The sequence below is a fragment of the Lacerta agilis genome, chromosome 5 (assembly GCF_009819535.1).
Source record: "Lacerta agilis isolate rLacAgi1 chromosome 5, rLacAgi1.pri, whole genome shotgun sequence".
NCBI lineage: Eukaryota > Metazoa > Chordata > Lepidosauria > Squamata > Lacertidae > Lacerta > Lacerta agilis.
This window is the reverse complement of record NC_046316.1, coordinates 90,836,167-90,973,443: the sequence shown is the minus strand read 5'-3', so window position 1 is coordinate 90,973,443 and position 137,277 is coordinate 90,836,167. Positions and strand designations below refer to the sequence as shown.

The 137,277-nt window shown below is 48.3% G+C and overlaps 4 protein-coding genes across 4 annotated transcripts; all 4 read left to right on the top strand.

Moving 5' to 3' along the window:
* Positions 1 to 34,175: 34,175 nt before the first annotated feature.
* On the top strand, positions 34,176 to 47,538 carry LOC117046396 (serine protease 56-like). Its single transcript, XM_033148197.1, has 9 exons — positions 34,176 to 34,275; positions 38,826 to 38,987; positions 39,937 to 40,137; positions 41,309 to 41,362; positions 42,802 to 42,991; positions 45,088 to 45,196; positions 45,301 to 45,460; positions 46,585 to 46,727; positions 47,518 to 47,538. Exons 1-9 carry the CDS (start codon positions 34,176 to 34,178, stop codon positions 47,536 to 47,538), a joined length of 1,140 nt encoding a protein of 379 aa, XP_033004088.1.
* A 5,073-nt stretch (positions 47,539 to 52,611) lies between these two features.
* LOC117046395 lies at positions 52,612 to 61,418 on the top strand. Its single transcript, XM_033148196.1, has 7 exons — positions 52,612 to 52,852; positions 54,021 to 54,129; positions 55,673 to 55,814; positions 57,609 to 57,768; positions 59,099 to 59,191; positions 60,006 to 60,130; positions 60,898 to 61,418. Exons 1-7 carry the CDS (start codon positions 52,612 to 52,614, stop codon positions 61,069 to 61,071), a joined length of 1,044 nt encoding a protein of 347 aa, XP_033004087.1. The 3' UTR covers positions 61,072 to 61,418.
* Positions 61,419 to 65,709: 4,291 nt separating this feature from the next.
* On the top strand, positions 65,710 to 90,495 carry CHRND (cholinergic receptor nicotinic delta subunit). Its single transcript, XM_033150860.1, has 12 exons — positions 65,710 to 65,810; positions 70,621 to 70,766; positions 72,184 to 72,228; positions 72,621 to 72,730; positions 74,345 to 74,500; positions 76,046 to 76,158; positions 79,484 to 79,684; positions 80,337 to 80,448; positions 81,283 to 81,397; positions 82,646 to 82,850; positions 86,608 to 86,726; positions 90,070 to 90,495. Exons 1-12 carry the CDS (start codon positions 65,765 to 65,767, stop codon positions 90,250 to 90,252), a joined length of 1,551 nt encoding a protein of 516 aa, XP_033006751.1. The 5' UTR covers positions 65,710 to 65,764; the 3' UTR covers positions 90,253 to 90,495.
* An 8,579-nt stretch (positions 90,496 to 99,074) lies between these two features.
* Positions 99,075 to 125,659, top strand: CHRNG (cholinergic receptor nicotinic gamma subunit). Its single transcript, XM_033150858.1, has 12 exons — positions 99,075 to 99,118; positions 103,930 to 104,069; positions 106,297 to 106,341; positions 106,670 to 106,779; positions 108,108 to 108,263; positions 110,085 to 110,182; positions 114,299 to 114,502; positions 117,169 to 117,283; positions 118,920 to 119,034; positions 120,106 to 120,313; positions 121,243 to 121,376; positions 125,448 to 125,659. The coding sequence occupies exons 1-12, from the start codon at positions 99,076 to 99,078 to the stop codon at positions 125,610 to 125,612; spliced, it is 1,533 nt and encodes a 510-aa protein (XP_033006749.1). The 5' UTR covers position 99,075; the 3' UTR covers positions 125,613 to 125,659.
* Positions 125,660 to 137,277: the final 11,618 nt, after the last annotated feature.

Below are 137,277 nucleotides of genomic sequence, written 5' to 3'. Positions count from 1 at the left end.
TAAGCCTCACCTGTTGAATTCCCACCTGCCACAGAGACGTTAAATGCGGCCGAAACAAACCCTTAAATTCTGCACTTAGGAGGGCAGGTTTGGCTCACTTCATTATTCGTAACCTGCCTTTTTCCATCAGAACAAAGTGGCTTACCAAAGAAACGCAACAAAACGATAGCAGCACAATCAGAACGCTAAAGAAGAGTGCTGGGAAGCCCTTTTTGAGCTTGAGGGCCGCAGTTCCCTTCTGAGTAACCTTTTGAGGGCCACATGCCAGCCCTGAGCGCTGCAGCCACAGAAAAGAAAGTGGGTGTAGCAGCAAACGCAAGGGTCACCTTTGTGAAGTACATCCACACATGTCCTCCCTCCTGAAAAGCAAGAGGCAGAGAAGTTACAAGGACACAGTGCAGCCAGGCAAAGAGAAGAGATGCAAAGCAGTGTGGCCTGGGGAGGGAGCTGAGGACCAAACCGGGGGGGGGGGTGTCACATCTGGCCTCAGAGGCTGAAGACACCCCCCCCCCCATCCCTGAGTTACAGCATCAAAACTACAGAGAGAAGGGAAAGGGGGAAATTGTAAGCAGTGACTGAGTCAAAAGGATCGAAGAATTATGGAGTTGGAAGGGACCCCCGAGGGTCATCTAGTCCAGCCCCCATTGTTGGCCATCCTCAAAGTAGACCCGCTGAAATAAAGCCCATTGGTTTCAGTGAGTGAGTCTTAACTAAATTGGATATGACCCAGCAACTCACAGTTGCAAACTTTTCAAGCAGCTCTTGATAGCAGCCATTCCTCCTGTTAAGCCCCTGCTAGCCTGTCCATTTTCATTAAGAGCGGAGACAGATGTAGTAGGTGACCGGCTACATTTTCCTATTCTTAAAAAGGGTCAGCCATGGTGTGCTTCTTTCCCCCAGCAGCCACAGCTGCAGTCTGAAACCTGCCTGCCACCACCTACGCTTCCATTTTAAAACTTGTGGTTAGAATGTCAGACCAGATTTTTGTCTTCCTCCTCCCCACTTTGCGTGAGGTCTAGCGGCTGTAATGCAGAATTCTGGAGAAAACGGAAGCTTGCTCACTATTTTTGTGACCTTTCAGTTGCTTCTAGCAAAACTGGATTTTCCTTCTTGCGGAATCAGAACCCTAACAGTTAGAAGGGGACCCCCCAGGGTCATCTAGTCCCACCGCATGCAATGCAGAAATCGCAGCTAAATAATTTTGGACCAATATGGCTTCTCTCCCCCCCCCCCCGCCTTTACCTATTGTTCTTTCCTGCACTGACTCGCCTATCTTATTTTCCTCCCATTCTTGTTTTCCTTCCCCAAGAAGCCCCCCCACCCCACTTGATTTAAGAAGCTCTTGCCGCCAAGCGCACCTCCCCAGACACCCGAGGAATAAGAGACATAAAATAGAAAAGCAATTAAAGCAGCAATAAAAGCAGAGAATAAAACTGGAAATTAAACTCTGTGTCTGCAAAAGGCAGAAGAGGAGCAGTTCCCTGGCTATTCAGAAGTATGCCCATGAATTCTCCCTGGAGGATTGGTGGCCACCATTACAGGGGTGGTGGGTGAGGGGCTTTTTCAGGCTTTGAATGCGCCGGTTTAAGGAGTCCAGCCTCTGCGAGGAACTTGCCTGTGTCAGTTCCGCATAGGTAGCCCCCCTCGTAGTTCAGGAAATAAAATTGGGGTGTGTGTTTTTTTTTGAGAGGGGGATTATATCCAGATCATAGGAAGATCAGAGTAAAAGTGCATCCAATCCAGCAGCGGGCTGAGAAGCCCCAGAAAAATCACAAGGAGCATGTAGGCCCTCTCTCGTTCATTGCAGCAAGGTAGACTGCTTCCAGATATGGAGGTGCCACTTAGGTGGCAAGTCACACAGAGCTTTCCCGGAGTTTATCAAACTATACAGGCAGTGCGGATGGTGAGATACAGTATTTATGGCTGCCAACATTTCAAGCAACTACTGTAGCTGCGTCTTTAAAAGAAGCTGGTGTGTAGAAGGTGATAATGTGTTCTGGGCACCACAGTTCAAGAAGGATACTGACAAGCTGGAATGTGTCCAGAGGAGGGCAACCAAAATGGTCAAAGGCCTGGAAACAATGCCTTATGAGGAACGGCTTAGGGAGCTGGGTATGTTTAGCCTGGAGAAGAGAAGGTTAAGGGGTGATATGATTTTGTTGTTCAGTCGTTCAGTCGTGTCCGACTCTTCGTGACCCCATGGACCAGAGCACGCCAGGCACGCCTATCCTTCACTGCCTCTCGCAGTTTGGCCAAACTCATGTTAGTAGCTTCGAGAACACTGTCCAACCATCTCATCCTCTGTCGTCCCCTTCTCCTTGTGCCCTCCATCTTTCCCAACATCAGGGTCTTTTCTAGGTGATATGATAGCCATGTTCAAATATATAAAAGGATGCCATATAGAGGAGGGAGAAAGGTTGCTTTCTGCTGCTCCAGAAAAGCGGACACAGGGCAATGGATTCAAACTACAAGAAAGAAGATTCCACCTAAACATTAGGAAGAACTTCCTGACAGTGAGAGCTGTTCGGCAGTGGAATTTGCTGCCAAGGAGTGTGGTGGAGTCTCCTTCTTTGGAGGTCTTGAAGCGGAGGCTTGACAGCCATCTGTCAGGAATGCTTTGATGGTGTTTCCTGCTTGGCAGGGGGTTGGACTGGATGGCCCTTGTGGTCTCTTCCAACTCTAGGATTCTAGGATTCTATGTGCATCTCCCTGATTGGGAAAACTCGTGCTTCTGATTTCTATCACCCGGTGGGTCTCTCACTCCTTTCTCCAGCCAGAATTAGGTGCCCACTAAGCATATTCAGTCTCCACTCGGACCACATAAGGATGGGAGCTTCACTAATACAGTAGTGTCACGTGCCAGGGTGGCCTAGTGCTTAGCGAATCAGACTAGGACCTTGAGAGACCAGGGTTCAAATCCCCACTTGGCCATGAAGCTCACTGGGTGACCTGGAGGCAGTCATAGAACTGTAGAGTTGGAAGGGACCCCCAAGGGTCATCTAGTCCAACCCCCTGCAATGCAGGAATCTCAGCTAAAGCTTCCATTTCACTGCCTCTCAGCCTAATGTCGTTGTTTGACAGTGGAACGGATTCCCTCTGGAGGTTGTGGAGTCTCCATCCTTGGAGGATTTTAAGCAGAGGTTGGGTGGCCGTCTGTCATGGATGCTTTAGTTGAGATTCCTGCTTTGCAGGGGGTTGGACTAGAGCAGGGGTCCCCAAACTATGGCCCGGGGGCCGGATGCGGCCCAATCGCCTTCTAAATGCGGCCCGTGGATGGTCCGGGAATCAGCGTGTTTTTACATGAGTAGAATGTGTCCTTTTATTTAAAATGCATCTCTGGGTTATTTGTGGGGCATAGGAATTCGTTCATTTTTTTTTTTTCAAAATATTGTCCGGCCCCCCACAAGGTCTGAGGGACAGTGGACTGGCCCCCTGCTGAAAAGTTTGCTGACCCCTGGACTAGAGGACCCTTGGGGATCCTTTACAGCTACAGTTCTATGATTTCTTGAGGTCCTTGGTGAAAAAGGTAGGAGATAACTGCAATCAATCAATCAGACTGGAGGGGGGGGGGGTTGAGCCCTGTGGTTCTGTGATTGTAACAAAGAAAACTGAGTTACAGGTGTGAAGAAGTGTGCATGCACACGAAAGCTCATACCAAGAACAAACTCAGTTGGTCTCTAAGGTGCTACTGGAAAGAATTTTTTTTATTTTGTTTCGACTATGGCAGACCAACACGGCTACCCACCTGTAACAGGTAGGTAGCCATGTTGGTCTGCCATAGTCAAAACAAAATAAAAAATTAAAAAATCCTTCCAGTAGATTGAAAACTGAGTTACAGGTAGGTAGCCATGTTGATCTGCCATAGTCAAAACGAAATAAAAAATTAAAAAATCCTTCCAGTAGCACCTTAGAGACCAACTAAGTTAGTTCTTGGTATGAGCTTTCGTGTGCATGCACACTTCTTCAGATACTGAGTTAGAAATCAAAAAGATTGGCCATGCCTAGTTTGGGATATCTCCTTTCAGAGACAGATTCACTCAGTGTTGTGGGTGGATACACCTTTTGTCTAGGAGATTAGCGAATCCTTATCGGCAGATGCCCCACACAGATAGCATATGGCCTGAAGCTGTTCTGGAAAGAAGAGATATCTTGGAGAAAGATCAGCTAGCTGCCTGCCTGCCTGCCTGCCTGCAGAAAACAGCAGTTTTGAGCATTTAGCCTGGTTGATTTGTGAGGAACTCAGAGGACAGAAAAGACCCTGATGTTGGGAAAGACTGAAGGCACAAGGAGAAGGGGACGACAGAGGATGAGATGGTTGGACAGTGTTCTCGAAGCGACTAGCATGAGTTTGGCCAAACTGCGGGAGGCAGTGGAGGATAGGGGTGCCTGGCGTGCTCTGGTCCATGGGGTCACGAAGAGGCGGACACAACTGAACAACAACAATAACAAGGACAGTTACACCAAGCAAATGCCACCCTTGCCACTTTCCTTATAGCAAGAGCCCCAAAGTGAGGGGGAGGAGGGTCGTTGCGTAAGTGCTCCAAATCAAGCCTGTTTCCAGGGGGTCTCTATTTTTCAGGTGGGATTCAATGGCGTACCAGCCAATTCATGTTGTGTAACAAGTTGGCTGGGAGACTTCTGGCAATTGGGGAAATGGAGGGAAGATGCTCTGAACTCCTATCAAAACAAATCATGATGAATGCTCTATAAACTCATTTCTGTTTTGCAAACCCCTGAGCGACTTGGGTCCAGGTTACCTGAAGGACACCTTCCAGTCCTGTGAGATCGGGGTGAGATGTTTTCAGCTGAGGACCACATTCTCTTCTGAACAACTTCCTGGGGGCCACATTCCAGAACCAGAGGCAAAAGTGGGCAGGGCAATGAATGTAAGTTCAGGGGCGTAGCAAGGGGGGGGCGTAGGGGGCAGGCCGCCCCATTTTCCATAATGGAGCAGGTGACAAATTATCAAGGAACAATTACTGCCCTAATAGGGCAGTTCATTAAAAACTTTTTTAAAAAATGCCTAATCCAAAGGTCTTATCTTACTATATTAGGGACTATATAGCTATATATGAAATTTCATGCATATCGGTTAATATCTTGACCCTCCTCCACCAAAATAGCTGTTTATTTGGCTGTTTTCCTATGTCGTGAAGGCTGAAATTTCAGTTCAGTGGAGCACTTACTGTTCCCAACCTTAACCCTGTGGAAAGCCATCTAATTAGACTTTAATTTGATGTTGATATGTTTTTAGGAGGTAATTTAATTATTGTTTGATTTTATACCAATGTCATGTAATTGATGTTAGCCACCCTGAGCCCGACTTCGGCCGGGGAGGGCGGGATATAAATAAAAGTTTTTTATTATTATTACTTGTTATTATTCCTTTGTAAGAAAATATGAAATAATGTAAAACCATTTTTGCGGGGGGGGTCAATGGGGGGGGGTGACAAGAAATTTCCCCCACTGGGTAACACCTGACTTTCCTACGCCTCTGTGTAAGTTTTACCTTTGTACTCTAGGCTAATTTTCTACACACAGACACATCCATCCAGTTGAGATGAGTGAGACATTGTTGTTTACTGCATTTCCAGTTGCTTCATACCCCCCCAAAAAAGTCTCAAAGCAACTTAAAACAGAAAAAATGCAGATAAATCCCAAGGCAAACTGAAGAACAATAGAAAATTCCTAAAACGCTCAGCCTTAACTTTAGGAGAATATAAACTGAAATCTCCCCTCTCCAGCCAGAAAGTTCACTGGGAGTAAGTTGTTCTTTCTATCCCTAACCCACCTCACAGGGTTGTTGTGCGAAAAAATGGGGGCTGGGAAACTGGGGGGGTGTCACCCTGGCTTTCGTGGGTGGGGAATCTCAATAACAGACGCTGGCTCTCTGGAAGTGAAAAGTCTCCAGCTATTAGGAGTTGGGGGAAGGTGCCAGGCTTATTTCCCTAGGGTGGGTTCAGGCCAGCTCATTACGTTTTGGAAGAGCTGCCCATTGTAAGTGCTTTCCCCACCCAAAGGGAAGTGAAAACTGTCAGGGAACTGCCTCCTGGCCCGCTGAGGGGAATGGAGGGTCCTTTAGCATACAGAGAGCCCCAACATCAATTGAGCAGCAGCACCTCTTCCAGCGCGAAGAGCAGCCACACTTCCAGTGGGGAGGAAGGGGAAGGGGCCAGCCGGGAGAGGAGAGGGCTCAGGGATGCTGCAAAGAGCCCCAGCCAGCACCTCACCTTGCTTGGCTGGTCAGGAGGGAAACACGTAGTTTCCAGCGCCCCAATTGCACAGAGGGATGAAACGTAAGGAGGGTAGGAGGAGATTTGGGGTGCTGAAGCTCTTATGATGGGGAAGGAGCCACTCCCGGATTCTGCCAGCGACTGAGACAGACATGCTTTTTGTAGCTCTGCACTGTAAATAGTTTGCACAATAAAACTGCAAAATACCGTTTGGGCTCTTGCTTCATTACTCGTGAAGCACCATCATGCAAACCTTACAGAAACACATACAGTGGTACCTCGCTAGACGAATGCCTCGCTAGACAAAAAACTCGCTAGACGAAAGGCATTCGCTAGCGAAAGGCTGACTCGCAAGACGAATTTTCCGATGGGCTTGCCTCGCAAGACGAAAAAAATTTTTTTCGTCAAACCGCTCTTCCCCCGTTGGTGCTTTGCAAGACGAAATTTTCGCTATATGACAGCACTCGCAGAACGAATTCATTTCGTCTTGCGAAGCACCACTGTAGATAGAATCAAGCAGCATAAGGAACCAACTTTTCTGCCTTTTCCTTTCCTTTGTCCTTCCTGCTTTTTTCTTCTTCTTCTGTTCCTCACTGCTGAAGTCAGCTGCAATCCTCACCCACCCTACAATGCTGGTGTGGGTAACCAGCACCCAGTTCCCTTATTTGCACAAATGTTTTGTTGTAGTTGTTAAAAATGTAAGGGGGGGTGAAGTCAAGCCATTGGAAGGATGCAGTTCCTGCTGTGGCTTGGAGAGACAGATAAAGGAGATGCTACTGGAAGGATTTTTAAGGTGCTACTGGAAGGATTTATTTTTATTTTTTATTTTGTTTTGAGATAAAGGAGAGACATGTTTCTTGCAGCTGAGGCAGATGAAGGCATCCGGTTGAGCTGCTGCAGATGCACCAATAATCTTGAACACTTCTGTCCATTTAAACTTTGTTTAATTTAATTATAAATATATGTTCTTTTTTTTCCTTTCTCTTTTACTGCTGTTATCAGGTGTAGGTCAGAGGAGAGAGAGAAATACGTAATACTGGAATTATAGCAGAAAGCAAAAAAAAAAGAGAAGTCGGCTGACGTTAATGATCCCAATTCAAACATCTATTAACAAAAGCGGTCCTTTCGCCCAAGTAAATATTGGGATGAGATTGACAGTTCTGCATTCAAATGTAGGAAGGGCCGTAAAATCTTCAGACCGTTGAATAATAGGTTTTCTTTGGGTTTTATAGCAATAAGGCCCAACGTGCTGATTATTTGTCAAAGTGAGCAGCTGTTAGTTGCGCTCCTGGTCTCCTGCACGTCACACATTCTTAATAAAAAAAGGAAAGTGTTTACATTTTGTTTTCATTTTGCAAAACGGTGACTCTTCCTACGCCGAGAGCTGCAAAATTGGATCCTGCTACACCACATTTCTCACAGTTGAGAGACTGCCAGCCCCACGTCCTGCCCCTAGGAGCTTTGCACCATTATGTGCCATCCAAAAGTGGAGGGCCTACCCAAGAAATCAAAGGGAATTTCACCCCTGGTGGGCGGGCAGGCGGCAGCCGTTCCCCCCTTAAGTGGCAGGAAGGCACCCCCCATTTCACCACCACCAGTCACCCTCCTAGAGGTAGGTTGAGACCTGTTTTTGAAAAGCACTTTGAGAAAAGGGGTCTGCTAACACCCTCTGCTCTGCTGTGGATTTATTTTGATGTTACCATATGTTGTTGTTGTTGTTCAGTCGTTCAGTCGTGTCCGACTCTTCGTGACCCCATGGACCAGAGCACGCCAAGCACGCCTATCCTACACTGCCTCTCGCAGTTTGGCCAAACTCATGTTAGTAGCTTCGAGAACTGTCCAACCATCTCATCCTCTGTCGTCCCCTTCTCCTTGTGCCCTCCATCTTTCCCAGCATCAGGGTCTTTTCTAGGGAGTCTTCTCTTCTCATGAGGTGGCCAAAGTACTGGAGCCTCAACTTCGGGATCTGTCCTTCTAGTGAGCACTCGGGGCTGATTTCTTTAAGAATGGATAGGTTTGATCTTCTTGCAGTCCATGGGACTCTCAAGAGTCTCCTCCAGCACCATATATATATATATAAGTATTTTATAATCCGATGGTTGTAGCTTTGCAATTCTAGCATTCAAACCAGGTGTGGCTAATCTGCACCCCACTGGTTGCATCCACCCTCCCAATTTCTTTGGGCGTGGGTGGGTCTCCAAGATCCCCCCCTCAAAAAAAAATCTTATTTAAATTAAGCTTGCCAGGAAAGCTTGGCTGCAGTAATTCATGCACTACTTCAAGACTGGATTACTGCAGTGCACTCCAAGCGGGTCTTCTCTTGTGCTTGATCCGGAAGCTGCAGTTAGTGCCGAATGCTGCAGCCTGATTGCTGACAGGAGTGAGGCCTTGGGAATAGATAGATAAGCCTTGTTTCAGATCTGGCCTGATGGCTTGCAGAGGGAGGGCTTCTGAAATTCAGCTGAGGGTTATACACAGCCCACAGGTTGCCTGCGGCCTCCTGTTTTAGAAGATTCCAGGATCTGAGAATATTTCACATTTGCTTCAGCGCATTGATTTAAGGGAAGAAAGAGGTGCGTGTGTGTAACACACACACACACACACACACACACAGACACACTTGAATCCACTCTCCCTCCCACCCCCTGTTCCCGCCAGAGCTAGCCCCATGCATCAAGCCGCGCATTTTTCTTTCACCCGTTTAATTACTTCAAATTCACAACAATTTGTTTTCTCCCAGGCTTTTTGTAGCCAGGGTGAAATCAAACTGAGCAGGGCTGCCCGCTGCCCTTTAATCACTGCCCATAAATCCTTCTCAAGAGGCCTGCCTCGTTTGGCAACCGTTCAGCAGCAAGGTAAGAGATGGCAATTGGAGAGAGGGAGGCGAGGAGGGAAGAGGTGGAGGGGGCTGCGGGGGGGGGGAGCTCTGTTGCCGGTAATCGGCTCTCCCCCGCCGCCGCCCCCCAGCCCCCCCCCCCGTGTTAATGTGCTGCACCTTCACCCTGCAGGTCAGGCTTTCTGCAGCTCTGCTGATTTCCCCATCTCAGCCTCTGTTCCCCAGAGAGCAGGCGGATGTGGCACCGGTTCAGAGGACAGAATTCGCTCAGGCTGGCATCTTTTTAACTGGCCCTGCTCCTGCACATTGGCTTGTTTTTTTTAGCAGCACTCAGGCATTTGGGAACAACGCAGGCAAACCTTCTCCTGGCGATGATGGGAAGTGCAAGGGGCTGGGCTAGATGGCCCTAAATGGGTCCCTTCCCACTCTACCGCTCTATGATTCTATGTTGCTGGCTGCCAGGAATGCTGCCGCAAAGAGAAGTGGACAAACCAGGCCTGCCACTCCACAGCAGGAAACCTTTCCTCTCCGGGCTGCAGAGGTGCAAGGGTTTTGACTTCCCCCATTCCACAGCAACAGCAACGCCCCATGCAAAACAAAGGCGAAGGGAATGTGCCTCCCAAGCTGCCAGATATGAGTCACCAGACGGGGACAGCAAAACAAGGCTTGCTCATCATGTTAAAGGAGGTTCCCAGTGGCACAACAGCAGTATTTAGATGTGCTTTTTTTCTAAGGCAGGATCTTGCCCCACCCACGCACTGGCTGTGTAGCTCGGAGTACCCCTGACATTTCCTGGTCCAGAGAGAGAAGATGAACGGCACACAGGTGTTTTTGCAGCAATCTCTGGCAACGTTAACAAAGGCAGAGGCAATATTGCACTCCCAAGAACTAAGGAAGATGTCATTATTATTGCCAACTTAAATGTTTGGCTCTCTTTACCACTGAGTCGCAAGTCACAGGAGAACACTGCTCCTTATTCATTCTCAATAATGAGAAGTACATATTTAAATGCAAAGTTCCATATGGATTTTTTAAAATGCAGATTGATTATGAGATGGCACAGAATTTTGAATGAATACATGTGGAAGTCCCAAAGGCAGTTAAGAGTGAGGTCACTGATTCTGAGTCAGTATTGCCCTCCCTCAGAATGGACCACTGCTTATGATCCATTTTGCAGCACCCCTGAAAAATCAACAAAAGGTTTTGCAGCAACCCTCTCCCACCCCCTTTTAATGCATCCACTATTTGCAATAATATAGTCCTGTGATGTATTTTATTTATTTAAAACATGACTTGCCCATTCTTCATTGCAAGGCCAGAGCGGATTACAATTAAAAGTGCAAACCAGATACATAATGCAATCAGCTCGAAGCAAAGGCACATAAATTACAACCCAGCAATAATACATAAAAAACCAATCTGACACAAAACTTCATTAAAGGGCTGGGCAATTGACCATGTCTTCAACTGGCACAAAACAATTAAACGCCCATCGTATCACCATCCACACCACATATTTAAAGAGCACAGCTTGCCCCAGAGAACAGTGGAAACTGGTTTGTTAAAGGTGTCAATAATCATAGGTTGGTGAGGGGGTAAAATACAGTTTCTTTGGGGGAAGTCAAGTGCTGTAAATATGTGGTGTGGATGTAACCTCAGAAGGGAGGGAATTCCAAAATGGAGCCACAACTGTTAAGGCTCACTCTGAAGTCTTTATGAAATGAACCTCAGCTAAAGACGCCACTGCCAGGAGAGCTCCACCCCCCCCCACCCCCGGTCAAATCCTTTGTTGTTGTTCAGTCATTCAGTCGTGTCCGACTCTTCATGACCCATGGACCAGAGCACGCCAGGCACGCCTATCCTTCACTGCCTCCCGCAGTTTGGCCAAACTCATGCTAGTCGCTTCGAGAACACTGTCCAACCATCTCATCCTCTGCCGTCCCCTTCTCCTTGTGCCCTCCATCTTTCCCAACATCAGGGTTTTTTTTCTAGGGAGTCTTCTCTTCTCATGAGGTGGCCAAAGTACTGGAGCCTCAACTTCAGGATCTGTCCTTCCAGTGAGCACTCGGGGCTGATTTCTTTAAGGGTGGATAAGTTTGATCTTTTTGCAGTCCATGGGACTCTCAAGAGTCTCCTCCAGCACCATAATTCAAAAGCATCAATTCTACGGCGATCAGCCTTCTTGATGGTCCAGCTCTCACTTCCGTACATTACTACTGGGAAAACCATAGCTTTAACTATACGGACCTTTGTCGGCAAGGTGATGTCTCTGCTTTTTAAGATGCTGTCTAGGTTTGTCATTGCTTTCCTCCCAAGAAGCAGGCATCTTTTAATTTTGTGACTGCTGTCACCATCTGCAGTGATCATGGAGCCCAAGAAAGTAAAATCTCTCACTGCCAAGTCTCACTGAGCTAGGTCAAATCCTAGCTCAGCCCAATTAGTGGAAGGACTGTAACTTTCCCCAAGGTTCTTAGATATAAGGTTAGTCTTCCACCCACCAGCCTACCCCCCAGGATCCATACCCACACATAGAGTCATAGAATTGTAGAGGTGGAAGATGGAAGAGACCCCAATAGTCTTCTAGTCCAACCCCCTGCAATGCAGGAATCTCAGCTAAAGCATCCATGAGATGGCCATCCAACTTCTGCTTTAAAACCTCCAATGAAGGAGAGTCCACCACCTTCTGAGCAGGTCTGTTTCATTGCTGAACAGCTCTTACTCGCAGAAAGTTCTCCCTGATTTTTAGTCGGAATCTCTTTTCTTGTCCCTTGAAGCCATTGGTTCGAATCCTACCCTCCAGAGCAGGAGAAAACAAGCTCGTTCCCTCTTGCATGTGACAGCCCTCTAGATATTTGAAAACGGCCATCGTATCTCTTCTCAGTCTGCTCTTTTCCAGGCTAAACATACTCAGCTCCCTTTACCATTCATCACAAGGCTTGGTTTCCAGATCCTTGTTCATCTTGCTTGCCCTCTGCGCACGTTCCAGCTTTTCAACATCCTTAAATTGTGGCACACAGAACTGGACACAGTACTCTAGGTATGGTCTGATCAAGGCAGAATACAGTGGGACTATTACATCCCTTGATCTAAACAAAATAGAAAATTCTTTCCAGTAGCACCTTAGAGACCAACTGAGTTTGTTCTTGTTATGAGCTTTCGTTCGTGTGCATGCACGCTTCTTCAGATACACTGAAACAGAAGTCACCAGATCCTTAAATATAGTGAGGGAGTGGGGAGGGGTATTACTCAGAAGGGTGGTGGGAATGGGTGATCAGCTGATTGTTGCTGTTGTTGTTGACGACTCTTAACGGCTGCAATTAGTCTTGCAGGAAAAGGCAAGGGGTGAGATGGCTAAAGATAGCTTTGTTATGTATAATGAGATAAGAATCCAATGTCTTTGTTCAGACCAGGTTTCTCCATGGTTTTAAGTTTGGTGATTAGTTGCAATTCAGCCACTTCTCTTTCCAGTCTATTTCTGAAATTTCTTTGTATTAAGACAGTTACTTTGAGATCTTTTATAGAATGTCCTGGGAGATTGAAGTGTTCTCCTACTGGTTTCTCTGTCTTGTGATTCCTGATATCAGATTTATGTCCATTTATCCTTTGGCGTAGGGTTTGGCCTGTTTGTCCAATATAGAGAGCTGAAGGGCACTGTTGGCGTTTGATTGCATGATCTGGACGCTATACTTCTGTTGATGCAGCCTAGAACAGCATTAGTGTTTTTTTGTTGCTGCTGCATCACACTGTGGACTCTCATGCACACATACACACATTCATCAGAAGAGCCTGGTGGATCAGGCCCATGGCCCATCTAGTCCAGTATCCTGTTCTCACAGTGGCCAAACAGATGCCTGCAAACAGGACCTAAGTGCAGCAGCAACTCACTCTACTTGCTCCCAGCAACTCGGATTCAACAGGGCATTGGCAGTAACTTTTTCAGCAGAAAAGAGGAATCGAAATCTTAACTAAAGCCAGCTACACTGAGGACTCGTTCTTCAACAGAAGTGACTCGACAGGTGGGGCAGAGACTCTGTGCTAGCTTCCTGGCAGGCAGGTCGCTGTTGCTTTTCGGGGAAGGAGAGGGGCGAGGACGCAGGGAGGTCAGCAGGGTGCAACCACAGAAGCAGGACTGCCAGGTTTGGCTCCAGGGATACATTTGCACCACAATGACTTCTCCGCTGCCGTTCCGCCCCCCTCCCACTGTAAGCAGCAGAGACCCTCCTGCCTTCTATGGGGCTTGATGATGTGGGGGGTGGGAGGGTGTCCCATGGAACCCCCAAATTGCTCCCAAATAGAAAACCTTGCAGGATTTCAGTTACATGTAGGTAGCCGTGTTGGTCTGCCATAGTCAAAACAAAACAAAAAAATTAAAATTAAAATAAAATTCCTTCCAGTCGCACCTTAGAGACCAACTAAGTTTGTTCTTGGTATGAGCTTTCGTGTGCATGCACGCTTCTTCAGATACACTGAAACAGAAGTCACCAGACCTTTATATAGAGTGGGGAGGGGTATTACTCAGAAGGGTGATGGGGATGGGTGATTGGCTGATAGGTGTGGAAAACCTGTTGACGACTGTTAACGACTGCAATTGGTCTTACAGGAAAAAGCAAGGGGTGAGATGGCTAAAGATAGCTTTGTCATGTATAATGAGATAAGAATCCAATGTCTTTGTTCAGACCAGGTCTCTCCATGGTTTTTAAGTTTGGTAATGAGTTGCAATTCAGCAACTTCTCTTTGCAGCCTATTTCTGAAATTCCTTTGTAGTAAGACAGCTACTTCGAGATCTTGTATAGAATATCCTGGGAGACTGAAGTGTTCTCCTACTGGTTTCTCTGTCTTGTGATTCCTGATATCAGATTTATGTCCATTTATCCTTTGGCGTAGGGTTTGGCCTGTTTGTCCAATATAGAGAGCTGAAGGGCACTGTTGGCATTTGATGGCATACAAAATGTTGGAAGATGAGCAATTAAATAGTCCTGAGATGATATGTTTGATGTTGTTGGGGCCAGTAATGGTGTTGTCCGGGTGCATGTGGCAGCAAAGTTGGATGTGTGACTTTCACTTTGGTATTAAAAATATATGGCATTTAGCACTAGCTGGAAAAAAGTACCATAACTCACAAATTACATGTTGCCAAAGGCTTGGAGGACCCTGGCAAATTCTATACTGTTTGGTGGGATTTTATCTCATATGCAACAGATGCACAGGACTTCCTCTCAACAGAACAATGTGAAATTGGGTTTTCCTGATGGTCTTAAGTAATTTACCAACCTGCTATCAAGCCTCTCTCAGATATTTCTATTGCCTTTATTGTATTGATTTGTCTGATATACTCCAATATATAGATATATCTTTTAAGGATGTCAGGGTCATTGGGCTCCTGGGCCAGTGGGGCTTTGAAAGCCCAGACATTTATCTGATAGCTGCTCATGGATCTCTCAGTCATCTCACGACCACGGAAGCGCCAAAAAGTGCCTAAGAAAAGAGTGTGGGGATTTTGCCAAGCTCTGAAAACTCCCTGGCTCTCACACACTTCACTGAACTCATGAGTACAGCGCTCCCACGAGTGACGGAAAAAATGCAGAGTGAAACATCTGAACTGGCAACCCTCGGTGTGCAGAAGCAAAGTTCCTGCATGTACACAAGGCAGATGGATGGAATCTGACCAGCTTCCCAGATGCAGGAGGAAGAAATCAGACTGGAAAACATTGCACTACAGCTGCTCTAGCCTGGATCCAGTCATTCAGTACCCTCTGCCTTTTGCATTGGGTGGGAGAGCAGCTGTGTGTAGGGCCAGCTCAATGACAGAGGCAAGCTAAGCAGTTGCAGAGGGCAAACGTCCCGCTGGGGCAAGTTGTGAGACTGACCCCCCAAGTAGGGATGAAGCCTGGGTGCACTCCTGGCTACTCGAGTCCAGTGGCACATTGATATGCAATTGTTCCCCAGCGTGAAGAACAACACACACAAGCCATTAAGGCTAAACTATTTTATTGTAGATGAGATGCAGAGTTTGTCTCTGCTTGCCTGCTCAGTAAGTCAGAGCTGTGCATAACGCGTCTAGCATCTCTCTCGAGCCAGAACTGAAAGTGAAAGTAAAGATATACAGTAACATCACATGGTTGTGAAAGCAGACAAAACAGCTGTCTTTCTCATGGGAAAAACACAAGTCATACCAGCCTCGCTGCTGCTTTTGCAGTTCGGTCTGTACCAATATCCTAACAGGGTGGTCAAGTGGTTTTCCGCTTGCCCTGCTCCTTTCCCAGTGAAAACCCGCTCTTTAGTGCTGTATTGGAACAAACAGCAATTCACAAAAATTCAGTTGCTGTTGGCTCAGACTGAGCGCTAGAGAGTAGTTTTCCTGGCCTGGGGAAAAGAAACAGGACAAGAGAAAGAGTGAATATGCTCTGATACTAAGAAGGAGATTGGCTCTTCAATAGATACAGCAGCCTGCAGAAAGGCAAATAAACCCACTGCAACAACTAATAATTACCCCTTGGATGCTATTTCAATATACTCCAGATGCCGCTGACTCAAGTTGAGAGAACAGCTACAGTTAGGAATGTCCCTGTTGGGGACAGAAGTTCTGCACCTTGCGCAGAAATTCAGCACATGTTGCCTTTGCAACATTAGAAGACACCTGCTTCTTGGGAGGAAAGCAATGACAAACCTAGACAGCATCTTAAAAAGCAAAGACATCACCTTGCCGACAAAGGTCCGTACTGTATAGTTAAAGCTATGGTTTTCCCAGTAGTAATGTACGGAAGTGAGAGCTGGACCATAAAGAAGGCTGATCGCCGAAGAATTGATGCTTTTGAATTATGGTGCTGGAGGAGACTCTTGAGAGTCCCATGGACTGCAAGAAGATCAAACCTATCCATTCTTAAAGAAATCAGCCCTGAGTGCTCACTAGAAGGACAGATCCTGAAGTTGAGGCTCCGGTACTTTGGCCACCTCATGAGAAGAGAAGACTCCCTGGAAAAGACCCTGATGTTGGAAAAGATGGAGGGCACAAGGAGAAGAGGACGACAGAGGATGAGATGGTTGGACAGTGTTCTCGAAGCTACTAGCATGAGTTTGGCCAAACTGCGGGAGGCAGTGAAGGATAGGCGTGCCTGGCATGCTCTGGTCCATGGGGTCACGAAGAGGCGGACACGACTGAACGGCTGAACAACAAAGCCTTTGCAACACAGAGGGGTAGTGACAGGAAAAGATTCATATGCTGAATTTCTGCTTGCCAGGAGGATGAAGAGTCATGTCAGATGAAGGGTGGCAAGGCCGGAAATGTTTCTATTAAATAACATGTTCGCTTGTTTTATCATACAGGCTGGTTTAAGTCCAGATTTTGAAAATGGTAACACATTCTTAAATGTAATATGGATACTTCTGGAAACTTCCAGAGGAGCAGCCATGTCGGGGTGTTTCCAGACGGGGGCAAAATATTGGAAACAGCTCTTTCCTATATCTAAATGAGTCACTGGTAACAGGTTTCGGATTGTAGTTGAATTTTCCCCAGAAAGGCTTGATCCAAATTAATTCGGGGTGAGGAGAACATGGGGTTGCATTTTGATACCGATGCCATGTGCTCCCTGCAAGCAAACAAAATCTTCCATGCATGAGCAGCACCCATCCCACAATAATCACCACCAATCGAGCGGTTTGGACATTCGAGATAAAGTGGAAAGGAGACACCACTCACATTGACAACTCAATGAAAATTCCTCCGAGAAATGGGGGTGGATGCAAGTGGGGGGGGCGTATCTACCACAGTAAGTTTCCTGCTAATATTCAGGTATTCGTGCCATTGTTACAGCCATCCTGACACAATGCACACTTATGTGCAAACCCTCCTCCTGTGACAAGTGACAGGTCCAGTCCGTGACAGTTGGGGGGGGGCGCTACAGAAAAGCCAGCAGATCCAGCCTCCAAGGAACGCATCGCAGTTGTTGTTGTTACAAGGGCAACACGTTCTTTGCAGGTTGGATCTGCTGGCCAGGTAGAAGAAGAAGAAGAAGAGGAGGAGGAGTTTGGATATGATATCCCGCTTTATCACTAAGGTGTCTCAAAGTGGCTAACATTCTCCTTTCCCTTGCTCCCCCACAACAAACACTCGGTGAGGTGAGTGGGGCTGAGAGACTTCAGAGAAGTGTGACTAGCCCAAGGTCACCCAGCAGCTGCATGCGGAGGAGCGGAGACGCGAACCCAGTTCACCAGATTACAAGTCTACCACTCTTAACCACTATACCACACTGGCTCACCACAGGTAGATCCTGCCGCCTGATGCGTTCACCTCACCTTGCCTCATGGGTGGGCTGGCCTTCCTCATACCAATACACAATTGCCAAAAATAACTACTTAGCAGTGCAGAGGTCTGCAGAGTGCTTAATTCCAGCCATCTGGTTCCACATCCCATCCCAGAGAAACACACAGGAGAGCAATGGCCCTTGCACAGCTTTAGCACTATTTAAGTATTGTACTTATTAAACAGACACAGTCAATTGGCTTGGGAAGAGGCAGTGAAGTTTGCTGAAGCTTGGGACGCAACAAAGATCATGGCCTGCATTTGTCCCCGACCCATCTGCAGCCTCTCGTGCCAGTTGACCAGGGAGAAAAAGGTCTGTTCTTGTGTCTTTAATCACCAATCGATTTGCAGATATCAGGCTTAGTAACTTTTCCTTGCATGGAGGGAAAAAGGTGACCGCTGACTAACATCCTCATCTGCTGCAATGGGCAAAGTGGCAGAGGCATTTGCAAACTGGTAACCCCATGCCACGCTCCTCTCTCTCTTGGGAAGTGTTTCCTGCTGGGCAAGGAGGGGGAAAGTTTTGCCTGAGGGATGCAGGAGAAACTTGGTTCGGATTGGATTTGTAACATAACCTAACTTGCACTTCCTGTGTGTGTGGGGGGGGGGGTGTTTAATGCACAAACCAAAACACGGCTATCCTTCAACATTCACACTTCTGCAAATTTTGCAATACATGTTTCTCCAGCTAAAAATGTGTACAAGGATGCATATATTCAGGGGGAATCTGCATAAAATAATGCTGTAAATACATTATGTCAGGAGAAATTGCTTGCAAGAATTTGTGTGCTAGGCAAAAGTGCATGCCAAATGTGTATATTTGGAGAAATGCATACGTTTTCTAAATGGTGATGAATTTTCAGGGGGACTTTAAAAAATAATAATTCACAAGTGGATGTGGAAATATGGTGAACTCAATTTAAGAATAGGGGGGAAAGAGACACTGGGCCAAACCAAAATGATCAGGTTTGTCTACTCTTATGCTGAAAAGGTCTTTACTCCTAGGTAAGTGTGTGCATAGGTTAGGCTGTTTCTGCCACACACAAGAGATCTCCAGAGCTACCCAGCAGCTGCCCATGACAGTGACGCAATCACAACCTACATTAAAAAGGTAACATTTACTGTACATTGAATGCTTTGCCTACTTTTGTCTCTGGCCCTTCCCACTGCTGGCATATGGCCCTCAGAAGGTCAACCAGGAGGGAATATGGCTCTCAGTCTGAAAAAGTTTTTTCCCCACCCCCGCCACTTTATCTGTTTTAATTTCTGCATGCCAAGCTGTTGTTACATCAGCAGAGGAGAGGAAAAATGCCCGTTCGCTCCCACTTTAGCCACCTGTCTGTTTTTCACGCAAATCCTTGACGGACCAGGCTGCACTTTGCATGGTGGGAGTAATTGCTTTTTCTGCTGACTCTGACGTTTCGGCTGCTCCGGGCCGTACGTGGATCTACTTCAGAAGCGAGATGCAAAGGGCGAGCCAGCATCAAATGGCTATAAATCTCCAGATTTCTTTGCCCCGGACCTTCCCCCATTTTTCTCCTCCGGTGGGAGGGCCCTGCCAACTCCAATTCTATTTCAATTACTGCTGCCTCGAGTTCTCCTTACCAAGCCATTGCGTTTATATTTCTTACACTGCGCCTGCCTTCAACAACCTAGCACCCTATAAATGTTCTGGACTTCAACTCGCATGGTGGGGATTGTGGCCCAAAACATCTGGACAGCACCAGATTAGCAAAGAGTATTGTCTGTGCTAGGAAGTTGCATGCAAGCATTCAGCCTATTGATACCAAGCAGGTGACTTCACTGTACTCTTTCCGGAGCCTGCTAAAAACCTTTTTGTTTAGACAAGACTACCCAGATGTTTAGAAAACTGATGCAAGTTCCCATCTGTTTTTAGTCTACTGTTACCAGAGGCGTAGGAAGGTCAGGTGGTACCCGATGCAGAAAATTTCTTGTCAACCCCCCCCCATTGATCCCCCCCCTGCAAAAACGATTTTATGTTATTTCATATTTTCTTACAAAGGAATAATAACAAATAATAATAATAATAATAATAATAATAATAATAATAATAATAATAAACTTTTATTTATATCCCGCCCTCCCCGGCCAAAGTCGGGCTCAGGGTGGCTAATATCACATACATAACATTGGTATAAAATCAAACAATAATTAAATTACCTCCTAAAAACATCTCAATATCAAATTAAAGTCTAATTAGATGGCTTTCCACAGGGTTAGGGTTGGGAACAGTAAGTGTTCCACTGAACTGAAATTTCAGCCTTCACGACATAGGAAAACAGCCAAGTAAACAGCTATTTTGGTGGAGGAGGGTCAAGATATTAACCGATATGCATGAAATTTCATATATAGCTATATAATCCCTAGTATAGTAAGATAAGACCTTTGGAGCAGGCATTTTAAAAAAAGTTTTTTATGAACCACCCTAATAGGGCAGTAATTGTTCCTTGATAATTTGTCACCCCCTCCATTATGGAACACGGGTCGGTCTGCCCCCTACACCCCCCCTTGCTACGCCCCCCCCCTCCGCTACGCCCCTGACTGTTACTTTTCATTTTGAAAGTCTTAAATTCTTTTTATTGATACTTTTACTCTCTTATCTTTTTTCTGTAAACCAATCTGAGGGGGGTGTTGTGTTTTTTTAACAATTTATAAAATAATAAAACAAATTTCCTTTTTTTTTTAATAAACGTAAGGCTGCAGGGTTGGGGATAGTTTACAGTGCACGTCTACACAAAAGAAAGCCACATTGAGTTCAGTGGGGCCAATTTGCCAGGGACTATCAGTCCCAATTTTCTGGCACCTGTATGTATTGTCCCTGTTTTGATGCTGGAGGAGATGGAGGTGCATCTGATTGTAAACTCCTTCAGGGCAGAGCCTGCGTCCTGTCCTTGTGCTCATGCTGTCCTGTAAAGTGCTTTTTATAAGGTTCTCCAATTACATACATGGATTCAAACTACAAGAAAGAAGATTCCACCTAAACATTAGGAAGAACTTCCTGACAGTAAGAGCTGTCCGACAGTGGAATTTGCTGCCAAGGAGTGTGGTGGAGTCTCCTTCTTTGGAGGTCTTTAAGCGGAGGCTTGACAGCCATCTGTCAGGAATGCTTTGATGGTGTTTCCTGCTTGGCAGGGGGTTGGACTGGATGGCCCTTGTGGTCTCTTCCAACTCTAGGATTCTATGATTCTATGAAGGGCAGTGGTGGATTAAAACTTGCCGAACGTAACAAAATGGGAAGGGGGAAAGTGCCAGTAGCAAGAAGGCAAGAGGCTCTTGCCCAGCCCTTGCCATGTCCTAAGAACACCTTGAAGGACAGCTCCAAATGTCACAAATGGGTGTGACAGCAGAGCAGCCAGGGAAACTCAGCCTCAGGGGGGAAAGGAAAGAAACATCTTGACAAGGAGGGCTGCAACAAGCTGCAGATGAATTGGTTATTGTATTCAATCAATAACCTTTTCGTTAACTTTTTAAAAAGCATTTTGCAGATGGCACCTTATGAAGAGGGGGACAACTCTGAGAAGGCATTCATGCTTCTCTCTCTTGCACACACAGATGCACACAGGGAATGTTGCTTTCAAGAGGGAGCCTGATTGTACCCGTGCTCACCAGTTGAGGTGCATGCTGGGGGTGGAGTTGTATCTCTGTGGCACAACGTGGCACAAGTTGGTGGTTCAAGCCCACCCAGGGACAGTTGTGGGCAAGATTCCTGCATTGCAGGGGGTTGGACTAGATGGCCCTCTGGGGTCCCTTCCAACTCTATGATTCTATTATTCCTGACACTGCAGCACAGTGGGGCAAGGATGAGGCTGTGGCAGTAGCGGTGGGCTGGTGGCCATTGAGACTGGGTACGGCAGAAGGCGGAGATACCCACAGTAGGTGGTGCCAGGGGCAGTGGCAGGTGGAGCCAACAAACTCGTTTTGCCCTGCTCCCTGATGAGTTTGCCAGGTGCAGCAATGAGACCGAGGAGGAAGAGGAAGCAGGCAGCCAATGCCACCCTTTGGACTGGCCAGGCAAGTGGTGGCATCACCCTGCCTGGAACTTTGTCGCTGCCAATCAGTGTAGACAATACTGAGCTAGATGGACTTATGGCAGGGGTCAGCAAGGTTTACCTCGCCTGGGCTGGTTCACTCCAGCAGAGATCCCTCCACCACGTTTTCCGGCACCTGCAACTGCGCAGACGCAATTTCCGGCACCACGGAAGCGAGTCCCTGTGCCACGCTGCTATGCCAGTTTAGTGTAGCATGCAGGGACTCGCCGAGCTGGCGGCTCGGTTCGGGGGCGGCTTGTGGGCCGGTTAAATAACCCCCGTGGGCCGCTTGTGGCCCATGGGCCCTAGGCTGCCGACCCCTGACTTATGGTCTGACTTAGTGTAAGGCAGCTTGCTATAAAACTACTACCGGTAAATAGCATGCTTTCATCACTGGGTTAAAAAGTCCTGGGAAACCTTTCCTGTTAAGTTCAAAAGAAAATTGATGGAGACAAGAATTCAGCTTGCAGTTAAAAACATCAACAAAGCAATGGTGTGTGTGTGTGTGTGCGCACTAAAACATGCAAGTGTTTGCATCTTCTGGTCTAACTCCCTGCACTTTTCATTTGTCTGATGACTAACAGAGGTCCATTAGTTTCCACGCCCTTCCTGGTTCTGCGAGTCTGCACCTCCTTGCTGTGAAAGGGCTGTGTGGCAAAGCAGTGGTTAACTTGGCCAACCCATTCTGCCCCAATGACATCACCTGCTTAATTGGTTTAACTAGTTGGACAGCCTTTTAACGTGATGCTTTTCTTAGAATGGCTAGGTGCCAAGGAGCCTTGTGATTTCCAGATCAAGAACTGGAAGTGAGTTTAAAAGGCATTGCAAATGTGTACAGTGCCCATGGTGACAGAGCTAGGGATCTTCCAAGGAAATACAGTTCACCGAGAGGTTTCCTGTGCACACCCCATAGAAATGAATGGAACACGAGCAACAATCTGGGCTTATCTACACCTCTTGTTTGCCCCAACTGCTGGAGAAACCCAATCTTTAGCACTGAATCAGAACAAACGGCATTTGTTTTTCCCCGTGGACTGCTGCTTTTCCCATTTTAGTGTCAAAGAGTAGGTTTTCCTGCGGAAGCGGTGAAGCACAGGCAAAACTGCTCAGGTCCATGCTTTCTAGGCACGGAGCAAGCAGAAGTGTGGACAAGCCCTCTGTCGAGTTTCTGCTTACACACTACATCTTTAAATCACATTTGAAGCACATCCTTTCCCTCAAAGAATTCTGGGCACTGTAGAGTTACAATTCCCAGTGGCCTTAACAAACTACAGTGCCCACAATGCTTTGAGGTGGGGTGGAGGGGAATTTGCTTTGAATGTGTTTTAAAGGCAGGGTCTGTACACAGCCCTTAAAGGTAAAGCTAAAGGGACCCCTGACCATTAGGTCCAGTCGCAAACACCTCTGGGGTTGCGGCGCTCATCTCGCTTTATTGACCGAGGGAGCCAGTGTACAGCTTCCGGGTCATGTGGCCAGCATGACTAAGCCACTTCTGGCGAAACTAGAGTAGTGCACGGAAACGGCGTTTACCTTTCCACTGGAGTGGTACCTATTTATCTACTTGCACTTTGACGTGTTTTTGAACTGCTAGGTTGGCAGGAGCAGGGACCAAGCAACGGGAGCTCGCCCCGTCGCGGGGATTCGAACTGCCAACCTTCTAATCAGCAAGCCCTAGGCTCAGTGGTTTAACCCACAGCGCCACCCGCGTCCCTTAGTCCAGTGTTTTTCAACCACTGTTCCGTGGCACACTAGTGTGCCGCGAGATGTTGCCTGGTGTGCCGTGGGAAAAATTTGTTTATTTGATTCCTATTCAAGAGAATCACTTTATATATAGTCATTATAGGCACAGAGTTAAATTTTTTAACATTTTCTAATGGTGGTGTGCCTCGTGATTTTTTTCATGAAACAAGTGTGCCTTTGCCCAAAAAAGGTTGAAAAACACTGCCTTAGTCTTCAGCAAAGGAGCCCATATTTTTTCCCTAGCATGGAGAACAAGGACCTGTGTCCTTGTTTTCAATATAAAGGAACACAGGCTTTCTAGGATCTGCATCAGTTAGTTGATCAGCATCAGTTAGTTGATTTCGTACTGTCCAACAAAAACAAAGACCTCCAAAATATATGCAGCCCTGGGCGGCTGAGGGCCTAAGGTTCATGATTACCGTGAGGAGACCTGGGCGACCCACTGTTCTCAGATCCAAGGGACACTTTCGCTGGTTCCTCTCCCCAGTTAGGTATCTAGGAGCTCCCTCCCAACCCCAAACCAAAGGCTCAAAACTACAGTGGGAGCTAGGAAACAGCAACAAAGCACAGGGCAATTTCCACTCCAGTTCCGTGACTGGTATATGGCAAGGACAGGGCTCCACCTCGAGGAAAGACCTGGAATCGCCTCACGTTGGACATAAAGGCTCCCAGGTCGTTCAGTGTTCGCTGCTACAATTCAACCAGTAGCCTCTGCAAATAGGAGACCAAGAATTATCCTTGGGATCAAACCAAGGTCTATCTTGTTCTGCACTGAAATTTAAGTTGTGAGGAACATGGAAAGCTCACAAAGCAAGTCACAATGAAAACAGCTGTCTCTGTCATTGTTTCCCCCTAATACCAGAGACAGACTAATATAGAACGTGGGGTCTCTCCCTCCTCTTTTTTTGCTGCAGTAGTATCATCCATTTATTGCATCTTTGGAAATTTCCTGACATTGATTAGAGGCTGTCTGTTTTTAAAACTGGGATTTGCTCTTTGCCCAGCAAGCTGACAGGCTTCTCAGGACATGCAGAGAAAAGTGATGGGAAAATTCCCACTGATCTAATTTCTGTGTGTCAACACAGCTATCATCAAAAGCATGGAGAGGGCAGCGTACCTAGGGCAGTTAAAGTCGTAGAGTGGAATGATCCAAAGTAACCAAAATACAGCGAAGTCACCAATAATTAAGAATGAACATAAAATTAACATTAAAACAACATTCCCAATTTCCAAATTTACCCCCAAGGGCGTGTGAAACCTCCCCAAAGGAATTTTGCTAGTTTTGTCCCAATTTTTGCTAGCTTGTCCCAGGCAGGGACCTCTTAATTAGTCTCCCCAGTCCAAGTTCCTCTCTTGGACTCCCAAAGGAAAGAAGAGCAATACGATTGGCACCAGCTTGGCTGCAGGAGTTGCTGGAAGGAGGTGTACAAGATGCCATCCAACTGCCTTAGGGACTCCACTCTGGGTTTGTGTAGGGTTTACTCCTGAACCTTTTCTTCTGAAGTTATCCCGCAAGGCAGCAGAGCTTTAGGATCAGAGTTTCCGTCTCCTAGATGGGCTACCTTCCAATGTGGACAAGCCCCATCTGCCCCTCATTTCTCTCTACAGCACATGCAGAAACCGCATTCTTGACCGCTGGACCCACTCTTGGTCTCATCCACTCAATCCTCCAGAGCCTGTCTTTGCATGCAGGAGACATTCCTAACACACCAAGGGTTTGAGACCCATCAGCCACCCTCACCTGGTTTAGCCAGATAAAGCCGTTCCTGGGATGTGGCCATTGTGGGGACCAAAGGTGGACAAACTCCCCCAGAAGGAGCACAATGTGTCCCAATCCAGAGGTACTAGCCCTCCCCTAACACCCCATACACCCTTACGAACCAGCCACAGTGAAATCTGTGCCATGGTGTGGCATTAATGGCAAGAGGGGAAGGCTTCCCAGGTGGCCTACAGGTGGCAGCAGAACCTTCTCCCCAAAGTGGCTTGGGTGGCGTGGCCTTTGGGGGTCTGTAGTCCCTGGCAGATTAGATAGATGTTCAGCCACTTGTGCCTCAGCTGCTGCCTGCCCCCACCTCCTTCTCTGCTTTGAAGCCCAAGAGACTTTGGCTGCCTCCCAGGGCCTATTGTTTGTGGGGCTGCTGTTTCTCAGAACTTGCCGCCATTGTCTCCCTCGCCATTGTCCATCTCCGGGCTGCTGTTCCCAGGGCCGGCCTCCAATTGCCAGGCTCTGCTGCTCACACCAATTACCAGACAAAGAGCGATGACTCAGACCCGGCTGCGCAGCACGCAGCTGGGGCCGCAGAGTGCCCACCTTCCCCCTTGAACTAGGGGCAGGAGCCCCGCCAGGGCCCCGAGGGGAGGGGAGGAGTGGGGCGGCCGGTGCAACAGAAGAAGGATGGGATCTGCGCTGGCAGAATGATCTCATCCACATGAGGGAGGGCAACGCTGCTGAGAAACTTGCCAATTAAGGAAACAAACAGGGGCATCAGGATGCCTGGGGCGGGCATGTCGACAAGGGGGATAAGGCCTGAGTTGTTGTTTTTTAGTGTGAGCAAAGAGAGGAGCACTATCACTACTGGGCAAGCGAACAAGGCTTGGGGCAACTGCTGTGGACAGGGAGAACTATTTCTCAGACCTTTCCTGTTGCTTGTTTTTGGAGAGCCAACTAACAATTTTGCCCACCTTTTGAAGCCAAGTGTGTTGGAAGGACCAAAGGTGCATTGTTATTTAGCCACTTCCTATATAAAGAGTCTCTAAGCAGCTTGCATGTTTTTTTAAGGCATAGCAACCCAACATAAATGAGCTGTGATTCCCCAGTGGTTTGATTTTACCCCCGGAGGTGTACTCCATTGTCTCTTGAGACAGAAGATGCCAACAGCCGCAGAGCTTAGGCCTCATTGGACTGACTATGCCTTGTGACACAGCGCTGGCCATACACATTTCTCAGACAGAGATATGGATAACCCGGTCAGGAGACCCAACTTTGCCAACCTGGTGCCCTCCAGCTGCTCTGGACTACATCTCCCATCAGCCTTCAATGGCTGATGGGAATTGTAGTCCAAAATGTCTGGAGGGCACCATGTTGGCAAATAGACATAGTCACATTGCAGACCAGGGTTGGGGGATCTATGGCTCTCCAAAGGTTGTTGAACTACAGCTCCCATCATCCTTGACCATTGTCCCTGGGGCTAATGTGAGCTGGAGTCCAACAGCACCGGGTTCTCCATCCCCATGTAGATCTTCATAGATCTACCTAGCTTTAACAGCCATTCCTTCTCAGGGAACACTGAATATTGTAGATGGGGCAGGGGAGGACTGATGATCTCTAGTAGTGCTCTGCATATTTGGACAAACAATCATAGGAGCCAACTCCTAGGAGCCATGGGGGTTTCAACCTCCCCCAATAAAATATTTGAGGGGGCTGCCCCCCCCAAGTTGTTGGGCATTGCCATTCAGATGGTGTGTGCGCACTGCGTCGTGATTATGCAGGGCAGGACTTACCTGCCCACCCCACCCCCAATATTTTATTCAAGTTGGCACCCCTGCCCACAATTTATTGTTGGAAGCCTTGACATGATCATTAAGCATGTTGAAACCACACCACCTTTCTGAATCAAAAATCCTCCAAGGCAGCTTAGGGTTATAACAAGAACATACCAATTGTTGACAGAATATGTTCAGCCCCCTCCCCAAAGAGCCATGCAAATAACAAATTCTGTGAGACATAGTTCATAAAATATAAGCAATGAAAGATCCCCACAGCGGAGTAACGCTGCTTATCTAAGAGCCACCTCAAACATGTGTATTGCATGAGCTGCTTCAATTTACCCTTGTAATTTATCCTTCCTTAGGGAGGAGGGAGGCAGCTTCCAAGAATAAAATGAACTGTGCAATCAGAACTTAACACAATATCCGCACATTATCACATACCGTTAGATATCTCATATACAGATATATACATATTTAGCTTCCTTCAAAATTTAGGGCATTAATACAGCGCACTCATCAAAGACCACTCTGTGTACTTTAAAAATAAAAATGGCTTGCCTTGAACCTCTTTTCATGAAGCGGGGAGGGATGTGGCGGGGGGGGGGAGAGGGGGAAAGGGGGTGTTGCTGGGGACTGCGGTCCCTTTTCCGCACGCACTCTCCACCCGCTGCAGACAATGCCATTGTATCGCAGAGTCCTTAATTGTCGCACGGAGTGTTCTTGACAATAGCCACTTCTCTGGCAGATCAAAGGAACATAATTGCAGTGGGCAAGGGGGCCAAAATGGCTGGCACTAGCGTGGGGGCAAAGGGGAAGATGAAAGGGCCGGCAGGCTGAGGCCGCTTGGCCATTGTGTGTCCCCCAAATCAAATACACACAGGGCTGGCTGTTGGATTTGGGGCCTCCCTCCAGGGCCGCCAGTACTTCTCTCCCCCACCCACCCAACCTGACAGAGGCAGGATATGCAAGCGGAGAACTCTCCTTGGTTGCATCTGATCCTCAAAACTCTGTGCCAAGCGGAGATGGTAGCACCGTTTGGGGGGTAGGCCCTGGGAAACAGCCAACCTTGCCATTCTCTGGAGCTGGCCATTCACACTAACTCTTCCTCCCGCCTCTGGGCAACAACTGGAGACTGGTCCTGCTTGGCCAGGGGTGGATCTACTAGGAAACAGGGTCCCTAATTCCAGAGGGGCCCCAGAAGCAACTTTAGTCCACATGACATTGCTTAACAATTGTGGGTCTAGCAGACCCAATTTCATCATTCTAAGATGCAGCATGCACGTATATAATATTTTCCTAATTTTCATTCCCCCCAGCATAACTCAAAAACTACAGTGGTACCTGGAGATCTGTTCTTAACCTGAAACTGTTCTTAACCTGAGGTACCACTGTACAGTATAAGACACAGGAAATTTTTATTCACACCAGTGACTTTGACATGTGAGATAATCCAATACAGCAATTTTAATCAAATCTGTAATGTAGTAGTAGTGGTAGTGGTAGTAGTAGTAGTAGTAGTAGTAGTTGTTATTATTATTATTATTATTATTATTATTATTATTATTATTATTATTATTATTTTATATATCTGTCATGGAATAACCCCATTGAATAAAATAACAGTGGTTAGCCAGTCACAGGTAAAACAAAATTAAAAATTAAAAAATCCTTCTAGTAGCACCTTAGAGACCAACTAAGTTTGTTCTTGGTATGAGCTTTCGTGTGCATGCACACTTCTTCAGATACACTGACCTCATTGCTGGTTGCAAAGGAGCCCCCATAACAGCTGAAGCTTCAGGGCGAACAAAATGTAGGCCCATCACTTCCCTTGGCGTTTCAAGGGCAGCATTCATTCGCGAGCAATTTCCTGTGGGGGTGGAGGTGAGTGGGTGTAGCACCAAAAATGGGTGGGGCACCCTTTGTACAGTAAGCTGCATTCCAGGAGGGGCAGAGAGCCCTTTTTTCTAGCGAGCCAGATCCTTACCTGTCCCTTCTCCATGGGCCAAGCTTGGCAGCCACCTGTCAAAGCCCTTTGAAGTGCACTTCCCAAACAGCCAGCTGCCGGGTACATGGGAAATGCAAGGGCCTTTGGCAGTCCTGTGCACAGGGCTTGCAAGGCGCTTTGTGCAGTGGTTCCCAAGTGCCCGGCAGCTAGCTGTTTGTCAGGCACTGGGGGGAACAATGTGGGAATGGGAATTTCCAGGCACCACCGCTTTTATCTGCCTAGCACCTGACATAGTATATGATGTCAGGAGGTGGGTGTGTCTTGCCCAAAACAGCCTGGTGGACTAAATGAGGATGTCTGGGAGGCCAGATTAGGCCCCTGGGCTGGAGGTTCCCCACCCTTCTATAGACATTTACACCACCCAGGTATTACCATGGTTCAAGGACTCGTTGAGCAGGGCCAATGAGAGGCATGACTTGGGGAAAGGGTGTAGCCTGGGGAGATCCAAGGGTCAGGTGGAGAGGCTCAGAGAGCTGCATTCAGTCTTCAGACCTAAAGTCCCTCACCACAGGCACAGGAGTTTTTGGGACAGACTACTTCGGTTGGTGCCTCACAGGCAAGAACTTGGCCACATTATTTTCTTGCAGCAAAAATAACCAGGAGTCTTCTGGTGGTACCTTAAAGACTAAGGAATTTATTAAATGACGTAAAACTTGCATGGACTCAAGTCCACTTTGTCAGATGCATATGTTTATACCACAATGAATCTGTTCGCTTTAAGATGCTACCACGAGCCTCTTGGTTGTTTGTTTCAGGGAAGCAACCTTTTGCTGCAAGGGTTTTCTGACTGCAGACATGCTGATGTTAACGTTTCCCCCCTCAGCATTTCTTACACCTTTATGTAACTGAACGATATGAAAGGGAAAACAAATCCAGATCCTGCTATTTTTCTTGGGTGGATGTATCAGTGTAAAGTAGATGCTAGCACTTCAAAACTTTTGTATTTTGTGTTTTAATATTTGTGTTGCATACAGCTCTGTGATCTTCGGATGAAGGGCAGTATATAAATTTAACAAAACAACAACAACTTGCAGTGGAGAACTATCGAAGCAAGAGCTTTGAGGAGGTTGCCTTTTCAGCTGTGGCTCTGTGTCTGAAAAGCTGTCCACAGTGAGGCCTGCCTAGCTGTATCATTAACACTGTTTTCGGCACCATGTAAAAAAACCAAACACTTCTTTCCCAGGCATTTCATGGATTATGAATATTTTGCTGTTCATCAATGTTTGGGCTGCAAATGTATTGTCTACAATGGCTGGCAGCAGCTCTCCAGAGTTTCAGGCAGGGAGTCACTCCCATCTCTACCCAGGGATGCTGAAGTGTTTATGTGGGATCCCCTACCATTGAGCTAATGTGTTATTTTTTTCTGATATCTTGTTAGCATCCATCTCGAGAGACAATGGAGTATGCCTCTGGGGGTAAAATCAAACCTCTGGGGAATCACAGCGGCTGCTGTGGCTGCAGTGACCAGTAACTCGTAACTGATGCCTCCCCATGTTGTTTTTGTTGTGTTAGCAGTGCTAAAGTGACCTCGCCGGGGCACAACCCTGGGCAGTGTGTATGAATGTCCTGGGCTGCTCAGATAACAAAAATGTGGTCCAAACGAAAGCAGATCAAGACATTTGGCACTAGCTTGGCTGCAGGAGTTGCCTGAAGGAGGCATACAAGGGACCATCTCACTGTCTTAGGGACTCCACTCCGGATTTGTGTAGGGTTTACTCCTCAGCCTTTTCTTCTCCTGAATTTATCCCACAATGCAGCAGCTACTTTGCTTTGTGCTGGAACCTTAGCTGGAATTACTGGAGATGGCAGCGTCACTTAGAACCAACCTGTTAATCTCACTGAGTTCAGTGGAGATACAAAGGTGACTTACCTGGAACTCGCGACCATTGCTTTTTGACGTCTTGGCCTCATGTGTCATCTTGCTAATGCCTAATAAAAGAAATGAGCAATCTTGTGACCTCAGCACAACTGGTATTTCCCTTTGTCCTGCCTACACTGGTCAATACAACAGAGGAAGGATGAGGAAATGCTGAAGCCTATGGCATCCCCATGGACTGCAAGAAGATCAAACCTATCCATTCTTAAAGAAATCAGCCCTGAGTGCTCACTAGAAGGACAGATCCTGAAGTTGAGGCTCCAGTACTTTGGCCACCTCATGAGAAGAGAAGACTCCCTGGAAAAGACCCTGATGTTGGGAAAGATGGAGGGCACAAGGAGAAGGGGACGACAGAGGAAGAGATGGTTGGACAGTGTTCTCGAAGCTACTAACATGAGTTTGGCCAAACTGTGGGTGGCAGTGAAAGATAGGCATGCCTGGCGTGCTCTGGTCCATGGGGTCACGAAGAGTCGGACACGACTGAACAACTGAACAACAAATGGCATCCCAATGCTTGTTTCTTTTACTACATGCCGGAAGAGAAACGTGGGGAAGATGTGGATTGTTAGCAACAGCTGTGCAACACACATACGCATCCATAATGTTGACTTAGCCCAGGCATAGGCAAACTTGGCTCGCCAGATGTTTTGGGACTACAACTCCCATCATCCCTGACCACTGGTCCTGTTAGCTAGGGATCATGGGAGTTGTAGTCCCAAAACATCTGGAGGGTCGAGTTTGCCTATGCCTGACTTAGCCTTAGCTGCACAAATTTCATACTGGACACCCCACACTAAAAAAGGTCAAAGGGACACAAGGTGTGCTTTGCTCTTTGTTCACACCCTGTATCAGTGGTAGTTTCAAGTGGTGGTTTCTGCTGCTCCAGAGAAGCGACACGGGGCAATGGATTCAAACTACAAGAAAGAAGATTCCACCTAAACATTAGGAAGAACTTCCTGACAGTAAGAGCTGTTTGACAGTGGAATTTGCTGCCAAGGAGTGTGGTGGAGTCTCCTTCTTTGGAGGTCTTTAAGCAGAGGCTTGACAGCCATCTGTCAGGAATGCTTTGATGGTGTTTCCTGCTTGGCAGGGGGTTGGACTGGATGGCCCTTGTGGTCTCTTCCAACTCTATGATTCTAAGTGAGCAGCTCTTATCTATTACAGAATACAGAATACGGAGGCAGACCTTTGGTCCACCTAGCTCAGGACTGTCTAAACGGACTGGCTGAGGCTCTCGAGGATTTCAGGCACGGGTCTCTCCCAACCCGACCTGGAGTTGCCACTGAGGATCGAACCTGGACCAAGGATGCACCGTTACCTGCCCAAAGGGGAAGGGGAAGTAGAGGAGGTTCTGACCCCAAAGAAGGTGCTTTAAAATGGTTTTGCCAGTTTACATATGGAAACAGAGCACATTCTATCCTAATAAAATTTACATGTATACTGTCCCTGACGCTGCCTGACATTTAAGAATAAACACAAAAGCCTAACGTGTCTAGTTTCTCCCTGCCATTCTTCCAACTGCGCATTATTCTTCCCTTCCCATTCTTCCAACTGCGCATTATCAGCTTTCCAACTGAACAAAATTGTTTTCCAATGCACATTTTGTGTCCAACCGCACGCTTCAAAGCAACAAAAATCCCTTACGAGGAGGATTTGAAAGCATGGTGATTTCAATTCAAATTAGACCAGGATCCTCAAACCAAAAGAAGTGTTTGTTTTAGCTCAGCCTTTGCCAACCTGGTGCCCTCCAGATGTTTCTGACTGCAATTCCCATCTGACGGGAGTTGTAGTCCAAAACATCTGGAGGGCGAGCAGGTTGCTTTAGATCCTGAAAAGAAATGGGAATGCATGTATATATATGAAATGGGACTCCAGCATAGCTGTCAACTTTTCCCTTTTCTTGCAAGGAATCCTATTCGGAATAAGGGAATTTCCCTTAAAAAAGGGAGAAAAGTTGACAGCTATGGACTCCAGGTCAAACCACGTGGCTTTATTCTAAGGGAAGATCCACACTGTACACTTAAAAGTATATTCAATGTGCATTCAAAGCGCATAACTTCTTCCAGAGACTCTGTGGAACTGTAGTTGATGTTAACAGCGCTAGAAATGGTACCCCCTGTGAGGGGAAGACTACAATTCCCAGGATTCTTTGGGGGGGTGAAAGTTGTGCTTCAAGTGCGCACTGAATATGCTTTGAGTGTATAGTATGGATCTGAACGATACACGAAGATACAAAGCCGCAAATGAGTTTGGCCCAAGCACCGTTCCCACTCCCTCTCCCTCAACGTGGGCCTGACTCTGAGCTCGCTGCCCAAACACGTAATGGCGGCAGCAATCCTGTGAAAAGTGGGGCTCATTGCCTCATTTTGAGCTCCATGTGCGCGTACCAAAATCTTTGAAATGACCCTCCAGATCAAGCCATGCTACTTTATTCCGAGAGCAAATCCAATGCCCAATGTGCATTTGAAGTGCATGGCTTCTCTCGAAGCATCCTGGGAATTGTAGTTTGTTGAGGGTTCTATAAACGATAACCCTGCGAGGGGGAGAACTACAGTTCCCGAATTCTTCATCTTCTTTTTTGGAGAAGATCTATAACGGAGGATATCCATTCAGGGTCGCCCAAGGTGACCTCCCCTCTCTCTCAGGCCGCCATGTCGAGCAAGAGACCCAAGTCCTGCCTTTTGTCCAGTCAAGGTCTCTTAGCCTAAACCGACCTCACGGGGTTGTCGTGTGAGGAGGGTGAAACGGGTGAAAAGACTCTCCTGGAGCTCCTTTGAAGCTAAAGGCGGCACATTAGCGCAATAAATAAATAGAGGCACGTGCCCTAACACAGAACCACACAAGCGGCCTTCGCGCCTCAGCCCCGGGCCTTGCCTTTGAGGCGGCCGCCCATCTTCGCGTAACGGCGGCGGCGAAAGCGCGCGGAAAGCGCCACGGCCCGCTTAGGGAAGCCTGCGCGTGTATCTGTGCAGATATTCACGCTAGGCATTTGACACGTGTGTGTGTGTTCGTGTGAGGGAACAAGGCCTTGCCTCGTTTATCTCCCTGAGTCCCAGGCCTCGCATTTGCTGAGGGGAGGCCCGGCCTCTCCTCTCTCCCCTCAGCCGAGGCCACGGCGCTCGGCGGCCGAGGACAAAAGCGCGAGCATGATCAAGCGAGGCGGGCCGCCTCTGATCATTAAGCGGGGAGCCTTTTGATGGCCGCCGGCCCCCGCCCGGGCTCACAAAGGGCCTATTCAGCGCGGCCTCCTCCTCCTCCTCCTCGGCGGCGCGCAGCGGGGCTGAACCAGGGCCCGGCCGGGCTCCCCTAATGAAGCCGCCGCGCTGGCCCTCGTGCGCCTCCCCTTCTCACCGCCCCAATGGCAGGACCCTCGCCTGGCACCGCAGCAGGCCCTAATGAATGAATTCTCTCTCGTTTATTTATTTATTATCATTTATTCTTTCGGTGTGCTTCACCCCCCCCCGCAAAAAAACATGAGCGTAGTCTGTGCGGGTCCCCCCACTCCCGAGGGCACCGCATATAGGCGCGCAAGGGCGGCCTCGCCGGCAGCCGCTCCACTCGCCCCGAGGGGAAAGGGAGGCTCCTCTCTCTCCTCTCTTTTTCCTCTTCCCTCCTTCGGCCCTCGCACCTCACGCCACCCTGGAGGCGATGGGTCCCCTGGTGCTGCTGCTGCTGGTGGTGGTGGATCGGGCCCTGGCCGCCCCCCTGGGCAAGGAGCTCTGCCCGATGCCCCCCGGCGCCTTGCGAGGTAAGAGCAGCGTCCGCCTGGGAGTGGGACGACCTGGATTTAGTCATTATTTTTTTATTTCTATATATTGATATAGCACCATTTTCCCCATGTCAATATGTATATTTTAATGGCTCAATGAGCACCTGGTTTTTATTATACGCCCTGCTTTGGGGAGGCAGTGTGGTGCAGTGGTTAGCGCGGCAGAGGTTTCAGGAACACGTTTACTGAAGGGAAGGGCTGCAGCTCAAGGGCAGCAGCTTTGGCCGCCGTGGTCCCCAAATAGGTTTGGGGGTGTCCTCGCCCCCATCTAGAAACCCCGGAGAGCTGCTGCCGGTCAGTGGAAGCAACACTGGGCCAGGTGGGCCAGTGGTGTGATTCAGTGCAGGGCAGTTTGTTTCCCTTGTTCCTGTATATAGGCTACCATAGGGCTCAGGCAGAGCCCGTTTCCCAACTCCGGGCTCTTTTAACTGGTTGTTTCAGAGATTTGAACCTGGGATCTTCTGCATGCGGAGCAGCTGCTTCGCCGTTGAACTGGACACTCTTGTTACCCTACATCCCCTATGACTTCTCTGGGGTTTTGTAACAGAGGTAACGCAGGTAAAAAAATCAACAGGTGGTGTTCATTCTTGATACAGAGATGCAGCAAGCCCGGTAACTTCCTCTTCCAGGTTCTTTTAACCTGGGACCTTCTGCATGCCAAACAGGTGGATCTACCACTGAGCTGTGGCCGTATTTCATAGACTGCTATAGAGCGCTTCACGTTGGCTGTTTCCATAATCTGGATGACAACCTAGTAACGCAGATCAGCAGTACAGTATTTCTCTCCCACCTCCACCCCGTGTTAGCAAATGGGGAGAGGAAGGCTGGGCTTGAGTGCATAATCGCTTGCCCAAGGCTGCCTTAGGGAGTCCGTGGCTGACTGAGGGGAGATTTGAACCTGGGACTCCCTGCCTCAACACTGGGTCTTTAAGCCACTAGCTCTCTGGCTTGATACTAGGCTAGTAAAAGAAGGGAGCGGAAGGAGAACGGACACTTCTGGCATACTGTAGTCTTCTTTGCATGCAGATGGTCCCGGGTTCAGTGCCAGCATTTTCAGGTAACCTGGAAAAGAGGAGACGCAAGTGGAGATATGACAGCAATATTCAAATACAGTGGTACCTCAGGTTACATACGCTTCAGGTTACAGACTCCGCTAACCCAGAAATAACGCTTCAGGTTAAGGACTTGGCTTCAGGATAAGAACAGAAATTGTGCTCTGGTGACGCAGCAGCAGCGGGAGGTCCCATTAGCTAAAGTGGTGCTTTAGGTTAAGAACAGTTTCAGGTTAAGAACGGACCTCCAGGACCAGAACGAATTAAGTTCTTAACCCGAGGTACAACTGTAACTTAAGGGGTGTCACATGGAGGATGGAGCAAGCTTTTTTCTCCTGCTCCACAAAGTAGGACTCAAACCAATGGCTTCAAGTTGCAAGAAAGGAGATTCTGACTAAACATCAAGAAATAACTTTCTGACAGTAAGTGCTGTTTACATTGGGACAGAGTCTCTCAGAAAGTGGTGGATTCTCCTTCCTTGGAGGTTTTTAAGCAGAGGTTGGATGGCCAGCTGTCAGGGATGCTTTGGCTGAGATTCCTGCGTTGCAGGCGGTTGGACTAGATGACTCTTGGGGTCCCTTCCAACTTTACCATTCTGGGGAATGCCCTTGCCTGAAATCCTGGAGAGTTGCAGCCAGTCAGTGGGGACAATGTTGTGCTAGGTGAACCATTGGTTTGACTCCGAATGAGGCAACTTCATGTGGTCCTATCCTGTCTGCACTCATGGCCCTTTGGAGAAAGATCAGCAGCAGGGCATTGCTCAATCCCTGGCATCTCCATTTGAGCTGGGAGAGAGGCGTCTGCCTGAAACAGCTGCTGCCAGTCAGTGCAGAGCTGGGCTAATGTCCTGACTTTATATGGCAGCTCCGTCTTCCTCTCTCTCCGTGTTTTCAGTCCTCTTCTATGCATGGTAGATCCATGTGCCTACACACTTCTAGAGCATGGGAAGCTGCCTTCTCCTGAGTCAGACCAATGGCCTATTTAGCTCAGTATTTCCTGCACTGACTGGCAGCGGCTCTCCCTGGTTTCATACAGGACGTTTCCCCCCAGCTGCTACAGATTGAACCTGGGACCTTCTGCATGGAGGGCAGGTGCTCAGACCTCCCACCACCCGAACTATGGCCCAGCCACCTAGTGCCTTTAGGTCTAGGTTGACTTTCTGCGTCTTCACCTGTTCCATGTATGTATGCAAGCATGCACCCCACTCTCGGTCCTGCGATCGTCACTGCAAAGTGAATGCAGACACAATCTGGCAGAGGGCGCTGGGATTATTTGATACCAGATGCCCTCAGCCAAACACTTCTGGGAAATCCTTCGTCTTTGTAACAGAGATCAAGCCAACTTGGGGGCGGGGGGAATAAGAAAAATTGAACGCAGCCAGGCCAAACAGGGAAGTTGGCTGGAGCCATTGGCATGCCCATCCAACAACTGACTGCTCTAACTGCCACTTTCCCAACGCCTGCTGTCGTTTTCGCTCCAAGATATTGCCAGGGCCAGTTTGCTCTGTTTTTTTTAAACTGTTGACAATTCTTACTCATATGCAACATCCATATATACTTTTGCCAGTGCCACATAGATGTTTGTTTTGCACTTGTAAGGAATCGGTCCTTCACAGTGGAACTCCCTGCCCATTGATATTAGGCAGGCACCTTCACGGTAGCGTTTTTTTGTTGTTCAGTCGTTCAGTCGTGTCCGACTCTTCGTGACCCCATGGACCAGAGCACGCCAGGCACGCCTATCCTTCACTGCCTCCCGCAGTTTGGCCAAACTCATGTTAGTAGCTTCGAGAACACTGTCCAACCATCTCATCCTCTGCCGTCCCCTTCTCCTTGTGCCCTCCATCTTTCCCAACATCAGGGTCTTTTCCAGGGAGTCTTCTCTTCTCATGAGGTGGCCAAAGTACTGGAGCCTCAACTTCAGGATCTGTCCTTCTAGTGAGCACTCAGGGCTGATTTCTTTGAGAATGGATAGGTTTGATCTTCTTGCAGTCCATGGGACTCTCAAGAGTCTCCTCCAGCACCATAATTCAAAAGCATCAATTCTTTGGCGATCAGCGTTTTTAGTGCCTGCTAAAGACTTTTGGTGTTTAGGGAAGCCTACCCAGACACATAATTTCATTTGGTTATGCATATATATATATATATATGTATGTATATTTCTAATTCGGCTGATTTTGCTAAAGTTTTGATATATTCTAAATAACTTATTTTGAACACCCAGTATTTTTTTTAACAAAACATATTTTATGTAAACCGCTTAGGGATGATTAAGCGGTATATAAATCCCGTTAAATAATTAAAATATTTACAGTTTAGCACATAGTTAAACTATGGAACTCACTCCCACAAGAGGCAGTGATGGCCACCAACATATATGGCTTCAGAAGAGGATTAGACAAATTCATAGAGCCATGATGACGGCTGTGATCTGCTTCCACCATCGGAGGCAGCAGTGCTTCTGAATCCCAGTTGCTGGAAACCTCAGGAGAGGAGAGTTGCTCTTGGAGCTTGAATCCTGCTTGAGAGATTCCCACAGGCATCTGGCTGGCCACTGTGAGAACAGGAGGCTGGACTAGATGGGCCATAGGTTTTATCTTACGTTCTCAACGATAACAGCCAGAGTGTTTTTAATTGTGACAAAAGGACTACACACATGAGCCTGTGTAGAGTGAGGAGTGGGGTTGTGCCTGATTTGCTCCCCTGCTTTCCAGCTTCTGAAATAGCTTGCATGTGCACAGGTTAGTAAAACAGAGACCTCAATTGCACAAATAGAGACTACTGTGTGGACTATTGTGCAGAAAGTGTGGAGGCAGAGACAGCAGGCCCAAACCCCTTTCTCTTTACTTGTGCCGGTTCATAACACCCGCGTGTTCTTTTTGTTTGGACCCTCCACGATCTGGAAAGACTCTGAGTACTTTTTTGAATTCCAATCTTACCAGCTCCACAAAGTAGGGATGCCAGTTTCCCCACCGACTGTGGCCGTGCCTTTAAGCTGCAGCTTGATGTTCACAGGTGGTAAAAGTGTGGGTCTCCTCCACGCCCCACCAAGTGCCCGCTACTCATCCCTGCCACTCACCCCCGCTAATCAGGCTGCTTGTAAAGACACAGCTGCAAACGCTGGCAGAGAAGTTGGCAACCCTGCCACAAAAAAGGTTGTGTTCCCTAAACAAGAGCCTGTCGGTTCCTGTGAGTGAGAGGGTGCATTTGCAGTGGATGGTGAGCAGGCTGGATTAGGGGAGCTTCATCCTTCCTGCACTTACTCCTTCTCTTCTATAAATGCACCCCCGGAGGATGTTTTTTCCTTTGTGGCGGGCTGCCTCCCAGTCCCTGAAATGGCTTTGGTGGGCATTTGCAGGGGAGAAGGGGCTGGCAGGGGAAGGAGTAAGCATACGCTTCCACTGCTGATTCCTCCCCTCGCCAAAAAACGCCCCCTTTCCCCTGCTTAACATTCGCCTCTCTATGTCTTGCTCCTTTGCAGCTCTATCCAGCCGTGGGACGCTGGTGCTGGAAGCCGCCATGAAGAGTGCCCTGCTGTCCCTGGAAGGGGCGCTGTTGGAGCATGCACGACGCCTGCAGGAATGTGAGGAGTGCGTGCTCTGCCTCTTTGGGAACTGTGGCAATTGGACCAAGCAATGTGTCTGTAAGTGTTTCCCCTGTTCCAGCCTCTTGGGGGGCATTGCTGGCTCTCCCCGGGACTTTTACCAGAACCCCAACATCTATGAACCACAGAGCCGGGTGCAAAAGAATTATAGGCAGAATAGAAGGAGGAAAACCAGGGTGCCTCTGAGCATGCAGTGAGCTCACAGCCCTGTTGCACAAAAGTCCGTGCCTGCCTTGGCCAGCTTCCTTAATTTCAGCCGCCTAACTCGGCCGCTGGGCTAGGCAGGCCTTGGCCCCATCTACTGAAAATCAGCCTGAGATCTCTCAGTGCATCCTGACCCTTCATCCAGAGAGCCTTTTTGTTTCCAACAGCTGTGCAGGGGCATGAGTACCAGAAAGGGGAGGAAGCAATGGAGGGATAGGGAAACTCAGGCCTCGGGGGCCAATGTGACTCTCCAGGACTCTGTATCTGGCCCTCGGAATGCTCCCTAAGCCATGCCCTCTCCTTAGGCTGCCCAGAGTGAGAATGTGGCCCTCATGTGGAAAAAGGTTCCCTGCTCCTGAAAAGCAAGTGTTGCATAGTGGTTAAAGCATTGGAATATGACCTGGGAGACTAGGGTTCAAATTCCCACACTGGGTGACCTTGGAGTCAGTCACCATCTCCCAGCCTAAACTACCTCACAGGGTTGTTGTGAGGGTGAAATGGGGAGGAGGAGGAGGACCATTTACACGCCACTTTGATACCCTTGGAAGAAAAAGGTGGCACATGAATGCAGTAAATGAACAAACAAACAAACAAATAGAGAAGCGACAGATATTTCAAATGAAAGCCCCCAAGCCACCTTTTGATCATTGGTTGATGCTGTTTGACATCCAGTAAGATGCATGTGTTGGGGAGGAGTGGGAGAGGAGATGTTGGTTTGCTCAGAACATCCAAAGGGCCTTGGGGTGACCTGGGAGTGGGCTTCTAGGTCTTCCTCTCTCCACAGCCTCGGAATTGCCCCTGGGCTCCCTGCCCAGCTGTGAAGCCGTCCTGCAAGCCCAGGCCATCCCTGAGCAGCCTGCCCAGAACTGGGCCCTCAGCAAAGCGTGTGCTCCATACCGACGCCTCTGCTCAGGCCAGGAAATGTCCCCTGACAGCTGTATACGCCTCATGGTCAGCCATTGCCAGCTCCGCCTGCAGGAATGCCGTGAGTGACATGCTGGTGGGAGGCCAAGGCAGGGGGGGGGGAGGCTCCTTGTGCTTCTCTGGCCTTGCTCTGCACCTAGCGCTGTGTGATGGAGGCTGCACTGTGGCTGGTAATGGTGGATGGGCAATAATAAGTCAGGGACTACCGCCCAGTGCAGCCTCTCCCACTCTCCTGCCCTCCCAGTGCTTTGGACCCCAGCCCCAGCCAGCAATGGATGCCCTTCAGAGGTTTTGGACTACAACTCCCATCTGTGTCAGCTGGGACCGATGGGAATTGTAGTCCCAAGCATTTGGGGGCACCGGGTTGGGGGAAGGTTGGCATTGTGCTCTGCACACCCTGTTGCACCCTTTAGAGCCCTGGTGGAAGAGAAGCCCGGCTTAGGGTTTCCCAGTCGGGTTTCCTAATCATCATTTGAGTCTCTGGCTTCCAAGAGAACCAGTCCCCTACTTGAAGGGCTGCAGGAGAACAGGCCTCTGTTTGAAGGCCTGAGTTTGCTTTAAAGGAGACCTATAGGGGCCTTGACATCCACAGTGAGCACCTCGGCAGCAGACTAAGCAGCCACAAGTGGGTCTCTTGGTCCCACTGCAACAAGATCAGGTGCATTTCTATCCAAGTTGCGGGAATTGTTTTGAAACTTTCATCCGTACGTGTAATTGGCGCATGTGATTCGTATGCCAATCTGTGTCCTCTTTTGCGGTGATGTGTCATTTGCCCCCTCCCTGCGCAGCCATCCCTGAGCCAAGATGCTTGCTATGGATCGATGGCCACCAAACCAGATGACATCAAAAGAGGATTAGGCCAATTCATGGAGGAGAGGGTTATGGATGGCTACTGCCATAATGACTATGCTCTCCCTCTGCAGTCGGAGGAAGCAATGCTTCTGAGCACCACGGGAGGGGAAGGTGCTCTCGTGCTTGAATCCTGCTTCTGGGTATCCCGTAACAGGCATCTGGTTGGCCACTGTGAGAACAGGATGCTGGACTGGATGGGCCCGTTCTAGCAAGCTCTTCTTTTGTTCTTATGTAGACACCTGAAGGCAGCCCTGTGTCAGGAAGTTTTTAATGTCTGATGTTTCACTGTATTTTTATATTACGTTGGAAGACGCCCAACATAACAGAATAGATGGTTACGATGGCCCGTCCAATCCCCTCTCCCTTGTCCCCACTTGCAGGGCTGGAAAGCGACATGGACTATTTGAACACAGTGGCAGACCAGTCAGATCCAGGTGAGGATGCCACCACTGGTGCAGTCACAGAAAACACCGCCTTCCCAGAAGTGGGATGGAGCAGTGCTCCAAAGTCACCCCTGGAGGCTCTGGCCAAGCTAATCCTCCTTCACCTGCATCACTTTTTCTCAATTCCCTTTGACAGCCTCAGCGCCACAGGGCTCCGGGGGCCCCATGCGCCAGCATCTGTTTTCCAGTGCTTCCTGCAAGGGGAAAGGTCAGCGTTGGGCGCTGACAGGGCCACTGGGCCGAGCACTGCTCTCCGGGGACAAAACACTCGCCTTGTTAATTGGGATGAAGCTTGACAGCTACATGAGCGCACAGACCACTGCCTCCCCCTCCCAAAGCAGCCACTGCTGTGCTCTGTGCTATTGCTGCCCACAAGCTTTTGGGGGAAAAGGAGAGGTTTCCACTGTCCGGGGCCTGGCAGTCAGGGGTGGGATCCAACCCAGTAATACTTTTAAGGTTGTGGATTTTGGGAGGGGGATTTCATCCACTTCGCATTCAAAGGTGAACGCATCAAATCCACACTTTCTTAAACAGTACGTGAACTGATACGCAGTCCTCCTTCAAAATTCGCCCTTCTTCAGATTTGGCAGTCCGATATTTCATTTTTTAAAAATATTTTTTATTCATTCTCCACAAATAAAAAAAAACATTACAATATACCGGTATTGACAATGTTGATATATCACATTACAACACAAAAAATAAAATAAAAATTTATGATCATATAAAAACCCTCACTTGTTTACTTGACTTCCTCAAATCCCTCTGCTGAATTTCATTATAATACATCTTTAGCAGTTTTCCAAAGGCAGTCCGATATTTCCAAGCAGGCAATGTGTGCAATAATGCACACGCTAGGGTAAAGTGTGCATAAAAATGCATATGTTTCTGTATGTAGCATACAGAAATACATTATACTATGGGAAAGCAAAGCAGAGAACTGCAGTTGGTATGCATTGCACAATGCGAATGGAGTTGCACAATTTTGTAGCATGCTGTGTTCCCCAGTTTATTCATCATTTTCTCGATGCATAAAATCTTACCTGCAGTGCAATGGCTTCTAAGATTTTCATCAGACACACATTTCCAGGTCCCACAATATCTATTAGTTTTTTAATAATAATAATAATAATAATAATAATAATAATAATAATAATAATAATAATAATAATAATAATAATAATTTGAAAGTAGAGATGACTAGGTAGCCGAATTGGTGCCCAGTTACCCATTCTGTACTTCTGTGAAAGCTTAGAACCTGACTTACTATTCCCATTTCAGAGTTGGGGCTGTGGAGAGACAGCAGTTTGCACCCAAATGAGTTCATCATGGTCATGAATCTTCCAGGCCCAGCTATTGGACTATGATCATGAGTCCTGACAGCTGCCCCACAATGTCCCCTAACTTCTCCTTTTTGTTTCAATTGCCAGGGCTGTGCGGGCACCGCGGGGTGCCAGCTCCCAATGCGACGATGGCAAAGGCAAAGATCGTGGGAGGCAGCAAAGCCTGGCCTGGCGCATGGCCTTGGCTGGTGTCTGTTCGGCTCAACGGAGAGCTGATGTGCGGTGGGGTGCTAGTGGGGGATACTTGGGTCCTCACAGCAGCCCACTGCTTCACAGGGTAAGGCTGCATTCTGGGAAAAGTCTGTGTCTTGCATTCACACATGCATGTCTTCATTTCAAAAATGTACTGCTACTCAGTGAAATGCATGAAACTGCGCAATTTTTTTTAAAAAAGACTGCTGTTTCATTGGAACCAGTGTGAGGAATCTCAGGTCCTGTGGCCAGATGTGCCCCACCAGGCCTCTATTTCTGACCCTCAGGGCTCTCCCAGTGCCACACCCTCACCAGCCAGACTTCATGGCATCATTTACAGTGGTACCGGTACCTCTGGTTACGAACGGGATCCGTTCCAGAGCCCCGTTCGTAACCTGAAAGGCCTGCATCCTGAAGCGCCGCGTCTGCGCATGCTTGCTGTGCGATTCAGCGCTTTCTGCGCATGTGTGTGACGTCATTTTGCATGTCTGTAGTGCATTGGCCTGGCAGGTAATGCCTCTTGATTGCTTGAATGGAGATAAGAGAGGAGTGTGTGAGCATGTGTAGAAACTAGCCTCTCTCAAGAAACAATGGCGCGTGCCTCCAGGGGTGGAGTTAAACTGCTGCATTAGCAGCACCAAAGTGTGTGCAAGCCTGGGCAGTGTGTAGGAAGGTCTTGGGCTGCCCAGATGACAAGACCCCCCCCCCCAGCCTTGCTGATAAGATCCAAAGGAAAGCAGAGCAATACTTTTGGCTCCAGATTCGCTGCAGGAGTTGCTGGAAGGAAGCTTACAAGGCACCACCCAACAGTCTTATGGTCTCCACTCCAGATTTGTGTAGGGTTTACTCCTCAGCCTTTTCTTCTCACAAAGATAACCCACACGGCAGTGGAGGTTTAGGATCAAAAGAAAAAAATTGCATGAGTTGTTCCACCCACATTTGTCTCCGCCCACCATGGCTCCTGTAAGGTTGTCCGGAAGGGAATGTGGTCCTCTGTCCGGAAAGGGTTACCCACCCCTGACTTAAACCAAGGATGGTGAGCCTGTGGCCCTTCAGATGCTGTTGGATTCCAGTCATTCCTTGCCAATCGTGCCACTGGAAGCTGTAGTCCAGCCCTGTCTGGCCTCTGAATACCAGTTGCTATGTATCACATGTGGGAAGAGGGCTGTCCTACTGAGAACCTGCTTGCAAGCCTCCAATAGTCATCTGATTGGCCACCATGAGAACAGGATGCTGGGCTAGACAGGACATTGACCTCATCCAGCAAGGTTCTTTTAATGTTCTTATTGAGCAAAGTCCAGCTTCCTCCAGTCTTTGCTGCCCCCTGGCGTCGGGAAAACCAGTTGGCCCCAGTTAAAGTGAAAATTGGATCTGGCCAACATCCATTGGGGCACACTTAGTGGGCATGGAAGGCTTGCTGTTTGCTTTTGCGTGGTGGAGCAGCAACCAAATACCAGGGTAGAAGGGAGGGCATGGCTGGCATCCTGAACAGAAGCACTCTACACTGTGTTGTTGTTATATTGTTTCCCCTTATGATCGTAATTTGAAGCTACAAGAGCCTTGACTGCTCTGTAGAAGCCAAAGAGTAAGCGAGCTAACAGGTCAAGGTGGCTTATCTTGGTGCTGTGACCAAAAGGGCTCTGCTACCCCTGGCAACCTGCCACCCAGAAGGTGGGGAGACTTGGGGAAGATCCTCCAAGGACCAGATCACACAAGGAAATTTGAATAGGAGAATGTGGTCCAAAGTCCCTCCCAGCTCCATAATGCCTTGACCAGGTATCCCCTGCCCAAGGTGTTCAAGCCAGCTGCCAAATCCAACAGCTGATTGGCATCTGTTAGCTGGTGCAAATAATTGCAGAAGCAATGCTTTGTTTTCCCCTATGAGCACTGAGTCAATCACATGGCTTGGGTGGGTTTAAAAAAGAATTGGACAAATTCATGGAGGATAAGGCTGTCGGTGACTTCCAGACCTGATGGCTACATTTTCCCTCCACAGTCGGAGACAGTAAAGGTTCTGAACATGAGTTTCTGGGAGCTGCAGGTGGGGAGAGGGCTCATGCGCTTGAATCCTGCTTGTGGGCTTCTCATAGGCATCTGTTTGACCACTGGGAGAACAGGATGCCGGACTGGGCAGGCTACTGGCCTGTGTTCTTACGTACCCTCCTGTCTTTCCACCTGCAGAAGCAGAAACGAACTGGCCTGGTCAGTGGTCCTGGGCGATTATGACCTGACAAAGCTGGATGAAGGGGAGCGGGTTGTTCCGGTCAGCCGCATCCTTTCCCACCCCAAGGTGAGCTGGGGTCGCTATCCCCTGCTCCACCCACCCACAACAACCCCATTCTTAGGGCCTTTCTCTGTTCCTCCACTCTCAACTTCTCCTTTGTCTGCCCGCAGTTCAACCCCAAGACCTTCCACAACGATGTGGCTCTGTTGGAACTCAGCAGCCCCGTGACCCTGTCGGCCTGGGTGACTCCAGTGTGCCTTCCTGAGCGACCCATGGAACTGGGCACAGGGATGCCCTGCTATATCATTGGCTGGGGATCGCTCTATGAAGGTAGTGTGAGGAAGGGCAACCCAGGAGCATGTGGGGAGTGGGGGAGAAATTTGGTTTAGTTCACACCTCACAATTATTAATATTATTTTATTATTCCTACCCCACCCTTCTGGCTGGGTTTCCCCAGCCACTCTGGGTGGCTTACAGCATATATCAAAACATAATCAAACGTCAAACATTAAAAACTTCCCAATACAGGGCTGCCTTCAGATGTCTTCTAAAAGTCAGATAGATGTTTATTTCCTTGACATCTTATGGGAGGGTTCCACAGGGAACGCGCCACTACCGAGAAGGCCCTCTGCCTGGTTCCCTGTAACTCCGCTTCTCGCAGTGAGGGAACCAGCAGAAGGCCCTCGGAGGAGGACCTCTGTGTCCGGGCTGAGCAATGGGGGTGGAGATACTCCTTCAGGTATACTGGGCTGAGGCCATTTAGGGCTTTAAAGGTCAGCACTTTGAATTGTGCTCGGAAACGCACTGGGAGCCAATGAAGATCCTTTAGGACTGGTGTTATATGGTCCCAGCGGCCCATATAAGTGACACAACAAACTGGCTGAATTTGCCCTATCCAAAGCAATAGGCCAACCAAAACACAGCCATCCTTTGAAATTTGCATTTCTCTGAATTTTGCATGCTGTTTTCTAGCCAAGCAGCATATTACTAGGCTAGAGTGTGCCTGTGAATGCATATATTGTTGAAAACATAGTGCAGAAATGTGTTATACTTGAGAAACTCGTGTTGCAAAAATGTGTATATCGGGAAATTTGCGCACAAAAATATGTATTTGGGATTTCTCAGTTGGTTAGAGCCCGAGACTCTTAATCTCAAGGTCATGGCCTCAAGCCCCATGTTGGGCAAGAGATTCCTGCATTGATGACCCTCTTGGTCCCTTCCAGCTCTACAATTCTATAAATTAGAACTAAAATGCTAAGGAATTTTCATGAGGACTCCACCAAACCTGGAGCTGGACCCAAGAAAAAAAGCAACACCTGGGGCTACTGGCAGGGTTGGCACATCCAGCTGCCACATAGGGAGGGTTTCCACCGCCATGCCAAGGTGGTCAATTTTGTGGGGAGGTTGTGTTGGGAATTGGGACCACTCCATACTGTCATATGCTTGCCCCGTAGATGGTCCAGGAGCTGATGTAGTCATGGAAGCCCAGGTTCCCATCCTAGCCCAAGACATCTGCCGTGGGGCGCTGGGGCGCCAGCTCTTCACCAGCGCCATGTTCTGCGCTGGGTTCCTCTCTGGGGGTGTCGACTCTTGTCAGGTAAGGGGGCTCCTGGAGGAGGGGGCGGTGAGGGACATTGGAGCAGTGCCAGGGGGTAGCCTTCTGTCATTTCCAGCACATTACTGGCACAGAATTTGGCATCAGGGCTTGGCAGGGATGGGCATCTGCTGAGAGCCCACCATTCCACTAATGGTCATGTGACAAGGACCTCCATAGTCCTGCTTCTCTTTACAGTTGCATCCTGCTTGTTCACCCGCCTCTCACTCAGGCCCAGAGCAGGAAAGCAAAGAAATAGCAGTGGTGAGGAGAGAGTGATGGGGAGGAGCTGCCACTGACTCCATGCTGAGCTGACTGGCTCTGTCTGGCAGCAGTGCTGAGGCAGAAGAGGAGCAGCTGGCAACAGTGGCAGGAAGCGGTCAGAGTCATGGAGGGGAGAGAAAATGCCATATCCTACAGTGGCCAGCTGGACTGGCAGGTGTGGTGCCATGATGTCCACATAACTAGCATAAGAAGACCCCGCTGGGTCATGTAGTCCCGCCTCCTTCTCACAGTGGCCAATCTGATTTCTCCAGGAAGCCCACAGACAAGAGCCCTCCCTATTTCCCATAAGAACATCCAAAGAGCCTTCCTGTTGGAATTAGTCCAAGATCTTGTTCTCAGAGTGGCCAACCAGATGCCAGTAAAAGCCGGCAAGCAGGATTCAAGCACAAAAATGACCTCCCCTCCTGCAGTTCCCAGCAGCTGGAATTGAGAAGCATTCCTGCCTCCAAAACCACAGGAGGGGAGAGTTACTCTTGTGCTCGAATCCCGCTTGTGTGTTTCTCCACAGGCATCTGTTTGGCCACTGTGAGAACAGGATGCTGCTGAGGTGTGTGGTCGTCACAGCACCAGACCTGCCAGTCCAGCTGGCCACTAGGCTACAGAGTTCTGTGCTGAATGGCCCTTTGGTCTTTTCCAGGAAGGGCAGGGGGGCAGGATTCCTTGACTTGCACTTTCCCTTTTTTGGACCCACAGCTGTTTCTCCTTCCAGGGTGACTCTGGGGGACCGCTCACTTGCTGGGACCCTTTGTCGGAGCGGTATGTGCTATATGGGATCACCTCCTGGGGCGACGGCTGTGGTGAGCGTGGGAAGCCTGGGGTGTACACCCAAGTCGCCGCCTTCACAGACTGGGTGCACCAGCAGATGGAGAGTGAGTGTTAATGTTGGCGTTGTCGCTCCCAACTCCTCCAACGGGGGGCAGAACAAATGGGAGGTTGACTGGGGCCAATCACACCTTTGCGGTTCAGGGGACGTGATGGAGGAGGTACCCAGATGGGGAAGGGTTGCTGTAGCCCTAATTAGCCACGTCTCTGAACCGTACCTCCAAAATACAGTTGCGAGATGCGAGGCACTCAGTGGGCCTCATGATTGGTCTGGCGTTGGTGAATTTCACTTCAGGCACCTTCTGTCCCTAAACTCTGCCAGCCTGCCAATATAGGAACGGCTATTTAGAAATTGGTGTCTGGGTTTTGATTTTTCCTCTTCCCTCCCTGTACATTTCCCCTCGTGTGTTGTGTTTCCTTAAATTGTAAGCCTTCAGGTAGGGGCTATCTTGTTTTGATGGTATTTAAGACAGGAGTGCCTGGCGTGCTCTGGTCCATGGGGTCACAAAGAGTCGGACACGACTAAACAACAACAACAAAGCTGTTCTGGGAGCCTTTTTGGCTGAGGAGTGGAGTACAAATGCTCTGAACGAAACAAGCAAATGAATAAATCCAAAACTGAGGGTGGGTGCAGTGTTTGTTCTGGCCAATGTGTTGCTCTCCACATGTTGTTGGACTACAGCTTCCATCATCCCCTGACCTTTGGCCACACTGGCTGGAGCTGATGGGAGTTGGAGTTCCATGACACCTGGAGTGAGCTGCGCTGCCTACCCCTGCTTGAGACCTTTCAGGTCAGCCCTGCTGGGAAATCCATGTTCATTCCGACCCTTGATCAGGCCTCTCTCCCTCTCCCTGCCGGAGCACATTGGCAGTGCTGACAACTCTTCCCCTTTGCTAATCCTCTGCACAGAGTCGCCCTCCAGCCAGGAGCCCACCTGCTTCGAGCTGCTGGCATTGGCTCAGATGCCACCTGATAGGCAGCGAGTGGAGCTCGGACACCTGTGTGCCTTCTACACCCAGCCCTGCTCACCCTCTGCTAGTCCAGCAGCTTGCGCCCGTGCTGCAAATGAGAAGTGCAAGGCCAAGAGGCAGCAATGTGGTGAGTGGCATGGCAAGGGCTGGCTGGGAGCAGGCTTAGCATGAGAACCCAGGCTATTGCAGCTTGTAAAGAATAATTTGCCTTGTCGCCTGCGGCGATCACAATTCTCTCCAGGGGATCAGGCAGGGACATTAAAAAAAAACCACAACTGCCACAGTTCTCTTTAAAGCCTGCTTAAATGACACAAATGGCCCATACAGGTGTGCATGGGGAGTCTAGTGAACATTTATGTAGGCAAATAAGTCCACTTGGGCGGGTTTCTCTTCAAGGTGGGGGTAATTGGGGTGTGGGGAGAAGGCTCCCCATTACTGCACAAACCAATATATGGTTGGAGTCTGCTCACATGGACACAGGGATAGCCAATCTGCACAGCAGGGAAAGTTCCCTTCAACATTTCTGTCTCACCTCCCTGTGAAGTTATTCTCAAGGGGACAAACAAATCCAGTGAGAAGTGTAGACAACAAATCCAGAATTATAAATGGATTAAAAGAAAGCTAAAACGACACGATAAAAATGGCTATCAGTAGGAACACAATCAATATAAAAACAGCAGCTGTTGGAAACTTGTTTTCAGTGGAAGCAACTATAAATGAGTGTTTGTAGAGGGAAAGTCTCAGCTGCCTGATGAGCTGTGATGGGGAGAAGTGAGCCTCCTCTGAGTAGGGGGTTTCATGGCCCAGGTGCCACTACAGAAAAGGCTCTGTCCATCCATCCCCAGCTTGTACTTCTGATCTGGAAGGAAGCAGGCATTGTCCTCAGCAGATGATCTTAAAGTTCGGGCAGTTTCATATGGATTGGAGGCAGTTCTTAAGATAATCTTATTCCAGACTGTTCAGGGCTTTTAAAAGTCAGAACCAGCACTTCAAACTGAGCTCAGAAACAAACTTGTGATTATGATGGAAAAGGCTGGAAGCCTCGCTTCCCAGAAGTTTGATGGTTACCTTCCCCCACGCAGCATCCATGGAGGAAGGCAGACATCAAGCCTTTGGGGAGTCCAGAGGATCCCACTCTTTCCCTCTATAATTGTGACCTAACACATGACATGCGTATTCTTCACGAGGTCATATCTGTGAGCTGAACCTCACCTCATGCTTTGAGAATTTCACGCGGTTGGTTTTGAGCGTTCTATCCCCCAAGGCGGCACTCGTGAGAGATCAGCACATCCTGCTTCCGTTGCCTAAAACGGTGTCCCTGGGAAGCTCTGTTTCTTTCCCATATACTCTGGCGTTCCCGTTCGAGGCATTGTTTTGCCGAGGCTTAAAGCACCCCCAAAGTGAGCCAGACTGGATTCTTGGTGTCTTGCTGAGGGATCTCTCGCAGCTCCATTGTCCTTACCAGGCTGGGCACTGGAGGCTGATTGTTCTGTGTGACATTCCTGGCTTAATCAGGTCTACGTAAACACTTGTTTTTCTCAAAAGCATTGTTGGTTTTGAGGAGAGGCTTAGATCTGATCAGAGCAGCACTTACGGAGCCCAGGGCCCTGTTGACGAAGACGGTTCTCAGCCTGGGGACATACTGAGTGAGAGATTGAAAGGTCCATTATGAAGTTCCTGCTAATGTGCAATTATTAATTTTATATAAAGTACTTTTACCCTGTTCTTCAGACACAGAAAAGGCTTCTTGGGTGTTTTGCAAAGATTGTTCGTAAGACAACCTGGGCAGCTTTAAAAGAGGATTAGATAAATTCACGAGAGATTAGGTTGTTGGTGACCAGTAGCAATGATAGCATCTGCCCCATGATAGCTCAATTGGTAGGGAATGAGACTCTTAATCTCAGGGTCATGGGTTCATGCCCCACATTGAGCAAAAGATTCCTGCATTGTAAGGGGTTGGACTAGATGACCCTCGTGGTCCCTTCCAGTGTAGTGTAGTGGTTAAGAGCGGTAGACTCGTAATCTGGGGAACCGGGTTCGCGTCTCCGCTCCTCCGCATGCAGCTGCTGGGTGACCTTGGGCTAGTCACACTTCTCTGAAGTCTCTCCCCCACTCACCTCACAGAGTGTTTGTTGTGGGGGAGGAAGGGAAAGGAGAGTGTTAGCCGCTTTGAGACTCCTTCGGGTAGTGATAAAGCGGGATATCAAATCCAAACTCTTCTTCCTCTTCTTCCAACTCTACAATTCTATGATTCTATGGTTGGCCACTGTGAGACCAGGATGCTAGACAAGATGCGCCTTTGGTCTGATCCAGCAGTGCTCTCTTTACATTCTTCCTAGCATCAGAACCCTTGTCCTTCCCATTCTCCCTCTCTCTCAAATTCAGCACAATAATATCCAATCATGTATACTATAAATGAAGAAATAATGAGCACAGCACATATGACATTATACCATGCAGGCACATTATGAAAATTGACCAATTCTGTATGAAATTCATTAGTTATTTGATTTCCTGCTTGTGATTTTAGATAATGTTAATTTTACCATGAATGCCACGTTCCATTCTGCTTCCCCCCCCCAAAAAAACCCATTTAGAAACATAAGGGACAGGTTATTAGTTTTTCCAATTGCAGGTTATTTTTTAAAATTTTGCAGCTGATAATAAAATAGTTTCATACTGGATTCTTTTAAAGTAATAGCTTTTCAATCATGTAAAATAACAGTTTTTTGGACTGTAAGGAATTAAGCGTGATCGGTTCAATGTCTCTTAGAAACGAAAGCACATACCCCAAAGGGATGTAATGGAAAAACTCGAGCCCATCTTCAAGGTACTCAGGGGCAAATGATAGATGATATGAAAAATGGATGATTCACATTTTATGGCTTTTTTAAAAGACATAGGTACAGCAGGGAGTGGCCAGTATCCTGAGTGAAGCACGTTGGTAGGAGCTTTTAATCCCCACCTTGGTTGTGTTCTCAGTGAAAATCACATGCCGTTCAAGCAGCTACTAGCTCTGGGAGGGAAGCATCAGATCATAGAATCGCAGAGTTGGAAGGGACCCCCAGGGTCATCTAGTCCAACCCCCGGCAATGTAGGAGTCACAGCTAAAGAATTCCTAACAGATGGCTATTCAACCTCTGTGTTGTTGGTTGTTGGCATCCACCTGTCTCAGGAGTGCTCCTTTGTGGTTGAAGTCAAACCGTTGGAGAGTTGCAGCACCTGCTGTGGCTGTAGAGAGCAATATGGGAGAGACAAGTTTTCTTGCAGCTGGAGCAGAGTAAGGTGTCCGGTTGTGCTGATGCAGGTGCACCATGCGTTCTTCCCAGCAGTCATTCCTCCTTTGGTCACTGCTGTGGATGCACGCCCTGACTGATATCCCCAGGCACTGCGGTCGCCTGCAAGGGATTCCCACACGGCGGGGTTGAGGTTGCCAGCCTTTGTGTCCTGTTTGCAGACATCTTTGTAATGCAGAGTTGGTCTGCCAACTAGCCTGGGACCTGAACCCAGCTCCTCATAGAGCACGTCCTTGGGTATCCTGCCATCTTCCTTTCTGTGTGCATGACATCTCCAGTGAACCGATTGGGATCATGGGAGACTTTCCTTGGAGTCTTGCTCTTAGGGTCTTACAGGCAAATCAATTGAGGATAAGGCTGCCAATGTCAACTAGCCATGACAAACATTTCTCCCTCCACTGTTGGAGACAGTATACCTCTTGAATACCAGTTGCTAAGAATCAGAAGTGGGGAGAGTTGTTGTTGGGCTCAGGTCTTGCTTTTGGGCTTTTGAGAACAGGATATGGGACCAGATGAACCTTTGGCCTGATCCAGTTGCAGGGCTCTCCTTCTGGTGTTCCTCTTATAGCACTCTTAATTTGTTTTCCCCAGAGCTGCGCTCATACGCTCAGACCTTGTTGGAGTTCCTGCGTCGGGCGGAGGAGTTTTTCCGCACTCAGATTGACTTCTCGTTCTTCACACACTCCCTCCCCCAATTCATGGAGCAAGTATACCACCACCTCTTCCCTCCTCGAGCACGCCAGGATTCCAGAGGTACTCCTTGGCCCATGTCTTGGGATGAAGACAGAATTAATATAAGGGATCTTGTAGCTCTGGTTTCACTGGTCTCCAGAGGTTTGGACTACACAAACTATCAGCGCTGGCTGGAGCTGATTGGAATTGTGGTCCAAAACCTCTGGAGGGCTAGTGTTGAGGAAATAAGGTAAAGGGAAAAAGAAAAAGGTAAAGGACCCCTGGACAGTTAAGTCCAGTCAAAGGCGACTATGGGGTTGCAGCGCTCATCTCGCTTTCAGGCCAAGGGAGCCGGTGTTTGTCCACAGACAGCTTTGCGGGTCATGTTGCCAGCATGACTAAATTGCTTCTGGTGCCATGACGGAAACCAGAGCTCATGGGAACGCTGTTTACCTTCCCGCCACAGCAATACCTATTTATCTACTTGCACTTATCTACTTGCACTGGCATGCTTTCGAACTGCTAGGTTGGCAGGAGCTGGGACTGAGCAACAGGAGCTCACTCCGTCGCAGGGATTCGAACTACTGACCTTCTGATCGACAAGCCCAAGAGACACAGTGCTTTAGACCACAGTGCTACCCGCTTCCCTACTGTTGAGGAAATATTGGGGTTCTGGCACACAGTTTCTCCCATTTCATCTCCTTGCCAACATCCAGGCTATACAAAATCCCACACAAAGATGTTTTGCTACATTGCAGAAACCATTGAAGTTCTAGGTCTTTAACAGCATGCATTTTTGTATGGTCAAAAAAATTATAGTTTCACCCCATCATCTCTCTGTTCCAGGAAATGCAGCCCCTGCTGAATTTCTGCCTTTTTATCCTTGTTCAAAGCATATAGACTGACTTTGTCAGGAGAAAATTTGCAACGCATCCTGTCCTGCAATTGGTCCTAGACCTGAGGAATGCCTGTTGCGCCATTTCCTCTGCTGTTCGTCAACAGAGTTTCATCCTCATACTTACCTTGGTCCTAATGGCTTCTGAGAGCCCAGAACTATCTCCACCTGCAGCTGAAAACTACAGGAACACAGTTCCTGGCGCTATTTCTACCCAGGGATAGAGAGTACCATCAGAACACATTATGACTGTCTTACGGCTAAAGTCCCTAACCGTGCCGCAGCCACCATAGGTGGGGAAGGGGAGGGGGCACTTCTCCCCTACCCCAGACTGACACCTGCATTACCCCCAAGAGCAGGTTGCAGAGTCAGAGGCGGTCGTTGCCACAGGAGGTGGGCGAGAGAGCCTGCAACCGGATGCCAGGAAAATGCAAAAACGAGAAGCCCAGACTTCGCCCAGGAGGTAAGGTGACACCTCCATGTTTCTGTTCTTCTGGTGCCTTGCTTGTAGACATAGTGGCATGGTGCTGGGTGCCAGAGTGGGAAGTGTGTGTGTGTGTGTGTGAGAGAGAGAGAGAGAGCGCTCTCCCCTATGAGAGCAGCCAGGAAGGGAAGCATACAGGAAGAGGATTCAGGGGTAGTCAGGTGGCTGGGAAGCAGCCACTGAGTTCTTCTCTGGCTTGGATTTTAACTTTTGGGGACCATGATGCTCGCTGGGGAGAGCATTACAAGTATCCAGGATACATTTTTTGAATAGGGAAATACAAAATTCACCAATATTAATCAGGGAACAATACTATAACTGCTGACCTTCCGATCAGCAAGCCCAAAAGGTTCAGTGGTTTAGACCACAGCGCCACCCGCTCCCTCATTTACCTTAGTATAACCACAGAGAAACATAAAGAGAGAGGCGGAAGAAAATCACATTTGTTGATAGTTATTTACTGCACAGTCCTGTAAAAGAAATTGTTTAAAATCTCAAAAGCTTTGGGGTTCTAGAGCAAATTGCAGTATGCAGGCATAGCAATTGTACTTTCATATTGGCAAAGGGCAGTGAATGCAAGCAGAAACTCGGGTGGATCGTGCCCACTGGACCACCTCTAATTCCATGTGTTCATGCAAACTCACATGCAGAGCCTACTGTACATGAGCACACTGTCTGTGCATAGACTAAGTCCATGTGTGATCTGCACCCTAGATTATATCCAGACTGACAAAGAGTTTGGATCAGCCCAGAAGCTTACTTGCAACTTCCTCTTTTTTTGGCCCCAGTAAAGCTGTTAAGCTGCTGTTCCTTTAGATCAGACATGTCCAAAGTCTGTTTCAGGGGCCTAACCCGACCTGTTGGTCGGTTTAATCTCTGGCACCTGTGGCAGTTTATTTTCTGGGGTAAAATCCTAAAAAAAACCTCAACAACTTTAATCCTTAAAAAAGGTCAACAACTTTGATTGGCCCTTTGGTCGGCCCTCACGGCCCTTCACTTCATCAAATTTGGCCCTCCTTGAAAAAAGTTTGGACACCCCTGCTTTAGATTCTTACCATACTCTTCCTTTGATGTTAGAAAACCTTTCATTTCAAAGAGAGGTTGCATTGATAGGCATAGGAGAGGGGTCAGGGAAGAGATATTCAAAGCCAGGAGGTGAACCTGGCCAGACTTCCGAAATGTGCAGCCTCCTTCATTTTTACTCAGTGACGGTTCACGGAAACACACAATTAGCTCCAGAGAGAGGCAAAGAAATAGGCTTCTGTAGGCAAGGGCTGTTCCGAACGCTCATCCTAGGGACCCCTCCAGGCAAGCTGTTTATTGAGAATTCATTGGTTTGCTTGCACAAAATTTGATGTGTTTAGAACCTAACACTCAGAGACACACCTGGGAGAGGAAGTAGAAGCTGCATGGCAGGCTTGTGGGCTGGCGGCTCAGGAGCAGAGGTGCTGGGGTTCTTCACTGCAGGGGCAGGATAGAGATGGGCTGAGCACCCTTTTCCTTACCCATTCTCTCTTTGCAGGCCTCCTCGGTCCACCCTCCCCTCCTTTGCCTCGTTGTTCCAGGGCACGGGGCCCACATTGGGCGACTGGGTGCAGGAGCTGAATGCCCTGGCTGAGGGCTCAAGAACCACAGCAGGCGGGGAGGAGCAGCTGTTCCTGCAGGTATGTGAATGGGTGGGGAGGAGAAGAGAGAGAAGATTCTGGCTGCAAAGGTGTGGGAATGTTTTGGAATGCAGTAGAGGATATATTGTTTAAGATATCCTATTCCAACTTGTATTTACAAGTCCCAGAAATTAGCAGAGTTCTCATTCCCCTTTTAAACACACACAGGTTCGTTAAAACCTCTGTAATAAATGTCCTAGTATTTTCCCCATTAATCCCTCTCAAAATAAGACACTACACAGTCTTCTATAAAAGCATAAAAAGAGTTTACTCATGAGAAATCATCTGTTCACAAAAGGATCCCAGAAGGCAGACTTAAACTTAGTAAAAGTTACATTTACTCAGGAGACTTGGCAATGTCGCTTCTTTGAGAGCGTCGTCCAAAAGAGGAAGATGGAGTCTGGTCCCTGTGGTTTTGTGTTAACCTGCCCAGGTGAGGCCACACCCATCTCCAGTTACACAGAGGAAGTCCATCCCATCCCAGCCCAGGAGAAACAGCAAGTTCCGACTGGCTGGCCTAGAGTTCCCCTTCTATATCCACTCTAGCAATGTTGTGTTTGACTGCTCCTGTGCTTTACATCCCACAAAAGGCAGACAGGAAGTCGTATAAAGAGGAGAGAGATACGGATCACAGTTTCAGTCAGCTTCGGCGTTACTCTCATTAGGCAGCAGGCCCAGGCCTACCATAAAGCAAAGTCAAGCAATTGCTTCAGGCGGGAGCTGCTGGGTGTCAGCACAACATCCCACCACTATTCATCCTGAGATCGCCCACCCTATCACCCAACCCCTAAATTGATGGGATTACCTGGGGTGTGTGCTAAGAGGCAAGGGGGACAGGGGGCACTGGAGGTGCAAATGACAGAGTTTGAAAAGCTAGTATCACTCGATCAGGTCATCCATTCTTCTACTCTGTATAATGCTTTTTATAGGGCAGGAGGCACTTGAGATGAGTTTATGAAAGATTGGGAACCACTGCCCTAAGCTGACTGCCAGGGCTTGAAGTAAGAGCCGACTGCCAGCTTGGTCGCTTTCTGTTCGTGCAACGGGAGTGGGAGGAGGCCGCCTTGTCCTTTTCCCTGGGCAGCAAAGTATCTTGGCTTTTCTCCCAGGGGACCCACAATTCATTTGCAGCTTTCTGCTCCTCCCCCAATATAAGTGAGAAGCACTTCAGTGCCATTAATGCAGCGGTTTGACTTCACCCCTAGAGGCACACTCCATTGTCCCCCGCGACAGACGGATGCCAACGACAATCAATAAAGCACTGGGGGAAGCTGCATTTAGGGCACTGACACAAATCGCACCTGTGATGGTGCCCAGATGGTTTTTGTGCAGCATTTTACATGTTGATGAAGGACAAAAGAATACTGATCAGCGGTGCAGCGAAGCCCCCCTTGTTTCACAGCTAAGCCGAGGAACAGGCAAATTACACCACATTAGCAAGCATGGCTAAAGGCTAAACCAACCCTTTTATTTTGGGAGGAAATAAATCCCCCAATCCCTTCCCAACGAAAAAGCATGCAAGCTTTGGAGCCCAGCAGAACTCTTCATCAGGATGGATATTCAGCAAAGCACGGGAGTTAGAAATCTGGCTAGGGCTGCTGGCAGTCCAAAACATCCAGAGGACACCCAGTCTCTTTGTTCTTGAGGTCCTCCCATTATGCTCATCCAGTCATCCCTCGGCCGTTCTTCTAGTTGGGAACCGGTCAGCCACTTGACTTGCCAGGCCACTTGCCAGCCCCAAACAGACCTATCGGCTTGCTCTGAGCTTTCCCTCTGCCTTCTTTCCGAACACAGCAGGCAGATGGGGAGGTGAAGGAGCTGCAGGAACAAGGGCGGATCTTCCTTCAGCAGCTGCGGAGAGAACTGGACCTTCAGGGTGCTTTCCCCAAAGCCGGGACAGAGGAGGAAGCCACCTCTGCCTCCGCCACCACTCCCCAAGGTCTTGCCTTGAATGGTATGGAATGGGCCATGGGGCAGGACTAGGAATGGGGAGGTGAGTGGGTGGCTTGGGGGCACTTGAAGGATGGTGTACCAGGGCAGTCAATCCCTAGTGAATCAAGAAGCTTACATTGCAGGGGGGAGGGCAAGATCTTTACTTCCCCGCAGGCCAACATTGACAGGTGGACAGGGCCACCAGCCTGTCAGTCTTCTGATGCCATGATGGCCTGCGGTGGGGAAGGGTCTGAACCACTAGCACAATTCCTGCAGCGCCCAGCAGGATTGAACTCTCTGCTCACCAGCACATGGGCCCCGTTTGGCCTGGAATGGCCCTGCTTACATGGTCAGGGCTGTATACAACTTTGCAAGCCCAATTCCGAATGCTGGTTTTAACCCATAAGCCCTTTCACAAGAGAAGAGTTTGGAAGAAGAGTTTGGATTTGATATCCCGCTTTTCACTACCCGAAGGAGTCTCAAAGCGGCTAACATTCTCCTTTCCCTTCCTCCCCCACAACAAACACTCTGTGAGGTGAGTGGGGCTGAGAGACTTCAGAGAAGTGTGACTAGCCCAAGGTCACCCAGCAGCTGCATGTGGAGGAGTGGAGACGCGAACCCGGTTCCCCAGATAACGAGTCTACCGCTCTTAACCACTACACCACACTGGCTCTCACAACTGGAGAACCCGGTGTTTTACGGAGCACCTTGGATGGCTCAGTCAGTAGAGCAGGAGACTCTTAATCTCAGGGTTGTGGGCTTGAGCCCCACATTGGGCAAAAGATCCGTGCATTGCAGGGGTTTGGACTAGGTGACCCTCATGGTCCCTTCCAATTCCGATTCAACTAGAGCCTCATGAGCCTGCCTGGGCCCTTCTGCATGCAAGGCATATGTTCTGACACTAAGCTGTGGCCCTTCCGTGAATTGGCCTGTGGTGGTTTTTGGTGCTTGGTTGTTGTCTTTAATCGGTTCACATAATAACTGGAGGCATTTCAAAGTTGGCATCTAACAAATAAAAGAATAGCAATGATGATACCTATTCAGAATTCTACCCTGAGGAAACAGTAGAACTGCCATTGGCAGAATTTCTCCACTTCTCCCTATCCATTGTTTCCCCTCCCCAGCTATCCCCCTCCTCTCCCTTCCCCCCACTTCCCCTGTGGTAATTAGGATTAAGAAAAAAGGTCCCCTTCTCCAACCTTCACCAACCTGGTGCCCTCCAACTGCTGGCTGATGGGGAAGAAGAAAGACGGTTTAGGAGCAAAGCAAGGCAGGCTAGCTTTGTTCTGTGCCTTTCCCCGTAGCTTCTCCCCGACTCTTAAACCTCACTTTCCCATCTTGCTCTGTGGCAGACTCCCTGGCCAGCGAGGCCCACCCCCGGCGGGAAAAGCGCAGCCTTGGGAATGCGGGCCCCATTTGGGGAAAGGATGACACCTTCCCCCAAGGTAGGTTTGTCCCAAGCTTCCTCAAAACAGAAGGAGGGGAGGGGCCTTGGATAAAGGGGTGGAGCCTAACAGTGTATGGGAGGGAACGTCACCTGGTGGATCTAAGGGCAAAGCCTGGCAGCTTCGTATGGAGCAAAGAGGCAACATGGCCTCTTTTGCAGAGGAAAGTCCTCTATTTGATGGGCTGTCGGGAAGCCAGTCCTCTGTTTGAAGGGCTGTCCAGTCTGTCCAGTTTAAGAAGGTGAGCAATAGGGGCCTTGAAGTTGCCCATCAGCAGGTAACAGGTGGTCAGCAGACTGATCAGCTGCACAGCTCACCTGATCATAGTCTTCTCTAAATTTCGCATAATCGGAACACCCATTGAAAAAGCCTGCAAACACCCCATTCTGCCCCTTTTGGTGACATTTTTTGGTCCCTTTCAGGTTCGGTGTGATGCACTCATGCACGGTCTCACACATATCAGACATGCCTAAAACGGTCGCTGCCTGTATTTATTTTTAAGTTAGAGCAATTATTTCCAAATGTGCATGTATAAATATAAATCAGTATGGACAAGTATTTCATAAGCTGCAAGGGAGCTATGGGCAGGGTGACCTTGGGGCAGAGGAAGGATTCCCCCCCAACTCCCCCTCTGCTTTGCTTTCCCGACGGAAATCGTCCCCACCCGAAGCTGCCTTTTGCCTTGGGATGAAAGGTGCATCTCCAGAGCCCAGCAGCCTTCTCTCCAGCAAGAATCTTCCCTTCTGCTCTGAAAGACCTTGCCTGTTCTCTTCCAAATCTTCTGTCCACCTGCCTCCCACCCCCTCCCCTTCAGTTCCTGCTGCAGGCTCCAGCTGCCGGGGCGTCAATGAATCTGCCCAGCAGGTCCGTTCCGTGCGCGAGAAGCACCGCTGGATCCTTCAAGTGCCTGAGAGGGACCTTGCTATGACATTCCAGGAGGTGAGGAGGAGGAATGAGAGGATCTGTCAGTTGTGCTTTCTTTCCATTCTCATTTGTGCCCATCTTAAATTCAGATCTCCACATTTCCACATCAGTTTGCTGATCCCCCCCCCACACCGCCAAAGTACACGTGAAAATTCACTAGGCTTTTTAGTGCAAATTCTGCCTAGTATGTACACATTTTTGCAAGACTGTTTCCCCTAATATAATGCTTATAATATAATGGTTGCCTTCCTCTGTACATGTTCCTGCTTGTCAATGTCCTTCTTAAAGGACATTGGCACCCAGAATTAGACACAGGACTCCAGGTGTGGTCTGACCAAGGCAGAATAGAGCAGTACAGTGATACCTCGAGTTACAAACACCTCAGGTTACAAACACTTCAGGTTACAAACTCCACTAACCTGGAAGAGTTACCTTGAGTTGAGAACTTTGCCCCAGGATGAGAAGGGAGATTGTGTGCCAGCGGCACAGCGGCAGCAAGAGGCCCATTAGCAAAAGCACCCCTCAGGTTAAGAACGGACTTCCAGAACGAATTAAGTTCGTAGCTAGAGGTACTATTATTTCCCTCAGTCTGGATACTTCTGTTGAATAGCATCATTCAATGCATTGCTGCATCCTACTATGGAGGCCCAGCATAGCCACCAGGTCCAGTAGCCATTGTTAGCCCTCATTGTCTTCACACACACACCCCACTCACTCCCTTTACTCTATGCTGACGCCATTGTTTTCTCGCTTTACGCCTCTTTGTCCTTTTCTCTAATCAGATCCTCGTGGATCTGGGCTCCAAGAACTCCAAGGGCCTATACAGGGCACGCGTCCAAGCCACCGTTGGACACAGATCCACCTCCTTCACCGGTCTCGTTGGCCTGGCCAGCGACTCTCTGTACCGCAGCATGCCTGGCCTCATTGCCCTCGCCCTGGAGAGCCTGAAGACCTAACCTGGCTGCTCCTGGCAGGGGTTGGACTAACAGGACGCCCTGCGAAACCAGAGGACGAAGGCACAGAGATGCCGCACACCCCTAACTAAGTGAGGCCCCTGTCCTCCAGGGTACGATGGCCTGGGAGTAAGGAAGTGTGGCGCACGTCTGCTGATCTGCCAGTGGAGGGATGAGGGGCCTTTCTTAATCCAAGGGCCGCATTGCCTTGTTGGGAACCTTCTGGGAGCCACATGCCAACGGAAAGCAGGGACAGGCAGAAGGGAGCAGAGCAACAGACTCTCTACCTTTGTGCAGCTGGCTGCATTCCAGCCAGACAAAAACCAGAAGTTTACATAAACATAAACACACACACACACTCTCTCCATCCTTCCTCCAGGCAAACAAGACCCATTGTCAGTGATAAAAGACACATCTCAGCCAGGCCAAAACACTCAAAAGAGGGGGCAGGGCTGAGGAGGAGACATGGCTTAGGGGGAGTCCTGAAGGCAAGGGGGATGAGCCAGCGGGGGGCAGCATTCAGCCTCTCCAGGCCTTGGGTTCTTCATTGTGCTAGTGTAAGGGCAGCTCAGAGCACAAGCTAGTCTCTCTCCACACCAAACCACATTCTGCTTTTCTTTTTCCATATGCTTAAACTGGGCACTTTTATTTTGAAGAAAAAGCAGGCATGGGGCCCCAATCCAGAACAGGCTCCTGGCCCAGATCAGGGCACCTCATACCAATTCCCTGCTGAAAAATCTGCCATCTTCCTGGCTTCTGCTTACCCCGCAAGGCACTGCTGGCAGGAAACAAACCCAGAGTGGACAAAATATCAGTTAGGTGATGATGATGGCAACTTTCAGGACTTGAAACCAGTTGAGGAGCAAGCCTCATTTTGGGGGTGGGGGGACAATGTCATCTAATTGTGACTTTCTCTTCCAAATAAAAGCAGCAGGAGTGGAGTATGGAGGGACCCCCATTGTCTAAGAACGTGTCTCTGGGGCTGTGCTTAGCATAAGGGTGGCCAAGTAAAAGCCTTGCATTATGGGAAATATATTTATTTGTACAAAGGGTTGTTTTTGTAAACAAATAAAATTATATTTTGTGGTATATCTTGTGGTGTGTTTTTTTTTAACCGAAGCTTGGCAACTGGAAATATTTCTCCCTCTCCTAAAAGAAAGGAGGAGTGTAAACATCCATATTCTCACCAACCTGGTGAAGGCCAGATGCTTTGGACTACAACTCCCATCAGCCCCTGCCAGCGAAGCCATCAGACCTCTGGTCCAGCGAGCTCTGTACTGTTTCCACTGGCTGGCAGCAGCTCTCTCTGGAGTTTCATTAATCACACAGTTCTAAGATTGAGTTAACTCATCATTAGCAAAAACAATTACCCACAGGCTTGGTTGAGTGTCAGACCTAATGAACGGAGCATCTCATTCCTGGTGCATTTCCTCCATGAAAATCAGTTGCAGAGACCGAAAGTCCCTCCTCACAGCCATTTAAGTCTCCTCCTCTCCAGGGCTTTCTACTAGCAATCTGAGACTGCGCCTGTGTCCTGCTTACAGCCAACCTCTCCTCCACTCTTCATGCCTTTTCTGGATCTGGGAGACGGGTGGGGATGGGAGCTTGTAGCAGGAGGGGGAGACACCCATGACAATTAGTCAGATTCATCTCTGCTTCCTGGCCTCTCCTGCTTCTGATTCTGGACTTCTCTCTGCCACAGACTCTCCCAGCTCACTAAGCCCTGTTACCCTTCAGCTTCCGACAACCTCTCCCCGTCTTCTCCCTCTGACCGCTCATTGTCCCACCATATTCCTAGCCATCTTCCTTTGGGGGTTCCACAACTGGTTCCTCCCACCATTCATCTGTGTCCAACCATTCATGACTCCAGCCATAGGAACATCGAAACCTGTCTTACAGTGAGTCAGACCATTGGTGCATCTAGCTCAGTGCTGTCTACACTGACCGGCAGCAGCTCTCCAGGATGTCAGGCAGGGATATCTCCCAACCCAAGACTTACCTGGAGATGTCGGGGATTGAAACTGGGACCTGCTTGCAACGCAGACACGCCACCCCCTAGCTGTGGTCATTCCCACACAACGTCACCACCTTAGTTCTGACCTTTGCTGCCCTGGGCTCCTTCCTTTGCTGACACGCAGCCCCTGGAAAGTTGCCTGTCGAGAAATGCAGCTTCTGACCTAATGGGGGAGGGGACGCAGAGCCCGACTCCCCAGCTGCCCAGGCGTTTCCTCCTTTTTCTGGCTCGGCTCAACGGCAGCAGCTGTGCGGTCGCATAACTCAGTGCCCAGGGATCTTGTTTCCACTGGGACAGGAAGCGACTGTCAGGGGAGCTTTGATGGATGAAGTGGACTGGGCAGTGCCATGTGGGGAGGGGGGGGCTTGCTTGGCACGGCAGTCAAGCCACTTGGAGCCTGCAGAGATGGCAGCGGTGACCCTGCTCCCACCCCAAAGAGCTTCCTTTCAAAGGCAGGCGGGCTATCGCATGCTTAATCCCACATCGGCAGAGCAGCCTAGTTAGCGGACTGTCGGGGCTTGGGGCCGCTTTGCAGGAGAGCTGCCGGATTTAAGCAGAATTGTTGCACACAGACACATCCAGGGTGCATAAAAATAGGGATGGGAAGAAATTGATCTCCAGCTCATTCTCCAAAATACCTGGACTGAAATGCAGCCATCCTTTGACATTCCCTCTTCTCCGAACTCTGCGATGCAGTTCTCCAGCCAAGCAATGTGTAGAAGAATACGGATGCTGCCTCTGAAGGCCAGTTTCTGGGAGTCACAAGCGGCGAGAGTGCTGTTGAACTTTGGGACCCACCTTAACGGGTTCCCCAGAGGCTCATCTGTTTGGCCCCTGTGAGAGCAGATGTTGAGCTAGAGGGGGCCTTTGGCTCAATCCAGCTATGGCTCTGCTCTTGCTTGTAGGGGCGAGCAAATCTGACCATTTTGGTTTCTCTCCGTTTCTCCTTTTTCTTAATTTCAGTTCTCCAGATTTTTTGCTGAAATCGGCATTCTTTTAATTTTTTTTTAAAAAAAGCCATAATGGAAATTCCTTTTTGGTGTAAATTTCTCCTAATAAACATATTTTTGCATGCAGTTGTGACCAATTACACTTTTTTTGCAAATGTAACACTATGTGCCTTTTAATGCACACTTCCCCCAAATATTGTTTGGTTGAAGAACTGCATCGCAAATTTCAGAGCAAGTGCAAATTTCAAACAACAGCAGTGTTTCTGGTGACCTTGGTTTCGAGGAGTGCAAAATAGGCAGTTTCTCATTAAAATAAGGAAGAAAAAATACCCGCCATCCCCATTGGGGGCTGAGCCACTATGAACTTTTTGTTTAAGTTTTGAACTTCCATGCAAATAAGGAGTGAAGTTTAATAACCGACCTCAGCATCATTTGGAGGCACCCATTTAAGAACGTAAGAAGGGCCTGCTGGATTAGACCAAACGGGGTCCACCTAGTCCAGCATCCGGTTCTCACAGTGGCCAACCAGATGCCTGTGAGAAACCTGCAAATTGGATCTGAGAGCCAGTGTGGGGTAGTGGTTAAGAGCGGTAGACTTGTAATCTGGGGAACCGGGTTCGCGTCTCCTCTCCTCCACATGCAGCTGCTGGGTGACCTTGGGCTAGTCACACTTCTCTGAAGTCTCTCAGCCCCACTCACCTCACAGAGTGTTTGTTGTGGGGAGGAAGGGAAGGGAAAGGAGAATGTGAGCTGCTTTGAGACTCCTTCGGGTAGTGATAAAGCGGGGTGTCAAATCCAAACTCTTCTTCTGAGCACAAGAGCAACACTCCTCCTCCTCCTTCTGTGGTTTCCAGCAAGTGGAATTTGAAAGCATTGCTGTTGCCGGCAACTGCGGAGGCAGAGCATAACCACTGACAGCTCCATGAATTTGTCGAATCCTCTGTTAAAGCCATTTGTGTTGGTGGCCATCCTGGCCTCCTGTGGCAGGGAGTTCCATAGTTTAACCATGCGCTGCATGAATAAATTCTTTTATCTGTTCTGAATTTTCCAACATTCAGCTTCGTAGGATGTCTATGAGTTTTGGTGTTTTGAGAGAGAGAGAGAGAAGCTTTTCTTTATCCACTGGTGAACAGAGCCGCTCGGCCACCCAGAGCAGCAAACACGGGGGCAACCCCCAGGGGCGGGGTGTCGCTCCATAGCACGCATATCATTTTCTCTTAAACCATAACATGCTGTACATTTTATATCCATATTCCACAATCGTTCCCATGGAAGCTGCTCCATTTCTGCCCCAAAAACTGGTCCTGCACCTCAATTCCACCTGACACCCCACAGTTTGGTCACAGCACAAAAACTACACCTTGCCTACTGAGGGGGTCAGGCTGGGATCTGGGTCCTTTGCCCCTCTGCTGAAGCCCCCCATGTGGGGCAGCTCAAGCCCTGCCAACTCTTTGTCCCTTGTTTACCCAGAGCAAAACGTCCCTCTTGGCTCAGAGCGGGGAAGGAAGGGATAGATTTGCTGCCTCTTGTTCCTCGGTCCGGCAGCTATTTTCTAACTCTCCCCCCCAGCACCGCCTGCCCCTGCCAGCCTTGCAGCTGCCGCCATCCGTCTGCATTCCCAAGTCACGGTCCCAGCTCGGACTTCCGCCCCCTTCGGAAAAAAAGACACACGGCTGAGGCATTCGGAGGGGGAGCTGGGCACGGAGACGGCACAGGCGACCCGGGTGCCAATATGGACAGGCGGACACTCGCTCTGCTATGGGCTTTCATCCTCCCAGGTAAGGATGCAGCTGCCTGCCAGAGCCTGTGGACTTGGGCCTAGTGGGAGAAGCCGCAGGAGGTGCTCCCAGCAAGAAGCTGGCTTCCAAAGCTGGGAAACTTGGAGGTGGATATGTGGAACGGTTCACTTCTAGTGAGGAGTCCTGGGGTTCAGGCTATTGGCATCAACGGGAGGGACATTTCTGCCCCTTCATGCTATTTATCATCTATCTATCTATCTATCTATCTATCTATCTATCTATCTATCTATCGTCTCTATCATGTATCTATCTATCTATCTATCTATCTATCTATCTATCTATCTATCTATCTATCTATCTATCTATCTATCTATCTATCTATCTATCCATCTATCTCTATCTGTCTGTCTGTCTGTCTATCATCTACTATCTATCATCTATCATCTCTATCATGTATCTATCTCTATCTATCTATCTATCTATCTATCTATCTATCTATCTATCTATCTATCTATCTCTGCCTGTGTGATGGCCTGGGAGTCAGACTCTGATGCTGAACCGGAGGGATCCCAGCCTGCACAGGATTCCCTGCCTCCAGAACCAGCTGAGCCGGGGCCAGGGCTTGAGCCTGAAGGATCCCCACCTGTGCTGGATCCCCAGGTGCAGGCATCAGCAGAGTCTGCTCTGGCTCCTGATGGGAGGGAGGACCCATTGCCTGCAGGTGCTCCACTCCCAGCCTCTTCAGAGGAAGCTGAGGCATCCCCTGGGTCCAGTAACCCACCAGCCTCTCCTGAGCTACAGAGGCTCAGGGCAGAGAGGCGAAGGGAGTTAAGTGTCTGCAGGAGGAGTGCTCGCCTCCAGGCCCGGAGGAGAGGCGAGTCTCCAGAGGATCGGGGCGGCCCTAAGCATAGGGCCAGATAAAAGCCAGCCAGACCCAGCCCAAGTTGCGTGAGCAACATAGTTGCAAGCGTGTGCTCAACCTGCAACCTTGTGCCTGAACCTGCCTTGGACCTTGACCTGCTCCCTGCCTCGCTCCCCGCCGGACTGACCTCCTTTGGACCCCTAGACCCAGGACTGGACTTGGACCTCGCTTCATGGACAAACCCTTGGGGCCAGCACAGCCTGCCTTCCTGCCTGCCTGCCTGAAGAAGAAGAACAAGAGTTTGGATTTGATATCCCGCTTTATCACTACCCGAAGGAGTCTCAAAGCGGCTCACATTCTCCTTTCCCTTCCTCCCCCACAACAAACACTCTGTGAGGTGAGTGGGGCTGAGAGACTTCAGAGAAGTGTGACTAGACCAAGGTCACCCAGCAGCTGCATGTGGAGGAGTGGGGAAGCGAACCCGGTTCCCCAGATTACGAGTCTACCACTCTTAACCACTACACCACACTGCCTGCATATCTGTCTGTCTATTATCTATCTATCTATCTACCATCAACTATCTATCTATATCTATCTATCATCTACTATCTCTCTCTCTCTCTATATCTATCTATCTATCTATCTATCTATCTATCTATCTATCTATCTATCTATCTATATTTCAATTTTATACATTTCACTAATTTTACATTCATTTTGACATTTCAGAACTTGACTTCCTTCCCCCGCTTTCTGCGTTTCCTTAAATTTGTTTTTAACATCTTCTGCATATCCAAAGAAATGTGCATGCACACGAAAGCTCATACCAAGAACAAACTTAGTTGGTCTCTAAGGTGCCACTGGAAGGATTTTTTTTTATTTTTTATTTTTTTTGACAAATGAACTTAATTTGCTCATTTATTCATCTTCTTTAAATATATACTCTTATGAAACTGCAGGTTATTACAATAACCCTGCCAATGTTTTTATCTGTTTATAATTTATCTGTAAATATTCAATAAACCATTTCCATTCTTTTTTAAAAAAATTGTTATCTTGATTTCTTATTCTTCTGGTAACTTACATCATTTCTGCATATTCCATAAGTTTTTGTATCCACTCTTCCTTTACTGGGATTTCTGCTTCTTTCCATTTATGGGCAAGTAACATTCTTGCCACTGTAGTAGCATACATGAATAAGTTTCTATACATTTTAGATAGTTCTGTCCCTATAATTTCCAAAAGAAAATCTTCTGGTTTTTTTGTTGTTGTTGTTGTTTTGCAAAGGTTATTTTAAACATCCTTTTCATTTCATTATGTATCCCCCTTCATGTTAAACCAGAATCCCCTGATTCTCGGCTTCCATTAAAAAATATTAATAAGCTTCCAGCATTTATAGAAGCTGATAGATGAGGCAAAACACAAAGGCACAATTCTTCTCATTTTCTATGTGAGAATTTTCACATTTTACTCCCCAAAATTCTTGTGGATACTTATTTTTCATGCCTTCTTAGAGAAAAGCATATTCTTGAACCTGGAAACTTCTTACTAGATGGTGGAGACGGGGAAGGGCTTTGGGCACTCTGCATTTGCTCAAGGGAACTCTTTCCTTCTCATATTTCTTGCTCCAGGGTGGGTTTTCCGGCACAGAGAGCATTCGAAGAAAAGGTGGTTTGTTACATTGCAGCTATCTTGACTCAAAAGAGGGGCAGAACCAGAGGGATGTTGTATCCAGGTTCAGCTGAAGGGTTAAACTGAGAGCCAATGTGGTGTAATGGCTTGTGTGTCAGACCAGGACCCAGGAGACAAGGGTTCGAAGCCCCACTCAGCCAGAAAACTCACAGGGTGACACTGTCTCTCAGTCTAGCCTACCTCAAAGGGCTGTCATGAGGAACTCTCTGCCCACTGATGTTAGCCAGGCACCGTCACTACACTCTTTTTGGCACCTGCCAAAAACATTTTCATTTGGACAAGCCTACCCAGATGTTCAGGACAGGGTTGGCGCTGTGGGTTAAACCACAGAACCTAGGGCTTGCCGATCAGAAGGGCAGCGGTTCGAATCCCCGCGATGGGGTGAGCTCCCGTTGCTCGGTCCCAGCTCCTGCCAACCTAGCAGTTCGAAAGCACATCAAAAAGTGCAAGTGGATAAATAGGGACCACTCCAGCGGGAAGGTAAACGGCGTTTCCGTGCGCTGCTCTGGTTCGCCAGAAGTGGCTTAGTCATGCTGGCCACGTGACCCGGAAGCTGTACGCCAGCTCCCTTGGTCAAAAAAGCGAGATGAGCGCCACAACCACAGAGTCATCCGCGACTGGACCTAACAGTCAGGTGTCCCTTTACCTTTTACCCAGATGTTCAGAAATCTGGTGCAAGTTCTAATCTGTTTCTTGTTGTTGTTCAGTCGTGTCCGACTCTTCGTGACCCCATGGACCAGAGCACGCCAGGCACACCTATCCTTCACTGCCTCCCGCAGTTTGGCCAAACTCATGCTAGTCGCTTCGAGAACACTGTCCAACCATCTCGTCCTCTGTCGTCCCCTTCTCCTTGTGCCCTCCATCTTTCCCAACATCAGGGTCTTTTCTAGGGAGTCTTCTCTTCTCATGAGGTGGCCAAAGTACTGAAGCCTCAACTTCAGGATCTGTCCTTCTAGTGAGCACTCAGGGCTGATTTCTTTAAGAATGCATAGGTTTGATCTTCTTGCAGTCCATGGGACTCTCCAGAGTCTCCTCCAGCACCAGAATTCAAAAGCATCAATTCTTCGGCAATCAGCCTTCTTTATGGTCCAGCTCTCAGGTCCGTACATTACTACTGGGAAAACCATAGCTTTAACTAGACGGACCTTTGTCGGCAAGGTGATGTCTTTGCTTTTTAAGATGCTGTCTAGGTTTGTCATTGCTTTTCTCCCAAGAAGCAGGCGTCTTCTAATTTCATGACTGCTGTCACTATCTGCAGTGATCATGGAACCCAAGAAAGTGAAATCTCTCACTGTTTCTAGCCTATTGCTATTTTACCTCTTTGAAAGTTTTAAATTGTTATTGATTTTTTTTCTACCGGTAATTTTATTGTTTTGTCTTCTCTTTCGTAAACTGTTTTGAGGTTAGCTTGTTTCCTGCGATCGGGCAGTGTATGGATTGCATGAAGTAAATGGCTAGCGAGATCTCACCGAAATCTCACGAGATCTTGCAAGATTTCTGGGATACTGTTCCCAGGGAGGTCCAGCTGGCTCCTTCATCATGCCCCTCTAGGTGCCAGGTGAGAGCGTTCCTCTTCAACTGGGCCATTGGCTCATTAACACCCGATACCCTTTTAAATGTGTTGGGCAGGGAGGTATCGCTTTGTTGTTGTTTTATTATGCATTTTTGTGTGTTTTTGTTGTGTGTGTGTGTGTGTGTGTGTGTGTACCACCCTGATCTCTACAGATGAAGGGCAGTATACACATTTTAATAAATAAAAAATAAATAAATGTCTGAGCTTGCAAGAAGGCTGATGAAGTGGAGAGAAGCTCTGCTGCTTCTCTGGTGTTGTAAGAGAAAGCAAGAATGCTCTTATAAAGACATTTCAAAATCCCTCCTGGAGTCTAGCCCACCCCCAGAAACATCAATCACGGAAGAGGTGTAACCCAAGCTCATCACCCAGATGCATCACACCTACACCACACAAAAAGGCGTTATCTGATGCCTCTTCTCAGTAGCCTGGCCATTCCTTTAAGATGGTAATCCTCTTTAATTCCTGGAACAATTAAATCCCTCACCCCTCCTTCCTTGCAGAGACCCATTTGGTAAACATTTGGTCATTTTGAGAGTCAAAATGGTGTGAGACCTGTCTGCCTCAGACATGTGGCCTGTTTGCTTGGAAATTTAATAACAATTAAAATATATATATATATAAAAGAATTGTAAATTCTTATAACAATCGCCAGCTCCTGGAATGAACCACTGCAAAGGAGGCATCCATCTGAGCTCCCCGTGCTTCTCTCCCCTTCCCTCCAGCAACCCTGGGCGTGAACATGGAGGAGAAGCTCATCAACTACCTCTTTGTGGAGAAAGGCTACGAGAAGAACTTGCGGCCCGTAGCATCCAAGGACGAAAGCGTCACCGTCTCTCTGGCACTGACCCTCTCCAATCTCGTCTCCCTGGTGAGCCCACCTTCCGGGATTCGTCAGCAACTGGTCACCACTTGTTGTCTTACATGAAGACCATAAGAGCCCCTCTGGAACAGCCCCACAAAGGCCCATTTTGCCCAGCCTCCTGTTCCCCGCAGGGCCAACCAGATGCCTTTGGGAAGCCCATGGCCCCTCCTCACATCTTGCATTTGGAGGTACACTGCTGCGGAACATGGACGCTCCATTTCACCGTTGTGGCTAGAAGCCTGAAATATACTCGGAGTCAAGTGTGAACTTCATGCTCTTTATTCAGCTCATAGTAGCAAGGAATGAGTCTTTCCCCAAAACGTCTGCTATATATACATTATCTACACAATGGGCCCCACGTGATTGGCTAATTCCAGGCTACTCCTGTAGGCCAATCAGGTTGCGGATTCACTTCCTCCAGGAGCCTGATTGGCTGCTCTTGCAGGCCAATCAGGTCGCTGATTCACTTCCACCTGGAGCTGGATTTGGTGGCTCCTGCGGACCAATCGGACTGCTGCATTCTGGATCCTATTGTTCTCGGACCAATCAGACTGCTGCATTCTGGATCCTATTGTTCTAGGATTCAGCTCAGTACATAACAAAGCCGCTGATAGACCTAACCTCCGGGATTTGAAAAGGACTAGTTGTCTTTAAAAGAGGATTAGATGAATTCATACAGGAGGAGGAGGAGGAGGAGGAGGAGAAGAGGGCTATCGAGGACTGCTAGCCGCAAATGGCTATGCTCCACCTCCACCGTCGGAGACAGCAATGCTTCTGAATGCCAGTCTCTGGGAACCACAGGAGGCCTGTGCTTGGATCCTGCTTGTGGGTTCCCCACAGGCATCTGGCTGGCCACTGTGAGAACAGGATGCTGGACTAGGTGGGCCATGGGCTTGATCCAGCAAGGTTCTTATTTTGTCCAAGCTCTGGTTTAAAACCATTTCAGGCGATGGCCGTCACTGCAGGGCTCCTGTATCTGCTCCTGTGTTGCAGATCCTGCCCTGCTGGTTAGATCAGATTATCCCCAAGGCCCATCCCAATTTTACAATTGCAATCCCCATAAATTTATTGTGTGCATTCTGAAGAACCGTTCCTTTTTGTCTGGGATAGAGGGACCAACGGTTTGCTTTGGTGTGATGCAATTTCCTGTGTTCCTGTTCCTCTCTCTTCCTCCTCCTAATCGGAGCAGCCTAATTTCAAAGCCTCAGCTTCCTCTGTGACAAAAGCGATGGTACCCAGGGCCGTCTTTAATGCTGGGGTGCAAAAACTGCCCATTGCCCCCATTTTTTTGAGGGGGGGACAGGCCAAAGGTGTTGAGCTCTTTTTAGGGGGGCAGCTCAGAGTTGTTGAGCTTTTCTGGGGGGGCATGCAACTCTCTCCCATGCCGCTGGGTCTGATCCTCCCTTCTTGTGTGTTGTTACAGAAAGAGGCCGACGAAACTCTCACCAGCAATGTCTGGATTGAGCATGTGAGTAGGAAAATGCCCCTGCCAGCCCCTCCGACCCAAATCAAAGCCTGGTTGTTGAATTTTGTGTGTCCATTCCAAAACCAAGGTGCGCTTTCTCATGCAAAGTAATGCAAAACGACCCCCATGGGCCGCTTGTGGCCCACGGGCCTTAGGTTGCCAACCCCTGACCAAGGCGTTTGAGAACCAAGGTACTGCTGTATACCGTATCTTCATTACTTCCAGCTGAGGTAATGTGCTAATTTGAACTCCTGATTCGTGGCGCATTCTGTTTTATGGGTGTAACTTTATTGTCGATCTCACGCTCTTCCCTGCCGTGAATTTTCTCTCTCTCTCTTAACGTTGGCATTATAGAATTTTTTTGCAGGTAATTAAAATAAAGTAAATCCCCGCAGGAGTGGATGGACTACCGGCTGACATGGAACGAGACAGAATTTGGCGGCATCAAAGTGCTCCGGCTGCCGCCGGACATGCTGTGGCTTCCTCAGATTGTCCTGGAGAACAAGTGAGCATCCATTAGCTAAGTCTCCCTTAGTGGGACCATGCTTCTCTGCTTTCCGAGGCAGCTGGCTCCGCAGAACATTAGCGGCCGATGTCTCCCTCCAGGCTGGTTCTTTCCTACATGGGCCGAAGGGCAGGACTGACATGCCCTGGGTTGCCGCCAGAGGCAAAACAGGAAGTGCTGCACGGTCCTACCGTTGCTGCACGATCTCCACGGTCGGAAGAAACTCCGTTTCCCAGTGAGATCTCGCCAAAATCTCACGATATCGTGGACGCCCCACGAGATCTCGCAAGATTTGTGGAATGCTCCCCCTCGGAAGGTTAGGCTAGTGCCATCGTTATACGGCTTTAGGTGGCAAGTGAAAACGTTTCCCTTCAACCAGGCCTTTGATTAATAATAATAATAACAATAATTTTCAGATACGTCTGAGTGTACTGTATCTGAAGAAGTGTGCATGCACACGAAAGCTCATACCAAGAACAAACTTAGTTGGTCTCTAAGGTGCTACTGGAAGGAATTTTTTATTTTATTTTGTTTTGACTATGCCAGACCAACACGGCTACCCACCTGTAACAATAATTTTGTTATTTGTGCCCTGCCAATCTGACTGCGTTGCTCCAGCCATTCTGGGCTGCTCCCAACATATAGAAAAATATAATAGAACATGACACAATTAAAAAGCTGCCCTATGCAGGGCTGCCTTCAGATGTCTTCCAAAGCTTGCATAGCAATTAACATCTGATACCCTTTTAAATAAGGGACGCAGGTGGTGCTGTGGTCTAAACCACAGAGCCTAGGGCTTGCTGATCAGAAGGTCGGCGGTTCGAATCCCTGTGACGGGGTGAGCTCCCCTTGCTTGGTCCCTGCTCCTGCCAACCTAGCAGTTCGAAAGCACGTCAAAGTGCAAGTAGATAAATAGGTACCACTCTGGCGGGCAGGTAAACGGCGTTTGCGTGCACTGCTCTGGTTTGCCAGAAGCAGCTTTGTCATGCTGGCCACATGACCCGGAAGCTGTACGTCGGCTCCCTCGGCCATTAACACGAGATGAGTGCTGCAACCCCAGAGTCGGACACGACTGGACCTAATGGTCAGGGATCCCTTTACCTTTACCTTTTTTAATGTGTTTGTGAGAGCGGGTGGTTGGAGGGGGGGGTATTCATTTGTCTTTGTTTTGATTATGCATTATGCATTTTAAAATTAGTATTCTTATGCTGCGGACCTCTCTGAGATCTACGGATGAAGGGGGCGGTATACAGATTTAAGAAGTGATAATAATCTTCCTGGAAATCGGCACCAAACCCACTTCTCCATCGGTGGGGGGGAGGGGGATCACCCATGGGGGGTGGGAAGAAAATCTCAGGGGCTTCCACCGACTGAGATGGCAGCTTCACTTCGCCTCCTGGGTGGGCCAGGTCTGGTTTCAGGGGGAGGACAGAGGCCACGGTTCCACGTGGTGAGCAGAAATGCCTGTGTGGACGGGAGGATTGCCTTAGCTTGGCGTTGGATCGCGCCCAGTGTCTCTGTATCCTCCCCACTTCCTGGCCGCAGCGGACAGGGAGCAGTCCCCCAGGAAGGACGATGCTCTCTTCCGCCCCACAGCTCCCTCTCCCTTTGCAGCAACGACGGGACCTTTGAGGCCACCTACTACGCCAACATCCTCCTCAGATCAGACGGAGGCGTCTACTGGCTGCCGCCCACCATCTTCCGCAGCGCCTGCCCCATCAACGTCAACTACTTCCCCTTCGACTGGCAGAACTGCACCTTGAAGTTCACGTGAGGAACCTCCAGCCCCCTTGCCGGGCTTCTTTGGCGTGTGCGGTTGTGCAGTTGGGTCCCTAGAAACTGCCACACGGCTCGTTCAGTAGAGTGCGAGACTCTTCGCCTCAGGGTCGTGGGTTCGAGCCCCGCGTTGGGAGCAAGATTCCTGCACGGCAGGGGGTTGGACAAGATGACCCCCCGGGGTACACCTTCCAACTCTACAGTTTTACGATTCTGTTATTCTCATTCACATTTTTTTTGGCAAACCATTTCCCCTCGTATAATGCATTTTCAGATGGTAATATACGTATTGCTATGCTCGCTTTACCCTGCCTAGTGCATGCTCTCTCCTGTTTGGTACACATTGATCACAGAATTGGTTCCCTCTAATACAGGCATGTCCAACTCCCAAGAGACTGTGATCTACTCCCAGTATATATATATATATATATATATATATATATATATATATATATATGCGCTCTACGTGGGGCTACCTTTGAAGGTGACCCGGAAACTGCAATTAATCTGCAATTAATCTGCAATTAATCCAGAATGCGGCAGCTAGACTGGTGACTGGGAGTGGCCGCCGGGACCACATAACACCGGTCCTGAGAGATCTGCATTGGCTCCCAGTACGTTTCCGAGCACAATTCAAAGTGTTGATGTTGACCTTTAAAGCCCTAAACGGCCTCAGTCCTGTATACCTGAAGGAGCGTCTCCACCCCCATCAATCAGCCCGGACACTGAGATCCAGCGCCGAGGGCCTTCTGGCGGTTCCCTCACTGCGAGAAGCAAAACTACAGGGAACCAGGCAGAGGGCCTTCTCGGTAGTGGCGCCCGCCCTGTGGAACGCCCTCCCGTCAGAAGTCAAGGGAATAAACAACTACCTGACATTCAGAAAATACCTAAAGGCAGCCCTGTTTAGGGAAGCTTTTAATTTGTGACTCTGTATTGTATTTTGGTATTTGTTGGAGGCCGCCCAGAGTGGCTGGGGAGACCCGGCCAGATGGGCGGGGTATAAATAATAAATTATTATAATTATTATATTATTATATATAAAAAAACTGGCAGGGATCTACCCATTGTCATTGGAGGGAGGAGGAGCGTGTGTGGGGTGGATGGATTGCCCAGAGTTGTTCAGTTTTTTGGGGGGGAGGATTGCACAGAGTTTTTTTTTTAGCTTCCCCCCCTCCCCCGTAACTTTTTGTACACGATAAGGACCCCACGATCTACCAGGATCAGTCTGGGATCTACCGGTAGATTGTGATCTACTGGTTGGACACCCCTGCTCTAATTCAACCCCCTGTATTGCAGGAGTCACAGCTATTGAGGTCTGGAGGGCCGCTGAGCATGAAGTTCCCATGTGGCGTGTGTGTGTGTGTGTGTGTGTGTGTGTGTGTGTGTGTGTGTTTGAAGGCTTCAAACAGACCATCCGTCTGTTTTATGACGTTTGCTTGGTGGGGCAGAGCAGACGTATTACGAGACAGTTCAAAGGCACCCGTGGAACCTTCTGCCACAGGATTCTCTGCTGACTGGCTTTCTGCCTGCCTTCCCCAGCTCTCTGATGTACAGCGCCAACGAGATCAACATGGAACTCATGTCGAAGCAAGACGATGACGAGAATTGGTATGTGGTGCAGTGGATCATCATTGACCCAGAAGGATTCACTGGTAAGTGGGGGGGGGATGTCTCCCTATAAGGGGGTCAGCAGTGGTGGGAGAAGGTCTCCCAACCACGCCCTTTCAAAGTTGTAGGGCAGACAACCATCGTCCTCAACGACTGGGGGAAGATTCTCCACCCCAAGGGCTGCATTCTAAGGGCCCCGTGTGGGCGGTGGGCGGGGCTAGAGGCAAGCTGGGCGGAGCAACGAATGCAATTTTCACTTTTGTACAGTAGCAGTGCTGGATTTACGTATAAGCTAAACGAGCTATAGCTTAGGGCCCCGCCCTCTTGGGGGTCCCCAAAAAATTTAAAGGAAAGAAAAGTGGGTGTATATTTCCACAATTAAAAAAAAAATTAAATAAAACCTATATACAGCAACAGTGTTTTGTGTTGAGTAGGCTCCTATGATGTAAGTAATGGGCCCCGCCTGCTAGCCTGCTCCCTAAAATATCACTGGTTTGCTCATTTCTATATATAGGGTGCCTACATTCTGCATGGACTGGTTGCATGGCAACATGTGGCATGCAGCTGCAGACTGCAGAGCAGCACAGCTGAATGTACCTGTTATCTAATATTAAAGAGTGCTTATCGACTGATGATCAGGCAGCATAGACTAAGGGCATGAGTCTTATGCCTACTGACTGATTTCATGTAATACATTATTTATTTTGATCCCATTATGGCTTTAGGTACCTATTAGGTTCATAAATTACCATATAGCATATATTCAACATATATTCGACCCTGATGTTGGGAAAGGTGGAGGGCAAAAGGAGAAGGGGACAACAGAGGATGAGATGGTTGGACAGTGTTCTCGAAGCTACCAACCTGAGTCTGACCAAACTGTGGGAGGTGGTGGAAGACAGGAGTGCCTGGCGTGCTCTGGTCCATGGGGTCACGAAGAGTCGGACACGACTAAACAACAACAACAACAACATATATTCAACACAAAAAACGGTGGCAATTTGTTGTTGACTAAGGACAGCTGGACATATAAAGGGCCCCGTTACCTTCAGTAGCTTAGGGCCTCATCAAACCTAAATCCGGCCCCGTACAGTAGGCTAGTTTCGACACACCAACACACCTTTCTCTCCTCCAGGCAGGCATTGTCAGGGTTCAAGGACACATCCCATTCAGGGAGAAACACCCAAGGTGGGCATGAAGCAGGGAATGGCCAGGAGAGAAAGGGTGTGGCATGGGTAAAGTTTCAAGGGCCAGAAAGAATGGCTTGGAGGGCCTGAGGTTAGACTTTTCAGTTAAGAGAATCCTGGGACCTGTAGTTTACCCCCTCATGGAGATATATGCCCCAGCACCCTTAATGAAACTACATTTCCCAGCATTCTCTGGGAGAATGCCAAATGTCCGCCCTGCCCGCCTTGTGCGTATGTCCCCCCCTCTCCTTGAATGCTCACGACACCCCTGTTAAGAGCTCGGGAGTCATTTTATTTATCGGCGTCTGAATGAGCGCTCAGGGGAGTCCCCGCGCAGAGTTTCAAGACAATAAAGGATTAAGACAGCACTTTGCAACCACGGCCCGTCAGTACAAAATAATAATTCCTTGCATTTATGTGGAACTCGCAGAGCGTTCAAAGCACTTTCTCACAATTATCTTGTTGTGATCCTCACAGCATCTCCGTTTGGCAGATCCAGTAATAGCACGGTAATTCACCCCATTTCCGATCCAATTCGCTGCGTGCCGTCGCTTTATGTAGCTGGCGGGGGGCAGGGGGAGAAGGGATGGGATGGGATGCAGTGGCTGGAGTCCTCAGTAGAAGGGCTGCAGCTTTTTTGTTGCAGGATTCCCATCTGCTAGCCTCCTATTGCAGATGGAGGCTGAAATATACTTGGAGTCAAGTGTGAATTTCATGCTCTTTATTCAGCTCATAGTAGTGAGGAATGCAGTTTCCCCAAAATGTTTGCTTTATATACACTATTTACACAATGGGCCCCACGTGATTGGCTAATTCCGGAATACTCCTGTATGCCAATCAGAGTGTGGATTCACTTCCACCTGGAGCTGGATTGGGTGGCTCCTGCGGACCAATCAGACTGCTGCAATCTCAATCCTATTGTTCTGGGACCAGTCAGACTGCTGCAATCTCAATCCTATTGTTCTAGGACCAATCAGACTGCTGCAATCTCAATCCTATTGTTCTAGGACCAATCAGACTGCTGCAATCTCAATCCTATTGTTCTGGGACCAGTCAGACTGCTGCAATCTCAATCCTATTGTTCTGGGACCAGTCAGACTGCTGCAATCTCAATCCTATTGTTCTGGGACCAGTCAGACTGCTGCAATCTCAATCCTATTGTTCTAGGACCAATCAGACTGCTGCAATCTCAATCCTATTGTTCTGGGACTAGTCAGACTGCTGCAATCTCAATCCTATTGTTCTAGGACCAATCAGACTGCTGCAATCTCAATCCTATTGTTCTGGGACCAGTCAGACTGCTGCAATCTCAATCCTATTGTTCTGGGACCAATCAGACTGCTGCAGTTTGGATCCTATTCAACTCAGTACATAACAGAGGCTGAGGCAATAACCCCTCAAAAATCAACTGTAGAGAAGAGATGGTTTGATCTCCCTGCTCGGTTCATGTTTGCACTGGCTCGGCCTCTTCTACCTTGAAAATGTCCCCTTGAGCACATGCACATTACTCTGGATGTCAGGATTGGACACCTGCCCTCGCATCCATTCTGAACAGAGGAGCTTCTCTCTGTGACTGTGTGGCACTGGCTGATGTAGGTGCCTTTTTTCACTGGTGGTGGAGATGCCTCTCTTTTTCCTACTCTTTTAGATGTGGTGGCCATTTTGTATTATGCTGCACCTCAACAGTAGCCATACTGTGCCCCTCTACGGCAGCCGTATTGTGACTGGCGCCCCCTTGGCACTTTCTCCAAATTCCGAAATGAGGCGCAAAAAAAGATTGAGGAGAAAGGAGCAGAGAGGTTTTGTCGTTCTTACTTACAGCCTTGTACATAGCAGGGAGACGCACAACCAGACATACAGGCTTCCTCAGAACCACACAGCCAACCAGAGTATGTGTTACCTCAAGTAGAGTTTGTGCCGCTCTGACTGGCTGCTCAGCAACACCGCCATCTCCCTCGTGGCTTGTTGACTTTAACATTAACAGAATTAAACTTTAAGTTGCAAACCGAATGATCTCTGCTGCCACACCTCCAACGGCTAGCAGCCCTCTCCATTCTTGGTTCCTGTGAACTGTGGCATACGCATTGCTCTATGCATCAATGGTGGATATCTTAGGGATGTGCAGAGTGTTCTGGCTGGTGACCTGCCCTCTCTCTCTCTCTCTCTCTCTCTCTCTCTCCAGAGAATGGCGAATGGGAGATCATTCACAGGCCAGCCCGCAAAAACACTGACCCGTGCACCCCTCGCGACAGCAACAAGCACCAGGACATCACCTTTTACCTCATCATCAAGCGCAAACCGCTTTTCTACATTATCAACATCGTCACCCCCTGCATCCTCATCGCCTTCATGACCATCCTGATTTTCTACCTGCCTGCTGACTGTGAGCAAAGCCTAACCATCGTGTCCAACCCTGTATGCAGCCGCCCCAGACAGGGATCGAACCTGCAACCTTGGCATTATCAGCACATTGCTCTAACCAACTGAGCTATCTATATCAAAGCATGTGCCAATGAGGGCGGAATGTGTAGCACCTGTTCCGGGCTCGGTTTGATCTATAGAGAATTATGAGGCTCAGGACCCCAATGCCTCAAGAATTGCCTCTTGAACTGACCCGAACCCTGGATCATCATCCGAGTCTCTTCTCCATCTTCCACCTCCATGGGAGGTCCAGAGGGTGGTGTTACTCTAGAAGGGCCTTTTTAGTGGTGGCTCCCTGTTTGTGGAATACTTTCCCCGGAGAGCCACACCTGGCACTCTATCTGCAGGTGCCAGGCAACTTATTCTTTATTTTTACCTTCTCCCAGCCTTTTGACCCTTAATTTGAAGGCTCTCGGGTATTTGGAGCCTCTTTTAGTGGGGCGGGTTCCGCAAGGCCTGTCTTCTACCTGCACAGGTGTGCTTTGAGTTTCCATTGCTCCTGTTTGTTACAGTTGATTTCAGCGCTCATACCATTTGTGTGAGTCTCTATGTCTTGCTTCCTAGAGGAAAGCGGCTAATAAACTCCCCTCTGCTCCTCCTTTTATACCTTCCAGGTGGGGAGAAGGTGACCATGGCCATCTCCATCCTGCTGGCTCAGTCCGTCTTCTTGCTGCTGATCTCCCAACGTCTCCCAGCCACCTCCTTAGCCATCCCTCTCATTGGCAAGTAAGTCTTGCTCTGCCTGGGAAACTATTTTGGAGGACAAGGCTATCAGGATCTACCAGCCGTGATGGCTAAGCTCTCCCTCTTGAACCTCCTGATCCAGCAGCTTGTCCCTTTGGGATCCTTATGATTTTGCATTCTCCCCCTTCCTTGTTCGTCCAGGTTATTTTCGTCGTTCAGCATGAATTGTGCAGCTGCCTGGAAGGCTCTTGAATGGGGCAGCAGCTGTGCAGGGAGGGCGCCATCATTTGAAAACATAAATATTATGTCAGGGACCGTGCTGAGGAGGGCTGCACTGAGGAGGAATGGTGGGAGCTACCCACCCCTCCCCTTGATCCTGAATCTTCCCAGGAGCAGGAGGACAGTATAGATTTGGAACAGTGGCTTGGAGGGGGGCATAGTTCAGAAGACAGAAGCTGGGAAATACTGGATGGGGGACAGCTAGAAGAAGAACTGGGAGAGAGAGGTTTAACAGATTCACAGTCTCTGGATAGCATTCCTCCACCACCCTCCCCAAGGTCGACAAGAGCTCAGAAAGTCTCAGAACAGAAAGCGCAGAGGCTCCAAACTCAGATTACAAAACGTAGGAGTGACGTAGATTAATAGGGATGGAGGCGGGGAGTAAGCCTTAATTGGGAGCACCGCCATTTCTGGAGAGACACGTTCTTTTGTCTCTCACTGTGATTATTAAAAAATCTAACTGGTAAGACATCCCGTCCGTTTGATCTTATTATTCACTGCCACAGGGGAGGAAGCCGATTCCCCGAAGCCTGGCATATTGGCCCCCATTTCTTTCAAATGCACCTTCTGCCTCTCCCCCCCCCCTTCCCTGGGCAGGTACCTGCTTTTCGTCATGCTGCTCGTGACTGCCGTGGGGGTAGCCACCGTCACAGAGCTCAACATCCATTTCCGCACCCCCAGCACCCACATCCTGACCGACTGGACCAAAGAGGTGAGCTGCGACGGACGGGTAACAGGGAGGGGGTGGAGATGTGTAAATCCCACATACCGTGCGCCCAGGAAATACCGCCAGTGTGGCAGTGTAGCATAGTGGTTGGTGTGTCAGAGCAGGACCTCCTGGAGACCGGGGTTCAAATTCCCACTGGGCCGCAAAGCTGCCTTATACCCAGTCAGACCATCTTTTGCCTACACTGAATGGCAGCAGCTCTCTGGGTTTCAGCAGGAATAATAATAATAATAATAATAATAATAATAATAATAATAATAATAATTTATTACTTATACCCTGCCCATCTGACCAGACCTCCCCTGCCACTCTGGGTGGCTCCCAACAGAATATTAAAAACATGATAAAACATTAAAAACATCCCTAAACAGGGCTGCCTTCAGATGTCTTCTAAAAGATAGTTATTTATCTCCGCTACATCTGATGGGAGGGCGTTCTACAGGGCGGGTGCCACTACCGAGAAGGCCCTCTGCCTGGTTTCCTGTAACCTCACTTCTCGCAGTAAGGGAACTGCCAGAAGGCCCTTGGAGCTGGACCTCAGTGTCCGGGCTGAACGGTGGGGGTGGAGATACTCCTTCAGGTCTACAGGACTGAGGCCATTTGGCAGAGGAATATTTGAGGTCAATCTGAGAGAGTCAAAATGGCTTCAGGATTGCTCTCCTGTACTGTTTCAAACACGTGGTTTATATACTTGTGAATAATAATAATAATAATAATAATAATAATAATAATAATAATTTATTTATACCCGGCCCATCTGGCTGGGCTTCCCCAGCCACTCTGGGCGGCTTCAAACAAAATATTAAAACACAATAATCCATCAAACACTAAAAGCTTCCCTAAACAGGGCTGCCTTCAGATGTCTTCTAAAAGTCTGGTAGTTGTTGTTTTCTTTGACATCTGATGGGAGGGTGTTCCACAGTGCAGGTGCCACCACCGAGAAGGCCCTCTGCCTGGTTTCCTGTAACCTCACTTCTCGCAGTAAGGGAACTGCCAGAAGGCCCTTGGAGCTGGACCTCAGTGTCCGGGCTGAACGATGGGGGTGGAGACGAAATGGGCTGAGGCCATTTAGGGCTTTCAAGGTCAGCACCAACACTTTGAATTGTGCTCGGAAACGTACTGGGAGCCAATGTAGGTCTCTCAGGACCGGTGTCATGTGGTCTCGGCGGCTTAGAATTCTTTTAACACTACGTCCCCCAACCTTTCTGCTTTCCTGTCTCCCCAATACTGCAGCTTTTCCTGAAGACCCTCCCTCGCCTCCTTCGCATGTCCAAACCGGCCGAGAGCGAGCCTGAGCCCGGCCTGCTGATCCGGCGATGCAGCTCGGCGGGCTACATCGCCAAGGCGGAGGAGTACTTCACCGTCAAGTCCCGCAGCGAGCTGATGTTCGAGAAGCAGTCGGAGAGGCATGGCTTGGCTAGCCGCATCACCCCCGCCAGTGAGCTTGTGGGGGGGGGGCAGTGGGTGGTTGCTGCTCCCGGGGGGCCAGAAGAGGGCCACCATCTCAGAGGGCTTGGAGAGAAGGCAGAACTTATGGAGGGCAGGGCAGGCGCATGAGAACTCAAGGGACCACATGCTCTTCTCAACAGTTTTCTGCAAGCCATTTTTTTTTTGTTCCACCTCATTTTTAATTAGTATTCCTCCTTTCTATATTGCTGTACACAAGGCGGTTTGCAAAGGTGAAGAAACAGTGAAATAGACAGGACACCCAACTAATAAGAACCTGATCCAATGCACAAAAGTCACAATGAAAGCATAACTTTGAAATGAACAACCTATATCGGACAAAGCAATATTCAGTCACCCGTTAGAATATAATACCTGTAGTAGAATTCAATATCAGCAAATGATAATTAAACAGTTTACACCTAACAATTACGATAAAGAACCACAAAACTATGATCAGTAAAAATAACGTCAAGTCACAACGCATAAAATACCACAAAACCTGCAAAACCAGGTAAAAGGGTCAAGTTGAGAAACAAGGAGGCACAGGTTATAAAATTATTATTTTTTAATATCCCTGGTGGGCGGGGCCAGAGGCAAAAGTGGGTTTTACGTTTGCAGAGGAGGCTGGTTTCTGTGCCCACTCACATGCCCCTCTCTGCCCTCAGTCCACGCAAGCAAGAGGCATGGTCAGAGTTCTAGGACACAGTCCAGCCAGGCAAAAACACTCCAGCAGAGGGTGAAGGGGTGTGTGGCCTGGGGAGACTCCCAAGGGCCAGAGGGAGAGGCCTGGACTCCCCCCCACACACACCAGCATGAGGCTCCCCCACCCTTGGTCTACCTGGCCCAGCATCCTGTTCTCTCAGTGGCCAACCAGACACCTCAAGCAGCACCTGAGTGCCCAGTTGTTGTTGTTGTTGTTGTTGTTGTTGTTGTTGTTGTTGTTGTTGTTGTTGTTATTTTATTATACCCTATCCATCTGGCTGGATTTCCCCAGCCACTCTGGGCGGCTTTCAACAGAATACAAAAAATACAATAAAGTATCAAACATAAAAAACTTCCCTAAACAGGGCTGCTTTCAGACATCTTCTAAAAGTCAGGTGGTTGTTTATTTCCTTGACATCTGATGGGAGGGCGTTCCATAGGGCGGGCGCCACCACCGAGAAGGCCCTCTGCCTGGTTCCCTGTAACCTCGCTTCTCTCAGGGAGGGAACCGCCAGAAGGCCTTCGGAGCTGGACCTCAGTGTCCAGGCAGAATGATAGAGGTGGAGACATTCTTGCAGGTCTACTGGGCCTTTGAGGCCGTTTAGGGCTTTAAAGGTCAGCGCCGACACTTTGAATTGTGCTCAGAAACGTACTGGGAGCCGATGTAGGTCTCCAGCACTGAATCTCAGTGGAATCTCCTTTGGTTGTTTTTTATGAGAACTGGAACGGGCCTGAGAGAGGCTTCTGCACCAGGATTTAATTATTCTTTTAAAAAAAAAGTCTTAACCAACTTACATAAAATATGCATTATAATTACAGATCAGGTCAGATGTGAAAAGCAAGGAAAGTTTAAAAGAATTATAAACTGACACACACACACACACACACACACACACACACACACGTGTGTGTCCAGTCAGTAGAACCTGTGCTCTGGTTCACCGTGGCTCCAATTCAAAACGAATTTTTATCTAACACCAGAGCACCATCTCCAAAACACGCTGGCTGCCAGGAAATTCGAATATTGTTTTTATAGACTGTAAATTTAGCTGGTGGATGTAAACGCTTGGGTTGTAAAAATTTTATGCCTGCCTTCCACTGCTGCCGTGCTTTTTATTATTGCGGTTATCAGAACAGCAGCTTAGAAATATTGTTCATAAATAGATAAATATTTGAAGGCCCGGGCATTGACGTTGCGCTAATCTGCATTCGTGAACACTGCAGGGTTGTTGCAGCGGGAAGGGGGGGGGGACAGGAGAGCCTTGCATGGGTCTGAGCCCCTTTCCAGCAGCCCCCACTTCTTAGCGAAGGGACCTCTGTGGCCACACACATCCGTTTGCTTGTACATTGTGGAATATTTATTCCAGAAACATTATGCAGCCAAGTCAGCGACAACGATTCGCACGGCGACTAATTTATTAAGTTAAATACTGCGGAGGGAGCACAGAAACCTGGCAAATCAGTGGCAAACCAGACTGTGGCGCCTGCGAAACGCTCTCAGCCGCTCCTAGGCAGATTAGAGCCCCTGAAAGCAGGAAAGAAGAGGTGGTCCATCTCATCTCGCCGCCTGAGGCGAAGCGGGATGGTGCTGCCCTGAGTGCGAAACACATATACACTCTTGACACCCCCACTGAAGCCTCACTTAGTCAAGACACGAGGAGGCAAGATCTTGCGAGAGCCCCGCCTTGCCTCTAGTTGCAGTAGATGAGCCTCGTGGTTCCTTCCTGCTCTTCAATTCTATGATTCTATGAGTCTGTGATTAATTCAAGTAGAGAACTGTCCTCTGTGAAGTGGGATGCGTGGCCACCTGAAATATACAGTGGTGCCCCGCTAGACGAAAATAATTCGTTCTACAAGTGTCTTTGTAGAGCGAATTTTTCGTCTAGCAAAGCGGCAATGCAGCGCGGAGGTTTTCGCACCGGAAAAAAAAAATTAGTTTCGTCTTGCGAGGCAGCCCAATTGACTTTTTCGTATTGCGGGGCAGCCTTCCGCTAGCGAATGCCGTTCGTCTAGCGAGTTTTTCGTCTAGCGAGGCATTCGTCTAGCGGGGCACCACAGTACTCAGAGTCAAGTGTGAATTTCATGCTCTTTATTCAGCTCATAGTAGCAATGAATGAGTATTTCCCCAAAACATCTGCTATATATACATTATTTACACAATGGGCCCCTCGTGATTGGCTAATTCCAGGCTACTCCTGTAGGCCAATCAGGTTGCAGATTCACTTCCTCCAAGAGCCTGATTGGCTGCTCTTGCAGGCCAATCAAGTCGCTGATTCACTTCCACCTGGAGCTAGATTGGGTGGCTCCTGCGGACCAATCAGACCGCTGCATACTGGATCCTACTGTTCTAGGATTCGGCTCAGTACATAACACCACCCAAGACTCGCTGTGGCCCAGGTTTGGTTCCAGTGGGTGGCCAGGGGAGGCCTCTCTGGGGCTGGCAAGGGGCCCTGCGCCTCAGCAGCAGCGCCAAATATCAGAGAGGATATTCTTGACGCATTGCATGGGGTTGGACTAGATGACCACGGGGGGTCCCTTCCAACTCTACAATTCTAGGATTCCACGATGCCCCTTTTTGATTATGAGTCCACTGCGGTAATTTCGATTAGGGATGGATGAATCTGCCAGCTGTGCTTCATATGCACATTTCTGCAAAGAAGTTTTCCCTAATAAAATGTGTTTTTGCTCCCCCCCCCCAGCACATATATTTGATACTGACTTTATATGCAGCCGATACATTTTTCTGCCCACTGCTTGGCTGGAGAACTGCACTGTGAAGGGTGACTGTACGTTTCGGTTCAGGTCCGTCCGTCCCCAGAAACCGCAAATTGGGTAGCTTCACCCTGAAGTGCAAACTGAACTGAATTCCTCCCCTCACCCATCGTAGCCAAGTTCGCTTGATCCGGGAGCCGGGACCCAAATCCTGTGCTGCCCTCTCGGTGGCTGCCTTCACCCTGCATTTGTGAGGAAACCCCCAGCCCACACACACACACCTGTTTCCTGGATGCAACCTGCTCACCTCTTCTCTCCTCTCTGTCCGCTAGGGCCAAACCCCCACGGGGTGGAGGCCACGCAGGAACAGCTCTACAACGAGATCAAGCCGGCGATCACGGGAGCCAACTTCATCGTGAAGCACACGCGAGACAAGAACGACTACAACGAGGTGGGCTTGGCAGAAGGGTCACGGCTCATCTCTGGTTTACCTTTGGTTCCTCCGAGCCCACAGCTCCTTGCTAGTGCCTTAGATTACAAAGGATTCCTCCTCAACGGTCATCGATGCCCCGTCTGCACTACATTTTTTTTTAAATAATATTTATTGAAGTTTTTTTCCAATTAAATCCAAATTACAATACATGATTAAATTTTTCCAACTCCCCTTTCTCTCACCAAGAGGAGCATACAAAACCACCCCCTCTCTCACAGGGGTATTCAACAATTCTTTCCCAATTTAATCACTTATTTTACACATATCATCTTAACCTTTTCGGACTTCCCCGATTCCCCTCCCGTTGATTTCCAAATTAACCCTTATTCACAGTAATTGCCAATTAATCCCACATTGATTTTTCCTCCTTCTCACATTTTTTTAAAAAAATAATTCTTTTACTAAATACTTATCCAATTTACACATCTTATTTTCCATATTACCTTATCCTCTGCATTCACTATATTTCTGAGTTTTCCTTGCTTAATTCCAAATTCGTTACAACAAACCATTTAAAAATTAAATCTTATTAATTCTCTCCCCTCCCTTCCCTCCTAAACTCCCTACAATTCTATTTCTTATTTGTTAACCAATATCCATTACCAAACCGTATGTCTAAACCATAGCATAAAGAGAATTTGCATAAAAACGTTTATTTTTCAACCCACACCCACCCTTTCGAAAACCAAAACCCCATAGTCCTGGGAATCTGACATCTGCTCCTTTCTTATCTCATATGTCCTTGAGATTTTTTCAACATTGTTTAAGCTCTGTGCTGCCTTCGGTCGAACTCTCTTCCGTCCTGCAGCCTTCCCAATCTTCCTCCTTACACATTTAAAGCAGTATCATTCCACTTTAAACAGTCCTGGCTTCTTCCCCCAAAGAATCCTGGGATCTGTAGTTTATTGCTTGGTGCTGAGAGTTGTTAGGGGACCCCCTGCTGCCCTCACGGAGCTACAGTTCCCAGAGGGGTTTAATAATCAACCCCTCTTCCCAGGGAACTCTGGGAATTGGAGCCTCTGCTGGGTTTTAACCCTTGCTGGATCCAGGAGGTTAGGAGGGACTGACGCTAATTCTCTGCCAAACGTACAACCATTTTTAATGATGTTAAATAATCTTAAATACCATATATACTTGAGTATAAGCCTAGTTTTTCAGCACACTTTTTGTGCTTTAAAAGCTGCCCTCGGCTTATACTCAAGTCAACCATTCCTTAAGAAGTGTACAAGAACGGCGGTTCTTTACTCTCCCCAGGCAGCTTGTTCCATTCCTGAACTGCTCATATAAATGCAAACTTTAGACCCCAGAAGGCAGAAAGCCTATCAGTTGAGGAAGTATTAAAACCCCACAGGTGCTCACTTTCCCTGGCTCCTGCTTAAACAGGACAGGATCCCAGCCTTCTCTGTATAACACAAGGGAACATTGCACTGTGAGTTAAACCACAGAGCCCTAGGGCTTGCTGATCAGAAGAATGGCGGTTCGAAACCCTGTGACGGGGTGAACTCCACAGCAGCAAAGGAGGAAGAGGAAGGAGCAGCCCAGAGGGCTGCTTTGGGCTGCTCATTCCTCCTCTACCACAGTGGCAAAGGTGAACCGGCTTATACTTGAGTCAATAAGCTTTCCCACATTTTTGTAGGGAAATTAGGTGCCTCGGCTTATATTTGGGTCGACTTATACTCGAGTATATACGGTAGCAATTATTATTTTAGAGCGGCCTTGTACCAAGTCGGGTCATTATTCCTTCTAGCTCAGTGCTGTGCGGCACGGATGGGCTGCCGCTCTCAAGGGTTCCAGGCAAGGGCTACAGAATGGCTCTCCCGGAAGATGCCATCGGGGATGAACCTGGGACCTTGTACACGCCATGCCTATACCTGCAATTTTGCAATACGGCAGGCTCACAACGTGCAAGACATTTAACTGTGCGGTTGCAGTTTTATGCATCTGGCGGCTGGTCAGCCGACACCGCACAAATTAAGCGCATGCAAGGCGGAGAGATTAAAAGCTCTTTTCCTGCCGCAGAAATGACTTCTAAGCTTCCCCCACGTTGCTTACCGAGCTCTGGGAAGGTCTGCTTGGGCTCTGGGAGGCTCTCTGGCTTCTGGTTTCATGAGGAGCAAGGCCTGCTTGGCATGCCAGCTTTGAGAAATTAAGGATGGTCACACAGGGGCAGTTCTGGGGTTGCTATGACTACCGGTATGTGCGGTCTTGGCTTTCCACACAGTCGCCACCCCCTGCCAAAATGTAACCTCTCCTCAAGTTGGGAGCCTACTGTATCTCAACTGAGCCCTGCCCTCCTTTGCATCCTTCATCTCTGGCTGCGCACACCAACCGAATGACAGGACCAGCCTTTGGCTCATGTGCCGCAGAGGCTGGATGGTCATCTGTCATGGATGCTTTCTGTGAGAGGGGGTTGGACTAGATGGTCTTTGGTTTCCCTTCCTGCTCTACAAACCTATTATTCTCTGCTGCGCAGCCCAGCTGTCGAGAGGGCATCCTTTGATATCCTCACTTTCTGTGTCAGGCTGTGGTGCAGAATGTATGCATCGACCGGGAAATGGGAAGGTTCGTGTGTGCTTGAATTGGCCCGTGACCTCTGTACATGGCGGGGGGGGGGAGAGAGATTTTGTGGTCTCTGGGACCCTCCCAACCTTGCAATTTCATTGGCAGGAGAAAGACAATATTTTTTTTGTATATAATTTTTATTATTTTACATTTAAACTACTATTAATACTACAATCAAACAAAAAACATTCTTACATTCAACATGGGCTAAAAAGCCATGACTTCCCTCAACCCCTTCACATGGCTTTCTCATGTGTAACTTAATATTATAGTTCTTAAATCAACCATTGCCTTAAAATTTCACAAAAAAACTGATTCTCTTACTACTATCCTACTTACAATGATAACTCTACAATATAACTACAAAGCTTCTTGAAGTCCTATTAACGTATTCAATTGTAAATTGTCTTTTAAATAGTTCGTAAACTTTGACCAGTCTTTGATGAACTTCTGGTCCCGCTGCTCCCGGATTCTTCCCGTTAATTTGTCCATTTCTACATATTCAGTCAATTTCACTGTCCATTCTTCAACCATCGGTAAATCATCTTGTTTCCATTTTTGTGCTAGAGGAATTCTAGCTGCTGCCGTAGCGTATTGGAAAAGTCTAATGTCTTTCTTTTCAATGTCTGTACCTATCATACCTAACAAAAAAGCTTCTGGCTTCTTAACAAAACTGTATTTCAACATTTTTCTTAGTTCAAGATATATCTTATCCCAATACATTCTCACCTTTTTACAGGAGAAAGACAATTGGAACAGCATTGCCCGCACGGTGGACCGCCTTTGCTTCTTCCTGGTCATGCCCGTTCTGAGCCTCGGCACCTTGTGGATCTTCCTGAACGGGTCCTACAACCACCCTCCCCCCTTGCCCTTTGAAGGGGACCCCTACGACTACAATGAAGCAAATAAGAATTACATCTAGAGCCGGAGGGGACCCCCGCCTCCCCAGATTCAGAGGGCTGCACCAGGCCCTTGACTCAGTTTGAGGTCCACTCTTCTTCCCTTCCTCTTACCCGTGAAATGGGACGTGGGTGGTACTAACTCACGCTCGCCCCGCCCCCCAAGCCAGCTGGCGTGTTGCAATCTCTTAAATTGTTTCTGCTTTTCTGCCTTGACCCTTGTGGTGCAATAAAAGCTGTGTTTCTGTGAGGTTTGGAGCTTTCAGGGTTAAAGAAGCTCAACAGTTCGCCCCTCCCACAGGGAAGAGGATGTGTCACAACATCTGGGGTATCTGCTGTATGCAATGTCTTTGTGATTGATGTGACGCACCGTTTATTTCCTGGTCAGTCTTACTTTCGGTTCTGACCGGAGCGGAGATGTCGTCCGAATCTCCGGGAGATGCTCTGTGATTTATATGCTTGTAAATAAAGCGTACTTGCTTTGAAACGTCTCAGACGTTGTGGAATTTATTGCTGGCACAAGGCACACATACCGTTGCGCAAGAAGAAGAAGTTTGAAGTTTGAAAAACTCTGCTAAAGCACTGGAGAAGCAGGGAAATGCAGAAGGAAGCGTAGCTTGACACCACTCCAAGTGCTAAACTGGTTTTGAGGTTTTTCCAGTTAAAACCAAAAGCCCAACAGTTTCCCAAACGCTGGTTCCAAAACTACAGGGAGAACATGTTCAGGCAGAAGGACCCTCGATAGTAAGGGTAAACGTTGACGTACCCTTTCCTAGGCAGTGTGTCTCTGTGTGATGAAAACCACCCTCACTACGTTCCGTACAAAAAAAATGTATCTCTTTCCATCACTGGTAAATTCTTGCACGTGATAGAGAAATATTGCAAGCTGCCGTATGTCGAGTCAGACCCTTGGCCCATCCAGCCTAATATTGTCTGCACTGATTGGCAGCAGCTCTTCAGGGTTTTAGGGAAGGGGGCATTCCCAGCCCTGCGGTGGGATGCCAAGGATTGAATCTGGGGCCTTCTGCATGAAAAGCAGGCGATATATGACCACCACCCCTCTCTCTTTTTAAAGAAATGTCGTTTAGTTTGAACTATGGAAAAGCCAGCCATGCAAAGCTCCTATTGGGCAATGCCTGTGCCTTCACCAACACGACTTCCTGATGCAGTTTTGCAACATCCTGCAGCCCAATACACACTTACCTGGGAGGAAGATCAGGGGCACTCCAACCATTGTGGTGGCCCAAACTGTGCATATTAACAGGAAGCCTAGTGCAACACGGGGCTCTTTGGATTGTAGAATTACAAAAAGGTAAAGGTAAAGGACCCCTGACAGTTAAGTCCAGTTGCGAACGACTCTGGGGTTGCGGCGCTCATCTCGCTTTACTGGCTGAGGGAGCTGATGTTTGTCCACAGAGTTTTTCTGGGCCATGTGGCCAGCATGACTAAGCCGCTTCTGGTGAACCCGAGCAGCGCACGGAAACACCGTTTACCTTCCCACCGGAGCGGTACCTATTTATCTACTTGCACTTCGTGCTTTCGAACTGCTAGGTTTGCAGGAGCTGGGACCGAGCAACGGGAGCTCACCCTGTCGCGGGGATTCAAACCGCCAACCTTCTGATCGGCAAGCCCTAGGCTCTGTGGTTTAACCCACAGCGCCACCTGCGCCCCTCTTTTCAAGGAGTACTATGTGCCAAACCACATTCGGAATGCCCTGCTCCTCGGATTTCCAGGAGCTTGGTTTTTTTGTTTTGCGATTACCATCCCCTTTTAAACCCATGCAAGTCTGCCGCTATCACGACGACACCAGACAGGAGCAAATTTCATCGATTAACTCTGCGCTGTGCACCCCGAATCTTCATCAAAAATGGATCTCACAGTTGCCACAAAGCACCATAAGTGGCCTCCTGAAGCGACCTCTGGACTGAGCCAAGTCATGCCTGGGGGCTTATTTTTAACCCTCAGGCTCTGCTAGATCTGACGCCGGCTGTTGTGTGGAGAAAGGAGGTTAGGGGGTTAGGCTGCGGGGGGCAAAGGAGACATGGCCTCGGAGGAAGTGCCTTTATCTGGGGCACAGATCCCATTTCACAGGAGGCAGCTGAGGTTCCAGGAATGTGGACCAACGACAGCTGTGGCCTGAGGGTGGGACAGGATCTTCCTTCTTGTTGGGAGTGACTGGGATCGAAGGGCAGCCGTGAAGGCTACATTGAAAACACAAAAGGTCCCAACAAAGGATGGGTGGATAGGCAAGTTAAACAAATATTTGTTAATGGCAAAACTGACAGCAGCAATAAGAAACCAAACAAATCAAAATTTGAAGGAACAATGGAAGTGTTATGGGGAGTATATGGAGAAACATTGCTCCAAGAAAGAAGTGTTAATATGCTTGGAGTAAGAGATATGAAGGAATTTTTTTTAAATATTAATTCACATAAAAGAATTAAAGACGATTATAGAAATATACAGAAACTGAGAATGTACAAATAGTGAACAAACAGCTTACAATGGAAGTCGAAAGAGTGACGGAGGGAAGTCAGAGGGGTGTTTGGTGGTGGGTGTGAGGACGGGATGGAAAAATGGGAAATATGTGATTAATATGATATTGTTTGTTAATGTGAGAATGTATTGGTTGTTGTTGTTGTTGTTCAGTCGTTCAGTCGTGTCCGACTCTTCGTGACCCCATGGACCAGAGCATGCCAGGCACGCCTATCCTTCACTGCCTCCCGCAGTTTGGCCAAACTCATGTTAGTAGCTTTGAGAATACTGTCCAACCATCTCATCCTTTGTCGTCCCCTTCTCCTTGTGCCCTCCATCTTTCCCAACATCAGGGTCTTTTCCAGGGAGTCTTCTCTTCTCATGAGGTGGCCAAAGTACTGGAGCCTCAACTTCAGGATCTGTCCTTCTAGTGAGCACTCAGGGCCGATTTCCTTGAGAATGGATAGGTTTGATCTTCTTGCAGTCCATGGGACTCTCAAGAGTCTCCTCCAGCACCATAATTCAAAAGCATCAATTCTTTGGCGATCAGCCTTCTTGATGGTCCAGCTCTCACTTCCGTACATTACTACTGGGAAAACCATAGCTTTAACTATACGGACCTTTGTTGGCAAGGTGATGTCTTTGCTTTTTAAGATGCTGTCTAGGTTTGTCATTGCTTTTCTCCCAAGAAGCAGGCGTCTTCTAATTTCGTGACTGCTGTCACCATCTGCAGTGATCATGGAACCCAAGAAAGTGAAATCTCTCACTGCCTCCATTTCTTCCCCTTCTATTTGCCAGGAGGTGATGGGACCAGTGGCCATGATCTTAGTTTTTTTGATGTTGAGCTTCAGACCATATTTTGCGCTTTCCTCTTTCACCCTCATTAAAAGGTTCTTCAATTCCTCCTCACTTTCTGCCATCAAGGTTGTATCATCAGCATATCTGAGGTTGTTGATATTTTTTCCGGCAATCTTAATTCCGGTTTGGGATTCATCCAGCCCAGCCTTTCGCATGATGAATTCTGCATATAAGTTAAATAAGCAGGGAGACAATATACAGCCTTGTCGTACTCCTTTCCCAATTTTGAACCAATCAGTTATTCCATATCCAGTTCTAACTGTAGCTTCTTGTCCCACATACAGATTTCTCAGGAGACGGATGAGGTGATCAGGCACTCCCATTTCTTTAAGAACTTGCCATAGTTTGCTGTGGTCGACACAGTCAAATGCTTTTGCGTAGTCAATGAAGCAGAAGTACATGTTTTTTCTGGAACTCTCTAGCTTTCTCCATAATCCAGCGCATGTTTGCAATTTGGTCTCTGGTTCCTCTGCCCCTTCGAAATCCAGCTTGCACTTCTGGGAGTTCTCGGTCCACGTACTGCTTAAGCCTGCCTTGTAGAATTTTAAGCATAACCTTGCTAGCGTGTGAAATGAGTGCAATTGTGCGGTAGTTAGAGCATTCTTTGGCACTGCCCTTCTTTGGGATTGGGATGTAAACTGATCTTCTCCAATCCTCTGGCCACTGCTGAGTTTTCCAAACTTGTTGGCATATTGAGTGTCGCACCTTAACAGCGTCATCTTTTAAAATTTTAAATAGTTCAGCTGGAATATCATCACTTCCACTGGCCTTGTTGTTAGCAAGGCTTTCTAAGGCCCATTTGACTTCACTCTCCAGGATGTCTGGCTCAAGGTCAGCAACCACACTACCTGGGGTGTATGAGACCTCTATATCTTTCTGGTATAGTTCCTCTGTGTATTCTTGCCACCTCTTCTTGATGTCTTCTGCTTCTGTTAGGTCCTTTCCACTTTTGTCCTTAATTGTGGTAATCTTTGTACGAAATGTTCCTTTCATATCTCCAATTTTCTTGAACAGATCTCTGGTTTTTCCCATTCTGTTATTTTCCTCTATTTCTTTGCATTGCTCGTTTAGAAAGGCCCTCTTGTCTCTCCTTGCTATTCTTTGGAAATCTGCATTCAATTTCCTGTATCTTTCACTATCTCCCTCGCATTTTGCTTGCCTTCTCTCCCCCGCTATTTTTAAGGCCTCATTGGACAGCCACTTTGCTTTCTTGCATTTCTTTTTCATTGGGATGGTTTTTGTTGCTGCCTCCTGTATAATGTTACGAGCCTCCATCCACAGTTCTTCAGGCACTCTATCCACCAAATCTAAGTCCTTAAACCTGTTTTTCACTTCAACTGTGTATTCATAAGGAATTTGATTTAGATTGTATCTTACTGGCCCAGTGGTTTTTCCTACTTTCTTCAGTTTAAGCTGGAATTTTGCTATAAGAAGCTGATGATCAGAGCCACAGTCAGCTCCAGGTCTTGTTTTTGCTGAGTGTATAGAGCTTCTCCATCTTTGGCTGCAGAGAATATAATCAATCTGATTTCGATGTCGCCCATCTGGTGATGTCCATGTGTAGAGTCGTCTCTTGTGTTGTTGGAAAAGAGTGTTTGTGATGACCAGCTTGTTCTCCTGACAGAACTCTATTAGCCTTTGCCCTGCTTCATTTTGAACTCCAAGGCCAAACTTGCCAGTTGTTCCTTTTATCTCTTGACTCCCTACTTTAGCATTCCAATCCCCTATAATGAGAAGAACATCCTTCTTTGGTGTCATTTCTATAAGGTGTTGTAAGTCTTCATAGAATTGGTCAATTTCGGTTTCTTCAGCACTGGTGGTTGGTGCATAAACTTGGATTACTGTGATGTTAAAAGGACTGCCTTGGATTCGTATCGAGATCAATCTATCATTTTTTAAATTGCATCCCAGTACAGCTTTCGCCACTCTTTTGTTGACTATGAGGGCCACTCCATTTCTTTTACGGGATTCCTGCCCGCAGTAGTAAATATGATAGTCATCTGAACTGAATTCGCCCATTCCCGTCCATTTTAGTTCACTGATGCCTAGGATGTCAATGTTTATTCTTGCCATCTCATTTTTGACCACATCCAGCTTACCAAGGTTCATGGTTCTTACATTCCAGGTTCCTATGCAATACTTTTCTTTACAGCATTGGACTTTCCTTTCGCTTCCAGGCATATCCACAACTGAGCGTCCTTTCGGCTTTGGCCCAGCCGCTTCATCAGCTCTGAATCTACTTGTACTTGTCCTCCGCTCTTCCCCAGTAGCATGTTGGACGCCTTCCGACCTGAGGGGCTCATCTTCCAGCGTCATATCTTTTATATGCCTGTTGTCTTTTTCCATGGAGTTTTCTTGGCAGGGATACTGGAGTGGGTTGCCAGTTCCTACTCCAGGTGGATCATGTTTGGTCCAAACTCTCCACTATGACCTGTCCATCTTGGGTGGCCCTGCACGGCATAGCTCATAGCTTCCCTGAGTAATTCAAGCCCCTTCGCCACGACAAGGCAGTGATCCATGAAGGGGATTGGTTGTATTGTGTTTTAATCAATAAAATTAAAAAAAAAACTTTAAAAAATTAAAAATTAAAGAAAGAGTCCCTACCAGAGAGGAAAGGCAAACCAGCAGATGGACTACGCCAAAATGGCAAAGCTCAGGAACCAAGAGGACAAAAACTTGTTATTTTATTTTATTAAAAATAATTTTATTTCAAAATCACAAAAAACACATACAAACATCACATTTCAGAAATACCACATTCAAATTCTAAATTCAAATACATTTTCTAACCTTAATTGTACATTCCCACTTTCCCACCTCCCCCCGCTCCCCCTCACCCATGTATGGTCTCAATATTTTACTTTCTACCCATTAGTTGTGTTGGTTTTTGTTTACTTATATCACAATTCATTTTATTATTCTTTCTTGTTTTCCCCTGCCCGTTTCACACTTTATCCATTAATATATCAATTCCAGAGCAGTATTTCTTCATGTATTCCTTCGTTCCTTTCCATGAGCACAAAAACTTTTAAAAGGAATGGGGAAATTTTTATAATTTATTTAGGAGACCACTGTAAGCATATGAAAACATTAGCAGGATTTTAATATCACTTGTAATGTAACAGGTATTATGGATAATATGGATGAATACAAAATATAGATTAGGAAATAACATGCAGTTGAAAATGTTTACCTTAGGACACATGGAAGGGATGGGGGGAAGTCGCGAGATTCAGAGAAATCTCTTTATATAGATATGTAATTGGTACTGTTATAAAATCATTGTTGTAAAAAAAATCTAATAAAAATGAATTTGAAAAACAAAAACAAATTTATTTATTCAAAACCGTTTATAAACTGCTTAATTATTATTTTCCCTAAGCAGCATACAATGATTTCTGCCGGGAGGGTGGAAGAAGGACTAGGCTGGGTGGTATTTTTGCCACCAGGGTCAGAAGAGCGAGGCTGTTTCTACCACACACTGAACACATGCAGAGTGGTTTCTACTTGGCAGCTCCAACGTGATCTCCAAATGTCCAAGATTAGGGGTCAAGCTTCTAAGGCAAAGAACTTGAGCAAGTACATGCCGGGCAAGTTTGAATTCTACTCTCCACTTTCCCCAGAAATCAAATAATGATAAACACTGAAACAACTAGCAAGCACATTTCTTGGTGTCTCCTGTTGGCAGGATATGGCACTCAGAAAAGGATGGATGAATCTGTCTGTTTCAGTTCCCTTAGTCCGTGTCCCACCCCCTTTTCCAGCCCTGAATTCAGTCCTCTACATTTTTGCAGCAATTTCCCCTGGTACAACCCCTGGCGTGCTCTGGTCCATGGGGTCACGAAGAGTCGGACACGACTGAACGACTGAACAACAACAATGCATTTTATGCAAATCTCTCCCTAATATATGCACCTGTCTACTAACTGTTTGGTTGGAGAACTGTACTGCAAAAATTCAGAGACGTGTGGATTCCAAAGGATAGCTTGTGTTTCGATTCACATATTGGTTGGAGAAGTGTGGATCAGGTAGTTTCTCATCAAAACGCAAACAAAACTGAATTTCCCCCTCCATCCTTATACTCAGGTAGAATTGATGGGGTGGAAGGTGCCCTCAGCTAATCTGAGGAGTTCCTACCATGCAAGATATAAGTCCTTCTCTTTGATCATCTATGGCATGGGTAAGTAAACTAAGGCCCGGGGGCCAGAGCTGGCCCAATTGCCTTCTAAATCCAGCCCGCGGATGGTCCGGAAATCAACGTGTTTTTACATGAGTAGAATGTGTGCTTTTATTTAAAATGCATCTCTGGGTTACTTGTGGGGCATAGGAATTTGTTCATTCCCCCCCCCCAAATATAGTCTGGCCCCCCACAAGGTCTGAGGGACAGTGGACCGGCCCCCTGCTGAATCATAGAATCCTAGAGTTGGAAGAGACCCCAAGGGCCATCCAGTCCAACCCCCAGCCAAGCAGGAAACACCATCAAAGCATTCCTGACAGGTGGCTGTCAAGCCTCCGCTTAAAGACCTCCAAAGAAGGAGACTCCACCACACTCCTTGGCAGCAAATTCCACTGCCAAACAGCTCTCACTGTCAGGAAGTTCTTCCTAATGTTTAGGTGGAATCTTCTTTCTTGTAGTTTGAATCCATTGCTCCATGTCCGCTTCTCCAGAGCAGCAGAAAACAACCTTTCACCCTCCTCTATATGACATCCTTTGATATATTTGAACATGGCTATCATATCACCCCTTAACCTTCTCTTCTCCAGGCTAAACATACCCAGCTCCCTAAGCCGTTCCTCATAAGGCATCGTTTCCAGGCCTTGGACCATTTTGGTTGCCCTCCTCTGGACACGTTCCAGCTTGTCAGTATCCTTCTTGAACTGTGGTGCCCAGAACTGGACACAGTATTCCAGGTGAAAAAGTTTGCTGACCCCTGATCTTTGGAGAAAAAGCCTTCTCTCATCCATCCCACCTCTACTTTATAGGTAAGCCTCTGTTCACTGCAATCTTTTCGTATGAAGCCGCTCTGAAGTGGGCAGAAATTTCTCAAACATTCTGCCGCCGGAGGCTGGCCGTCCCCTTTGTTCCTATAAATAGGGGCCCTGACAGCTTCCCTGATCACACAATGCCCTGGCCACAGATATGTTCCTGGCACTGTCTCCTTGCTGCAGTTCTCCCCCAGCCCCATTGGGAAGATAGGACTGCGCTCAATGGCTCAGTTTGGCTTGCATGCCCAAGGGGGTTGGCAGAGACAGCCAGCCCTCCCCCTGCCTCACCTTCTCCACACTGTTTTTCCAAACGCGGTCCTCTGTCACCATCATCAAGGAAACAGCTGACAATGCAAGCACGCGTGGGACAGCTGGTCTGCCAAGTGTCTGAAAAGGAGGGTGGGGGGGTAGGGGGGAGGAGGATGGGAGAGGTGGGTTTCAGCTCAAAATAGCGCTCCAGACCCTCCCAGACGCACACAAACACTGCTGCTTGGGGTTAGGAAGGAAGACCAGTGTGTGCAAGCAGCATGGGTTGGCCTAGCCTGGTCCTCGCCTTCACCTTCCTCACAGGTAAGGAGGCTCAGTCTAGGTGGAACACCTGGCTGGGCTCATGTTGGTGCGCTAAAACGGAACTCGGAACTTTTTCCTCGGGAGCGGGGAAAGGGGAGGGATTGCTTGGAACTGAGATGAAATGCAAAAGTAGGAAACTCTTATGGGGAGTCAGATGGTTGGCCCATCCAGTGGGAATGGTCTACACTGCTGGGCAGTGGCTCTCCGGGGTTTCCGGCAGGGGGCGGTCCCAGCTCAACCTGCAAGTGCAGGTGGGGGCTGATCCTGAGACCGTCTTCATGCAAAGCGGATTCTCTGCCCCTGAGCTATTGCCCTTAACTCATGATCAGGCAAGGGGTGGGCAGACCCCGCCCTCCCCTCTATACCCCTTCTTCTGTGGGGTAAAACAAATGGGACGTCAGAGGGATTTGTCATGGACACAATGCAGCTGTGGGGAACTAGGCACAAAATTTCATGGATTCTGGAGATGATAGATCAGTGTTTTTCAACCACTGTTCCGCGGCACACTAGTGTGCCGCGAGATGTTGCCTGGTGTGCCGTGGGAAAAATTGAAAAATTCAAGAGAATTACTTTATATATAGTCAATATAGGTACAGAGTTAATTTTTTTAACATTTTCTAATGGTGGTGTGCCTCGTGATTTTTTTCCTGAAACAAGTGTGCCTTTGCCCAAAAAAGGTTGAAAAACACTGTGATAGATAGATAGATAGATAGATAGATAGATAGATAGATAGATATGAAACTGGAAAACAGGTACCGGTAAGTGACATCTAAGGAGCATTTACAAAACCTTTGTCCCTTTCAGTTTTAAGCTGCTCCTACCACTCTGGGTTAAACCACAGAGCCTAGGGCTTGCCAGTCATAAGGTCTGCGTTTCGAATCCCTGCCACGGGGTGAGCTCCCGTTGCTCGGTCCCTGCTCCTGCCTACCTAGCAGTTGGAAAGCACGTCAAAGTGCAAGTAGATAAATAGGTACCGCTCCAGCGGGAAGGTAAACGGCATTTCCCTGTGCTGCTCTGGTTCGCCAGAAGTGGCTTAGTCATGCTGGCCACATGACCCGGAAGCTGTACGCCGGCTCCCTCGGCCAGTAAAGCGAGATGAGCGCCGCAACCCCAGAATCGTCCGCGACTGGACCTAATGGTCAGGGGTCCCTTTACCTTTACCTTTACCTTTACCCCCCCCACACACACACAGCAAAATTGCATTTATATAGCACTTTTAGATGATCAAATATTTATTTATTTATAACATAACAATTAATTACGTATACTCCGTCCATCCAACTAGGTTGCCCCAGCCTCTCTGGGTGGCTTCCAACATTATACAAAAACACAGTATAAAACCATATTTTCTCCGCTTTCCCCTGCCTGAGTTATCTTTACAACAACCCTGTGAGGTAGGTTAGGCAGAGAGTCTCAATGCAATCCAGTGAACTTCCTGGCTGAGTGGGAATTTGAACCCTGAACTTCCAAGTTCCACGCTGACCACTGCACAACCACACAGGGATGGGGCAGACACACAGGTGAACAAGCATACAAGTTTGCCTCTTGCCACACACCTCTATCTTGGTCCTCCGACTCACTGATGCTACGTGAGTTTTTATGAGGTCCTGCGATGTATTCTGTTTCAGTGACACAATCACAGAATTGTGGAGCTGGGAGGGACCCGCGGGTCATCTAGACCAACCCCCTGCAATGCCATGCTCCAAGGGGTGCCCACAGGGGCGATGGTGGCAGGAGACCTATGCCTTCACCAAAGTGCTCACCAACGAGGGCCGGGTTGCAGGGGCAACAGAATCCAAACAGAGAAGCAGCCTAAGCCCCAGCAGGATCCAGAGACAAAGTCAGGCAAGAGCCCAAGTTCAAGATCCCAGGGAGGTTGGGCAAGGAACAGCACAGCAAGGCAGGAAGACCAGACTCGGGATCAAGGAGCCAGAGACCGGCATCGTTTGCAGCAACTGGAAATCTCAGGAGGGATGACTTAACTGGGCCAAACTTGGGCTTCCTATCGATCAGTCACCTGACATCACAATGGAACGAGGTGCAATGTGCTTTGAAGTCCCAAAGTTGGGATTTCCCCTGGCAAAACCCTGATAAAAGGGAGGTCTTTCCCCCCCTCCATTTCTGTAAACTCCATTTTGAGTCCAGGAGCATCCGATTACGGCAAGGGAATGACTATTAAACTGCTGCAACACAGACAGACCCTAAAGTACCCAAGGTAGGAGCAAGTCCCCTATGAAGAGTTTGGATTTGATATCCCGCTTTATCACTACCCTAAGGAGTCTCAAAGCGGCTCACATTCTCCTTTCCCTTCCTCCCCCACAACAAACACATTTGTGAGGTGAGTGGGGCTGAGAGACTTCAGAGAAGTGTGACTAGCCCAAGGTCACCCAGCAGCTGCATGCGGAGGAGCGGAGACGCGAACCCGGTTCACCTGATTACGAGTCTACCGCTCTTAACCACTACACCACCCTGGCTATGAGGAAAGGTTGTGAAGTTTGCCTTTCCCCCTCAAAGTCATTGTGGATGGAGAGTCCTGTTTGAGGGAGAGCAGCTGCTGGCCATGTCCATTTAGCAAGCACGGGGGTGGCAGTTGACAGCCGACAGTCACGTTAAGAGTTTTCCAGCGTTCAGTCTCCTCTTGGAGCCACCCACTCAGCCTCTCGACCCTGCCTGGCTCTATAAACTCCTCAGTAGGCAGCTGCAATTACCCTAATGAAGGCAATTTGCCAGCACTTCTCCCACACACTTCCTTTTTAGATTTTATTGGGCAGTTATGGTGGGCTAATAATTTGATAATGTACGGGATTAAAAAATAGTTAGCAAGGTAACCATCTGTGGACTAGACAGGGATAGATGGCAGGCAGAGCTGAGGGGGCTTTAATATTAATCCATTATTATTTATGGGATGCATTCCACCTGCCTCATTAAATTCCCATTTCTGCCCAGGGATGGGAGTAAGTTTGGTTGTTCAGGAGACTTTTTTTTTTTTTTTGCTTAGGGAGGCGGGGAATGATAAGGATGCAACATGATAAAGGTGTACGCAAGTATGCTTGGTGTTGCAGAAGAAAAAAGAAATTCAGTTCGCTTTGCATTTAAAGGTGGATTCATCTAACCCACACTTTCTGAAAGAAGATGCAAACCAAAACACAGGCATCTTTCAGAATCCACACTTCTCCAAATTTTGCAATCCAATTCGCCAGTCAAGCAACGTGTACAAAAAAAAGCATGTACTAAACAGGGTAAAGCGTTCATGGCAATATATATATTACCATCCAAAAATGCATTATATGATGAGAATTTATTTCCAAAATAATATGAATTGAATTGTAGAGTTGAATTGAGTTGAGTTGAATTGAATTGAATTGTAGAGTTGAAAGGGGTACTGAGGATCATCCAATCCCTGCAATGCAAGAATTAGGTAACATCACATGCAGAAGTGTGCATATTAGGAGGAATTTGCATTAAAATGCTGGTTTGGGGTTGTTGTTGTTTTTAAAAAATAATGCTGATGAAGAAATGCGCAGAACTGAAATTAGAAATACGAGAAACTGAGAGAAACCAGAGTTGTCAGATTTGCCTGTTCCTCCTCATAACATTAGAAGTTTCCTGATGAGACTGAACGGCAGTAAGTGCTGCAGAAACAAAAGAAGGTGATTTCCCCCACTCGGCACACAATTCATTCGCAGAACTCTTCAGAGCCAGCCCTACCATTGGGTCGAGTGAGGCAGCTGCCACATTCAGTCGGTGCATGGTGTTGGGGAACAGCCACGAGATGTTGGAGGACGGAGTTGGGTGTGCCACGCAGCCAGCCAGCCCTGCACCCTCTGGCAACTGTCTGGTCCACACCTGGTCTTCTCTTGCCTTGACCACTATAATCTTCCGCTCTCAAGTCTCCCATTGTCTCACCTGGTTCCCCTCGCAGCTGTCCATCATTCAGCTGTCAAAGCCATCCACTCCTCTCATTACTAGAATCATAGAGTTGGAAGAGACCACAAGGGCCATCCAGTGGTACTCTGACGCCCCTCTGATGCCCCTCCTTAACCTGGTTTTCTGTCCACACCAAAATCCAACACAAGCTCCTTCTCCTTATCTACGGGGCCCTTGTCCCCTTTATTTCTCTGCTCTCATATCCTGACACACCTCTGCCTGGGGTTTTTGTGTTAGAGATTTCAAAGTGCCTACGTGCAGAAAGTCAGCTTATCACCTCTGTAGCAATTACCGGTACCAGTTGGCAGAAAGCCAAGATCTGCTCTCTCTTCAGACCCTTAGCAACGGCCTGTGATTGGTCAATGAGTTCCTAAAGAATGAGCTCTGTGTGAGAGCTGTGTGGTTGGTTGTTAGTGGTGTACTGAAGGTTGAGAGAGAGAGACAGAGAGGAGAGATTTTATGTTTCGTTTCTTTTATTTGTAAAGTCTGTACATAGTAACTTATGGATACTAGTTGCTTCAATAAATACTGTATATAGTTATCCAAGTGAGTTGCTGAGTTCCTGCATTGTGCTGTCTAGTTAATGCTCAACAGCCAGAAGCTTCCAGAAAACCTGCGGTTAACTCTGCTGTGTCCAGGACTACGTTATTTCCTGACACTAAATCTTAAGACTTTGTCCTCCGCCATCCTCAGGCTTCCTGCTCCCCTTGCAAGGACCCCCACACTTTCTCGCTTGCTGCTCCCCTTGTCTGGAGTCACCTTCCCAAACACCTGTGTGATGCCACCTCCTTCCCTTCAAATGCTTCCTCGAAACCCTCCCTTTCCAAGGCACCTTTGGCTCTCCATACATAACAAAAGGTGGCTTCTTTGTTGTCTTTCTCCAGCGGTCCTGAGCCGAAACGCGGAGGAGAAGCTTCTCAATGACCTGATGGCCAACTATGACCGCAACTTCCGCCCAGCCAAGGACGAGAGGGACATTGTTGACGTTTCGCTCAAGCTAACCCTCACCAATCTCATCACACTGGTGAGGAAGGAAGGAAGGAAGGAAGGAAGGAAGGAAGGAAGGAAGGAAGGAAGGCTTTATTTCCTCTCCCCCATGCAACATATAGTTAATCTATGGAACTCCCTTCCACAGGACGCAGTGATGGCCACCATCCTGGATGGCTTTAAAAGATTAAATTAATGGAGGAGAGGGATATTGTTGGCTAATTAGGGCATGCGACTGAATCTTGGGGCCACTGCAGAGGGCCCTACAACTGTCATGTAGAATGGAAAGCAAGAGGAGGTTGCCGAATTTTGGCATTTCTTAGGTTCTTAACATCTCATACCTAGAATATGCATTTCAGAATTCTGTTGCTCGCTAGCAAGGCTGCACGATCTAGTTCCTAAAGGAAGCACGGAAGCGTCTGCAGCAAGCTCCAACAGCAGGTGGAAATTTGAGGCTCAAGACAGATATATCATTTAAAAACTCGCAGCAGGCTCTTCACACATGATGTGAGCCTGGCTTCCCGACTTGCACAGCGAACATACATTATATGAAGCTGAATGCAGCGTCAGCCACCAGTCTTGCCTCTCCTTTTAGCTTTAAGTATGTTCTCCATCATTTTTATTGCTTAAAGCACCCAATGTACATTTATCGACTCGTACATTCAACCATAGCCTTGTTTTCAAAAATGAAAGGAGGGGAACGTTTATAAACAGTCGCAAAAGTGACGATGCCTTGAGGATTTCATCATGGGTACAAGCCAACTGGCACCCTTATTTATTTATTTTATTGTATTAAATTTACGTACTGCCCTTCATCCGAGGGTCACAAGGTGGTTTGCAGCCACCTCTCACTGCTTATTTCCACTGAAGTAGTCTCACTAAAGGCCAGGATGCAAAGATGACAGAGACTGCCTCTACAGCCCCCTGTTTGCTGTCAAAAGGTGTAGATTATAGAAGTTTGGGGTAAGTTGTAGCAAGACTGGATCAATGTTACAGTTGTCTAACTGTGAGGGCATCTCCACCTCCTTCGTTCAGCCTGGACACTGAGGTCCAGCTCCGAGGGCCTTCTGGCGGTTCCCTCATTGCGAGAAGTGAGGTTACAAGGAACCAGGCACAGGGCCTTCTTGGTAGTGGCACACGCCCTGTGGAACAACTTTTAGAAGACGCCTGAAGGCAACCCTGTATCAGGAATTATTTTTAATGTTTTATGTTGTTTGTATATCTGTTGAAAACTGCCCAGAGTGGCTGTAGCAACCCATTCAGATGGGTGGGGTACAAATATATTACAGTGGTACCTCCAGTTGCGAACAGGATCCGTTCCGGAGGTCCAGCCGGATCCCGAGGTTTCCGCAACCCGAGGATCACTGTTCTGTGCATGCACAGGGTGGTAAACTGCTTCTGTGCATGCGCGTGGCGAAACCCAGTCCAATACTTCTGGGTTTGCCGCTTTTGTAACATGAAGTTTATGTAACCAGAGGGTTACGTAAGCCGAGGTGCTACTGTAACAACAACAACAACAACAACTCTCACCTTTTCTCTGCTCTTTCCAGGCATGGCCCACTCTTCAAAGTTCTGTGTATGAGCATTGTTCCCCCCGCCCCTGAACTTTCTCTGCTCTTTGCAGCTCAATTGGAGCAAATGGCAATTGACAGAAAAACTGAATTAACATTTGCTCCGATTTAGCATTAAAGAGCGGTTTTTCCTAGAACAAAAAAAAAAAACCAAGTGTGCTCAATGATGGAACTTTTAAGCATGGATCTGTGCCTGGAAAGAGCAGGGCAAAAGGTAAGTGTGGATAAGACCTTAGATCAGTGTTTGCCTAACTTGGGTCTCTAGCTGTTTTTGGACTACAACTCCCATCATCCCTAGCTGGCAGGACCAGCGGTCAGGGATGATGGGAATTGTAGTCCAAAAACAGCTGGAGGACCAAGTTTGGGAAACACTGCCTTAGATGGTTTTCAAAGGAGGATTCATGGAGGATAAGGCTACAAGCCACGACCTAGATGACTTTGAAAGAGGATTAGATAAACTCAATAGACTTGGTGGCTATGTTCTGCCTCCATGGCTGGAAGCAGCAATGCTTCTGAATCCCAGTTGCTGGAGAGCACAGGAAGGGAGAGAGGGCTCTTGTGCTCACATCCTGCTTGTGGGTTTCACACAGGCATCTGGTTGGTCATGGGGAGAACAGGATCCTGCACTAGATGGACCTGATCCAGCTACAGGGTTCCTCTTACATTCTAACTCTGTCTTCTCTCTTTTTCCAGAATGAGAGGGACGAGGCTCTCACAACCAACGTTTGGGTAGAAATGGTAAGAGAAGCAGCCCAAGCTTCACCTGTTATCTGTTATGTGTTGCAAATTATGGACCCTTTAACTCCACCTTTCCTACCCTGGAAGTCTTAAGAGCTAGTAACTTATTGTTGTTTGGGGACGACGACAAATCCAGGGATACTGATAATTTTCCTAGCATCCTGGATTCTGGGTTTGAAAACTCTAGTTGTGCCTCTAGTTGAAATTTACCCTGGATTCAAATATACCAGGAAGGAGGTCATCCTCACCATTTCAAGGCAGTAGCATGTTCCATTGCGAAATATCCACCAGGCCGGCCAGCATGATTAACCGACTTCCTTGTTGGCAGAAATGGCACGATTACCGCCTGCAGTGGGATGCAGATGCTTACGACAACATCAAGTGTTTACGAATCCCTTCCACCAAGGTGTGGCTGCCAGACATTGTCCTGGAGAACAAGTCAGTATCCTAAAGGGATGTTCCCTTCCTCCTCCTCCTCCTCCTCCTCCTCCTCCTCCTCCTCCTCCTCTGCCCTTCTGGAGATAGGAGATGCGACCTAGCTTGTGTCATTGTAGCCAGGTAGCTTATTTGATCTTGGTAGGGTCCTCCTGGGCTCTTTCTACAAATTAGTTCCCAGAGAAATTGCTGAGTTTTGGGGAAAAGAGTAGCATTCACCCAGAAGGAGGAGTTGTCTTTCTCTAGTTCAAAGAATTGTAAAATTATAAAGTTGGAAGTGACCCCAGGGATCATCTAGTCCAACCACTGGCAATGCATGAATATTTTCCTGAACATGGGGCTTGAACCCACAAACCTGAGATTACGAGTGTCAGGCTCTACTGACTGAGCCCTCCCTCATGAACTAATTAGCAGGAAGAACAATTAAAACAGAGCTTACACGCAGCATTTAAGATTGCATTATATTAGCTAGCAATGGCCTTTATCACAGAAGATCCGTTTAATAATATGGGTGGAGAACCTCCAGCCCTTTTGTGTATTTTAGGTCCCCAAAACCTCTGGATTTGGCCCGCAAGGGCTTTTGGGGCAAACTATGCCCACCTGTCTGTTGCCAGGCAGATGCCATATGACATTAGGTGCTGAGAGCTGTCACATCTGATCTAAGTACACTGATCTTGGCACTAAGCACCACACAACTATGCCTGGAGATAATCTTATCTCTGATCTTAGCGCTGTGGCACTTAGTGCTGAGATCAGAGACAACCCCATTTATTTTGACTATCGACTTCCAGAAGGGTCTTAACTTAGATGGTCTTAGAGAGCCAGGAAACAGAAAGGAATCGCAAGGCCTTCTTGCAACGGCCCCATAACAGAGGGTAGAAGAGGCCCCTTTGCAAGATAAGAAGAGGGCTTCCCGCCCTCTATTTCCCCCACTCTGTGGCAGCTCTTAGCTAGGAGGTGAGGCTGCTCTCCTCTGAGACCAGCGCTGGGATAGGGAAGGGAAAAATATGCCGAGTTGCCTCCCCACAGCAGCACTGGAGCCGAAGAGGAACATTTCCTATCTCAGCGCTGGTACAGAGAAGTGAGAGGGAGTGTTTCCTCGCTCCATAGCAGTGCTGGGGCAGGAGAGGTGAGTCTTCTGTGTGTGTGTGTGTGTGCCTGCCTGAATGTGCTTGTTTTGACCATGCCCACCTCTGCCAGGCATCCCTCTCAGGGATGACCAACCTTCATTGCAGCCCTCGGGTCCCAAACGGTGGGAGAGCTCTGTTGCAAGAGGGTGGGGAAAGGGCACCCCGGCTCTCCTGACATCTTCCTGCCTTTGTTCCCCGCAGCATCGACGGGGTGTTTGAGGTCGCGATGTACGCCAATGTTCTGGTGTCCCCTGACGGCAGCATCACCTGGCTTCCCCCAGCCATCTACCGCAGCGTCTGCCCAATTGTAGTCACTTTCTTCCCCTTTGACTGGCAAAACTGCTCCATGGTGTTCCAGTGAGTCTCTGCACAAGTTGGAGGGCGAGCGTTCTGAAGCGGGGCGCGTCCTGAACCCGTCGCAGTTCCCTGCGTGATTTAGAGGGCGGAGGGGTATGCCTCGGGGAGGGTGAAGAGGAAGGCAGTAGATGAAGGGGCACTTATCTTGCTCATTCATGTTTCCAGCCCCCCTCCCCAAAAAAGAAATTTGTGTTGGAAATTGTAATGCCTGAAGGGGACTAATAATATATATTCATTTCTAACTGTGGGCACATTTTCTTTCGGCGTTCATATCATATTTTTAAAAATTAATTTTTCATATGCTAACATGTATTTATTTACAGGTGGGTAGCCTGTATTTATTTGTGTTTACTTATTTAACGAAATGTATCTGCCGTTTGATTGTTAGCTCCCCACTTCTAAGCAGTTGCATAAATTCAAAGTATGCAGCCCCCTATACACTCAAAGTATATATTAAATAACCCTCTGTATGTTATAAAATATACACCAAAACAATATACATGATAATGAGAGGATAAATAGCTACTGTATTTTAAACAATCATTTTATCCTTTCACTTATATTAGCATGTAACCTGATATCCAAAATTCTCTTTTAATATATCACACACAACTGGTTCCCAGCAGTCTAACTTTTGTCTACAATTTTCATATTTCTTTAACATGAATATCAGTTTAACAATTGCCACCTGCTCCCATAAACCATTAACGAATTCTTTCTATTATTTCATTTCATTTTAATTTAATTTAATTCAAAAAAACTTTATTGCATCAAATACAGAAAGTAAGAAAAAAGAACAATGAATAAAGAAAGAAAAAGGAAATTAAAAAATTACACGTTAAATTTCTTCATAGAAAAAACCATAAAATAAATTCAAATAATACATTCATATATTCCAAATAATTCAGTTCTATATTAAAAATAATAAGCAAAACAAAAATAATAATATCAAGATTCAGTAATCGCATAAATCAATTTCTACTAACCTTTAGTGATATTTCAAGAAAGAAAGAACACTAACTAATTCTTTCTTATTCAGTTTATGGCCATCCTTCTAAGTCCTCCTTGCTAGAGCTGAAAATATCCCAACACTTGAGTGTGGATATTCCTCTGTATCCTTTGATCATTCCCATTGCTCAAAAGGAATAAAGAGGGATCATTAGTCTACCTCAGTCCAAATATTCCATTTACAACTGAAATCACCATATTCTGATAACGGCTGGCCTTCCAGCACCCCCACCAGATGCGAACCATGGTTACCTGGGACTCAGATCTGACGAACCTTGGTTATCTGTATATTGTAGCACAGTAAGGGATTTTGCTCTGGTCTAGAGGCCCCTGGAAGTGATTGGCTGAATTGCGCTGGTGTCACAGAAGGCCTGGCAGGCGTTCTCTGGCTACCATTGGCTTAGCAGTTCAGGTTGTGCAGAGTACTATGGCGGGCAGGTTTACCTTCTGTGGCCCTGCAGGTGTTGCTATACTGCAACCCTCCATGGATCTGTGGCAGAATAATAGAATCGTAGAGTTGGAAGGGACTCCCAAGGGTCCTCTAGTCCAAACCCCTGCAGTGCAGGAATCGTGGCTAAAGAATCCTTGACTGATGGCAATCCAACTTCTAGTTGAAACCCCTCAGCGAAGGAGAGTCCCCCTACTTTCCAAAGCAATCCATTCCACTGTTGAACAGCTCTTACCACCAGAAGGTTCTTCCTAGTGTTTAGTGGGAATCTCCTTTTTTGTAATTGGTTCTGCTCCTACCCTCTGGAGCAGCAGAAAACAACCTTAGTACTTGATTCAATCTTACTGGGTGATTTTATGTTTAAGGTCACAGACCTACAATGCCCGTGAAATCAACCTGCTGTTGACCGTCGAAGATGAGCAGACAATAGAATGGATCTTCATTGACCCCGAAGCTTTCACAGGTAACCCCACCTGCATGCACACCGAGGGGGACAACGGGCGGGAGGAGGTAACGATGCTGTCCAAATCCTTATAAGAACATCGAAAACATAAGAATTGTCTCGTTGCATTGCGTTGGCTAAAATTCAGCCTCCAGTTTCCTGCAGCAGTGACTCCCATGCCTCTGCGAAACTTGCAAACTCTCAAAGGAAAAGCGACACCCTTCCCCTGTCGTTTGTTCCCATCATTTGGTATTTACAGTTAATTGCCCCATAACATGGAGGCTCCATTTAATAGTAATTGATAGGTATATCCTCAGTGTCAAGTTATTTTTTAAGGTTTTCTAAGCAACCGTCCGTACCTGCAATGAATCCCACGAGTTAAATATACAGGAAGCACATCTTTTTTTTCCCCTGGTCCTGTTCCTACTGCCCGCCAGCTTTGCTGGCAAACTCTCCTGATTTCTAATGTTAGAAAATGTTTGAGGGATAAAACTCTCAATCTCTCTCTCTCTCTCTCTCTCTCTCTCTCTCTCTCTCTCTCTCTCTCTCTCTCCACATGGCACCACACTTTAGGAAATGACAGGGCTGCCTGGAATCCTGAGGGCATTTGGAGGATTTGGAAAACAAAAGCATTTTTGGCACAGATTCGCCACAAAGGCGAATCATCATTTAGATCAGGGGTCAGCAAGGTTTACCGGGCATGGGCCGGATCACTCCCGAGGAGATCCTTCGTGGGCCGGACCGGCACAGCGCAACACCGGAAATCGCGTCCGTGCACCTCCACAGTGCTGGAAATAACTTCTGCGCATGCTCAGATGCCGAAAACTGCGCCTGTGCAGAAGCGATTTCCGGCGCCGCGGAATAGAGTTCCCGCGCTGTGCTGCGCCAGTTTAGTGCAGCACGTGGGGATTCGCCAAGCGGGCGGCTCGGTTTGGGGGCAGCTCGTGGGCTGGTTAAACGGCCTCCATGGTCCGCTTCCAGCCCATGGGCCTTAGGTTGCCGACCCCTGATTTAGATGCCCCCTGGCCCTGGCAGGGGCAGGGCATTCGAGTCGTTCTGAGTGGGCGAAACGATTCAGCAGGGAAACTGTTTAACTATAAACCATAGAATCATGGAAGTGTAGAGTCAGAAGGGAGCCCGAGCGTTATCTAACCTCTGTCCATGAGGCGTAAGTCAGGGCATTTTGTATAATCAGTTTGACCTACCAAACATGAGAAACAGATGGAATAAAGAACTGGAGGTTCCTATCTCACCCAATCAGTGGGACAGTGTTTTAACTTAGGTAGCTAATGTGTCGTTCGATTATGAATTATGTATTATGCAACAAAAAACAATATTTAGAATTCATTGGACTCCGCTGCACTTGTACAGAAAGGGATGATCTACGACAACATGCTGCATGTTGCTTCTTTGAAACATGCTTGTGCAGTATCCGACGCTTGCAAATTTCTGGAGGAAAGTATTAAGATGTATAAATACTACTTTGGGGGATATTTTAAAATTGCCATAGGATAATATTATCGTAAGCCACATACCAAACATATGGGGTTTGACTGCGGATCAACATAAATTAGGTTTTCCCCGGACATATCCGGGATCAATCTGCCAGAAATAGTGTCAGGGTGGAATTTCCAAAATCACTAAAAATGTCTGGGAAAACCCAAATGGCAACCCTAATGTAAGTGGACTCTTCATGCCCTTATTTCTGCTAAAAGACTAGTATTGAGACATTGGGAAGATAATACCATGGCCCCCTTTTTCCAGCTGGAATGGGTAACATCCCAGGGGCCACAATCCAGTGGTGAATGGGGCCACGGGCAAAAGGTGGGTGGAGCAATGCATGCAAATTCCCCCTTTCTAGAGTAGGGTAGTTTCTACACAAACTCACACATCCCTCTCCTTCCTCCATCCAGACAAGCAGGAGACATTATCAGAACTCAAGGCCACATTTTAAAGGTAAAGGGTAAAGGGACACCTGACCATTAGGTCCAGTCGTGGACGACTCTGGGGTTGTGGAGCTCATCTTGCTTTACTGGCCGAGGGTGCCGGCGTTTGTCCGCAGACAGCTTCTGGGTCATGTGGCCAGCATGACTAAGCCACTTCTGGCAAACCAGAGCAATGCACAGAAACGCCGTTTACCTTCCCGCCGGAGCGGTACCTATTTATCTACTTGCACTTTGACGTGCTTTCGAACTGCTAGGTTGGCAGGAGCAGGGGCCAAGCAACGGGAGCTCACCCCATTGCAGGGATTCGAACCACCGACCTTCTGATTGGCAAGCCCTAGGCTCTGTGGTTTAACCCACAGCGCCACCCGCGTCCCTTTTAGCCAGTCACAAATCCTTGGGGTGTGTGTGAGGCATGGCTGAGGAGGAGGAGGTGTGGCTAAGGAAGGGAGGTGAGGAGAGTCCTGAGGGCTTGGAGGGCTGCACTTGGGGTCCCTCTTTGGCTTTGCTAGGCCTTGCACCTGGGAATCACACCTGTCACCTGTTTGCATCCACCTCTCTTAATGGCTTCCAAGGTTTGCCTCTCTTTGCTCTCTGGCCATGTGTCATCCCCCACCCTCCACCGCCTGCTTCTGTGGGTTATTAATAAGAATCACTGCAGGAGAATGTTTGGCATTTGTCCCCCCCCCCTCCTTTGTTCTGCTGGCTCCTCTCCTTCCCTCCCAGCCACTCCTAAAACTAACAGTTACATTTCAGCCGATTGATCCAGGAGCACAGCCGTCGCGAGCAGCTGCCATTCTCCATCATGTTTTAATAGCATCTCGGAGGTGGAAAAGTTCCTCTTTGGAAGCAAGAGGCTTTTTTTTTCATTATGGGGGACAAGCCAGTTGTTTTGCATGGTTAAAAATCTATCGCTCCTGCAGACGGTGTGTGTGTGTGTGTGGGGATAAACAAGAAAACACCAGCTTAATAACGTGTCACGCTTGGCTTCGTGTTGCAGCCCAGAGAGAGAGAAAGAGAAAGAGAGAGAAATGTGGGCTTTTATATGGCAGCAGGGCCACTGGAGGCTTTGGGGACCAAACACATGGCAGGAGCAGCTCTCTCTCTCCGTCAGATTCCAGCTTCTGGCAGAAGTCCCTCTGCGGTGCGAGGCAGTAAGCTGGCAGCTCCAGGCATCCTGGCCCAGATGATCGGATGAGTCTTGCTATTGTGGATATATCGTTCACACAGGGCTCTAAATCCTCACTCAGATCCAGGGCCCTTTTCTCAGGGACTCTGTTGTGTCAGTTCTAACACACACACACACACACACACACACACACACACCAGGTAGGAAAGGGATTTCTCTTTGCACCTTTATTGTTTGGACTTGTTTCCCCTTCGGTTCGTTCGTCGCCAGCAGGTCCCTTCATCCAGGCTCCGTTCCTTGTCTCAACGTGGCAGCCTGGCTTTGGATCGAGGTGGCCCCCAGGAGCAGACCTGGGGACCCCCCAAAACAGTGGGAGCTGGCGCCCACTGGGAATAGTGGGGCGGTTGGCAGGGAGGTCAACAGTAGGGGGCGCCAGAGCTACGGACAGGCAGAGCAATTTAGACAAGTTTTGTCCCCTCCTCGTCTTCCTCTCTCTTGATTTCTGCAAGGGCAACACTGAGACTATGGAGAAGGAGGAAGCTGCTAAGCAAAGTGGGTGGGTCTGGGGCAAACTGAGGATGGAGAGGCCTTAGAGAAACAGGCACTACTGGCAACAAATGTTTGGAGCTCAAAGTGGTCTGGAGACAATGAGCGATGCTTTCTTTTCAGGTACATTATTAGTTGGGCAAAGGCAACATTTCTCATCAAAGAATTATTTGAAAGGCTTTTGAGATCTCCTGTTGGAGAGTATTTCTGCTGGAGAATATTCTGCAGTTTTGCAAAGCAAGAATTTTGGATGCTGCTGTGACCCAGAATTAATATCGTTTAATGTTATTTCCATATTGTTGAAGGAAGGAACAGGGCTAGAAACTTGGTGTGCATGTGTTTGTTTTAAAAGGTTGAGGTGCGAGAATTCGTGGTGATGCCCAAAGTAGGGAATTGCAGAAAAGTGGGAGGGGGAGAGCTCTGAGCTGCTGGTCTCGGAAGCTCCATAGTTAATGTGACCGATATTTGTGTGTAGGAAAGCTTTGCTCCTACCCACACGACGCTGCCTTCTCCTGACAGAGAACGGGGAATGGGCAATCAAGCACCGGCCAGCCAAGAAGGTTGTGAACGCTCAGCACTTCACGCCAGATGACACAGGGTACCAGCAGATCATCTTCTTCCTCATCATCCAGAGGAAGCCACTCTTCTACATCATCAACATCATCATCCCTTGCGTGCTCATTTCCTCGGTTGCTGTGCTGGTGTACTTCCTCCCAGCGAAAGGTCAGCGCCAAAAGTATCACTGTGGACTCAGCTATACAGCTGCAAATAAGGGTGTTGTAAAGTGCAATACACAAATGTGACACTAGATGGCGACAGTGAACTATGGCGAACTCAATGTATTTTTCAAAACGTTTTTTAATTTTTTTTAAAAAAAGCTTTTTCACAGCATTTTTAATGTTTGTAGATTTCACCTGTGGTGCTTTGGTTGGCCTGGGTTAGATCTGGCTAGCCTATGGTCCTCCGGATGTTAATGGATGATGGGAACTGTAGCCTGGAAAGCTCACTTTTCAGATGGGATAAGGATTCAGCACTCTGGACAGCTCCCAGGCTTTGCTTCACAGGGAGGCAAGGGACCGGATTGGTCAAGAAGTGGATATTGGTGGGTCTTCTGATGTGGCTGAACTCCAACTCCCATCAGTCCCAGCCAGCACAGCCAGTGGTCAAGGATGATGGGAACTGTAGTCCTGCAACAGCAGAAGACCAACAGGTTCCCCATCCAGGACAGGGGGAATTTAGCGTGTGCCTGCTTTAGCATAACACGGGCCACAATCGCCTCCAAATTCGCGCTGTCAAAAGCCCTCTCACCACTTTCAGGCCTATTTATTCATTTCATCAGATATCTAAGCTGCCTCTTCATCCAAACAGACCGCAGGCAGGTGTAAATTAGTAAACATAGGGTGACCTCTTTACGCTTGGGTCTTTGGCTCCTGGGATGTCCATTTTCAGGAAACCCCCCCCCCCCGCTTTCTGTGACTGCATTTTTTCTCAAGCTTCTACTAAGAACCTACTCCACCTGACGATAAAATATAAAACCCGCATAAAAATCGAAGTGCAGAAATGGGACATAAAGCATGAAAGAGATCGTAAAACAGTATTAAAATCCTAAAACCATCAAGAATTAAAAACTGCAGGGATAAAATTTGGGAAGGAGAAAAGAAAAGTTTTCTGTAGGTGTCAAAAACTGGTACAACAATGCTAGCAAAGTGATGACATAAGAGCATAGGAGAACCCTGCTGGATCAGGCCAATGGTCCATCTAGTCCAAAGCCCTGCTTTCTCAATGCCATGTATAATTTTATAAACTTAAATCATGTCTCCTCTAACTCGCCTTTTCTCTAAATTAAAAAGGCCCCAACGCAGCAGCCTTTCCTCTTAGGAGAGTCACTACCTGAATCTAGAGGACCCTGAGTTCCTCAGAGGAGGAAAAACTTTTCTCCATCCAAACAGTATAAAACAGCACTGAGTGGCAGGTTGGGAATCCCTCCCTCTAACCTGATAGATCAACTCCTGCCTGCCTCGCCACCTCTCTTTAGCAGAAAAGAGCTGGGAAAGCACAGAGCGAAACTGAGTCCCATCTCAGCAGGAACAAGGCCAAGAGGCAGCCATGTGGCCTAGTGGCAACTGGTAGTTTGATAGATAAAGCCCCTCACCCCCTGAAATTAGGTAGTGGAAACACCTGCAGTTGGGGATCACGGAGCATCCTGGTAGGAGAGGGTTGTTTTTAGGGTTCAGAAGACACAGGGTGGAAGGGGCTTTGCATTTTTAGGGCTCTGCCTCTCCCATCTCTCATCCTGGTGCTGTTTACTGGATGTGAGGGCTGGGGCAGGGCAGAAGCAAGATTGGGAGTCGTGCTGGCACACAAGTGATCTTGTAGCAGCCCTGCTCTTCCTAACGTCTCCAGGAATTGAGCCTGGACTTGAGTTGGGGAGGTTCATAAGGAGCTCCTGGCTCATCAGGGTCAGCTTGGTGGGAGTCAATCATGACATGGCCCAGAGGCTGATCTCTCTTTCCCCCGCTAGTCTGGGGTTTTGACTATGCTGAGAACCGATCGGCGAAGCATCCCTTTCTTTTAACCCTGTGGCAGTAGAGAAAAAGTGGGGTTGGAAGGGGCATGGTGCTAAGTTTAGAGAGGCAGCCCCTGGTGCCGTTTTAAATATTCCCTGCCTGTCAACTGTTGAGAGGAGGACAATAGATAGATAGATAGATAGATAGATAGATAGATAGATAGGCAGGCAGACAGGCAGATAGGCAGGCAGATAGATAGATGATAGATGATAGATAGATAGATAGATAGATAGATAGATAGATAGATAGATGATAGATGATAGATAGATAGATAGATAGATGATAGATAGATAGATAGACAGACAGACAGATAGATAGATAGATAGATAGACAGACAGACAGATAGATAGATAGATGATAGATGATTGATAGATAGATAGATAGATAGATAGATAGATAGATAGATAGATATAGATAAATATAGATAGATGATAGATAGATAAATAAATATAGATGATAGATAGATAGATGATAGAGATAGATGATAGATAGATAGAAAGATAGATAAATAAATATAGATGATAGATAGATAGATAGATAGATAGATAGAGATAATAGATAGATAGATACTTTATTGTCTTTGTATGTAGTACAACTAAATTGAATGCCATCCCACATTTACAGCCACATATATGCATTTATACATTTACAACCACACATACACATACATACCTTCCACCAATAAGTGATACTCCTGCATCCCAGGCCTCTATTCTCAGAGCAACTAGGCGTTCTTGGGGTGGACCTTCTTGGGACGGGGCGTGAGAGCGCATGACGAAGCAAGACACACTCCTTATTGCTTTCTCTCTCTCCTCTCTGCAGCTGGTGGTCAGAAGTGCACGGTTTCGATCAACGTCCTCTTGGCCCAGACCGTCTTCCTCTTCCTGATTGCGAAAAAGGTCCCCGAAACCTCGCAGGCAGTGCCGCTCATTGAAAAGTAAGCAAACTATGGCATTTGGTCCCGTAGGTGGCACTGGTGGCCTCCAGCTTGGGTGGCTTTAAAGGAGAATTAGACAAATAAATAGTTTCCAAAAAGCCGCTCCTTTCATTTTAGCAAAGATTCCCCTGCATTGGGGCATCGGCATGTTTCTGATGTTATTACATCAGTTCATCACTGAAGTGGCAACTCTTTGCGAAAGGGAGTTGCGGAATTTGTCTTCCCAACACTGTTGCGCGACAGATAATGGATAAATCCATTTTGCCGGTGGGGAATGAGGGAGAGGTAGTGGCTTGTCCAAGGCCCCGTGAGAAGCCCACGAGAGTGGCAGGACGTGAGCTCCAGGTCGAAACAAAATAGAAAATTCTTTCCAGTAGCACCTTAGAGACCAACTGAGTTTGTTCTTGGTATGAGCTTTCGTGTGCATGCACACTTCTTCAGATAGAAGTGTTGGATTTGGTCTCCGGCTGTTGGCGTGGTTTTATTTTATTGAGGCAGAAGCTCCTGTGGGCTAGCAGCCACTTCATCAGATGTTATCCTGATGGATGCAGGAATGGGCAGGGCCGGCGCATCCATTTAGGTGAACTAGGCAATTGCCTAGGGCGCCAAAATGGAGGGGGCGCTGGCCAGACTTGGGCGGGACGGGCTAGCAGCAGCTTCTCTGCTGTAGCGGAGAGGTGCTGCTTGCCCCCTACACCACCCCCCTGGCTCCCGCTAAAGCAGGCTTTGGCGGGGGTGGGGGGCGGGATGGGCGAGCAGCAGCTTCTCCGCTACAGCAGAGAAACTGCTGCTTGCCTCCCTCCTCCATTAAACCTCACTGCAGCCTGCAGCCACATTTGATTGGGAGGGAACTTTGCAAGGTGGTTTGCCAAACTGGTATACCAGGGGAAAGGGTGCCTACAAATGCATATATTCAGAAATGCATTATATTAGGGGGGGGGTTGCAAAACTGGGCCTGCAAATGCATATTATTAGTGAATGCATCATATATGGGGAAAGTGGAAAATTGCAAAAACATGGACAAACTTGCAAACAGAAATGCTGAGGGATTTTTGTTACTTAAAAGAACGAATTCTCGGACAAGTAAAAATGGAAAGAATGCCCAAAAATGGAAAGAAGCAGAAGTCCCAGCAAAGGAAGAATGGATAAAATGGATTAAAAAAAACCTCATGGAATATACAGAAATGGCAAAACTTACTGGAACAATAAGAAATCAAGACAACAAACTTTTTATAGAAGAATGGAAATGGTTTATTGAATATTTACAGATAAATTGTAAACAGATAAGAACACTGGGAGGATTATTGTAATAACTTGCAGTTTTGTAAGAGTATATATTTGAAGAAGATGAATAAATGAGCAAATTAAGTTAATCTGCATATGCAGAAGGTATTAAAAATAAATTTAAAGAACTACAGAAAGAGGGAGAAGGAAGTCAAGTATCGAAATGTTAAAATGATTGTAAAATTAGTGAAATGTATAAACTTGAAAAGCATAAATAAAATTAAAAATAGATAAATAGAAGAACGAATTCTCAGACTGATGAAGAAATGTGGCTAACTGAAGATGAAATGGTTGATTTTGCCACTGATTGAGGCAGGTGACCTGTGTTCCATTTTCCTTTTTCTCCCCAAAGGTACTTAACTTTCCTCTTGGTGGTTACTATTGCCATTGTCGTGAATGCTGTCATTGTACTCAACGTTTCCCTGAGGACCCCCAACACTCACTCCATGTCTGCACGGGTCCGGGAGGTAGGTCCAGCGGATGCTGCCCAGAAGCTCTGGGCTGGTCCCCTGCTCACGTTAGACCACCTTGCACTGCTGAGCCCCAAGACTTGGCCTTTGCCTTACATAGGAAACTTATCCTGCGTCAGACCACAGGTCCCTCTAGCTCAGCATTGACCACACTGACTGGCAACAGCTCTCCAGGGTCTCATGCAGTCCTACCTGGAGATGCTGGGGATCGAACCTGGGACCTCCTGCACACAAGGAATATGCTCTGCCACTGAGCTACGGCCCTGTCCCCTTCCTTCTTGAACAGTCACAGCCCGAGCCCAAACCCCAGATCCTGCCCTTTCATGCAACAACCCATTTGGAAACTGCCACGGACTGGCTGGGCACCAGGAGTGCCAGCTTGGCCCCACAACCTTGGGTGCCCGGGGCCATGGGTGTCGTGCAGTGTGCATGGCCCTGGCACCGAAGTTTGTGGGGTGGGTGCCACAAACTCTTCATGGGGAATTTTGTGGGTGCTTGGGCACCCAGGGAGATGGCAGAGGAATGGTGGGAGGAACCAGAGTCTGGGGAATGGTGGTGGGATGACAATGAGTGGTCAGGAGGAGGAGATTGGGAGGAGGAGGTGTCCGAAGCTGAAGAGGTAACAGGGCTTAATAAGCAAGGAGAGTCTGTGGGAGAGAGAAGTTCAGAAACAGAAGCAGGAGAGGAGGGAGGAAAAGAGATGAGCCAGGCTGGTGAAGAGTCCTGGGTGTCTCTCCCTCCCTGGTTGTCTCCCAGAACCAGGAGAGGCATGAAAAGAGCAGAGGAGAAGTTGGAGGCACAGTCTCCGATTGCTTGGGAAAAGCCATGAAGAGGAGGGGACTTAGGCAGCTGAGGGGAGGAAGGGACCTTCAATCTCAGCAACAACTTCATGGGGGCAAGACCTGCCGGACATGAGTTGCTGTGCTCATTAGGCCTGACACTCCCGTGCCGGTCCTGTTTGGGCTGATAAACTCCAGCTCGCTCCGTATGTTTTCCTGCCGGCTCGCTCCTGTCAGAAACCCTCCTGGGCAGCCTCCCCATTTTCTCTTCCCCCCCCCCACCTCCCAGGTGTTTCTGAGGCTGGTGCCACGCTACCTGGGCATGCACATGCGGCGTGTCGACGCGCCCGCGGGGAACCGCCTCGTCCGCCGGCGGAGCTCCCTGGGGCTCATGGCGAAAGCGGACGAGTACATGCTGTGGAAGGCACGGAGCGAGCTCCTCTTTGAGAGGCAAAGGGAGCGGGACGGGTTGATGAAGATGCTCCTGGCGCAGATAGGCAAGTCTTGGTCCGACCGCGAGCAGCAGGGGGTGGTCTGTTGTGGAAGAGGGCAGACGATGGGGAAAGGGGGAGGGGATGTTTCAAGTTCTTCCTCTTCCCCCACCCCTCAGCCTTCACGAGCTCAGAGCCCTCTTCGAGTCGGACTGGGGAACCTGTGTTCTCTTCCCACAGATGTCAACAGACTACAACTCCCATCATTCCCTGAGCAACGCCCTTGCTGGCCAGGGCTGATGGGAGTTGGAGTCCAGCAACAAACTGTCCCAGTGCTTTATTTCTGGGGGTACTCTATGGGATGCAGATCCAGCACATTTCCCCCCAAAATGTGTGGCACTTACTGTAACAACTTCATGGTGAGTACCAGCACTCTTGTTCCTAAAAAGGGGGGGGGGGCAAAGCACTGCTAGAGCCTTATAGGTTTTCTTTTTCTTTTATTGATTGATAATAAAAACAGGGAAGACTAAGCCCCAAATTGCAAGAGCAGGGCAGGAGTATAGCGAAAAAGAACATGAGACTTACAGTATTTTTAAAAGTGCATTTTAGCACACAGCAGGCCGTGCTAATCCCCAAACAGCACCAGTCCCTTTTAAATCCCCAGAGCCGCTTCTGCCAGCTCCGCTGTCCTCCTCTTTCTTGCTCTTTCTGGGCGGTTCTTCTGAGCTAGGCCACACCCTGCAGGCAGGTTGCCCTCTTCATCATGTGGAGGAGACTTTAAAAAAATGCTATTAAATCCAATTCTTCTCTATTATTTCCATTGCAGTCTGCTCATACAAGGGACTGCCAGAAGACTTTTAACATTTTAAAACCAGCATCTTAGTGTTATGCTGCCCTCTGTCTTTCCTGCATGGTCTTGGGTCAAGTGTGGAAGCTGTTTGGGACCCCAACAAGATCTCTCCTGTTCAGATTCTTGACATTTCCCCATTCCCCAGGAGGCGGCTTAGAGAACGGAAGTCCCCAGGAGATTTGCAACAGCCTGCGCCGCGCTGCTCCGGAGATCCAGGCCTGTGTCGATGCCTGCAACCACATCGCTAAGACTTTGGAAGAGAAGAAGGACTTTGACAGTGTAAGTGGCCATCTCAGGTGTACAGCCGTTTGTGGACCTGTTCACACAGGCATGCTCGTCTCCTGCCGACTGTGGCATCAAGCAGTGCTTTGCATGTGTGAATGCTCAGTCATAGGAGAAGATTGATGGATGGATTTATGCTCTGCCTTCCCCCCCGATATGATTTCAAACGTATTTTTAAGCAGAGGCAATTAATACATCGTTTAGGTATGCAGTCATTTAATTAATTATTTTATGCAACACTCAATGCCTAAACAGGTTTCTAAGAGGTTCGCCATTGTTGTTTGTGGTTATTTATTAATTTATGTTCTGCTTAATGCAAAAAAATAAAATAAAAAATAGGCTTCTGTGTGGAGTGCAAAAAGCATAAAATCCCAGCTACTCAAACGTTGAAATATAAACACCCCTTGTTAAAATACACCATAAAATAATTCTGCTACAATGTTTAAGAGCCAGTGTGGTGTAGTGGTTAAGAGCGGTAGACTCATAATCTGGGGAACCGGGTTCGCGTCCCCGCTCCTCCACATGCAGCTGCTGGGTGACCTTGGGCTAGTCACACTTCTATGAAGTCTCTCAGAGTGTTTGTTGTGGGGGAGGAAGGGAAAGGAGAATGTGAGCTGCTTTGAGACTCCTTCGGGTAGTGATAAAGCGGGGTATCAAATCCAAATTCTTCCTCTTCTTCTTCTTAAGTAAAAGCATAACCCATAATCGAAAAAGGCAATAAAGCAATCCCATTAAAACAGCACGGCGATTGAACCGGGAGGCCTGGGTCAGGAGATCAAGGGAATGCCTGTGCGAACAGGTGCGATTTCAAAAGCCGCCGGCATGCCAATGCAGATGACGCCTCTCGTATTTCATTCAGCTGCGAGCTTTCATCTTGTCTAACCAAAGCCCTCTTCAGGCATTTCTCTCCACACTTCTTCTTATGCTCTTAAGTGCGCCGCCGGGGCATGTGGTGCTCCCAGCCTTGCCCAACTGAGGAGGGCATATGCCAAGCTGGGATCTATGGGGTGTGGCAGGCCCTTAGGTAACCTGGCCCCTAGTTATTCAGGGCTTGTAAGTGTTAGGATATTTGTATAGACCGAGCTGCAAAAGCAGCAGCGAGTCTGGTATGACTTGTGTTTTTCCCACGAGAAAGACAGCTTTTTTGTCTGCTTTCTCAACCATGTGATGTTATTGTATATCTTTACTTTCACTTTCAGTTCTGTCTCAAGAGATGCTAGATGCGTTATGCACAGCTCTGACTTACTGAGCAGGCAAGCAGAGACATACTCTGCATCTCATCTACAATAAAATCTTTTAGCCTTAATGGCTTGTGTGTGTTGTTCTTCATGCTGGGGAACAATCGCATATCAATTTGCCACTGGACTCAAGTAGCCAGGAGTGCACCCAGGCTTCGTCCCTACCTGGGGGGTCAGTCTCACAACTTGCCCCGGGCAGGATGTTTGCTAACAGTAAGTGCTAAGAATAAAGCCTTGAATTGTGCCCAGTAACATATCGGAGGAGACTCTTGAGAGTCCCGTGGACTGCAAAAGGATCAAACCTATCCATTCTCAAAGAAATCAGCCCTGAGTGCTCACTGGAAGGACAGATCCTGAAGTTGAGGCTCCAAGACTTTGGCCACCTCATGAGAAGAGAAGACTCCCTAGAAAAGACCCTGATGCTGGGAAAGATGGAGGGCACAAGGAGAAGGGGACGACAGAGGATGAGAGGGTTGGACAGTGTTCTCGAAGTGACTACCATGAGTTTGGCCAAACTGTGGGAGGCAGTGGAAGACAGGAGTGCCTGGCATGCTCTGGTCCATGGGGTCACGAAGAGTCGGACACGACTGAACGACTGAACAACAACAACATATCGGCAGCCAGTGAAGTACCCCCTTGGCAGGGGTGTTATCTATGGCACTGACAGACTATGCAAGTCAACAACCCAGCTGCTACAATCTTCACCAGCTGCAGCTTCCGAGTGAAACCTGACTGAATAATGAGCAGGCCTTCCGCTGCCCCAAATGGTGGGGAGAACCAGGAGATGAAGGGGTTGTGGCCGCAGCATAAGCCGGTGGGTTGAAAGAACGAGCTAAGGAGGAAACCTCGCCATCCCCAGGAAACCCATACCAGGGGGACGTGAATCAGTGGCGAAGTAACACCAAGACACCATTAGAGGACTTACAAATCGGTGGGCAAGACAAGAACTTTATTCCCCCCCCCCCCAAAGAAAAAAAATGGAACAGACACAGGCAGGGCCGCGCGTCCATTAAGGCGAACTAGGCAATTGCCTAGGGCGCCAAAATGGAGGGGGTGCTGGCCAGGCTTGGGCGGGGGAGCGGGACGGGCTAGCAGCAGCTTCTCCGCTGTAGCGGAGAGGTGCTGCTTGCCCCCTACACCACCCCCGGCTCCCGCTAAAGCAGGCTTTGGTGGGGGCGGGCAGTGGGGGGCGCCAGAAGGTGGTCTGCCTAGGGCGCAAGAAACCCTAGCACCGGTCCTGGACACAGGAAACTCCACCCAGGTACAACTAAATCCAGCACCACCCAGTGACTAAGCTGTATAATGACACCATTCTTATTTTTATTAATAAAATTTCTATACAGCCCTTCATCCAAGGATCACAGGCGGCTCAGAGTATAAAAACACAAAACCGCAAACAAAACAATAAACACATACTGTCCACACACAAACACACTCCCTCCTCTGTTCAGAGGCTCCAGGCAAAGACTGTGTTGAGAATCCTCGCCATGAAATTGGTCAGGGAGGGAGCGAGTAACTGTTCCTCCTCACCCCTGGTTTCACCTTTTCCCACAACTACAACAGCCCCCTGGGTAATTGAATGCTAGCATTAATTTCCCACAGGTCCCGTGGGCAAGGGTGCTGCAGCGTCCTTCCCAGTAGGCTTCTGAGAAACTAAGCTTTGGCTGCCTGTGATTGGGGTGACAGGCAAAAGGGGTCTGCTTTATTTCAGCCCTGCTCCTGTCTGTCAGGCTTCAGGAAATACGATCCCTCCCATGGTGGGCAGCCAAGAATTAGATAAACAAGAAGAGTTCTTACCAAGTCTTTTATTCAATATTCACAGAGAGAGGCTTTGAAAAGTGCCTCTCTTGCAGTAATGGCGTTGCTCCGAGTAAAGGTCCACCCCTTCCGTCTCTCCTATTATACGCCATCCCTACGGTGGCTGATCTGTGCCTTCTGCCTTTGAGCTTTCTGTTCTCCTACTCTCAATGCCCGCTGGGCAGTGGCAAACGGAGCTGCTTGGCTGCCTGGGGTGGCAAACATGGAGGCACCCGACGCGCTGAGCAAGGTTTTTCCCGGGCGGCAGGGCTCGGCTTGCTCTCTCGGCCAGTGCACGCTCTCCCTTCCTGCTGCTGGGCCCTGGGCGGAGCCGAGGAGCGGGCCAGCGAGGGGTGTCATGCCAGCCACAAGCATGACACCACCGCGCTGGCCCACCCCTTGCCTCTGCCCAGGGCCCAGCAGCAGGAAGGGAGAACTTTGGAGAGAGAGAGAGAGAGCGCCGAAAAAAACCAAAAAACGAAAAAAGGAAAGTGTGCAACGGCTGAGCAAGCAAGCCAGCCAGCCAGCCACCGCCGTACGCCGCATGAGGTTTTTGGGCTCAGCTTGGGAGTCGCTGATCGTGGGGGCGGGGGCCTGAGTGTCACCCCCTCCAGGGCGGAAGACAGAGCGGCTCGTCCACAACACCCCACCCTTGCTCCGCCCCTGCCACCATCCTGGGAAGGGGGGGGGGAATCTAGTGTGCTTTCTAAAGACACTGAATCTGTCAGCTTGTCTCGCATCCTCCTCCTGCTCCTCTCCCAATATTTCCCAGCTTCTCCGCTCTGCAGTCTCTGAGCTATGACCTCCTGCAAACAACTGTTGTAAATCTATGCTGCCTCCCTCTTCTCTGGGAAGTGCTGGGGGGCGGGGGCGGGTGGGCGGACTCCACCATTACTGCTCAGTCCAGTCCCTCACACTGTCAGACCCAAAGGACCCCTGTGGCAGCCTCCCCACCCTCTTCCGCTGGACAACTTGCACACCTCTGAGCCACCGAAAACAATTCTAACATGCATCTTGTCTGGTGTCTTTGCAGGAGAACGAGGAGTGGATCTTGGTGGGCCGGGTCATTGACCGCGTCTGCTTCCTCTTCATGGCCTCCATCTTCGTTTGTGGGACTCTGGGCGTCTTCCTGATGGCGCAGTTCAACCAGGCTCCCGCAGAGCCCTTCCCAGGAGACCCCAAGCTATACCTCCCCTAGGAATGAGGTCTAGGGGTGGCGGCAGCAGCAGCAGCAGCGGCAACCCCTCAACGGCCACGTGTTCAGCGCCGTCTCTTGACTGAAACCTCTGTGCTTGGTGGACTTCTATCCTGGGGGGTGGTGCAATTATGTCCCATAGGAATGCAAGAAGCCGCCATATCCATCTATCTCAATATGGTCCACACTGGCAGGCAGCAGCTCTCCAGGGTTTCAGGCAGGAGTCTCCTCCAACCCTACCTGGAGATGCTGCAAGGGGTTGAAAGGGGATCTTCTGCATGCAAACCGGGTTCTTTATCACTGAGCTATGGCCCTCCCTCAAAGTCACAGAGCCAGTGTGGTGTAGTGGTTAAGAGCGGTGGACTCGTAATCTGGGGAACCGGGTTCGCGTCTCCACTCCTCCACATGCAGCTGCTGGGTGACCTTGGGCTAGTCACACTTCTCTGAAGTCTCTCAGCCCCACTCACCTCACAGAGGGGAGGAAGGGAAAGGAGAATGTTAGCCGCTTTGAGACTCCACAGGGTAGTGAAAAGCGGGATATCAAATCCAAACTCTTCTTCTTCTTTTTCTTCCTGTTTAAGTTTGTGTTTGCTAACATGCTCTAGCAGGTGGGCACACTGGGACTGCCTTTTTCGGTGGGTTGCAGGGTTGCCCATCAGTGCCTCCCCAGGTTCCTCAGCCAACAGCTGAAGCTATGAGAGGAAGACCTCCCTGTGAGACCGCTGGAAAAGCTGCAGCCTTCAAGCTGGTGCTGGGGCTCGCCCATTAATCAGATATTTGACTGCATTCAGGCAGCACTTCATTCCTCTTCCCCAACATTTACTTACCTGATATTTTCTGCATTTTATGTGCTCTTTCACACGACGTGAGAGCTCCTTCTGGAAACCTAGCAGAAACTGTAGCCCTCATTTCCGTGCCCATTGCTTTTGGAAGCAACCAGTTCACAACCCCTTTGCGGCTGTTTCTAAAAGCAATCAACACGGAAATGAATATCGCGGGAGTTTTGCGTTGTCATTTTTTTCCCCAGACTTTGTGGAGGGAATTTGGGGCAGGGGACTGTGCAGAGCGTTCCCTCCTGCCGTTTGCCTGAGTGGATTGCGCACATAAAGAGTGGCAACAGCACGGTGGCCCAAACGTCCAAAGGCCGCAGTTCCACAAGGCAATGCGCAAGGAATGTGAGAAACTCGTGCAGATGCCCAGTGGCATTGCCACCAGGGAAATAAACAGGATGACCCCCCACATCTGAAGGTGGCCTTTGTCTCGCAGCAAGTGCTGGGGCTAGGAAATAGAGCAGGGGCCAGGAACCTCGGGGCCTGGGGCCAAAAGCAGCCTCTCTGTCTGGCCTTCAGGAGCTTCCTCACAACAACAACAACAACAAACAAACAAACAAACAAACAAACAAACAACAGACAACAACACCCCTCTTCCCAGGCCACACCAGTGGCGGACCTTGGCGCCTCAGATTTCAGAAGTCCCCTTTGCAACACCAAAATCCGTCCCCTCCCCACCTCTCGCCTTCTGTTGGATGTCATTGTCGGGGCACCTGCTGGGGCACCCCAGAAACTCCGTGCCACATGAGACCGAATCAGTTGCACGTCCCTAGGTCCAGCTTTGCTTCAAATGCTCTGTGTTTCTTTCATGCCTGGGATGTGTTCTTAACTCGGATGCGATAAGGACGTAAGGCGAGGCCTCAAGGAGGGGCTGTGGTTCTTGGGCAGAGCACACTCTTGGAGAGACCGAGCCCCCCAGCCCTGGCTTCCTTGTCCTCTCCATAGCAGCGTCGCAGCCCAGAGCGCTGTTTGCAGTGGCAGGAGAGACAAATTGCCGTACCGCTTGCTCCTTCAGTCCCCAGCTCCTGTTCATCTCCAGTCAATAGCGAAAGACGATTAGCCATCTCTCAAACTCTGCTCCGGTCCAATGAGAGGCGTCAGGGGGGCCTCCTCCTTTTATCTCCGCACCCTGCAGTTAACGCTACTCCCCTCGCTTGGGCCCAAAGCTTATTTTCCCCGTTGCTCTATCTCGCTCATGCAGCCCCCGACTGGGGATCCTCAAACACGGCCATTTGGACAGGTTGGCGTTTCTGCTGTCAGAACAAGGCCCCGAGGCCACAGCAGCTCCGTTTTCCACTGCCCCTGTGCCGCTATATTGTCTTGGCCCCTCTCCAGGCCTTGTCAAAACAGCCGTCTCAGAGGCCCTCTCTGCGGATTCCTCTTCCGAGGACCTGCCAAGAGCCGCGGCCAAATCGCCTGCCTCCCGCTCCCCGACTCTGTGGCAGGTGCAACAGGCCAGCAGCGGTAATGACAGCAAGCGAACGAGAGGCAAAGTGAAGGGTTTAGATAAAGTCCCCGTCATTAATCCAGACTGATGCTTGGATTTGTTGCTCCCGCATTCTTGAAAGGTGGGCTGCTGTCGTTTCCTGAGATGGAAAGAGCGTTTCGAAACTGACAGTCTCTCTCTCTCTCTCTCTCTCTCTCTCTCTCTCTCTCTCTCTCTCTCTCGTGAAACAGTCTGCTTAAACTTTAGCTGAGTATCCTGCATTTGCGGGGGGTTGGACTAGATGACCCTTGGGGTCCCTTTCAACTCTACAATTCTATGATTCTATGAAACCACAGAATTCGCAGAGGGCAAGAAGGTGTAGTAGCCACGGGGGCTTCAGGACACGGACAATACAGCAGTGGCAACTGGTGACCACTGAGGCTGGTGGGGCGGCTAACGGTAGGCGGAGTCTGCTGGGATAGGCGGAGCCCTAGATCTTAGGAGGAGGAGCCAACCAATCAAGGTTTTCCCTCCACCTTCCTTTTCAAAGAAAGCAAGGGGAAGAAATTCAGATCAGTACACATTTAAAGACACATCTATTGGTTTTGTTGCCAAACAGTGTGGGAATAATAATAATAATAATAATAATAATAATAATAATAATAATAATATATTTAGATGCTGCCCATCTGACTGGGTGGCTTCCAGAAAATGAGAACATCAAACACTGTAAAGCACCAAACACTAAAAACTTCCCTTTACAGCGCTATACAAAGCATTCCGAAATGCACGCTAATTGAATTTTGCAGTGCTTACAAAGATGCATCTTATTACAAAGGTTACACACCCTGAATCTCTGCCATGCGGTAGCAAAATTCCAGGGGGTTCCAGGCGCTCAGCCAGGGTTGTGTTTCCATTGGGAAGTTGAGGCACAGCAGAGGCTAGTGTCTTTAAGAAATATGGTTTATTTTACACATAAAAGGTAAAGGGACCCCTGACCATTAGGTCCAGTTGCAGACAACTCTGGGGTTGCGGCGCTCATCTCGGTTTATTGGCTGAGAGAGCCGGCGTACAGCTTCCGGGTCATGTGGCCAGCATGACTAAGCCACTTCTGGCGAACCAGAGCAGCACACGGAAACGCCGTTTACCTTCCCGCCGGAGCGGTACCTATTTATCTACTTGCAATTTTGGGGGTGCTTTGAAACTGCTAGGTGGGCACCTAAAACCTTCAGTACAGGGGGCACAGAACATTACGCCCCAAGAGTGTCTCTCATTGCCCCTCTCAGAGCTTCAGGAAGCTTGGGTCCAACGCAGTGGTCAGTCATGGCTCCCAGTTTCCCTGTGCAGCCTCTTCCAGCCAGCGCCGCATGGACATCTCCCCAATGCCTCCTCCTCATTCCCACAAACCTTCGTTATAATGTCATGAGAGAGGGAGGAAAGCTTCTCTCCACCCACTTTCTACACACTGTGCATAAATTTATACACCTCTAATATGTCTCCTCTCACATTTTCTCTAAATGGAAGAGCCCTAAATTTTGTAACCTTTCCTCACCTTTTCCTACGCTATTTTTTGAGGTACATCCTGTCTTGTCAACATGGCTGGGAGCTGGACTAGAGGACCTCTGGGTTCCCCTTCCAACACTGTAGTTCTAGGGTTTGCTAAGGATTGGGACAAGATAAAGAGCCTAGGAAGCAGGGAGCAGTGGAATGCATGGAATATGTGAGCATTCAGCACCCCCACAAATAATACCTACCCCACCATCATTGACAAGGTGGAAGGTGTGCAGAGGAGGGAGACCAAGATGACCAAGGGTTTGGAAACCAAGCCTGATGAGGAACGGTTGAAGGAGTCAGTTATTTTTGATCTGGAGAAGCTTATATGAGAGCCACCTTCAAGTATCTCAAGGGCTATCACATTGAAGATGAAGCAAGCTTGTTTTCTCCTGCTCGCGAGGGTAGGACCTGAACCAATGACTTCAAGTTACAAGAAAGGAGATTCCAATTAAACATTAGGAAGAACTTTCTGGCTCAATGAACTGTCTGACAGTGGCATGGACTGCCTTGTAAAGTGGTGGACTCTCCTTCATTTGTGGTTTTTAAAGAGAGGTTGGGTGGCCAGCCTGTCAGGGAGGCTTTAGCTTAGATTCCTGCATTGCAGGGGGTTGGACTAGATGGCTCTCAGGGGTCCCTTCCAGCTCTACAATTCTATGATCTCCCTGTCAGGGGCGGACTTTGGTAATCTTTCATAATATGGCGGCCTGTGTGAGGCCAAAATGTGCCTCAAAACAGATCTTCTGAGTTATGGATCTTCCCGATTTTGAGTACCCTTGGCACAGTAGCCTGTGCGGTGGAACCAGCCACACTGCCCAAATCCGGTACTGTCCCTGTTTCCTTTTGCCGTCCATGCCCTCTGCTAGCTGACCTCCTCGTCTGATGCCTATGCCATTGTCCCCGCACAACAGGGCAGATCCGGGTAGTTGGCATGGGAACACTAGGAGGAATGGGGATGGAGATTAGAGGCCGGGTTTGCTGGAGGTGGCAGTCTCCGTCCTAGGCTGGGCCAACTGTTTGGGTTTCTGCGGTCTACGTTTCTTCTTTCCTTCTGCCTCCTCCTCCTCCTCCCTGATCCGTGGCTCCAGAGTCCCACATCTCCTCGAGATGTCTGTGATAAACTCCCAGCCTTCCCCCTTTGGACACCTGACACGGGAGAGACACATTGAATCTGTGGCCAAGCCACTGAAGTGGGACGATGCCCCAGAGCTCCTGGTTGGGGAGGCGTCTCAGGGCTGCACCGGTGACGTCTTGGCTACTGAGTCCGATTCAACACGGCTTCAGAGGCACCCCCTGCAGGTAGTCAACACATGGGGCGCCAAGGGGTACAACTGCAGCACAGAGGCTTGGATGTGTAATGAAGCAGCGTCCTCCAGAACGAAGTGTCAGGGAGCCCTGGATTTACCTCTGGTGCCACCAGCCTACGGAGGGGGTCAAGAAGGAGAGCTGGGTCCCTCGTGGCACCGAGAGGCCAGCACTCATCCTGGACTGCAGTTACTGGCCGGGGCCCAAGAGCTCTGCATCACCTCCAAGGCTGAGCGCCATGGTAAGGACAAGTTCTGGTGCCCAAGGAGACTCGAGCAGTGGGTGGGGGACTTGAAGCCCAGGGGGCAGGGCAAGTGGCCCTCCCGGCCACAGTATCTGGCCCTTGAGAATCTCTCCTGAACACACACCCTCCCAAAGCCACACCCCTTACTGCCTCTCCTCCTTCAGTGCTTTCAACTGGCTGAGATAGACTACCGGTAATAGGATTGTAGAGAGGGAGGATAGGAGTGCCTGGGGTGCTCTGGTCCATGGGGTCTCAAAGAGTCGGACATGACTAAATGGCTGAACGACAAGAGAGAGAAGAGGCCCCAAGGGTCATTCTGTGCAAGCCCCTGTAATGCAGGAATCGCAGCTAAAGGCTCCTTGAAATGTGGTCTTGCTGCTTGCTTGCCTGGATGAAAATAGGTGTATGTGTTTGTGTAGAAATCTATGGTTTGTGCATGGCTGGAATATATCCTTCCGTACAAAGGCAAGGGTCACACCCATTGCTCCACCTACCTTTGCCTCTGGCCCTGCCCACTTCAGGCATGTGGCCCCCAGAGAGGAAATATGGTCCTTGGGTTGAAAAACTGAACCCTCGCCTAGAGTTAACGGTCACCCGTTTAAGCGTTTCTTTATAGCAGGGATGCCAAACGGAAATGACTAGGGAGAGGGGTTGTCTTCCACGGTCGGCAAATGCTCTGGGGGGGGGGGTGATCCCACAAGTCAGAAGGACTTTTTCCCTGCAAAGCCCAGAATGACCGGCTCCTTGGCCCTGAAAATGACTGACTTCTCCTGTGTGTCAGGGGTTGTTAAGAGTCCCCAGAAAGCCTGGCAAGGACCCAGAACTGCTGATTAATGTTTTCTAACGCATTGTGTGCACACGAGAACGTGAGCAAGAACCTGGCTGCGGAATCAGGACAAAGGTCCATTTAGTCCAGCATTCTGGCCCAGTCTGTAACCCCGGAGAGCTGCTGCCAGTCAGTGTGGGCAATACTGGGTTAGACGGACCAGTGTCTCAGCCTAAGGCCGCTTCTGGTGTCTTTGTGCCCCCTTCTTGCTGCAGGGCTTGTCAGCAGCTCCCAAAGAAGAAGCTACATCATCAGAGGCGCGGCCGGCGAAAGGGGACTCCTGCTGTTGGCCACTGAAGGTTAAGTACAGCCACTGAATTTCTGGGAGTTCCCACATCAGAAAGAGACAGGAGTGGAATTTGCTGCCAAGGAGTGTGGTGGAGTCTCCTTCTTTGGAGGTCTTTAAGCAGAGGCTTGACAGCCATCTGTCAGGAATGCTTTGATGGTATTTCCTGCTTGGCAGGGGGTTGGACTGGATGGCCCTTGTGGTCTCTTCCAACTCTAGGATTCTAGGAGGTTCAGCCCCAGGGCAAAGCAGCAGCAACAGTAGTAGTAGTAGTAGTAATAGTAATGATAACAGTGTAGAATCATAGAATTGCAGAGTTGGAAGGGACCCCAAGGGTCATCTAGTCCAACCCTCCTGCAATGCAGGAATCTCAGCCAAAGCATCCCTGACAGTTGGCCATCCAACCTCTGCTCAAAAACCTCCAAGGAAGGAGAATGAATCCACCGCCTCTTGGGGGAGTCCGTTCCACTGTCAAACAGCTCTTACCATCAGAAAGTTCTTCCTGAGGTTGAGTCGTAATCTCCTTCCTTGTAACTTGAAGCCATTTTTTCCAAGCAGGAGAAAACAGTGGTCGCGATAAGAAATAATAATTTGATTCAGAATGGATCGTTCTGTTTATTGCCTGTTTCCATTTGGCCTGTGTCCATTTGGCCAAACTGCGAGAGGCAGTGGAGGATAGGCGTGCCTGGCATGCTCTGCTCCATGGGGTCACGAAGAGTCGGACACGACTGAACGACTGGACAACAACAACAATTTTGCAAGAGTTTATTCTTAAATCCATTCCACCCCCCTTCCTGCATTAATCAGTGATTCCCCCCCCCCAAAGACCCATACAAAAAATTATACTTAAATAGTTATGTTATGCCAAAATACAGACAACAACTGCTAGAGTTCTGGTATTTAATATTTTTATTGATTGCGTTAAAAAGTGCAAACATAACAAAGAAGAGAAGAAAACAAAACAAAACAAAGAGAGAGAGTACCTGTTCATACAAATATTCCCTTTAAAATAACAAAGATATGTAAAAGTAAATAAGGAGATGAAATAGAATGGATAATTATAATTATATGCAAGAAAAGAGGGTAAAATATGGATACCAGGGTGGGACGGGGGGAAGTCCGAGGGCTTTGTATAATCCCAGTATTGTATATATGGAAAATGTTTGGAGTGTATGGAAATAATGTTAACATAAAAAAACTGAAAATAAAAAATTTATAAAACAAAGATATGTAAAAAATATTCTCCATCCGTGAGTCCCATCTTTACTGAGAATAAAGCATTGCTTTTTTTCTGGAGGTACTTAGGGGTACAAATACCCCTAAACATTTTGTGAATCTTTGTTCTTTCGTCCATTTACCATATTCATTTTTCCTGATTTGAACTATTAAATGGTGATTTTCTTGAGTCAAAATGAGAGTACCCTGAAACATTTTTTAAAGAAAAAAAACACTGGAATAAAGGTTCTGTAAAGTCTTAGGTGAGCCAGATGATTGCATGTAGGGGTGGCCCTGAGAGTTTGTGTGTCTCGATATTCATTTAAGAAATTGGTACAATTCTGGCAGCAGCAGCAGAGCCGTCAGCTGAAAAATCAACCAGCCTCCCATGCCCCAACACATAATAATAATAATAATAATAATAATAATAATAATAATAATAATAATAATTTATTATTTATACCCCGCCCATCTGGCTGGGTTTCCCCAGCCACTCTGGGCGGCTTCCAACAGAATATTAAAATGCAATAATCAATTAAACATTAAAAGCTTTCCTAAACAGAGCTGCTTTCAGGTGTCTTCTAAAAGTCTGGTAGTTGTTTTTCTCTTTGACATCTGGTGGGAGGGCGTTCCACAGGGCGGGTGCCATTACCGAGAAGGCCCTCTGCCTGGTTCCCTGTAACTTGGCTTCTCGCAGTGAGGGAACCGCCAGAAGGCCCTCAGCGCTGGACCTCAGTGTCCGGACTGAACGATGGGGGTGGAGACGCTCCTTCAGAGCAGAGCAGCACCACCTTTGGGGCAGAAGGGGAATAGGCTCCATGCCTGCACCGTGACCACGCATCTCTCTCCTTCCTTCTCAGAATGCAACAACTGCTGCTTTCACCTGTGTGGCCCTGCCCGCCCCTGCCACCTTTGCCTCCAAGATCAGGAAGGCCACGTCGTCCTGTGGTTCTGCAGACCTTTCCGAATGGGCTTCGGCTGTCTCCGTTGCTGCCAGATGGAGATGGTGGCATTCACCGGCGATAACCAGCTTGTTGGCACCGTGCGCCAGAGGTGGGCTTTTAAGGCTGCCCCTGTTGCCTGCTAGGAAACATAATCCATCATAGCCTGCACACTTCTTTCATGGGATCCATCTGCCTACCAGTCCCTGGGATCTGTCTCTTGGTCACACTCGAATTCAGGATGGTGGGGAACATCTCCCACCACCCCTGATTACTGTCCCATCTGGCTCAGGCTGAGTCCAACAGCACCTGGCGGCTCTGCTCTCATTTGAAAACGTGGGGCCACCCTCGGGGCCTGATCCGGAAGCTCCAGCTGGTGCAAAACACTGCAGCTGGACTGTTGATGGGGACAAACCATTCCAGCACATTAACCCAGTGCTCAAATGCTTGTGGGTCCAATTTTGTTGCCTTCCCTTCCAGTTGATTTCTGACAGGCATGTGTGCCAACTTGAATATAATATTGTGGGGGCCCAGGTAAGCCCCGCCCCGCATAATCAATCACATGATGCAATGCATAACGCACTATTTGAATGGGAATGCCCATCAGCTTTGTGGGGGCTTGGCCCCCTCAAATATTTTATTTTGCCTCCATGGCCCCTAGGAGTTGACTCCTATGCTGACAAGACTCCTCCATTTTGAACTTCAGGCATCTGCAGAAGACTATTTATTCCAGCAGGCTTTTAACTGAATTCTAATTTTAATCATTAATCGTTAGAATGATTTTGCCGACTGCCCATTGCATCTTGGGTTTTCAAAAACCGAAATGTTCGAAAACCGAGATGCAATGGGCAATCGGCAAAATCCATTGAGAAAATAGAAAAACACGCAGTGGAAGCTGTTTGACTTCCGAGGCACGTTTGAAAATGGAAGCAATTACTTCCGGGTTTTTGGTGCTCGAAAAACGAAATGTCCAGCTTCCAAGATGCTCGGAAAGCAAGTTTCCACCGTACTGGGTCTTAGAGACCACTGTAAATTAAGCAGGATATAAATTATCAAAACATACCAATGAAATGAAATGTTTTGGGGTGTGGCTATGGAACTGAAAGGGTGGACCGTGTAGACATGGCCAATCTCAGTCCCTCAGCAGTATCTAAGTATCTAAGCAGTATGAACTGACCCCCCTGTTGGAGGTGGGTGGGTGGGCTTCCGCTGTCCTGTTGGCTTGGAGATTTATCCCTTCCCCCACCCCACAGCTGCTCCCCTCTACTGTCTCTGTGCCTCCCCCAAGACTCACCCGCTGATGTACTTAGGTGCCGCACCTTCTCCCACCTCCTGGAAGTGAGCGGTGCCCGTGGTTTTGCCACCATGAAGATCTATGGTTCCTGCATTCCTAGACGGTGCTTCTCCGAACAGGAGTTCCAGGTACGAAAAGAGGTCGAGGGGCCCATGAGACAGATGGGAAACAGGCATCTCAGAAGGGGAAAGTGAGCTTTGCTTTACCAGAGAGATCAACACTCCTTCTAGGGCGGAAGGTGGTGGCCCAGGGCTGGATTAACCAATAGTAGTAGTACCATCCTCTGCTACCAATGTTAGGAAACGTCCCGCGGGGGCAAGTTGTGAGACTGACCCCCAGGTAGGGACGAAGCCTGCGTGCCCTCCTGGCTACTCGAGTCCAGGGGCACACTGATAATATGCGATTGCTCTCCAGCGTGAAGAACAACACACACAAGCCATTAAGGCTAAAAACTACTTTATTGCAGATAAAATGCAGAGCATGTCTCTGCTTGCAAGCTCAGTAAGTCAGAGCTGTGCATTAGGGTGTCCAGCATCTCTCAAGCCACAAAACGAAAGTGAAGAGTACAATAGTAAAGTACAAAAACATCACGTGTGTGAGAAAGATGGTAGAACTAGTGGCTTTCCCACAGGATAAAAAGAGACACAATCATGCTGGCCTCGCTGCTGCAGCTTTTGCAGCTCGGCTTGTATTAATATCCTGACAGTAGTAGTACTACTACTAGTAGTAGTAGTAATAATAATAATAATAATAATAATAATAATAATAATAATAATAGGCACCACAGAAATTTAGCATGGTCCACAGAGTGCAGCTGAACCAGGTTCCACAAAAAGGCTCCCATAATAAATTAAAAAATTACACACACACATACAACTAGCTGTACCCGGCCACGCGTTGCTGTGGCTTAGTGTGTGAAAGGTTCTGGACGCGGCCTGTCTCGGTGTCGGAGGCGGCTTTTGGGCCCGGCCTGGGTCTCAAGGCGGCGGCAGAAAGTACGCACAAACACTCCCATATGGCCATGGAACGTTGTGTCCAAATTTCAACGGAATCGGTCAAGCGGTTACGGAGAAAGGTGATCGGTCACAAACACCCACCTTTTACATTTTTAGATATATATAGATAATAAAATAGTAATAATAGAGATTAATGATATGTATGTGTAAAAACAAGATTCAGCCAATCTGAACTTTATAAAATAATTGTAGAAGACAATAATGAGTGTGCCTTTCCAAATGTAGAAGTTTGCTTTGGTGTATTTTTTTAACATTAATGGTCACATACAGGTGAAACTCGAAAAATTAGAATATCGTGGAAAGGTTCATTTCTTTCAGTAATTCAACTTAAAAGGTGAAACTAATATACGAGATAGACTCATGACATGCAAAGCGAGAAATGTCAAGCCTTTCTTTGTTATAATTGTGATTATTATGCCGTACAGCTGATGAGAACCCCAAATTATTATGGCGTACACATCAGCTGTATGCCATAATAATCACAATTATAACAAACAAAGGCTTGGCATATCTCGCTTTGCATGTCCTGAGTCTATCTCATATATTAAACTCCAGTAGCTAATGAAAACAATTGCTTACATAAATGGACTTTTCCACAATATTCTAATTTTTTGAGTTTCACCTGTATTGCTCAGCTGAGTGTCGGTTTTCTTAGCTGAAGTACCGTATATACCCGAGTATAAGCCGACCCGAATATAAACCGAGGCACCTAATTTTCCTACAAAAACCTGGGA

Coding starts and splice junctions, on each gene's coding strand:
- LOC117046395 (XM_033148196.1), top strand. CDS start 52,612: ATGAACCTTTGGCCTGATCCAGTTGCAGGGCTCTCCTTCTGGTGTTCC. Junction 52,853..54,020: donor AGCACGCCAGGATTCCAGAG/GTACTCCTTGGC, acceptor ATTACCCCCAAG/AGCAGGTTGCAGAGTCAGAG. Junction 59,192..60,005: donor GGATGACACCTTCCCCCAAG/GTAGGTTTGTCC, acceptor CCTCCCCTTCAG/TTCCTGCTGCAGGCTCCAGC.
- CHRNG (XM_033150858.1), top strand. CDS start 99,076: ATGGGTTGGCCTAGCCTGGTCCTCGCCTTCACCTTCCTCACAG. Junction 106,342..106,669: donor CCAACGTTTGGGTAGAAATG/GTAAGAGAAGCA, acceptor CCTTGTTGGCAG/AAATGGCACGATTACCGCCT. Junction 106,780..108,107: donor GACATTGTCCTGGAGAACAA/GTCAGTATCCTA, acceptor TGTTCCCCGCAG/CATCGACGGGGTGTTTGAGG.
- LOC117046396 (XM_033148197.1), top strand. CDS start 34,176: ATGGGTCCCCTGGTGCTGCTGCTGCTGGTGGTGGTGGATCGGGCCCTG. Junction 38,988..39,936: donor TTGGACCAAGCAATGTGTCT/GTAAGTGTTTCC, acceptor CTCTCTCCACAG/CCTCGGAATTGCCCCTGGGC. Junction 40,138..41,308: donor GCTCCGCCTGCAGGAATGCC/GTGAGTGACATG, acceptor CCCCACTTGCAG/GGCTGGAAAGCGACATGGAC.
- CHRND (XM_033150860.1), top strand. CDS start 65,765: ATGGACAGGCGGACACTCGCTCTGCTATGGGCTTTCATCCTCCCAG. Junction 74,501..76,045: donor AACTGCACCTTGAAGTTCAC/GTGAGGAACCTC, acceptor TGCCTTCCCCAG/CTCTCTGATGTACAGCGCCA. Junction 86,727..90,069: donor ACAAGAACGACTACAACGAG/GTGGGCTTGGCA, acceptor ACCTTTTTACAG/GAGAAAGACAATTGGAACAG.